The 144,179-nt window shown below is 32.3% G+C and overlaps 2 protein-coding genes across 7 annotated transcripts in view; both read right to left on the bottom strand.

The window, feature by feature from the left end:
- Window positions 1–46,153, bottom strand: part of LOC148626193 (eIF-2-alpha kinase GCN2-like) — a 48,054-nt gene extending 1,901 nt beyond the window's left edge. Inside the window, exons 1-41 of one of the 2 annotated variants that reach the window (XM_088569974.1) lie at window positions 45,911–46,153; window positions 43,603–43,727; window positions 42,828–42,930; window positions 41,343–41,516; window positions 39,570–39,650; window positions 38,824–39,011; window positions 37,799–37,923; window positions 36,686–36,846; window positions 35,823–35,933; window positions 32,968–33,120; window positions 31,690–31,754; window positions 31,142–31,253; window positions 28,494–28,594; window positions 26,843–26,976; window positions 25,792–25,940; window positions 23,988–24,121; window positions 22,202–22,474; window positions 21,422–21,491; window positions 20,697–20,723; window positions 18,787–18,861; window positions 18,007–18,129; window positions 17,101–17,205; window positions 15,961–16,140; window positions 15,370–15,522; window positions 13,438–13,674; window positions 13,070–13,267; window positions 12,306–12,457; window positions 11,327–11,393; window positions 10,622–10,738; window positions 9,095–9,241; window positions 8,508–8,588; window positions 8,136–8,270; window positions 7,476–7,598; window positions 6,910–7,044; window positions 6,392–6,472; window positions 5,331–5,431; window positions 4,812–4,983; window positions 3,732–3,842; window positions 2,831–2,883; window positions 1,240–1,326; window positions 1–238 (exon numbers count right to left, since the gene is read on the bottom strand). The exon at window positions 1–238 is cut by the window's left edge and continues 1,901 nt beyond it. In XM_088569974.1, coding sequence (XP_088426100.1) covers window positions 181–238; window positions 1,240–1,326; window positions 2,831–2,883; window positions 3,732–3,842; window positions 4,812–4,983; window positions 5,331–5,431; window positions 6,392–6,472; window positions 6,910–7,044; window positions 7,476–7,598; window positions 8,136–8,270; window positions 8,508–8,588; window positions 9,095–9,241; window positions 10,622–10,738; window positions 11,327–11,393; window positions 12,306–12,457; window positions 13,070–13,267; window positions 13,438–13,674; window positions 15,370–15,522; window positions 15,961–16,140; window positions 17,101–17,205; window positions 18,007–18,129; window positions 18,787–18,861; window positions 20,697–20,723; window positions 21,422–21,491; window positions 22,202–22,474; window positions 23,988–24,121; window positions 25,792–25,940; window positions 26,843–26,976; window positions 28,494–28,594; window positions 31,142–31,253; window positions 31,690–31,754; window positions 32,968–33,120; window positions 35,823–35,933; window positions 36,686–36,846; window positions 37,799–37,923; window positions 38,824–39,011; window positions 39,570–39,650; window positions 41,343–41,516; window positions 42,828–42,930; window positions 43,603–43,727; window positions 45,911–46,018 — 5,085 coding nt within the window. In that variant the 5' untranslated portion in view covers window positions 46,019–46,153 and the 3' untranslated portion in view covers window positions 1–180. The remainder of the gene's footprint in view (window positions 239–1,239; window positions 1,327–2,830; window positions 2,884–3,731; window positions 3,843–4,811; window positions 4,984–5,330; window positions 5,432–6,391; window positions 6,473–6,909; window positions 7,045–7,475; window positions 7,599–8,135; window positions 8,271–8,507; window positions 8,589–9,094; window positions 9,242–10,621; window positions 10,739–11,326; window positions 11,394–12,305; window positions 12,458–13,069; window positions 13,268–13,437; window positions 13,675–15,369; window positions 15,523–15,960; window positions 16,141–17,100; window positions 17,206–18,006; window positions 18,130–18,786; window positions 18,862–20,696; window positions 20,724–21,421; window positions 21,492–22,201; window positions 22,475–23,987; window positions 24,122–25,791; window positions 25,941–26,842; window positions 26,977–28,493; window positions 28,595–31,141; window positions 31,254–31,689; window positions 31,755–32,967; window positions 33,121–35,822; window positions 35,934–36,685; window positions 36,847–37,798; window positions 37,924–38,823; window positions 39,012–39,569; window positions 39,651–41,342; window positions 41,517–42,827; window positions 42,931–43,602; window positions 43,728–45,910) is intronic. The other variant, XM_088569976.1, reaches the window with a different exon arrangement.
- Window positions 46,154–57,169: 11,016 nt separating this feature from the next.
- On the bottom strand, window positions 57,170–116,971 carry LOC148626192 (homeobox protein Meis1-like). 5 transcript variants are annotated; one of them, XM_088569972.1, is made up of 14 exons: window positions 116,824–116,941; window positions 111,539–111,598; window positions 107,839–107,965; window positions 107,521–107,714; window positions 107,099–107,246; window positions 106,714–106,764; window positions 106,172–106,222; window positions 105,707–105,862; window positions 90,242–90,365; window positions 79,950–80,101; window positions 75,290–75,366; window positions 61,974–62,032; window positions 59,928–60,002; window positions 57,170–59,098 (listed from the first exon to the last, which is right to left on the bottom strand). In XM_088569972.1, the coding sequence occupies exons 3-14, from the start codon at window positions 107,851–107,853 to the stop codon at window positions 58,758–58,760; spliced, it is 1,443 nt and encodes a 480-aa protein (XP_088426098.1). In that variant the 5' UTR covers window positions 107,854–107,965; window positions 111,539–111,598; window positions 116,824–116,941; the 3' UTR covers window positions 57,170–58,757. The 5 variants fall into 5 exon arrangements, with proteins under 5 accessions (XP_088426098.1, XP_088426097.1, XP_088426096.1 ...); XM_088569971.1 differs by lacking the exon at window positions 111,539–111,598 and having other exon boundaries at window positions 116,824–116,971; XM_088569970.1 differs by lacking the exon at window positions 116,824–116,941 and having other exon boundaries at window positions 111,539–111,736.
- Between the last annotated feature and the right edge of the window lie 27,208 nt (window positions 116,972–144,179).

Genomic DNA, 144,179 nt, shown 5'->3' with positions numbered 1-144,179 from the left:
CCATAGTTTGTCATGCAATGCAAAAAAATCACACTGAGACATGGATTCACAGAATAGGCAATAAATAACCCATCCACAATATATTGCAATCACATGCAGCTGTGCCGGGAATCTGATACCACCCTCTGTGCTATGAGGAATCAAATTAGACCTTTTGTGCTTTTATAAATTATAATTGTGCTAAGATAACAGCTTCATACAATCATCCTTCAGTCCATACAACACAATGAAGTCAACTCTGAAAATAAAAATAAAAGCTATGTGGAAAAATTGCATAATATGGACATTGTATCATATACTAGTCCTATACAGCTGAAAATGGTAGTCAACCCTATTCTGTAACAGTTAACTAAGAAATAATTCATGCAGACCTCATTTTATCATTATTTTACCAGTGGCTGACCATTTATATCTTCTTATTTTACCCCTTGAAAGAGATAGCATGTGACAGGGTAAAATAATGACATAAATTGCCTGCCTGTGGTTAAACAATGATAAAATGAAGTCTCTGTGAATTATTTCAATTCTAAACAAACTACTTTCTCCATATCAATGAAAAATCGCAGCCTATGTCTTGTACGAAATGGAGACCATTGTTTAGCAAAATTCTGCTATGATATGAAAAAATGAGGCAAAAATTATCTATGATGTTGTAAATGTCCATAAAATATCTATGATATTGTTCTTTGTTTATCACCCTTTACCTAAAAATCCTTATAGCACATGATATAAGAAATATAGACAGAATAAGATTTAGGAAAAATCAGCATTCAGAAGAATAGATTAATGTCTCACTGCCAGACTTCCTACCAAACTCTCAGTTATATATTTTACAAAACTACATAACAATAGTCAAATAAAGATACAACCTACTGGTAAAGTCATATATAGATTGTGGATTATAGTGTAGGTTGATATAAGAGAGACAAGTCAATACATTTCAGTGAACATAGGGTACAGAATTCTGTTTACTAAAGAAGGCACTGGCATTCTGCCATATTCAATGTATCTTATATGAAGCATCATGCAATCTGCAATAACTTTTAACTAAAGAAATCTAAATGCTTATATGATTTGCCTTAAAAATTGCCTCTAACATGCAAGAGTGTCCTTTTTATCTTTTTGCCCCTTTCAAAAACTTGCAGGGAACACCAACCGAAAGTTTAAATGAAAGAGAAAAAAAAAAAAAAAAAAAAACAAAGGACATTTTGAATATGAAATATTTTAAGATTTCCTTACCTCTTATCACTGCTACTCCTGCTTTCAAACTTCAATGTAAATATCTGATCAAATATATTGCTGAGGTATTTTCGGAACTTCGGATGCCTACAATTAATACAGTAAACCCTGTCTAAACTGAACCCCCTCCTTTGGACTTTTAACATTGGTTCAGTTTAGACAGATGTTTGGATAACCAAGGTTCAAAACACATTCAAACTGATATAAAGGGATTTTAAAAAGTATCTGGTTTAGACAGGTTTTCGGATTACTCAGGGTTTGCTTAAGACAGGCTTCACTAAATTAAGACATTTTACTACAGTGAAACCTGTCTAAACCGAACCCTGAATTAACATAAAACCTATCTAAACCAAACTGAACCCTGAATAATCTGAATACCTGCCTAAACCAGATACTTCTTGAAGTCCCTTTGTATCAATTTTAATGTATTTTAACCTGGGTAACTCCTTTCTAAACCAAACAACTTTAAAGTCTGAAAGGGATTCAGTTTAAAGAGGTTTCATTGTACTACAAGGAAATGGGTCTGTGAAGCTCAGCAAAGTATGACCATAAAATGTTGATCCCTAAACAGTAGGGTGAAATATAGGCTCTATTTCTATGCCTGACAGATTTCTTATTTTGAACCACAATAAAGTGGTTGGCATAGGATTTGTTCCTTATCTATGGTGTAAGTACCATTATGTGTAAGTACCATTGGAATAAAGGCTTGAATAATCATGAAATATTTTAGGAGTGATGATCTAGTTTAAGAAAACAACATATAACTTATGAACTTATAAATTTCTGCACTTCTTATACCATAAAGCAGGAAATTTTCGCAAGGATCTAATTTTCTCAACATTTCAAGATTAGGGAAATAGCGAAAACACACAGAAGCTTGCCAAATTTCAGTCAAGACATTTTACATACATCAGCTTCCATTCAGAGTTGGAAATAGTAGCCTGCCCGCCAGCCCAAGACTGGCTATTTTTTTGGCAGGGCTGGCTAATTTTAAAAAAATCTATATAGCCATATAGTAAATATATTGAAAAATTGTATTCAGGACTGGCTAGAATTTGAGTGAGTTTCCGACCCTGTTCCATTCCATTAAATCTGAAGACACATAGAATAAAGACAGCGAATTATGACACCCTATTCATAGACCAAATTACAAAATTTTGGCACCCACGAAAATTACATGCTATATGGTATATTGTAATTTATTGAAAAAAAGCTTTTACAACAAGTAATATAGTTAACTTCAGGAAATAGAGTTGGTCTTCCTTGATTGAATGACCATTACCTGATGAAATGTTTAATTTAGCTGGACAACTGACCAGGTAATTTAAAGTTTTTTTTCAGACACAGATTTAAATACCTATGAAATGATGGAAAGTTTAAATCTCAATATCAATTGACCATTTAAATAACTAAAGTAGTTCATCAGGTAATGCTTATTTAATCAAGGGAAGACAAACTCTATACCCTGAATATCATCACTGTATGCAATATAAATAAGAAAATATGTAGCCAGTGGTAGTTTGAATAAGGTCTTATTCCGATGTTTTTAACAAATAATAAAATGCTGTTTTTCTTGAGGATTTATACCAACCTCTCCACAATGTGGCTTGTGCTGGTGTTAAAATCCTTTTCACTTCCATTTAACTGTGAAAAGGAAAAAAAAATATTCATGCAGGCAATTACCAAAACAATCAAAGTTTTGTTTTGTTGGTTGGCAGGGAAAAGAGTAATCAAGGGAACCAAGGTTACAGCGGTAATCAAAAGGTAATCAAGGGAACCAAGGTTATAGTGGTAATCAAAGAGTAATCAAGGGAACCAAGGTTATAGTGGTAATCAAAAGAATGTAATCCAGGGACAAAGACCAGACATGGAAAACAGACATACACAACTAAGAACATAAAGTAACTACAATTATACATACAAAGTAACAAAAGTAAATGAGCAACTCGGACTCCACTAAAAACTAGGAGCATGGACCAGGTGCACCGGTAGGGTAAATAATACATACAAAGTAACGAAAGTAAATGAACAACTCAGACTCCACTAAAAACTGGGAGCATAGACCAGGTGCACCAGTAGGGTAAGCGTCCTCTGCTTTTCTAGAAACACATCCCGAAAAAAAAGCTATCAATTTTTATCTTTTTTGAACAAAGTATGGAGAAGAATAAAATGTTAGTTTTTCAAATTTTACTTCTACATTTATCAAAGTACATGTATTTGACTCTAAACAGAGAACAAAGTAGGTACTGTTCACAACATAAACTGATGAAAAATGACATGCTAAAAATCAGGAAATCTTTTCTCAAACTTCTCCATAATAGGAGGTGCACATCTTCAATATGTATATAAACACTGTGCAAAGATTCCATTTTATTTGAGTTACAGATGGAAAGTAGGTACCCCAGAAAGATGACTGACTGACTGACTGAGTCGAGCAGCTTCTAGACATGCTTACATCGTTGTTGACAATTTTGAATGAAAATGGCTATTACCTCAATATAAGAAGCTATAGTTCGGATCACTGGTGCATTAAGATCAACAGCAACTACGTCACATGACTTCCCTGGTAACCATGACAAACTTGTTGTTACTTTTCCATGTATCTGTCATAAAATTAACAATATATCAGTTCATATAAATGCCATTAATTTTCATTTTAAAACTGCACAAAATTTATTTAAATATCATATTTTTTTAATATTGAATTAAATTATCTTCAGCTTTGAGAATAAATGCAGTATGTATTTTGTTGGAAACTACATCAGTAAATAGCTGTAAATAATAGAAGCAGATCCAGAGGGTTTTAGTGGGTTGCTACTCCACTTTTGTCAGAAATTTTATTTTGTGCAAAAATGAGCAAATAATACTGTGAAAGTACTTTTATTCATGAGAACCAATTTTTGTGATTTAAGGAAAAACGATCAGTTTCTTGCTTCTTGAATACCTGGATTTGACAAGTCTATCATACAAACAAATGGAAAATTTCTTTTGCGTTGGGAACCAAATTTCATGGTTTACCAAAACTACAAAAAAATGCAAATATTGGTACCCCATGAACAATAACACTTTCACAGTAGCCTGGTACCATCCTTTTCAAAACACAGAATCCGCCCCTGAATAAAGTGATGTATCGCTGTAAAACTTTATATAAAGTCTAATGGTACTGGTAAGTCACCAAAAAAACCAACAACTCTTTAAGATCTGAATGTTTCATTTTTTATGTTTCATCAGTATGTAAAAGTGTCAACCATAGCACATAGTCAATGAAGCGCACTATCACTTCATGTCCAAAATGTTAGATTGGTCAATACTTAAAAACAAAGATGAAACATCAAAAATGAAAATTTATTACACTTTAGATATACATAACAATACACAGTGATCAATAAAAGAAGTCCACTCGATTGTGGGCATGGCCTTAATAAATATTTCAATGATGTGTTATGTCTACTCATGAAACATCACATGTAAAGCCATTTATTCAATGAGATTAACATATTTTATTCATCTACACAGTACATGTAAGTATTTAAAAATACACATATTTATATTTTAGAAAGATGGAAAAGTACCTGTAGCTCATATTTCTTCCTGGTGTTGTTAGCCAGCTTGCCTTCAGATAGAACAAAGATAAAGTTGAGAGTGATGTTAGAATGGTTTGATTGTGACTGAACTGGTTCATTATGAAATGATGTAGAGGTAATATTGCACTGTCCTGACTGGCCTTTCATTTCGTTTAGTTCACTGTAAAGAAATTAATTAAAGAATTGTCATTTCAAATACATTTCAAATTGCCATATCAAGCTTTACCAAATATTTAGTCTGCATATGTATTACATGCTCATCCATAACATCCAGTGGGCTGATATCCTTATCAGCCTTGAAAAAAAATCCATAACACGAAGTGGGCTAATATTCCTAACAACCAAAATGATTGATTTCAAATGATTGCAACAGAAACAATATCTAGGTGTTGAAACATATGATTAACAGAAAATGATACAATTTTGCTGTATCACAGCACATATAAATACTCCAGCAAGCTCTTTAAATACTGTTTGATGAAAATCCTTATTTTAAAGTTTTCTCACATTTTACTTGATTGTATTCTTTGTAGTAAGAATTCAGTCAATGGAGGATCATTGGGAGTCATCTTCTTCTCTGTTATCTTGTCTTTTTCTATAGATCTTATCTGAAATGAATGTATGAATTACCTATGAAGATGATACAAGTTGCAAATGTTATAAAATAGAAAAAAAGAAAAAAAAACAATTTTAACTTAAATCTACACTAGTAACACTAAATAAGAAAAATAGGGTATTAATAAAACATTAAGTGAAACACCACCACGTAATGGTGAAAAGGAGGGGGGGTGAAAAAATATTCAAAATAATCTAGCTCGAAAACTACATTTTGGATTTTGTTGAAAATTTAACTTGGGGATGGACAGACAAGGAGATGTGCAACTTTTTGGAAGGTATCATATAATACCTAGCCTCCTGTCGTGGGGTAGAAAGAGAAGGTCTAGATTAGTTAGTTTTAAGGACAAGAGGCATGGAGCTAGAATATTATTAAGATTGTTTGGAGGAAGTTATTTGAAATGTGCTTTGCCAATTATAAGCAAGTTTTTAAGAGATTTTAACACATTTTTACTTTTCAAAGGAAGGTTGGTTGTAACCCTGTGTACTCCTTCCTACCAGTATGGATAAATACAGTGGATTCCTGTTTATTCCATAGCTTATTTGTCAGAAAAATTATGCAATTAACAGGAATATGCAACTAACAGAAATTAATGTTTTAAGGTAAAATACCTAATATTTTCAATGTTTAAGTGGGACATATTCTTTTATTATACCTAATTAGATTCATAGAATCTAGTCAAAAGAAAGAGAAGAAGGCCAAGGTATTTCATTAAAAATGTATTGCTGTTTCAACCATTTTGACACATTTTTTAGTAAATTTTGAGAAAAAATGTATGCAATTAAGAGGAATTTTCTAATTTTTGGTCTTTAGTGATGCAAATAAGAGGAATTTTTTTTACATGGGTAAGATGGGAAATGTTTTTGTTCTTTGACTTTCTATGCAAGTAACAGATATGCGATTAACTGTCTATATACAATCAGAACCAGTTATTGGTTAATTTGTTTATTACCTTCACAGAATCTCCATCCTTTAACACAACCATGTGTGATATACCAGCAGATCTACACATATCTTGGATTTCCTCCTGAGTCTGAAAATAAATTGATGTAATATTTTTTTTTCAAAACAAGCCCCCTGAGAATTTGGCAATACAAAATCACCTACCTTCAAAAATCTTACAGGAAAGTAGAATACAAACTTCTATCATAATTTGTTAACCAAAAAAGGTGCAGAAAACTGTGATTTTCAAAGTCCAAGTGCCATTACTCATACAAAAAATTAATTGAGGGGACTTATAAGCTAACATGGTCAACCTGCCTTATATTTACATACAATATATAAACACACTAATGACAATGACCAATATATATAAATTCTACATTTTGAACGGTAAAGAAAAAGTGGACTTTTCACAAAGTTCCTAGTGCCTTAAAAAAAATTCAGATTTTTCCCCTCTTAGTTGTATTTGCCTCAAAATGTTCCCCATGCTGTGACATGGGAGGTAGCAAAGTAAAAAAATGTCAATACCTGAATTGTTTCTTGTAGTAATTCAGCTTTAAGTCCAGCTGTCCACAAGTTTTTTATGATTGTCAATCTATCTTTTAACATAGGTTTGTGTCCTATAGCACATACCAAAATGTCACAACGGCTACGTGGTGAATACTGAAAAAAAAAAAAAACATTTGTTAGTCTGCAGATTTGATTTAAATAGTATAATTTTACAAATCTGGAAACGTACTGGAATCATAAACACTAGTGATAATGATAATCATGGTATCTAACTGGATTGTAACAGATTCTATAGAACAGACGACATCTAATGAAAACAAAAGACTTATAATTATCCAAGGTAATTCCTATACATCAACACTTTCAATGAAGGCAACATAAATTCTGTGTTTAGGAATGATTATATAGAAAACAATTCATAATATTGTTTGGTTTTTTAAGGAAATGTGATTACCACAAATATTCATAACATATTTTCTCAATATTTTTATAGAATCGACAAAACCCTCAAAATACTTTTCTATTCATATATATCTATAAACCATATATTATAGGTGTGACAGCCCAGAGAGAAAAATAATTACCTCTGTAAATTCCAATAATGCTGAAACTATTTTCTCAAAATGAATGCTGACACCAACTGCATTCTGGGAAATGTTACATTGCAGTGTCAATGACTGAGTGATTGGGGAATGAAACTTTGATATCTGAAAAAAAAATGTCCTGGTATTTGAAACATGTATAACCAAATTACTAAAATGAAACTAAAGTAATCATGTAAAAGTCTTACCACAGATTAATATAATCAAAGGCCTAAAATTTTAGTAAAATTTCTCTAAATTTTGATTTGAATCTTAACACTGTAAAAAATCATTTCTGCAAAGTAAAAGGCTGTTATTGAGACATTGATAATACCTGTATATATTGCTAAAAACTTGAGAAATTTCACATAACCTTGAATTATTACATGTTTAGAAAAAATAGGTAAGTTTAACCCCGACACCACATTTACATATAACAAAAACATATACACAGTGGTTGATCTGAGAGGGAAGGGGATGCAAGGTTTGGAACCCCTCTTGTGTTGGAAAATTTTGTAAATTTTTGGCAAATTTGGGCAAAAATGAGCAAATAATAGCCTGCAACCCCCCTTTTTCTGGATCCCTGTGGAACCCATTTTTTCTCCAAATTATTGAATATTCCCGTTTACACATTCACAACAGTAGCTGAAGTTGTAAACCTACCATTTCATCATATCTACCACCAACTGCTAATACATCAGGAATGTTATGATTCTTCTTCCTATGATCACACATTACCTGGAAGATAACTCCAGAATACTGGTGAAAACTGTACAGGAAACCAAGGGAGACAATTATCTGAAAATGCAACAACAGTAATCAGTCTCACTTAACATTTCAGGGTTGAATGGTCATCCCTCTATGTAGTACCAAAACACACTGAACCTCGATATATGCATTGTTAATGTGTAATCAGTGTGTATATTCAAAGGTTTAAAACTGAGCTGAATATTAAAGTGTATATTTAAAACATAATGTTGCACATGTTGTTGCGCTAAATTTACAGTAATAAGGTCAAACACTACCTAGCCTTACCTGTAACTTACACCCCAATGAGGTAGCATGGTTGATAACAGTTTCTATCTCATGAAGACCTTGTTTAGCTAGTGATGCTGCCTGCAATTATAAATTACACAGATGTAAAATATTAATTTTTTGCGTTTAATAATTTTTGTGGATTCTGTCAAGTGAACATATTCATGGGGTATTAAATTAGTATGTTTACAGTGTGATGTACTGTTTAGCAGTAGGAAACAGAGGAATTTAAGGCAGAGTATTTTGTGATAGGGGAAATCAAGACAAAATTTCATGGTAATAGGATCAACCGAGTCAAATTCTAAGTAATTGCAAATAAATATAAGCTTTTAAAAGAAATAGTAAAAATTTAAACCAGAATGATAAAAAAAAGCCTTTATTTCTTCATTCATAGTAAGTACTCCAGAAACAGTAAATTTAATTAAAATATGAAATCTCCTTACAAATCATTTAGCCTTACATTAATTGGCAATTTTGTAATTTACAGCAATGCTGCACAAATGACACTATATGACCACATTTTTTTTGCTGTCATATGAAAAGATAGCAATAAGTATCATGCACTTCCATCTATCTTCTGGCCCTACCTCTCCTTTGGTTTTAGTAATGCATCGCAGGAAACTAGAGATCTTTCCAAACGGTCCCTCCATTTCTAGAATGTTAAGTAAGGATGATATGACTTGTTCAGTAAGTCCTAATGTCTGTAAAGTCTGGATATGTGTTTTGCTGTCCACCTGTTTATAGACAAAATTATAAATGGCATTCAACCATAATTTAATACACAGAAAAATGAATGCTTATCTGTAAATTTTTCCGTTAAATGCAGTAGTCTCTCACACTTTAAAACTACTCTTTTGAATCATAAAGCTGATAAAACATTTTATCATATATTTCGATTAAAATATATGTTTCTGGTATATGCATTACCCCAGTATTTTAAACACTATCGTTTCCTGTTTATCACATACCCTATAATATACCCCTAGACTTATATCACATATGTAAACTTATATCTGTAGACCTATATCACATACCCTATGTCACAACCCTAGATCCATATCACATACCCTATATCACACCTCTAGACCAATATCACATCCCTAGACCTGTATCACATACCCTATGTCACAACCCTAGACCTATATCACACCTCTAGACCTATATCACATGCCCAATATCACATCCCTAGACCTATATCACATACCTTATATCACAACCCTGGACCTATATCACACCTCTAGACCTATATCACGTCCCAAAACCTATATCACATGCCCAATATCACATCCCTAGACCTATATCACATACCCAACATCACATCCCAAGACCTATATCACATGCCCCATATTACATCCCTAGACCTATATCGCATACCCTATATTAAACACCTACATTGAACACGCTTGAAGTAGAGTTAAAAAATATGATAAATTTTGTAACTCATCTTGAAATCTGTACAAGATGCCATATTAACCCTCATGCCAGTGGCCCTTGGGTAATACAGGAGTCTTGGGTTGATATGGCATATGATACAAATTTTGGCATGTAGTATTCAGTATGTAACAGTAAATTTAGAGTCCCTGGGTGATAAATTTACTATCCCACTCAATACTAGGTATTTGTCTTATCTTTATCTTAGTATAACAAACAATTATTTCTGTCTTTTATAAATATACTGTAAATGAAGTTAATTTCTTCAGTGAATTCATTGTCACTATTTCTGTAATGAACAAGAAATAAAAAACAACCAAAAAACAGAACCCAAGAAAATGATTTTTCACATTCTGAATACCTTGCTATTTAAAAAAAAAATTATAATATGTGAATACCGGAATGTTTATTCGACTGAATCTGCAAAATCAAGTAGCAATGAAAAATAATATGCTAACAGTACATACACAGACATGTTTACACTATTTAGCTACAATACCTATTTCTCACTGTCCTATGTAAATAATCCATAAAAGACCTGAACTTTGTGAAATAATAACATAGGTACTATGGAGATATTCATAGTCTATAAAGCGCAATTTGCAGTCAAATTTCGTAAAAAAAATTACTGAAAATCTGTACAAGTAAACACCTCTGCATACAGTATATAAGTATTTGTATACCTTTGGTCCATTCAATGCAAGAAGAACATCATCAAATAATTTCTCTGATACTCCTGTATGCATTAGTACAGCTCTTACCATGGTCAAATGATTCATCTTTATGTAATAATTCTTTTGCTGAAATATAAATTAGATTCTCCTTCTATGATGAATGGTGAAAGTATTTATCTACTTGCTATTGATTTTCAACCTGCAAGCTTTATCGAGCATGTTAAGATTTTAATTTTACCATAGAGAGTGGAGACCTATAGTTCAAGTTAAGAATAGGCTGAAGGAGAAATAGATTCTTGAATTTTTTCTGCAGAAAATTTGGAAAATGTAAAATGGCAGGAAACCTCTCATAGACTTCAATCACTGTCCAGTGGTTAAAAAGTCACAATATTGAAATAGACAACCATGTCACATTTTTGGTTGAATGCCACCATTTGCATTGTCAATTTCACTAAACAAGTGTCTTCAGGAAAAAAAAAAGAATGTAAATGCACTTCAGATATTTTGGGATTAGAAATCTAAGGATCAACCATGATTATATTTTTTTTTCAGAATTCATATGATGTGAAGAATTGGAAAAATTCATGTATAAACCTCACACAAAAAATCTTTTGACTTTTGAGTGAATGGTCTAATTTTACAAATTGATAAATTCTGGAAATACAATGTTTAGTCAAATATGAAATAAGTTCTTTTACAAAATTATGTATGTACCTGTAATGCAGGAAAATCATTAATAATATCCTGAACCACAATCAGAATTTCTGCATCTGGCAACAAACTGAAAAAACACATTATTTGATATTAACAGAGAAAAAGACAATTTTTAAATGTCTTTTTTTTACAAAAGAATCAAAATTTTACCTTACATGACTAAAAGGATTAGTTATATGCAGCTGTTTTACAATTCAATGAAAAAAAAACACAATTGATATGTAAAAAGACCAAATTCATACTCAAGGAAAAAAAACTATCATTTCTAAGCATCCTTACAAAAATTCTTATCAATAATTGTATCCTACACATACCAGTCTCATATTGTGAATTTTTAAACAATAATAAGACCAATACATGTCTGGACCTGTGGCACCACCATATACTGATTTGTCAGCACGTCTCTTCAATAAATAAGCAAGTGTAGGTAAAAAAATTTCTGAAAGAGCATTATATTGCTGAAAAAATGGGTAATTTCAACAAGCTAAAAATGTAGGGAAAAACATTCAAATATCACCATAAAACGAGGCACACATCTTAAATAAGTAAATAAACACTGTGCAAAGGTTGAATGATATTGGTTTAATACTTTCTGAGTTAAGATTACACAAAGTAGGTACCCCTAAACATGAAGGATAAATGACAGATGGAAAGAGTCAAGCAGCTGGAGACTTAAGAAGGTAGAAGATCTAAGGTAAGGGACAACTCTTGCAAATCATTGGAATGTTTGTATTCAGTGTTCTACATCAATATCGTGTAAGCATCAAAGTAACTTGAAATGATTTCATTCTATTTCAAATGATAGCTTGATAGGCTTTGATGAAATTGAATATGATACAAACATATCACTGATTTCAAGAGTTATGTCCCTTACCCTAGGTCTACCTCCTTAATTTCACTGTTAGTAATGCATGTAAAAACTACAATAAACTTCCTATACACCTTTCTTTCTTCCATAACCACAAAACAGTTTTTTTACCTTCCTTGTGAAGAGGACACAATGTCAAATGCACATTCTGTCAGTTCCCTAGGATGTTGTTTATGTAGTTTTTTGGTTCTAAATACTTTCCCTATACAATATCTCTTCAGATTGGTTATACTGTTCCTAGCCACATATCTGGCAAAAGGTGCCTGAAATAAGCACAAATTAGAGAATTACAATTATTGTCATTACCTTTGACCTTAACCTTAATAATATATAATTGTGGTAAAAGGAAACAATCCTTGTGTACATTACATGTTTATGTTTATAGTGTTAGATAACATGCATTTCTTCACTAAATGCCAATATGGTAATTCTTTATTAGCAAGTTAGTGATACTTTTCCTAGAAATACATTTGATAAACTATGCCTGATTTTAAAATGAATAGAAAAATAACAATTTTCCTAACAAACGAGTTTTATTCATATCATGTCATACACTAAAATGTTTGATAGGGCTTAACACTTTGCTCTGTGGGAATTTTGTGCTGCCTGTTAATATATAATGTACTAGAAAGGACTACCAGTTATCATAATTGAAACAGGATATTCAGTGCCTTACTAAACCTGGTTTAATCCACAATTTCAATCAGAAATGCCTTTACCAAGTCAGGACTATTGTGGTTGTTTCCAACTTTCCAGATTTTTCCTTGATATTGCCATTTATTATATGGTCTTTCCAACTTTTGAATGCTCCTTTTGACTTTTGCCTAGAGTTTGTCCATCAATTCAGTAACTATTTTATCAAATTACATACTTACCCTCAGATCAAAAGGTAATCCAACAAGTAAGCCACTGTGGTCCATTAGATAAGGCAAACTCTCTGCATTACTATACACAGAGGATTTAGGCATTAGGAAGGGAGATAATATTGGCACTGCTCCATGTTTTTGAAAAATTCTGATTAAATTTTCATAAACAAGTTCGTTGGTTAATGCTGTTTTTATTGAAGTTCCACCCTGAAATAAACAAGAATTTCAATATCATTAAATTAATGTGAAGTCCACATGAATTTCTTGTGATGCTAGATTCACTTGAATTTAACACGAACAAAATTTTCCTCTGTATATATGGTAATTTAATTTTTCTTTGGACAAGCAAATGATAAAAAATCTATAAAACAACTGACCTTGTGGAAATCGCTGTCATAGAGGTGGTCATCTGCAGATGTGACAGATTGTGAAAACAATTCATTACAAAGTCGTTTATATGCCCTACTCTGAGGATCAGATATGGTAGAACGGAGAATTTCATTCTGTTCTGCTTCTTCTAGTTGTGGAGGAGGCATGTATTCTGATTTTAGTAACTCTGCTGAAGTAGGGCGCTGGGATGGATCATGACTCATTAACATTTTGATAATGCTGGTCTGAAAGAAATAAATTCTATTACTCTGGATGTAATATCAAAAATTGTATTCACTCACAAGTTGTACTTCACTGAAGTTATAAAAGCAATTCCTCCCTAAGTACTATTAACAGCTATGGCAGCCATTTTGTTCTGACTATGATGTCAGATACAATTTTGAACCGAACCAGATACTTTAATGAAGATGGTGACTAAAAATCATCTTCAGAATTGTGGTTTCAGAGAATTTTTTTTTTAAAAAAGACAACAGATGACGACCACAGATGCAAAGTGATGGCATAAGTTCACATCGACCAGGTGAGCTAATAGCAAATGTTTATAAAACAGTAAATCAATTTAAATACAAAACAAGAGAGATGCTTTTTTACTATTTCATTGTAAGCTAAATATACATGACAATATTGTACCTTGAATAATATTTTGCAAGTATTTATACTGCAACTGTTCTATTTGAGCATTCAAAATGCAATGACTGTATATTTAATAAATATCTCTTTTTGTTGTGACATCACAAATGTCACATTGTTACATTGAAGTTGTCAATTTCAAATCAAATATGTTTTCAGGCTTAAAACATTACTTTTTTTTAAATTTTTGTTACAGTTTAAAGAGTATAACAGAGCACTGACTTGACAACAACTTAAGAATTTGATTCAAATTATTGAACAAGCTGGGCACAGCCTTGTTGTCTCACCCTTCCAAGCCTCATTTATTTATCTGTGATACATCAAGTCAGTGCATTGTTATTGTCTATATCCATCTGATCCTGAAGTTTGAACCAGCAATATCCGTATCAATACTGATTGTTTTAAGGAGGTAGACCTAGGGTAAGCGATATAACTCTTGAAATCAGTGATACCGTTTTACATCAATCTCATGTAAGCCTTAAAGTAACTTGGACTGATTTCATTCTGTTTGAATGGAAAGCTTGAAAGGCTTTGATGTAATCGAATATGATACAAACATATCACAGATTTAAAGAGTTACGTCCCCTACCTCCTTAAGTACTGTAAGTCAATTTATATTTGCGTATATTAATTTTCATGATTTAGGAAGTCAATCCAATTCAGTGGTTTCATCATTCTCTAAAAATGTTTTTATTAAAAAATGACTGCAATTTATTTTTGTGGTGAAATTCTTGCTCATGACATAAACAAAATAAATCGTGAGTTTACAATACACTGATGATTAATAAGATATTGCTGGTCCATACTAACATATACCAAGGGTTGCATTTACTTCTATCATAAAAAGAAAAATAAATTTATTCATTTTTTCAGATTAAACGAAGATTTCTGGGGCCTGAAAGACAACATGAGAGGAATATTTTAGAGGTCGTAGCTGATAACAATCAGTGGTGGATCAAAGGGGGTTCCAGGGTCTAAACCCCTTTTGTTGGAAAATTTAAATTCAGGCAAAATGTCAGCAATATGGGATAATAATAGCCTGGAACCCACTCCAAAAGTGGCAAAGTGGAAGATAATTATGCTTTTGAAGGCCATCTTGTTCAATCATCCAAACTAAAAGTGGATCGTTTGATAATTTTTTAAAAAGTTTACATTCATGCCATAGAAACCATGAATGACCAATGAAAAGTACAGGTGTAAGCTCTCTTAGACATTTGGTCTGGGTATAGGTTCTGGCGAGCTACAAATAGAAGTAGCCTATAAAGCATTTAGCAATAACATGTAACCACCTGATTCTCCATCTCTAGTTGGTTGAAGTCTACAGGTAATATTATATCTCTTGTTCTCAATTGACCTAGAATTTTAACTCTTTCCATTCCTGTTGATAGTGGCTTGTAACACATCTCAAAAAATATTACTCCCAAACTGTACATATCAACTTTCTGAAGATAAAACAAATACAGCATTATATTAGGAGGACCTCCTTAAAGGCTTTTGTATGAAAACGACTTGAACATCACAATATTCTACTTCATTTCATGACTCAGAGAGCCTCTGCAATATAATTAATTTTCAAACATTTTCCTGACCAGGTAAAACCCATCCCCTTAAACAATGTCAAGGTCATTTTTCATAAACAAGAAAACCCCATGCTCTAAACTATTACCTGATTTAAGGAAATTTTTTTGACCACAAATACTCAATTCCTTAAATAGTATTTGATGAATGAACATTTTATTAACACTTAGGACACCATCCCCTAAAACATTACCTGATGTCAGGACATTTTTTCCCAACCAAATAAATCCCATCCAATTAAGTGTTACCTGACTAAAGAACATTTTTCTTAACCCAGTGTACTCCATCCACAGAAACATTACCTGACTATACGACAATTTTCCTGATCCTGTAAGCATCATCTCAGGACTAACATACAGGGCAGTGCCAACCTTTCCAGTCAGGTCATCAGGACCATCTGACCTTGACATTGACCTAGATATCCCATCACCATGAAATTCTAATGCACTAGAACTGAACAATGTACTGTCTATGGCTGGTTGCTATAAGTAGAATATCAACAGGTTTCAATCAAATAACATGTGTTTACATGTATTACATTCTGATAAGGCCAGAAAAAAACATGTGTGTTTCCTGCTACCCTACCCACCCTATACTTTTGTGCCTACCTTAAACTTTTTATGATCATTTTGGCTTAAGCACTGTTCAAGTCTAGATTGTTTTCCCATAAACTCAATGTAAATATCTTTGAAAAATTAATAATTTCCCTACCTATCTACACCATTTTTTACTCTCTGGTTGCAGGAAACAACAATATTATTTTTTTGGCCTAAATGACTTAAGGTCTTAAAAAAAATCACTCCTATTAGTGTGAAAGTACTATAGTTCATGGGGTACCAATTTTCGTGCTTTTCGTGGGTGAGCAACACCATGAAATTTGGTTCCCAATGAAAAGGACATTCCCACTATTGCATACACTTCAAACCTCAAAACCATGAATTCAAGAACCCATGAACTTGTGTATCTTTCCTAATCCATGAAAATTGGTATCCACAAACACAGTACCCAAATTACAGTGAAACCTGTCTAAACTGAACCCAAATAATCAGAAATCCTGTCTACACCAGACACTTTTAAAGTCCCTTTATATCATTTTAAACATATTTTGAACTTGTCTAAAATGAACACCTGCTAACTGAGCATTTCTTAAAAGTTCAATAGGGTTTGGTTAAGACAGGGTTTACTATTTTAAATAAGTATGACAATTACTAGCACTATCCAGTATAAAGAATTTATATAATATTTTGGCATTTTCTTGTACATGGGTCTATATATAGACATGATTTTACTAAGCCAAACAAATAATGGAAATTGACGAAATCAGAAGTAAACAAACAGTAAAAAGAGAAATGTAATGTTAAAACACAGATTAGGAAAGCAGAATTCCTTTTTAAAGCAGAAGAAAATCATGTCTGGATATATCCAATTCTCTTTTCACTCACAGAAGCTAGCCCACTGGTTGTGGCTAAACCAAAATCTCCAATCTTTACATGGTCATTAGAGTCCAAGAAAATATTAACTGGTTTAAGATCTCTGTGTATCATTCCCTAAAACAAACATTCAAATATTTTAGTATCAGTCTTTAAACTAGAAATAAGGAAGCCTACAAAGAGGATACCACCATACCCCACCCCTTTCAAATGTAAAACCTCTAATTTGGATTTATCTGCCTTTGGATTCATCCAATATTAAGTATATTCCTTCATGCATATCTACATATGATAAAATAACATCAAAACTCCTTGAGCGTTTTTTTAAATGAGTTGTGTTTACAAGGTTAAAAAATGTAAAGCCATTAATATGGATTATCTCCCTTTGGAATCCGCTGACAATTATTGTGTTCCCTCATGCACATCTACATATAGTTTCAAACCTTCCTATACAATTACATAAAAAATCCCTTCCGTGGTGAAGGAACAATTGTGCTTAAAACATGTAACGTCCTTGGTTTGGATTACCTCCCTTTGGAATCATCTAACAGTAATAATATTCTTTCACACACATCTACCTATAGTACCCAACCTTCCTATAAAATTTCATCGAAATCCCTTGAGTGGTAATATAGTAAACTTTGGAGAATACATTGTTTGAAAAACCATTAATGTCAACTTGTTAAGGGCAATTGACAAGGAGATATAAACTTTCTCCTATTTCATAAGTAGATAGAAAGTTGAAATCTCTTAGCCAATTGTCCTAAGCAAGTTCGTCAGGTAATTGTCATTTAATCAAAATAAGATGAACTCCTTTTCCTGAGGTTAAATATATTACTTGCTGTAAATGTATTTAGTTAAAAATATGCATCACTATGATTCAAAAATGAATATCCACAATTTTCATGAAAGCCATACCTGTTCATGTATATGAACAAGACCTTCAACTATTTCTCTAAACAGCCTCCAAAGACGGTTCATATCCAGGTACAGACCAGCATCAATACAATTCCTCAATGTACTTCTCTCACAGAACTCCATCTGCAAACAACACAGAATAGTAAGCTCAGTTGGACATATAGCTCAAAATTAAATACTAAATTATCATTGAAATTCACCCAATGGTCAAAAAAAGGTTGTGGGACCACCAATCAAAAGAGTTTCAGACACAAAATTTGGTAATAAATTAGGTGTTAGGTCAACTCACCAACAAATGAATATGTCTTGGTAACGGAATGATGGCTGCTTTGACAGTGTAGACATTGTGATCCTGGATTTCAATTTCATCAAATTTGAACACTTCAATTTTAAGGAGAAGTCAGTTTATGATAAGACTGAACCAGTCTTTCTATATAATTTAGAAATAAGGAGGTGACAATGAATTTGAGGCTCTATTTTTACATCAAATTTTAATGAACCATTATTTGATTACAAGTATAGTCTTCTAAATGGATCACATACCTGTTAACCCTCCCACATTAGGAGGTAACCCCACAAAGTCAATGAAATATTTAGAATCTATCACATGAAAATGTAAGATTTATGGGAGGTTTTTGGTTCAACTACTATATTTTCTGTGAAAAAAACTAAATAATTGAATTTTTACATAAAAAATTTGCTTATATGTATAAATCTCCCTCATGAGGTAGGTGTGTGTTCATTTTCACATTAAAACTTCTTAAATAACTTAAGTAATACCTGAATATACAGATACTGAAGTTTGGCTACAGGTACATCTTCTAGTACTTTTCCTGTCTTGTTCCCACCATTTTCCTACAAAATGGTTTTATTGTAAAGATAAGTAATTAGTATTTGTAAATTGGAGAAACCAATCATGAATTTGATTGTAGCTAAATGAGTTTACTTGTCATGTGATTTATCTATTGACCGCACAAGTTGTTGATAGTACAAAAAAAATGTATTAGAAACCATCAAATAAAAATTGATGTTGACAAAATTTCAAGTACAATAGATAACAGTTGTCTCTATTCTACGGATGTTGACAAATGTGTCTGAGAAAATATCAATAAGCAACTTCAATAGCCAGTTGTACGGTAAAAAATCAGTAAATAAGCAAAGAACCTGAAAAGGGAAGACACAGTACTTGCACTTTGTATGCAAAGGCAATATACTAATTACATCAGCATTTCCTCCACATGAAGCTGAAAAATCTGTTTCTAAAATTTTGTATATGCATCACCTAAAAAAACATGATGGTATATGGTATATCATACAAAAGCAATACACTAAATATATCATCATTCTGTCTATCAGGAGCTACAAAATATGTTAAAGAAATATGTATCCTTGCGAAATACCAGTATTTCAAGGACCAAACAAAAATGCATGGTCCATATCTAAAAACACACCAATAAACTATGTATGTACAATCCATTACCAACAAATACCAAATTTCATGCACATATTGAGTGGGGACATAGAAGACTAATTAAGACTTCCCCAAAAAAAAGGTCATGCACATTAAACATAAGAGTAACGTGTAATTACTAATTAAAACTACCTGGCCATACCATTACCTTATCCAAAAGAAATTTTCTTATATTTTTTTCTCAAAAACTGCTTTCAGTGGGACAAAATAGCTTTTTTTTGACTGCACTTAAATTTTTAGTTATATATCACTACAAATCAAGAACAATAACTCTGTCAAAAATTTTTGGCACAAACATTTTTCTTCAATTCCAAATAATTCAAAATTCAAATAATACCATGATTTTTCAACATACAGCATCCCATGATTTTCTGTGTGCAACCAGATAATAGTTTTAATTTGAGTAACTTAAAATATGATACACCAAAATAAATAAATCTGATGATCTTAATAGTAGAGAAGTTGACTGCCAGTTAGTAATTGTAGTAAGGGGGAAACAGTTTTAGAAATAATTCTGTAGTAACATATTTGGCATGCAGCAGGAACCCAGGCCTAAAAAAAATTTTGTGTTTCCAATAACATCTCCTTTAAAATTAGGGTCGGTAGGTAGGGTTTTTTTTTTTTTTTTGTTGAAAAAATTTATAGATTTGCAGGACATTGAGACCTACCAGTTTTGCTGCCTGTATTATGACACCCCTGAATACTGATCTTGTCGTAGCCACGGCCATGTTGTACCATTTCTTTTTATGAATTTAGAACCTCCACATCAGACAGCAAGGTGATTCTAGTAAAAAATCGATGACAGAAACAACGAAAATCCATATTTTTTTGTTCTTGCTTTTTTGACAACAAAAAAAAATTAGGGTCGGCAAGAAAAAAGTAGGGTTGGTCAGGTTACTGGAAACACAGAATTTTTTTTGGCCCTATCCACCACACAAATGTGAATCAGTCTACTCAAGCTCAACACAGTGGTAAACGTTCATTCTCTCTTAACTAACCACTGCAGACAGGCCTTTTGAAATTTAACATTATTCATATTATATATTGTTTGACCATTGGACAAGGGTCGCATAAAATCATTCACTAGCATCTTGTGAGAAGGTTGTCTGCAGTGTCCTGAGTGTGTTTTGAACTTCAGTTGCTGTTCAGAGTTTGCAGTCTACCGATCTAAAGTTGTAATAGTCTAATGAGGGTGTTAATTTATAACTACAATACATACTGAATATACCAAAGTAGAATCTTTAATCTTGATGTAAGCAAGTCCAGATAAATTCAAAAGCATTATAAAGATATCAACTAATATTAATTTTTCATAAGAGTTAAACACAAAGTAAGAAAAGGTTACAAACATGAACAATGTACACATTGATGAGCTACACATGTAAGTATACATCCACATGAAACAGGAAGTTGATATCAGATACTGACAAAATGGCTTAAAAAGTATGCCTTATCTATATAAAGCCATATACCAAATTTTAAATCCATCTGTCCATTTGAAGCTGAGATTTTTGTGACACGAAGTTTGCTTTTCATTTCATGCATTTGTTGCTTTTCACCATGTCTTTTCTACAGAGCAAAATGGAGAAGTCCCACACAAAAAGAAGTTGGAATCAGACATTCACCAAAATGACGTACAACACAAGCCCTATCTATGTAAAGCCACACACCGAACTTGAACTCGATCAATCCATTGAGAGTTGAGAAGGAGACAGGGTGATTCCAATATACCATACACTCGTTGAGTGGGGTATAATTTTTAGCTTATCACAAAATGCCAAAAAAAAAAAAACAGCATTGGTACCATAAAGTAGGAGCAGCAAAAGTATGAAGCAAAGTGTGTACATTCTCCAGTATGAAGTGATTGTACAATCAAAAATAACAATTAAATCAATGAGAAGCACACTATAATTCAATGTAAAACTTAACTGTATGGGAACATACCTCATCTATAGATCTGTCTGAGTCACTGTTATGTTCAAAAAGTATATCATCTGATGTGTCCATGTTACCACTAAAGAGAAAAGGTGTTTTAGAAAACAAACAGGAAAAATGTATATCAAGACTGTTAACACAAAATTTTGAAGCCAAGATAATCATGAAAAGTTAAATGTTGCACTTCATAGATATTAAAAAGTTTTTCCAAGTGTGTTTACTCCAAATTTATTGAAGACAAATTTCTATCATATACATTTTAACATTGAGTAAAATGCATTTAGTTGACTTCATGGAATAGAGTTGGCCCTCCCTTGACTGAATGACCATTACTGATGAGTTTTCCTACGTACTGTGAAAGTACAATTGTTTGTGGGTTACCAATTTTCGTGTTTTTCGTAAGTACGTCAAACCACGAAATTTGGTTCCCAATGAACAGTAGATTCCATTGATGTGTATACCAAAAAACTTAAAAACGAAAAATTCAAGAATTCACAAACTTGTGTCTTCTCCCTGATCCACAAAAATTGGTATCCACAAATTAAAGTACTTTCACAGTAATTTGCTAGAAAATTGAAAAGGACATTTCAAATTTCCTATTATTTCATAGGTATTTAAATCTGTGTCTGATAGAAAGTTTAAATCTCTTTATTAATTGTCCAGTTATCTTTCTTAAACATTTCATCAGGTAATGGGAATTTAATCAAGGAAATAAGGACTTTATTCCCTGAAGTTAACTATGTAACTTGCTGTAAATAGTTTGTTTCTTATCTGATGTGTTCTACGTACAAGAAGGAAGTGCCAAAAACATCTGCCTCATTCTCAGAGTCGGATGAGTCTTCCACTTTCTGTAATCCAGTAGTGTTATATGACATGCTCCATTCCACTGAGATGTCCCTTGCTTTAGGAGCAAACTTCTCTATATCATCACTGATGTTAAGGCTATTCTTCACTAAGAAACTGTTGTCACTAGAAGGTTGAGTCTGACCAGTCCCTGTAGTGGAGGTTGAGGAATCACTGTGGGCTGGATCTTCACTTGTCTCTATCCAAGAATTGTAGTACCTTTAAGGGAAATTATCATCATCATATATTTGACAATAATAAAAACATGAAGTTGCATGTGTTATCCTGCTAGGTATACCTCAACTCTTACAGGAAGTTGATATCAAACAGCAAAAAAAATTACTTCTACAGATGCCACATCTTTACAAAGCCATATACCACATATCCAATCAATCCGTCCAGTGGGAAGCAAGATTTTTTAGACGAAATTAGGATAAACATATAAAATACATATGCACCGATGTGGCAATTCCAACTTACCACCAATTCTTAAAGTAGGGATACAAAAGGAAAAGCATACAACACCTTTTCCTCCATTGTATAAATGGTACAGAATTCATAAAAAACTTAATATGCTAAACCCAAAATATGTTTTAACTCTATTTTTTTTCAGAAGGTCAAGACCTTTGGGTCTTAAATTTGAATTCTCTATACTTGAGAGACTTTCCTGGAAAGTAAAAATTGTATTCAACATTAACGATTTAGTCATAATTTTTTTTTAAATCTTCAACACTTCATAATTCCATTACAAGTTTTCAAAATAATGATGCAAACTAAAGACACATACTTTGAAAGTTTCTTTAATTTGTGAATTCCAATTTTCGTGGATTAGTGAAGAAACGCAAGTTCGTTGATTCTTGAATTTGTGGGTCTGCGGTTTTCAGTATACACTTCAATGGAAATCTCCTATTCATTGGGAGCCAAATTTCGTGGTTTGGCCTACCCATGAAAACTACTAAATTGGTACCCCACGAACAATAGTACTTTCATAGTATACTACTAGAATGTAGGAACTATATATTACACATAGTATGTATCCCTAAGTGTGGTGAACAGACAAACAGACAGTTGAGTCACAACAAGTCCTACTTTAACCATTGGTGATGCAGAAAAAACCGATGGTACGAAAACTCTATCAAGAAAACCTATTCAATAAACAATGGAAAATGTCTTAACCACACCATATTTGGACTTAAGAAGTACTCCAGCTAAGAATCATGCAAAATGTGATTCATGGGTAAAAAGCCTACATATTTTTATTTTTGATATTTTGCTTGAATAGCCATAGTAAACAGAAATTTACATTCAGTTCTTCATATAACCCATGTTCTTAGAAGATAAAAATTATATAGAATGCACTGTAGATTTGAAAATTAAGGGAGATAAATCTGTAAATGACACTCAAATACAATAGAATCTATTGGATTTTCGAAATTGATTATCTCCTAAGAGCAGGCAGATTTGAATGAATAATTACATATTTCATGGTATAGACCCAAAAAACAACTTAATTACAAAAATAAAAATATGTAGCCTTTTTGGGGGTGTATCACATTTTTCAGATTTTGCATGTTTCTTACAAAGAGAGCTACTTAAAAATTTGGTTTGGTTTAGACAGGTGTTCAGTTTGCCAAGGTTCAGAATGCATGGGACATAAACACGTGTCTGGTTTAGACAGCTTTTCAGATTTTTCAGGTTTCACTGAGGTTCTAAGTCATAATATATACTATACCTTACGACATTCTCATGATTGAGTCTGGACAGTAGTTTCACTTCTCTTGTAATTTTCTTATTAAAATATTTACTTTTAGGATTTAAAGGAATTCTCTTGATAGCATATTTTCTCCTGTCAAGCTTATTCCTAACCTGAAATAAAAACAAAATGTTTTATCAGTACTATTTTAAGACATGGTATTGCTCATCTGAGAAAACAAAATCCACAATGGAAAGTACTGAATACACTTTAAAAACATGAGTCTTAATGATAAAATCCTGAATGAAATGGAATTCTGTTTTAATAAAAAAAAAATATCTGAATTTTTCAATACCAATTACACCAATATGATTAATACCTTACTGAATACACAGTCAAATACTAATGTGCAAAATAATATCAATCCAAGGGGTGTAGCACCTGGTACATAGGTACAATTCTTGTCAAAATCTTTCTAAAATAGGGTATTTTACAACTGCCCCAAAAACCATCATTCTTGCTGTACAAATCAATTTTTTAGATCCTATGCCTCTGAATCCTTTTAAGTGGAAGTGTCTACAAGAGTGGAGTAGAATTTAATCTTTAGAAAATGATTGGATGTTCATAAAATAGTGCTGGATCCAATCAGGATTCATTTTCTAATTGTTAAACCCTGATCAGCTAATTGCTCCTCGGAGATTATTTACCTGTCATAAAATGTATCCTTACTTGTTTAGACAGCAATTAACAACTTTTGTCAGATTATTGATTCTTTTAATTAAAGAAATGATACTGAAATGCGAATTAGGGGTTTGATTTCGGAGTTTTTAGATAATTTTGACAAAATCGTGTTTTGTGTCAAATTTGACATAAAAATCGTGTTAGGTAAACAACAAAAATGGCAGTGAAGTTTCATGGTTTCAAGAGGGCTTAAATTCTAACTGGGGCACATTATCGCGACCGAAAAGGGCACTTGGCGTGTTGGAAAAGGGGCATGGCGTCCTGTAAAAAGGGCATGTTTACTTTGCTTTAGATTTAACTCTGGTTTTATGGAATGTTCCCAGTGTAATAAATTTCAATAATTCACACTGTGAAAGAAATTTGGTAATTTCACTCTCAGACTTTCTCCTGCCAAAAGGTCAAAACTTTGATATCAATCAGCCAACCACAGAATTTAAAATTCATGTTGAAAATAAGATAAGAGTAATCAAGGGAACCAAGTTATAGTGGTAATCAAAAGAATGTAATCCAGAGACATACACAACAAAGAACATAAAGTAACTAAAATCATACATACAAAGTAACAAAAGCAAAGAAGCAACTCGGACTCCACTAAAAACTGGGTGCATGAACCAGGTGCACCGGTAGGGCAAGCTTCCTCTGCTTTTCTAGAAACACCTGCCGAGTTGCCCATAAAAAGTTAAGTCTGGGGTAGACGAAGAGGAAAGGAAAACTATGACATGTTGAACAAATCAGTTTTCATGGTGCAGATGGATACACCATAGCGATCCATGAGCTCATAATGACGACCATAAAACTTCTGTAGTGATGACTTCAATCTTGTAGCAACATAACCCTGTTCCAGAAGCCTATTTGTTACAATTCTAGCACAATACAAAAAGTCTGTGTAGTTTCGGCAAGTTCTGACATAACGTACGATAATATTTTGGTTATTTACTCTTTCCAATTTAAAAAATAATCTATTGTTATAGTGCATTCTATGTTAAATAAACCTGTATATTAAGACCAACTGCATTATGTGACCATGATTTTGCTTTCCCATGGATGGTCACTTAATACAAGTTTGACTAAATGCTTTGGTTATCTTTTCTCTAATACTCACCTCAATAACATCACCAAAGCCTCCTTTGCCAATAGATCTGAGTATTTCAAACTCATTAGTGAGTCTAGATTGTCCACTGGCTTCAAATGCTGTGATAAAGGGTAAATCGGGCGAATCATCATCTTCTGAATCACTGTCTTTTTCTGGTTCTGTAAGATATCATACTATAACTACAGTCAAATTTATCCAACAGACCACCTGTATTCAGTAAAACCCAGTCTTAACAGACTATTCTTAAAACATTAGTGTCTTCCATTGTATGAAAAATTTACCTGTATTCAAAGACAAACTGCATTATGTGTCCACAATTTTGTTCTTTCTTGGAAGATCACTTAAGACAACTATAACCAACTTCTCACTGCAACCACTCTATTTCAGCAGTCAAAAGGCATTTGCTGTACATTTACATTTGTTAAAATGTCACTAACTGAATATGTGACGTCACAAATGTTACATATGTCTTAATATCACTAATTGTATACGTGATGTCATAAAAATTTCATGTGTATTATTTTCACTACTTGTACATATACAATGTATGCCTGGTCCATATAAAGCCAAATACCAAATTTTAAATTGACCCATTCATTCAGAGTCAAGAGTTGCCATGAAATGACAAACGGACAAGGTGATTCCCATATCCACTTATTGAGTGGGGTATAACAACTCAAATACAATCAACATCATAATTTGCAAATGTCAGTTCACTCATAATAACACTTGTTCAACATCATGCAATGCCATTCTATCATAAAACGGGTCAAAGACAGATTGATTGATTGATTGTTGGGGTTTAACGTCCAATTTCGTTATACACAAGTAGATGTCTGACAGACCTGAAATCAGATCCCAATATATGGGACCCATATCTGATACTGGATACCAAATATCAAGAGGCTGTGATTAATAGCCAAGAAAAGTGTTATGAAAAATAATTTCCCTGCCTGCACGCTGTCTACCCAACATTCACCATACTATGACCCGAATTCAGACAAAAATCCATGCCTTTAAATCCCTAACTAAATCCATAACTTCCATGTTTTGTACATACTTTGATTTTGTTCTTCTACAACAGCTGGTTTCTGAGGACCATAGTGGATAGTGTGTGGTAACTCATCTTTAATAAAACTATGATCCAACAACTGGTGTACCGACCAACGGTGTCTTTCATCCTTCATTAGACATCTGAAATCAACGGTAGGTGTGTTAACAAATACTAATACTCTTTCTAGAAAAGCAGAGAACGCTAACCCTACCAGTGCACCTGGTCTATGCTCCCAGTTTTTAGTTGCTCATTTGCTTTGGTTACTTTGAATGTATGATTTCAATTACTTTATGTTCTTTGTTGTGTATGTCTGTTTTCCATGTCTGGTCCTTGTCCCTGGATTATATTCTTTTGATTACTGCTATAACCTTGGTTCCCTTGATTACTCTTAGGCAAGAACTATGGTATTGCCATGATACATAGCAATTCTTTATAATTATCAATAATTTGTACTTTTTTCTTATGAAATTGTTGACATACATTTTTCTATCTCTTGTACATGGCAATATATTTGAAAACATCCATCAAAACATTGGGAATGATTGTATGTCACCTACAGAGTTTTGAATGAAAATTATGTCACAATGTCTGTTAATATGACACTTGTGTCAGTCCCAGTAAAATGAACATTTCAAGGGCAGATAACTCTGTCAAAAACCTCATTTTTCTCACACTCTATTGAAAAATTTCTTAGCAAAGCCAGTAATGCAGAGATTAAATAATGGTCTTTTCAAATAGAGAAAGTATCCTTGAGTGGTTTTACATTGTCAGATCGGTGGGGTTTTGACATGCATGTTTCTGATTTTTCCCATTTTTCCTGATTCTTACACACACTTACACTTAAATTATCAAAAAAGCAATTATTAGATTGCCAATAAACAGAATAAAAGTTAATTTCGATTTTGATACTGACAATATCATGTGAAACATCCCAACTCGTGCTCATGTGCTAGTCAAGATATTCAACGCTACTGTCAGTATCAAAATCGATAGTAACTACTATTCTATATTTATTTCAAAATGCAACATTTTGGCCCTAAAAAAATTGGTTAAGAAAGACAAGAATTATTTTTTTGTGGTAATTGCCAAATCTGCGGCAGTTTACATAATTATCTTCCTTGTATAAAACAAAATTTCCACTTTTGTCATTTTATCTATCTTCATTCACTTTTTAGCTTCTTCGTTAAGAATCCTTGTATGTTGTACATTGTCTGATACAAAAGCATAATAATTCCATTTGTTACAATAAGTTTTTGGTTAAGATTAGAATTCTATAAAAATGACTAGTCCATTTTGGATTTAATGCTCTGATGAATATTTACTCCTTGAGACATGTTAAGCATACCAAAATGTGTGATATTTATATTCATATTTATATTTATATAGTGGGTATTTTTGTATTTATAAACCACAAGGTCAGTGTGACTGAGGATGGATCCCAGGTCCCCAAGAGTATTTGAAAAGTAGTCACTTTTCTGACCTATGGTGTATCAGATTTTTATCACAAAATTTAAAACACTTATAATGCTGAGGCTTCATTCCTTGTATTGCATATGTCGAAGCTGGATTTTGGCTTCATATTTCAGTCAGATATATTTCTGAATTACATTTGATATTGTACTTTTCATCTTGTGAGTGTATTAATCATTAAACTTACTTTGTTAAGAAATCCTGAAAGACTGGAGGGAAGCTTTGTGGTATTTCTGGTTTAACAGGATCAGCTGATATTCCTTGGGCTATAGACAACAATATCAAGCCCTAAATTCATAAAATACATGTATTACTAACTCATTTACATTAGAAAACACACTGTAATAAATACTGAAAAGATCAAAATTAAAATAGCAAAAAATATTTGTTTATTTAAGGATTGTTAGCAATTTATGACCAGGTTTTGTGAAATAACCAACTTTGCTTTGTGGTTCATGAAGTGTAAACTGCCCCAAAGTGGGTTATGTGAGGAAAGCTTGTTCAAAAGTTTAAAACAATCCTTATGATTTAATGTCTTGTCTATAAAAGTAAAAATAAAATTTTGCACTTCATTTAAGCATTTAGTTTGGATTCTTCGGAATTATTTGAATTACGGACCATGGACCTATTGACGTTCATGGCTTCACAGTACCAAGTTAATTTTTTCGAAAATAACCTTCAGATATAACTTTATGAGCAAGAAATTTTGCCAAAATGAGAGATGTTTTAAAATGATAGCATTAACTCTTGTTGGACAAGATACATAAAAAGCTAAATTCCTTCCTTAACAATCTTGCCCAGATGAGAACTAAACAGTTAAATTATTTCTGTATCATTTTACCGGTAATGGGAACGTATGAACTGAAATTGAAATTGACATCCCTACACTTGCACATGTTTGTGTTTACCGATGATGATGAAGTGGTTAACCCTATAATAATGGACTGGTAAGAAAAAAATGTACAGTATGTTGTTATGAACCATAAATCTGGCAAGTGTATTTATAATTTTATCAAATAGTTAACGAAGCTTTTACAAAACCAGATATATTATTTAGACCCGACTTAATCAAGATGTTTATGCACAGGTGTGCAATGATACCAGTATACACTAATAGCTTGCTATACAAGAAATATATGTGAACCAAACACCTTCTATTGCCTAAAAAATTCTTCTTAGAACTTATTTTTAATGAAAACTTAAATGTCATTAAGCCACTTATTAAAGCTACCATGGTTTTCCTTTTTCCATAAAAAAAATGGCATTGATGGAACATGAAGTGATACCCTGCCACCTAATGGTGAAAAAAAATGGGATGGCAAAATGTTCAAAACTCAAAAAAAGCATTTTGGATTTTGCTGAAAATTAAACTTGACCTGTATTTTAAACAAGAGGCTCCCAGGAGCCTGAATCGCTCACCTGGTTAAATTTTTGCCTTTCAAGGGCAATAACTCTTACAAGGAATTGTCAGACAATTTTGATTCATTGGAGACTTTAGTAAGCCTAATAATAAGGATCATTTCAGCAATTGAAAGCTAATGGCTAAACCTAACAGATTTAAAGATGTATGCAAAAATCTGCTGTCTGACTCTTTTGTTCTATTTTTAGAAATGGCAGCCATATTTTTTCAGCAATCAAAAATTGGTCATTTCGTTAAGGATACCCTATAAAACAAAAATGCCAACTTTCATTGAATTCTGAATAGTAGTTTCTGAGGAGATTTTTTTAAAGTAATAACATCAAAAACGGCAAAAAACGGCCAAAAAGGACAATAACTCCAACATGGGTAAACAGATTTTTACCAAATTTTGACCACAGATAGATCTCATTATGCTGAATACTTTTACCCTGTCAGATTTGGGTTAAACCTAGCTGTTTTGAATATATGCAAAAATCTGTTGTCTGACCCCAATGTTCTATTTCTAGTAACAGTAGCCATGTTTTTCAACAGATCAAAAATCCAAAGAGTCATTTTGTTAAGGATATTCTATAAAACAAAAATACCAACTTTCATTGAATTCTGTAAAATAGTTTCTGAGGAGAAGATTTTTTAAAATAATAACATCAAAACAGCAAAAAACTTCCAAAAAGGGCAATAACTCCAACATGAGTCAACAGATTTTCACCAAATTTTGACCACAGATAGATCTTATGCTGAATACTTTTACCCTGTCAGATTTTGGTTATACCTAACTGTTTTGGAGATGTATGCAAAAATCTGCTGTCTGACTCCCATGTTATATTTTTAGTAACGATGGCCATGTTTTTTTTTTAACAGATCAAAAATCTGAACGGTTATTTTGTGCAGGATACTCTAAGAAACAACCATCTTAGGTTTCATCCAAATTCATTTAGCAGTTTCAGAGGAGAAGATGTTTGAAGAAATTGTTAACGACGACAAGGACGGACACCAAATGATGGCAATAGCTCACTTGGCCTATGGCGAGAAGAGCTAAAAATTCATTGATCAGTTCCCAAGTTATCATCTGGAAACCCTCAAGGCCTGACATGCAACTTTTCGGATGGTATCAAATAATACCTCACCACTTCTTGTAGCAGGGATATAAAAAATACTAGAATAGACTGTTTCAGAAACTGTATAGCATTGAGGGATTGTTATTGTTCATGATGTACCTGATTGGTCAAGACACATTTTATAAGTATGCTGGAAAGATGCAAGGTTGTTGATGAGTATGGAAGTTGAATTTTTTAATTGGTCTATTGCCATAATAAACCTCAGTCCGTAACTTAACTTGTGCTTAAATTTGTGGCCATGACTTCAAGAGTTTTTGACCAATCAAAACTAAAGATATCAATTTCAACAAATATACAAACCAGTTGATAAACATCTCCCTTTTTACCCCCTCGACCTGGAGGGGTATCAGTTTCCCTCGAAAAATGAACTCCTGGTCTGGAAGACTCCACTGTACAATACAGGTCAGATAATCTAAAACAGATATTTAACAAAAACAGCAGTTGTGGAGGATGAAAACATGTTTATTCACCATAACACACAAAAATATTTCTTATATTGAAAATAATTGATTTAAAGATGAGTCTGACAAAAAATAGCACTATTCAGACACACTGTTCCACCATATGCTAAAAATGGTGCAATTTAAACACACTGTTCCATCATAACATGCCATAAATAGTGCCGTTCAGACAAACAGTTCCATCACATGCTCATAAATTGTCTTTTAGAGGTACTTTTCCATCATATGCCAGAAAAAGTGTGTTTCAGATTTGTTCCATCATATGCCAGAAATAGTGTTTCAGATATGTTCCATCATATGCCAGAAATGTGTGTTTCAGATGTGTTCCACCACATGCCAAAATAGTGCCTTCAACAGTAAATCTAATCAAAGATGTAATACACATACCTTTTATCAATACTGTAATCACTGATTCTTATCCTTCCATTCTTATCTACAAATATACTGGAGGTCTGGAATAAAGGAAAAATTATGGACACCGGTTGTACAGACGGACAATCAAACAGACAGACAAAAAGACAAACTTAAAACCTTTTACCCACTACTTTAAAGGTAGGCTTAGAAAGATGTCTTACAAATCAGGCCCTATCACCACAAACTTGAAAATTTACTAAAAATTCAGTTTGATACAACATCATATTCAGACTTTGATTGTCTGAATATAGCTGAAATATTGCTGCTCCGACGTTAAACCCCAACAATCAATCAATCAATCAGACTTTGATTGTAGTTAGTATGAAAGTTACGAATATTATTAGACTTAAGTAAACGTAAAGTTTTGTGGCGCTGGGGCCAAAAGTAAAAAAAAGTAATAAAAAATACAACATCTTAAGTAACCACTTAATGGAATTGACTGATAAAACTATGAGCTGATGTTCTGATATTTTAGTGGAGTCTGGGTTGCTCTTTTACTTTATTTTTGTGTGATTTTATTTTTTTGTTATTTGATGTTGAGCATGTCTATTTCTTTTGTCTCTATCCCAAGATTAACTGTCCGAATCCTGGAGCCTTCATTTCATTTTTTAGTTTTTCATAAACAATTTATGTTGTTAGGAAAAAGACATTTCATGGTTTTCATAAAAATTCAGTAATTATATATGAAAGTAAATTAATGTCAAAAACTTATATTGCATGACACACAATAAAAGGTGCCAGGTGAACCTGCCTATCTGGCAAGGGAGTCATTGATTTACAAAAGTAAAACACTTTACAACTAGAAATACTGTGAGCAAGCATGGGTTCTTGGCACGAGTGGTTACTGTGAAAGTACTATTGTTCGTGGGGTACCAATTTTCGTGGTTTTCGAGGGTAGGCAAAACCATGAAATTTGGTTCAAAACGAAAAGGACATTCTCATTGACGTGTCTACTGAAAATCTCAAAACCACGAATTCAAGAAGCCACGAACTTGTGTTTCTTCCCTAATCCACGAAAATTGGTATCAACGAATTAAAGTACTTTCACAGTATGTTTTAGTTATTCACTCTTTCCAATTAATTATTCTATTTATTTTATATAGGTTTTCTCCATTATTGGTTGCTGTTTTCAACATAAACTTTAAATTTTGTGGATTGATATTCATGTTGTGAAGTTTTGGTGTTACACAGGGAAAATTCTTTCAATCACTGCTATCTATATAATAATAAAATATTTAACATAAGACTTACCCTAAGATTTTTATGAACTACATCTTTATTATGTAAGTACTCCAAGCCCTGCAAAATTTCATCACAGTAAACTTTGATTATATCTATTGACAACGGACGGGATTCTGTGATATGCACACTGAGACTCACACCTCCGGAATATTCCATTAAAATCTGAAATGACAATCACACAGACTCAGAAATATTATCGATTCTAACATGCTTCAAATCTCTTTAGACCACAGCCGAGGTAAAAAAGTGATAAACATGTGATATAAGACTGTGTCTATTCAACAATAAGAAGAAATTAGTACTATAAGAATCGAAATAAATCACAGAAACTCCATTTTATCATTGTTTTACCATGGGCTGGCAATTTATGTTGTTATTTAACCCCTCGCTATTGCTAAGGGTAAAACAATGTGACATAAATGGCCAGCAGATGGTAAAACAATGATAAAATGGAGTTTCCATGATTTATTTCTTTAATCAAACCTATCTTTGCAACCACCTGTATTCAACAATAAAATGTCATAAAAGACTATGGCTCCCTATGTATAGCACAAACCCTACTGTATTAGAAGGTCATCTAAGACATCTAGAGTACTGTGAAAGTACTTTAAATCGTAGATACCAATCTTTGTGGATAAGGGAAGAAACACAAGTTAATGGATTCTTAAATTTGTGGTTTTGAGATTTTCAGTATACACATTGATGAGATTCTCCTTTTCGTTAGAGTCAAATTACGTTGTTTGGCCTACCTACAAAACCCACGAAAATTGGTGCTCCATGAACAATAGTACTTTCACAGTATTTCAGTAAAATTCAAAATATCTAACACATCATGTGATCAACTACTGTAGAATCTGGTCATACTAAGAAATTTTTTACACCATTTCTGGTAACTCAAAATTTAAAATTGTTTCCAGTTTTTCTTTTGCTAAAAATTGATATAGTCATCAGCAGGCTTTTATTTGAGTTATCAGGTATTGCTGCAGTGGGAATCTAGAGGGGCAAAAATGTTTGACCATACAATATGCAATCTAATTAGAATTAGACCAATCAATTGTTCCATCAATACAGAGACTGAATGGAACAATTGATAGGTCTACTGTAATCATATTAAGTACCAGTCCACATAAAATTCAGACACTACCAATGGTAAAGTGATTCTTGGTCAAGAAAAACCCACCAAACAAATGATGCTTTTTAGTCAACATATGCTATACTTTCACATAACAACCTTTTCTGCATTCAGATTTGCACTTTTAAGAAAATCATACATTTATCTCCCACTAAAAGCAACCAAATGAAGCCAAATCAAGAAGGATAACTCTTGCAAAGTGCAAATTTCATGCACAATATATAAGTTTTATCTCAAATGCACAACAACCAAATGAAAAACGTAATCAGTTACTGTTTATGAACAAGAAATTAAACTGAATTTGGTGGGTTTTTGACATGCATGAATCACCTGCTGTCTGATTTTTAGAAAGACTGCTACTTAATTGTTGTTTTTGCTATTTTTAGTGGATTCTGTCAAATGAATGGGAAATTTTCAGGTATCAATTTTCACTGTTTCAAAAATATTATTAGTGCTCTCAATTCCATTTCACATGTACTATTTTTCACGGCTTTCTGACCACAGTGAAAATAGAGAAAATCAGTACACCGTGAAAATCAATACGTTTACAGCAATTTTAATTAGATTGATACAATGTGTAAATAAAAGGTTAACAAGATCACTCTATTACTAGAGTTTGTTTGTTTGTTTGTTGGGGTTTAACGTCCGAGCAGCAATATTTCAGCTATATTCAGACGATGAACATGAAATTGATGATAACATGAACATGATATGATGATGAAATGCAAAAGGGATGGGACAAAAGGACAATGGGGTAGACAAATTTTGATTGCCACTGGAAATAGGGAGAGGTGGGTAGGGTCGGACAATTTAGCCTCCTGTGGCGGAGCCTTATGGTTCCTACTCCGGGAGAATACCACAGTAGGGTTCTTTAACGTGCGAGGAATGTGGCATCTTTCCCAACACGGTGCACCATTATGGTTTGCGGTCAGGTTTTCTGTATTATAGCCTGACAACCCCAGCATGCAACATGCCAGGGGTACCCCATTCCACCACCTGGGGCACACATCCCAGTTGCTCTGTGGGCAGAGCGCCCTAGCCCCCGGCTAAGGTTCTGAGCACTATTTAGTTGCCTTTTACGACAAGCTTAGCACTGCTGCAGGCCTATTCTTTTAACACCTGGACCTGCACGGGCCCAATTACTAGAGAACAACTCACCTGTGAAATTTTACCTTAGTATTCAAGACACTGTGCAATAGACATGCATCGATTCAACACTTGGATTTTTAAGAATGTCACTTGGGCAATATATATTTTTAGTTAAAAATGACTGAAGTGTCAGTCTCTGTAAGAATCAGGCAATGGTTGAAACATTGTATGAAAAAAAACCAACCATCTTGAAAGTGTAATTTTACTATTTGCACCATTAGAATCAAGGAAAACTGACCAGATTCTCAAATTCATTTCGGTAAATTGAGATATAATGAAATAAACTTAAATGAGCATTTCAAGTGCAGATAACTCTGTCAAAAACTCAAAATTTCCTTACATTCCATTGAAAAATTTCTAAACAAATCCAGTGATGCAGAGATCAAATATCTTTTCAGATAGGGAAATTATCCTTGAGTGAAACTATATTGTTAGATTGAAGGGTTTTTGACATGCATGTCTCTGATTTTTCCCATTTTGCCTGATTCGTATACTTAACTGTACAGCTGAACTGGAATACCCATGGTCAAATCACAGTAAAAGGAAAATAAGCTATCACTTCAAATAGCATTAAATAACTTACATATACAGTACATTTTCCCGGCTCCTGTATATACTTGATAGCTAAGTAGTGAATGAGGTTTTTGTGTCGCAGTCTTATCAAGCTGTGAATTTCTTGTTCAATACTGATAACCTGAAATTAACATAACCTATAACAAAGGAATTCATTTTTTAATGACTGAAGAAAGTAAATCATCTAAACTGGAACATTAAGTCTTTGTAAGAATCATGCAAAATCTGAAAAATGTGATACACCCTAAAAAAGGCTACATATTTTTATTTTTGTAATTAAGTTGTTTTATGGGTCTATACTATGAAATGTGTAATTATTCATTCCAATCTGCCTGCTCTTAGAAGATAATCAACATTGAAAATCCAGTAGATTCTATTGTATTTGAGCGTCAATTACAGAGTTATCTCCCTTAATTTTGAAATCTACAGTGCATTCGATACAATTTTTATCTCCTAAGAGCACGGGTTATATGAAAAACCACATGTTAATTTCCGTTTACAATGACATTTCAAACAAAATATCAAAAATAAAAATATGTAGGCTTTTTACCCATGAATCACATTTTGCATGATCCTTAGCTGAAGTGCTACTTAACATCATATGCAAAGAAAAACATTTATCAGAAAATTTGTACCTATGTAAAAGTTTTATTTCTTTGATATAAATTTTAGTTTTTCATCTTTGGTTATTGCCTATTTATCTCAATGTGTTTTAATTTTTTGATCCTATTCCCTTATTCATGTGTTTGTGATTTTGTTTCTGTTTCTGTCAAGATTCTATTAAGCAAAGGATCAATCTACATTCTACATTGTGACTGTTGCCTGATGGGCCCTAGCTTAAGTTTAATTTCATCACTTCCTGATATTTCTCACTTGTTTTAAGAAAATAGCACCATCTTTGTCTTCAAAGTCAGTTCTTAGCACTCGTTTCTTGTTCATATGCCTCCATTTGAGAACCCATTCTGATATAGCTACCAATTCTCCATTAGCAGTGTCTATCCCAGCATATACTGTACTGCCATGGACACTGTGTCCTGGAATTAAATCAATGAATAGATTATAATATTAGTAATAGGATAGAGTGAATACAGTACCCGACCAGATCCATGCTACTATAACAGCAATCGGTGATCTATCATGGATTAGTTTCAAATCAGTTGTCGATTTGACAAAGTGATTTGCAAAACCAGTGATCATTTACACTTTACAGCATGCAACCGCTGATCAGTTAATTCATTTTACAAAATGCATTGCTTAGTTTTTTCATTTTACACAAACTTTCTAAACGATATAGATTTAGACTTATATTTGATTCGTTTTTATTTTAATTTCCCTTTATAAAAGAAATATAAAAAAGGAGTTTAATATTTTAAATTCAATGAAAATTTACAATAGCATCATATTAGATTTGTTCCAATGAAAATTCTAAAAATCACATTTATTACATAACAAAACTAAGATAAGATCTCAGCATTTAAAGCCTGTCCTTGTGTCTGTGTATAGTCCTCTCAGTCTTGGTTTAGAAGGCCTGTACTTACCTAAATGTATAGTCGTCTCCAACTTGGTTTAGAAGGCCTGTACACACCTAAATATGTACCTTTCTGTATAGTCATCTATCTCCGAACTGAAGACATGTACTTACCTAAACATGCACATCTGTGTGTAGTCCTCTATCTCAGTATTGAAGGCCTGTACTCACTAAACATGTACCTCTGTGTATAGTCCTCGATATCAGCATTGAAGTCCTGTACTTACCTAAACATGCACCTCTGTGTACAGTCCTCTATCTCAGCATTGAAGGCCTGTACTTACCTAAACATGTACCTCTGTAGTAAATAGTCCTCTATCTCAGCATTGAAGACCTGTACTTACCCCAACATGTACCTCTGTGTGCAGTCCTCTATCTCAGTACTGAAAGCCTGTACTTACCTTAACATGTTTCTCTGTAAATAATCATCATTCTTGCTATTGAAGACCTGTACTCACCTAAACAAGTACCTCTGTGTATAGTCCTCTCAGTCTTTGTATTGAAGGCTAAAACCACTATTCCACCAGTATGATCTTTACACTGATGATCTGACTCAGAATCACGCCTTGGAGTACTTGTTCTTCTGTTAATCAAATGAATGTAAAGAACAATAGAATATGGCTATGAAAGTATACATACTTTTGTGCAGCTTGATGATTATTAGTGCATATATTTGGGTGACTTCTAACTAGAATTGTAACTAGAAAATAAAATACATTAATTCATTCCCATGACAGCCAAAAGGTTACATAGGATACACTGTGAACTGACTAAACCAAACCCTGAATTATTAAAAAACCTGCCTAAACCAGATACTTTTTTATAGACAGACCTCTTGCATCAAATAAAAGGTATATTGAACTTGGAAAACCATATACCTGTCTAAACCAAACACATTTTACAGTCTAAAAGGGTTCAATTCAGACAGGTTTTATTTTACGAGTTCACTCACTCTAAAAGGAAAACATCATCCCTGACCATTATTGGCATTTCATAAAACTGACATACCATAAAAGCTATGCTCTAAATAAACAAAAACAATAACAAATTGAGACCTGTGTCACCATCAAATATTGTCAGCACATGAATGTCTTCAATATGTTTATAAACACTAAGCAAATTAAAAAACTACAGTATGAGTTACATATTAATAAAAGTATGTACTTATGATAGCAAATGGATGAGTTTAATAGCTAAAAATTCATACTAAATATTTGTCAAATGTGTCTATAATGGGAGGTGCACATCTTCAATATGTATATAAGCACTGTGCAATGTTTGATCAATACCACATGTATTTGAATATTAATTGAGTTACAGATTACAAAAGTGCTAAGTTTAAGAGGTACCCATCTTCAATATGTATATGAACGCTATACTATACTAGATGGATGGAGTTGTTGAGTGACTAATAAACCAGTTTTCACTGATGGTGACACAGGTAAAAATAGATATTTCAGTTTTATAAGAGAATGATATCAACCTTCTCCTTTTGTCAGGGTTATATCTAGCATCTGAATTGGTTGGTAATAAAACAGGTGAGGGTGAGTGAGATTTTCCTCGAGGCCTGTTGGGAGTACTTGGGGTACCAATGGGAGAACACTTCGGACCTTCCATTACAGGAGTAGAGGGTATGACTTTTTCTGCCTCCTTTACATTTTCTTCTGGTATCTATTAGAAACAAATGAAAAACAAATATTTGAAAAATGTGTCTGCAAGTATGATAAATAAGTTTTGCCTGGACATCATGAAAATCCTTGTTTCTAGCCCGTTTTTCCTAAATGTATCAAGTCACAGCCCCAAAAAATCAATTCAAACCTTCCTTATGTTGTATGACTTTTTGTGATATAATTTCATTCAAAACCATACATTTATTTTACACAAATATTTCTCAGATTTCTACCTACATCAATTTTTTTTATTGTGTTAGTACATTTGTTAAATAAATTTAGCAATATAGAAGTGTTATTTTCCAAGATTGTACAATACTCCTGCAAAAGTTAAGTGAAACACAGTAGGATTTATCCCACATGACTGATAGCAGCCATTTTGTTGATGATGCCAACTAGGATTGGAACCAGATATGGCCTATTTCTAGAATTTTGGAACAAACTCAAGTATGGGAAACTTTTTTTCAGCAATTTAGATTTGATTATTTCCAGGTCAGCAGTTTTAATCCATACCAGTGGGCTAACAGGAAACAAACATATATTCTTTTGGCCTAACTACCTGTTTTGCTTCCTTTCTTTTCTTTGTTTCTTCTTTAAGAGCATCATGTCTTTTCTGTATTTCATTCTGTAATAATTGTCTCTGCAATGGTAAAAAGTCTTTACAAAATCATTTACATAGTACATAAACTACTTCAAATAAATAGGATATAACGAGAATGGATACGGTGAATATATTAAAGATAAAACAACCCCACTAGGAAGAAAAATGACAACTCAAGGCCACCTATGAGTCTTCAATGAATAAAGAGAAACCATCATGGTATACACTGCCTAAATATTTGTAGTGAAAAGGTAAAATAACCCCAAAAAGTGCTTTCATATAGATCCTATTATTATACTGAAAATTAATAACATAAATATACAATATTATAGGGTAATGTCGAAAAAAAACTGCAAATATGTGTATGAGGTTTAGGGACAGGGCAAAATGTGAGGCTTCATTACACATTTTCCACTTTCACTGCCAAGTATATGTACAAGACGTATTTCAGCAACACCCTTATATTGTAATAATCTTGCGAAGTACAAGCAATGAAATTATTTTTAAATATTGATCAACTTTGTTGAATCACAATTTATCCAAATTGCAGGGTAAAAGGACACAAACACACAATGACAAGAGTTTCGCAGTAAAAATACAAATCAATGCAGATTAATTTTAACATTGACTAATTTTCTATTCATGCACTGTAATGTATTCACTTCTCTTTCATATTTTTATAATAGAAAAATGGATTAACTTCATGGTAATAGATTAAAATCATAAACTGTGCAAAGCTAACAAAAAGAATATTCATGTCTCCCATTCCAAAAATGCATATACCTTAATGGTCAATATATAAACATACTTGTCAAGTAGAAAAGGAGAAAGTTTGGTAAAGACCCCTTTTGGCCTCATAATTTGGGCATTTTTGAAAATTTTATTAAAGCTGATTTCTAGGTAGTAATAATATAGTAAAATGGCACAAACACTGAATATAAGATGTTTTTGACGAGATTTTTGACGTTATTCCAGATATAATAGTATGCATTTATGTAACTTTTACAAAAACCTTTAACTTTTAACGTTTCTGCAATTTTTAAGACGGTTTTTGTGTGGAAAGGAAGTGGCCATATCTGCTAACTGAAGATTTTTTACAAAAGTTGTAACTGACACAAAATATATGAAGCATGAGAGTCAACATGCATGTGACCATTGTTAAAACAAAGAAAAACTATGCAAAATCTGGTGTTTTCCAGCCTTTTCAATAGATTTCACAATCTCAGCCAAGTTTGGAGGGCATATATGACCGTACATGCTCAAATTATTACTATAAAACAATCACATCAACTATAAAACACATCAAAGAGCTAAAGAAACAACATAAAATTTTCTTCATGTAGACTTTGTTTCAGAGGCCAAATTTTGTCCTTACTGAACCAACTTCTTTGATGCACCGATTCCCACAATGTGGCATACTCATATAAAGCTTCTGTCAAAATACTTAAGACCTGTAGTAAGTTGTGGCATAAAAATCTGCACCCCCTCCCCCTAACTACTGACAAAGTCCATGTTTTGTATTATGAAACCCGAAAGTCATTTTGAAAGCAATGTAAAAAAGGAGATACACAATGGCATTATGATATAAAGATTGTGTGAAAGTTTCAGTGAATTCCATTCAGCAATTTCTGAGACAGACATATGAACAAACAGACAGACAGATAGCAAGACCACTATTAACCTCCCTCTTTTCAATGGGGATATAAAAATAAAATTTCATCAGGAGTCAACCTCTCTTTCTTCCTTCAATCTCAGAAAATCTATTCTCATTTTTCTCTCCATGTCTTGTTTTTCTTGAATCATCTTTTGGTTGTGCAACATCTCTTCATAAAAAGATTTCTGAGGTCCTTTGTAGTTTTCTCTCAGGAAGCTCTGAGCATACTGTGCTAACTCTAAAATCATCACCTGGAAAATAAAATAGTATTATTAGCAACTTTATCAATTCTCCATTGGAAGCTCTGAGCATACTGTGCTAACTATAAAATCAACACATGGAAAATAAAATATTATTATTGGCAACTTTACCAATTCTCCATTGTACCTCCTACCTGATAATTTCTATTCTCAGGCTAAAAAATACTAGCGATTTCTTATGACAATGTTATGTAACATTGACTGTGATGTCTTCGATAAAAAGAATAAAATAAATTTTTTAACTTTTAAAAGTTTCAACAAAACATCACATTTCCCTTTGTCAGACTCGCTGTGATATTTCCTGTCTTGACTTCAAAACTGATGTTATTCTGTAATAATTATGCATCCATGAATAACATGTATCAATTATTGTTTAGGTAAAACATACATGTAACAGAATGATTAACTTAAGCCACATTTTCTATGTACTTACCTGTAGAATCAGTTCAAAAGAGAGATATCTTGTTTAGTCCCTATGCCCCATGAGGAACAGCAGGTATAAATTCAAATTCTAATATGATCTTTAGACCACAGCGGTAAAAAAGTGATATACACATGGCCAACATTTCATGCAACATAAATATGCTGCGTCTATTCAAAAATATGAAGGTACTAATCCCATTAGAATTGAAATAAATCACAGAAAATTTTATCATTGTTTTACCACAGACTAGCCATTTATGTCATTTACCCCTTACTATTGCTCATAAATGGACAGTCCATGATAAAACAATGATAAAATAGAGTTTCTGTGATTTTCTTAAATATAGGCAAAATTACTACAAAAACATTCTTTGATAAGGAAACATAAACAACAAAAAGTATCAAAAAGTTGGAATCTTATGAATACCTTTATGTTAAACTGGCAAAAAATAATCTATCTCTTCCTGCTACCCCTACCTACCCTAGTTTTTTTACGCCTACAACAAACATTTTATGCCATTTTGGCTCAAGCACATTCAAAAGTCTAGACTGTTTTCCCATCAATAACTCAATACAAAATGTTTTTGTAAAATAAAATAATTTCCCTATTTACATACCTAGTTTTAATCTTGCTGGTAGCAGGAAACAAGACTTTTTTTTTGCCTAATCACAGGTGTTCCATTAGTTCAATTGTTTTCTACATAAGTCTAATGGTAAAATTAAACCCCGAACTAGCATTTATATAATTTAGGAAAACAATTTCTTTTTTATTTTAATTACATGTAACATTAGTTACATGTACATTTGTACATGAACATTATTCAATTTTTAAAGTTTTACCTGACAGGGTAAATAAAAATTCAGGACACCATAACATACCTCTCCAACTAAACGCTCAGCATGACTTTCTAATTCACTTCTCAATTTAGACACTTGTTCATTGGACAAACCTTTAGCATTCTCAAGTGAAATGTTAGGTTTTCTGAAGAAAAATATCAATAAATAGGTATACAATAGCCATAACAATGTCTTTCCTACAGGATGTAAAATCAATCCTCCTGTTAATTTATTCAAGCATATGTTTTTATAAGAATCTTACAAAATGTGGAAAATCAGAATTATGCATGTCAAAACCCCACTGATCTGACAGTATAATTAAACTCAAAGATGTTTTCTCTTTTTCAAAAGACCTTTTTTTTTATCTCTGCATCACCATATTTGCTCAGAAATTTAGAAAAATGAGGTTTTCAACAGAGTTATCTGCCCTTGAAATGTTCCTTGTCAGTGCATTTCAATGAAATTATTAGAACTGAATGTTGATTATCTCCTAAGAGCAGGCAGATATGAATGAATAATTACACATTTCATAGTATAGACCCATAAAACAACTTAATTACAAAAATAAAAATATATAGCCTTTTTTGAGGTGTATCACATTTTTCAGATTTTGCATGATTCTTACAAAGACAGTTACTTAAATACTGACAAAAATGTTTGAAAACCATCATTCATGAAAAAACACCTGAAAAATTAGTATTTCTTGTGCTTTATACATTTTTAAACAGTGTTTTATGAATATAATTACAAATTCTTGATACTGTGAAATTGTAATTCCTATCCACATTACATGTACAAGAATTATTGGATAACTTACACTTCAGGATAGTGACTTGTACATTGGATAATCATATTGATCATACTTCCACATTCAGTTTTACCAGCTATACTTTCAGACTGCTGCTGCTTCAGTGATAAGCAAATGTGCAAAGGTCGTTGAACCTAGAAATAAAAATAAAAATCTAAACAGCTCTGAGACTAATTGGGGTATGAACTTATGTTGCTTTTTTTCTGTTGATGTTTCAGGTTTCATCCGTCTCATATAAGTTTTGTTACACTGTGTTTTCTTGGTGCATGTAGATTAACGCATAGTACCCTTTGTCTTAGTCCTGTAATTAATTTAAATACAGGACTATGATAAAGGGTACCCGGTAGCTCTCGGATTTGGGCTTGGGTCTGAAACTCACATTTTTCATAATTGTTACAGTATAGAAAGAGACATACCATGACTGATCAATAGCATATTGGTACACCACTCTGAGATTGGTAGCCAATAACACTATTATTTCTTAAGATTTCTTACAAATTCTTGTTGGAAGTTGTAGGGCATAACCTACTATTCAAAATTTTTAAAAATTGGGAATATCTCTTTCAATGAAAAAAATTGGGAGTTACCACTAACAGAGTGGTGTACCACTTTGTTAGTGATCAGTCATGGTATGTCTCTTTCTGTATTGTACTTTTTCCAAGATTAAAAGTCTGTGCACCTTGCAAGCCTGCATGTTTTAAAATTTATTAAATTGGTCAAATGTACCTGTGCAGTTTCTGCAAAAAGTTTCTACTTCATTTCAACTAGCTTCTGTCAAATGATGATATTAAAAATTTATTTACTGAGTTAATGAAGGAATAAAAGACACTTTATACAACTGATTTCTATGATCATTTTAGTGTTATACACAATATTTCAATTCCATCTTAAAGTTGTTAAATTAAATTGAGGATTTTTTTTGTTTATAGTTAGCTGTTATGAAATATTGATACACTGTGTTTATGTTTAGGCTTCAATACAAACATTCTCTTGCACACCTACGTGAATGCAGAAGAATATTTACACATAATCAATATTATACTACTGTCAACACAAATTTTAATTTCTCCACTCTACACAGTGGAGATATTTTGAGTGGAGTCACCATTTCAAAAATTGTCTGTAATTAACTCCTGTCTTTATGCCAAAATATATTTTATGGTTCTAGTACTTTAATAACATTTCTGTAAACGGTAGAAACAAATTTTGAAAACTATTGAAATTTGGCAATTTTATCCTGGTTTTTACTTTGGTGGAGTCACAGTGGGGGACATAAGTGACTCCACTGTGAAGAGTGGAGAAATTAAAATTTCGGTTGATAGCAATGTAAATCTGCAGGACAACCACAGTGAAGGTGGCATGGACAAAGTGATAGTTTGTTCCAGTATTAAGTGTAAGAATACTTAATATATTTTTTTTGTCTTTTTAATTCTTTTAAAAGGCATTGTTCCAATACTTCACAGCAGTCGTATTTGTTTCAATCTGACCGGTGTTCATGAATGTATGAACAATCTGAAGAAGTTCATGCAAGTATGAATTTTCTCGCGAAGAGGTTCTCGACCCATGAAAAACGGCTATAAACATGAAGAATCTTATGATTAGAATTATTGTAACAAACATGTTTGCTGAACTCAAAATATGCATTTGTGCCACAGGCACTTGTTTTGTACAAAAACAATATATACCCTCCTCTTATCTTTTAGTCTGAGATTGCTCTGATGTCCAACAGATGATTTGCCAGACAAGCTGAGGCCATGGGACTTCATAGCTCGTCCCATGTGAAAAACACAGGATTGAGTGCATCGAGACAAAATTTTACTACTTTCTTGGCTCTTGAAAACTTAACACTTGGTATGCAATGAATGTTATGTAGAAATTTATGTTTTGAAAAAAGAATTAAAATAATCAACAAAATACTGTGATCACAAGTTTGAGATCTCAGAGTCAAACATTGTGCAATTTAATTAAAATAAGCAGTGTATAAAGATCATACAGAGTGAAAAACATGTCAATAGTGTACATGCAACAAGTAAGGTTTTCCCTTGAGTTTACAGAACTTCGACTTTCTAGCAAAATCCCATGTTTTTTAAATGGGACATGCTCTGACATCCCATGGCCCCAGCTTGTCTGGCAAATTAGCCATTGGACGTCAGAGCAATCTAGGTCTAGGACTACATCTCTTCAAGCAGGCACTTGTTTCATATGAAAAAAAATATATACCCCTCCACTTCTCATTACATAGGCACTTTTTTTATACGAAAAAATGGGAGGAATATTTTTTTCGAAGGAAACAAGTGCCCATGATTTGTGCATGTACCTTCCAAGTCTTGTTTCTGAGATCGATAGCATCATCCATGTAAACAGCCTGCAAAACTTGCCATTCTTCCTCTTGTCTTTGAAGAAGGGAGTCCTCTTCCATTTTCATAAATAGCAGAGACTCCTCCTATATTCACACATTATTGCTGTTGTCGTCATTTTGTCGAGAAAGGACAATAACACATTAGCGGTTTTGTTTACTACCGAATGAGTTGCATCATCAAACAGGAAACGGAAATGACTATTGTAGTTGCGAAAATGCTAAAACCTTATTTCAACTCCAGATCTGGTACTTAACTTTCGAAACAACCTCATTAAAACCAAAAATACAAAAAAGTGGCTATCATTAATCATGGACTTTATATTACACAACCTGCATTAATGTACAACAAATGTCAACTATTTGCATTTATTGGTACAGGCACTGGTAAGAGGAAAAGGCAGTACAGATACAGATGCTCAGTTTAATTTGTATATCATTCCCGGTGACTTGATTCAAATTACAACATGAATTATTCAAAACACATGCAATAAAAATGTAATTTCATTTGAATATTAATTATACTAATAGTTTTTACATAAATTGACATTGGTGTTTAAGTGAAAGGTATCATAATTCCCAAAACTTATACAAGAATTGTATTTGATGGGATAGTTTTGAATGGCAACCTTTACAATTTGTGTCGGGTAGCTGCTACTATTATCGCATTACACTCTGACTCGAACATTTGTATTATGATGGATGCCGCTGGTGGAGGAGGACAAACTTACCCCTCCAGAACACCGGATTTTTCCGTGGGAGTTCATATTGCTAGTGCTTTAGGTTTTTTTTTTGTTTTTGTTTTTGTTTTTGTTTTTTGTTTTTTGTTTTTTTTGTTTTTGTTTTTGTTTTTTTTTTTTTTTTGGGGGGGGGGGGTTATTATATTCAGTTTTTATACGTAATTATTTTGACGTAATTATTTTGTTCGGTCCTTTACATTTGGTGGGTAATCTTCGTCATTTTCCTGTTTAGCCGATATTGTACTATACAGATGCGATTGAGGTGTACTTTTTTGTACACAAAGTTGACCTACATAGTAAAATCTACAAATAAAAAGTAAAACTGTGGAAATATTAGTTGTGAGTAGTAGAGCATTCGTTCAGTACATACTAGTTAATAAAGAGGTGTAAAATGCATGCTTTAAGTTATCCGGGAAGCGGATTCCAGTTGGCTATTTCTTAAGAATGTTTATTTCGCACGACCATTTGAATTCATGAAAAAAAATAGCAGAAAAGAGTACACTTTATTTTGTTATTTTACAACAATACAATGTATCCTTACTTTTCCTGGCAGTTTTTAAGGGCTCAATATTTTGGAAAACCTGTCTTTTAACGGATAATTATGGGAAGGCCCCAAGAAATGTGTAATTTTTGACAAAAAAATAAGTTAATGTGCATCATTTTCATGGATCTACAAAATGTAAAGACTTGTATATTTTTATAGGAAAAATTGTTTGATTTGCTTGTTTGAGTGTCTCATAATATAGCATTATTTCCACAAATAGACCTACAATTATATGCAATGACCTACCATTATCTATAGAGTGCAAACCAATATATGTATAGTTACTTAGTTCAGTTATCATTCTGATACTAATATAATAGTTTTAATGTGCATTGCTTTATTTCCACAAATTTGAAAGCAAAAACGTTAAATATATGAGTTGTACTAATTAAAAACTTATTTTTTTAATTAACTTTAATTAACATATAACAGGTGAAATCTGAAAATCTGAAAATTCCCCATTTATGATTGTAATCATAATTATAACCACGTATCATGAGACTGTCCATGTACAAACCAGGCAAACCCTGTGCTATGGGCGGCACAGGGTAAATTTTATCACACCTTTTTTTTGTTCCAATGTATTGTTAATGTCATTGTGATGTCAGAGGGATTTTTCTGTTAAAAGTGGTTAACTAAGAATACATGTTCAAACTTCAAAGTTTCCTTATTAGGCAACTGAATTATTAACAAATCTAAATATTACCTCCCTTTATTTTAAATTTTGTAGTGCTTTCTGAGTAATTTAATTCATTCTTACAATTTCAGTGATTTACATAACAATATTCTTTTTCGAGAAAACATGAGTTTGTGATTTCAAATTGATGAACCCTTTGTCTGACAACAAAATTAGCCATGTACATTAGAGATAAGTTCTAACCTCTTACAAAACTGTCCTAGAACTGTCAGAAGAACAGTTCTATGACAGATTTAGAGCAGTTTTCGGACAGTTCTAGAACCAGCTCTTCTAACAGTTCTAGCAGAGCTGGATCTGCTACTAGAACTGTCGGAAGAGCCGGCTGTAGAACTGTTCTATGATACTTTTAGAACTGTCCTAGAGCCGGCTCTTCTTACAGTTCCCCTCAGAGGTTAGACCTGGTCTCATCTGTAGCAAATATGTTGAATACAACTATTAGTTTGAATTTTAATTAAATGCACAAAACGTATTATTTGCAGAGTGAGTGATCATTGATATGTTTGTATCATATTCAATTTCACCAAAGTCTATCAGCTTTCATTTGAAACAGAATGAAATCAATCCATGTTACTTTGATGCTTACACGGGATTGATGTCAAATCCTGAATACAAACATTCCAATGATTTGTTAGAGTTATGTCCCTTACCCTAGGTCTACCTCCTTAGTGTGTAGTTAATGTGATTGCAACTTGAAAACTGAAAATGTAAATGAAAATGTAAATGTAAATGTAAATGTAATTGTAAATGAAATGAAAATGTAACCCAGATATGTTGACTTAAACAAATATTTTTGAGTTTTGCATTAACGACATACACAACAGATGATTAGGTACGAGGTCACAATTAATTCCCCTTGACTTTTCGTTGTATATAGTTCCTTTGTTTTGGTGTGTTTCTTCCTGATTTTTTTCTTTGCTGTCCTCAACTTCGTTGCTTAGTACTTGCTGCTGAAATATAGGGCAAGGATCCAATTTACAAGGGATTTTTTTCATTCTGTAATTTCATGTGGAAGGTCAAAATTTGGTAGTGGTCACTATTCATGTCCACGGGGTCTCAAAAGCATAGGTGCTAAAAACAAAAAAATGATGGTAATTTTTCTGGCACTCATGTAGAAATTTGCTTTTATACATGTTTCTGTATTGGTGAAGTTTTAGTATGTTTAAAGTGGTGGAATATTTTTATATGTCAAAATGGGTATGTTGAAATGCACTACGAAATTAATTGTGTTCTCGTACCATCATGTGATTAGATGTAAAGCAAATGGGGGTTGATTAGATGGGTGCATCGGTGTTATCTTAGCCAAGACACTGATAAGATTCCTATATGAACATATGGACCCCAACCCACGGACTTCTGATGCGTACCTAATTTGAGTTGTCTATTTTTTTCTTTTTCTTTTTTGCATTTGAAACAGAATTGATATAATTATAAACGGGCATCAGACAACTCAGACACTACCAAACAACGTGATATTAAATCGTGTTACCTCCCTTGGTACATCGTTTGGGATAAACGGAATCTATACGGATACGAAAAGTTACAATTAACCATTTCATGCAACATAAATATTATACGGAGGCAATTTTCTGAGTCGAAGTGACATTTTGTGACCTTTTAATTTCTTGTTCTGAATTCTTATCAGCGGTTGTCATATCCTTATCAGTAGAATATCTGTTATTCCCAAGAAAAAATTCGCTAACGAGGACATAATCGGTGTCTCCCATGCCAAAACTAACCAGGTCTAAATATTTTATCTAGTTTTATAATTAAATTATCTTTAATGTCGAACATAAGAAAATTTTTAACTCTAAGTTTTGAACTTTAGCATCTTTCCTCCATAATTTACCGACTTTAATGGCGAGGTAATGACAACGCTTGATTTTTTTTAATTTAATTTGAAGATAAAATTATTCATATTTCATTCTGATGTACACAGAATAACCTTTGAAAAGTTGACCGATCCATTCGCATGCACTCTATTTCGAGATACATCTGTCAGCCCACCAACGGCTGTCATCAGCAGTGTCTGACAACTTTTAATTTCTCCTAAAAATTAACATATTTTTCCATAGGTCTTCGTACTTCTGGGCAATTTGGAAAACTGTAATCTGGGAGAGGTAAAATAGAAAACTAGTATTTTCGGATTTGGTACGTGTTCCTTGGGACACTAACTTGTCAAGTTAATATTCTGATCTTCAACATGCCAAACCATGCGTAAAAATACTGGCATGCACTTTGTCGGATTTTGACGTCGTTCCTATTCACAGGATATAATTTAATTGTATCAGTAACATTCGAAGTCGGAAAATTATATCTTCTGATATAGTTTAGTAATTAAACTTTATCATATCAAAAGAGCTATTCTTTTAAAAGGCGTCTTTCCTCTTTCATGAAATGATTTTTCTGACAAGATACTCTACATAAGTATAGTGGTAAGAACAAATGATATTTAGTTTTTGCCAGCCAAATGTTGCTCTTTATCCAAAAGAGCTGCTCTTGCTTCCTCGGGTGTTTTTTTTTCTTCAAACGGTTTGTTTATGACATAAAAAAAGCACGGAGATAAATTCAAACATGAAAGTCCTTCTCTCTAAAACCCAACATATTTATAAAAAATATATGGCTATATTAGATTTTCTTAATATCTTTTTTTTCTTATAATAACTGAAAAACGAACGCATGTTTTACATCCGAAAAGCCAATGTCTTATAATCACTTTTTCTTCCAATAAGGATGATACCAAAAATACGGAATTAAATTTTGTACAGCACACGCACTTGGGAATGACAAGAAAATAGGATGAGACGTAATCATGACTGACAATTCACAAAGTCAATTTGCCGTAAACAGAGAAAAATTAAAAAAGAAGAAATGATCAGGATATTGTCTAGAGAATGTCCATGCATACCAACGCATTTTTCGGAAAATTTATTTAAAATATTTATTATTTTAATGTAAATTATATAAATTATATCTGTTTTCTTTTTTTTTCTTTCTTTTTTTGATTGGAAAATATGAAATTACTTTAAACGATATTAAAGGATTAATTTAATAATCCTTATCCAATATCGCAGAAAAAAGGATGAAAAGGTGAAAAAAAATCAAACTCACAATTCGATAGCTAAAAGCAACTCCATTAAAAGGTACAACAGAACACTGCGAATATAGCTATGCGGAACCCGCGATATTTCAACATTATCTTGGAACTACACACTAAAATTGTCTGTTTACCCTTTTGCACTTGCAAATGAATACATACCATGTGTAAACTTTAGCAAAATGCACAGATTAAAAAATGAAATAAAATATGATAAAAAGGGAAAAAATAAAGGGAAGTTAAAAAATATACCGCTATATTTGTGTTTTATTTTTAAAATGCGAATCCGCTGTTTTGTACTTTTTCCTGGTGTTTAAAAACTATTTGTTGTGTAATTTTGTCTAAACAATCTATATGTTTTTGAAAAAAAAAAAAAAAACAACAAAACCCATTTTGATATAGAAGTATTGAATCAGACAGTAAAACGAATTGCAAAATATCATAATCAAATTTTGTCATTTATTCGAACCTCAGCAAGATCGCAATAGTTCACCCAATTTTTTATATCACTAGGTTGTTTCCAATTATCGGGTTTTTTTTTTTTTGCCTTGATATTGCCATTTGTTATACATGTGTATGGACTTTCCTGTTGAGTATTGCCTGGAATTTTTCAGTTCGATAATTTTATTATTACATTCACCAATTTCGAAGTAAAATGCGCAATATTAAACGTAAAGAAAAATCAGAGTTTTTACGCAAGTTCTGTTTGCTGTGATTAACAGTACCACACACATTTTGGAAAGAAAACAAAAACAAAACAAAAAACAAAACAAAAACAAAACAAAACTGAGGCATAGGATGATACACACACATTTCCCTTGTTGTTTTGGAGATACTTAAATGCATGAATACTATATTTGGTGTACTTCTGATCTGAAATATTTATCACAGGCGGAGCCAGAAATTTGTAATGGGGTTGCCGATCCACAAATATGTGATAAAGAGGGGGTTCTAGACATTCATTGACTCAGTTTTGCCCACCTTTTGCACAAATACAATTTTTTGATGAAAGCGGGCCAAAGCCCAAGAACCACTTCTCTGGATCCGCAACTGGTTTTATCAAAAGCCAATACTTTCAACTGTTTAATGATGCCAGCAAAATATTATTAATATCATAATTATCATAATTAATGAAAACGTTAATTTGAGTGACTTTTATTCAATTTCAAAAAGATACAACAGTAAATTTCAGTTTCAAAACAAGTTACGCGTCATTTTCAAAATAAACAACAAAAATACTAAGATACATCGACATCCTTTATATTTTTTTCCCGTTCTACTAAATAGTTATCAATTAATACAATATGTAGAATGATTTCTCATGTTGTAGGGGTTGGTCCTTTGACTTTTACTTTGGACTATTGCCTGAAGTTTTATCTGAATGTTGAAAATGTTTCAATCAGATATACAACCACCAGAAGCCACATTTCTTTCTTATTCGGTAATTTCGGTCTTTTATTTCCATTCATATTTTCGATAGCCATATCTTCTTAAAGATCCAGTCTTCTTGTGGTTTAATTAGGCCCCATACTATTGGGCGTTCAATAGGGGAAATATGTGTCTTTCTTCGTGAGGTACATTGCTGCTCTTTTGTAGTTGCTTCTTGAAGACCACAATCGATTTCCTTATCGAAAGATATCTAAACAATTTTCTAAAACTTAATTATAGATTCGATCAAATAATTAAAAATTGCTGTAAGAAATGAAAATTGAAACCTTTCTTCGGCGATGCTTTCAATCCGAAAATAAAAAAAATCTTTGAAAGTGATATAGGTTATCAGGTATCGTTTGTAGATAATAATCTCTTTATAAACCCGGTCATTTGCATCTTAAACTTAAAATGGTGCTAAGCTCGTTCAGTCATCGCCATGCAGCAGAACTAATTATCAACGCCTTGGTATTTTTATGGCCTGTCTGCACCCGCTTTACACTATTCAAACAAATATTCTAATTCAAAGCCGTATTTACCAACCTCCGATTTCTATCGGCCCAATACTAGTTTATCACATCTGGGTATCTGGCAATATTAAATACCGAAGACATCACTCACTAAATAAAAGAAACCGAAAATTATAGTGATAACCCTAAAACAGTTCAGAGTTCAAGCGTCTGTAGATATTCACCTGAACTAGGTTCCCCTTCAAAATACTACAATGACACCCTTTTAATTTACTTAGCTATGATAAGAATAAACAAACAGAAGCAGAGAACCCACAAAATAAACAAACAAAACTAATCAAGGAAAAACATTGATTTCAGTGGCACTCAAAATAATTTTTAAGACATAGGTTGCGTACAAATGAGACTCGCGTGCTTCTTTACGGGACCATCAGTAAGAAATACAAGAATTTCTTGGTACTGATATAACTAAGCCAACTAATGTTTTATATTAAAGGATCATTTGTTTGTTAGATTTTTTTCCTCAAATCATTTAAAGAAAAAAAAAATAAATAAATACGTTTAGTCCTCACCAGTTACAAGACTTAAATTATAAAATGTCACATCCACATTAGTATCACAAATTAGTAAAGAAGTCTACAGTGTATCTTTGCTCTCAGTCTTTTTCAACAGCAATATTTCAAATTGAAATAGTGGCGTGTCCGACGTACATCTTGTACGTTATATCACTACAAATATGTAAATCTCCTAGTACACATATATACATATAAACATCACAAAATATTACTTGCTTATCAAAGCAAATTATTTGTATCTTGCATAGAAAAAAAAAACAATTTTACGGCTGCACACTATTAAAAAAATCGCGACAATGAAGTTTGACTTGAAAAAGGACAGACTCAAAACTGACTTAAGTTTAACTAAAGTTTTATTTAAAAAAAATGAATATTTTATATTGTACTTGCCAAGAAAATAAGAGGCTGGGCAACATATTTACTTACAGAGGTTTACACGGATGGTTCTTAGAAATTGTTTATTTGTCATAGTGACAGTATGAATTTCCGCATCTATGTGGTAAAAGAGACAAAAATCAAACAAACTAAAATACACACTTACATGGCAATTCATGTTTACTATTTATGCAAATCCACGAAATCAGCAGTAAATCCAATGACAAAAAATGTCTGACTAATCAACTTTCTAGAGCATAAGGTGAAGTGCATATTATGCCACAAGGCACTATCCCAATATATCTTAGATCGTTTAAGTAAATTTGATTTTGGAGGGAAATACTGAAATTTTCAAACGAAATCACATTATCACGTTCGGCGATAGAAAACAATGAAGCTTGTGTTCTATATAATTTAACCCTGTATTAAATAACAGTAGTGGACCCGTCGTTCATAGGAAGATTCTCATATGCATTGGTAAATAAAGGCTAACTTATCCTAATCTTGAGGTCTTTTATGTCACAAAAATAAATTATTGAAGTGGACATCGAATTAATGAGTTTTTTTTTAATCTTTCGCCATGTGCCCTGTGCTCCTCGAAAGATAACCGAGACATTGACCGGGGCGTACGTTCACCGACTTTTACTGCATTGTTACCATTTAGGTAAAATTCTACGAATAAGGGTACATCTAAAACGTAAGATGTTTGAATTCCGTTCCTCCGTACTACAACCCAAGTCAGACAACAGTTGGCAGGCACAATCTCTAGCAATGCTGGTGTACATATACGGGCAATTTGATTTCATATATTGTTTCAATATATTTATAAAAAAACACCATTGCTTTCGATATACAAAGAATTCAGATACTATTCAAATCTTTTTACAACACTGTAATATACATTATGTTGTCCTGAACAGGAGGGTCTACTATTTTAGGTGGATTTTCAGCATATGACCTTAAATATTGAATAATAGTAATTTTGTGTATGCATAACTAAAGTACTAAATTACTAAGTATACACCCTGCACCCGCCAGACACGAATAAGCCAATTTTAAGGTACAATGTCTTACATGTATTACATAAAACAGACACTTGAACCTATATCGTGGTTTTACTTCGAAGGAAAAAAATATCGTCGATTAACAAAATGTAGGAATATCGCGAATTTTTCAAACGACTATATTCTAGTTGACATCGTTACGGAAAGGACAATTCAAGCCAACTAAAACAAATAAAATTAACTAGTATATTTTTATCCCCTTCCGCCCCCGAAAAATTGACAAAAATTTAAAAAAAAATGAGGCGGGAATTTCAAAATCAGGACTTTTTTTGGTCGGTCAGTGTCTAGTGTTGAGGTACTATAACACACAAATCTTTCCTTTCTTTGTGACTAATACAATGTTTCTTATCTGAAACTTGACGTGGCTTTTGATTTAGAACATATATATACTTCAAATAGCTAAAATTAGGCTAACAAATATCTGGTAAGAAGTAAAACATGAAAAAATAAAATCCTTGTTTGTTCAAGTTGGATGAAAATCTATCATCTAAGTAACCTTTGCCTTAGAATCCAAACCACTGTGGATCTGTATCATAATGTTAATCCGTAAATATTTACTTTTCATTAAATGCAATGATACTGTAGCCCGCTGATGGTTTATTTCGAAAACACAAAAAAACTTATGCGAGGTTTGCCGAAACCAGAAAAATTGCCGATTAAACATTTAACACAAAAGAACCACACCGAGTATATTTCTGAGAAGCCTCATATATGAGAAAAGAATTTTGACGGAAGTTGATGTAAATGGATTTCAGGTGCACCAGAACTGGTCTAATTTTAACTACATATGTACTGCTCGAGTTTGACGTTAAAGCAGTACATTGCAATCATAGTCACTGTAATCATTATGCAACGCATGCATATCACATCTACATTAGTAATCAATAAATAATAATAAACAGTGGCTTATCTACGCAACAAAAAATTATGACAATTCAGGTATTTTACTTCAGTTTCAGACTTACTGTAGAGATACCAACTTTGCTTGTTAATTTACAGGGAGTAATATAAATAACTCCAGGAAATAGGGTTGAATTAAGCTTTCTATCAAACTAATATTTAAAACACATAAAATAATAAAAAGTTTAAATGTCGTTGTTAACTGTCCAGTTAACTACCCAAGACCTTTCATCAGGTAATGGCCTTCAATCCATGGAAAACCGACTATATTCCCTGAAGTTTACTATATAACTCACTGTAATCCAGGATTAACCACTCATCCATTATTCAATATGCAAGAATGGAGCAACTATCTGATGGAAGGGCTTGAATGGAATTTTCTATCCTGCCTTTTTTTGGCATTGATTTTTGTTTAAATATAAATTATAAAAAAAACAAACAGGACAATAAGAGATATGGCATTTTTATTTCAGGAAAATTTGGATACTTCCAATTCTTCTGAAGTTTCATCTCAGCACCCTAAAATCAAATTAATGATTCCAAATTTGAATTGCTTCATCCATTACACATAAGTAATACCATCTTAGGTCTTCACTCTTACAGAGGATGTATTTATTCAAGGAGGCAACCAGAAATATTTGAGATGTTCATTTCTAACTTCATTTTCCTCCTTCACACTGCTGATAAAACAGAAATCTTGTTTACTTTTACCCTGACAATATTTGGATGGCAGGTTTAATAGTGTTAACATGTTTTAATCTGATGCTCTTTTTTTATGAAAATACTTTTGGGGTGGAGTTTTTCCTACAAAGGAAGCATTGTGTATCAATTTTTTGGTGTTTGTTTAAGTATTTTTATCAGATCTCTGTTTTGTGTTTCACACTTGTTCTGGTTATGACTTTTGTGTTCTAATTAAGATGTGACTAATCAATATAGAATCTGTTTATAGTGGTAGATACAGGAGGTTCCAGGATTCTGAACCCCTCCCCCTTTTGTTGGAAAATTTTGCTATTTTTTTTTTTTTTTTTTTTTGGCAAAATGGGTACAAAACAGCAAAAAAAAAATAGCTATGAACCCCTCTTTTTTTTTACCCCCATTTTAAATATCTGGATCTGCCCCCCCCCCCCTACTAAAGTTTTTAATGCAAGTTGTTTAAGTTAGTCAGTAAGACACTGAGTGAGTAATTCACATGGGGAACTGGAATAATTGGGGACAAAAATGAAAATAACATATTTTAAAATTCACATAAAGCAAGTTTTTCATTTGGTAACCACTATATGTACAAATGTATACATATACACTCACAAATAAATTAACAAAAACTACAATGAAGTTTATTACAACAATTTTTATTCTCTGGAATTTTGCTCAAAATATTTGACAATCTCGTATGAAAATTCCCTAACTTTGTTCATAAGTCCTAAGCATTAAGCTCAGCAAACTCTTCACACCGCACACACAACTTATTAATCAGATACATCCATACAAATAATCAGCTCAATCTATACAGAATATTTTTGGTAAACTTGTGCATGATTGTCTAAGGTAAACTGAGAATTTGATACATATTTTCAAATATTTTTTGTTCATTCTGGCATTGAAATGATAAAAAATGTAAATATATATTTATTGAGGAATCATAAAAGAAGTGAAGTTGAGAAACACGATAGTTGGCATCTTGAAACAATTTTATATAATAGCTACAGATATACATATAAAAATGTCTTTCTCTAGTTAAAATCGGTACAAAAAGATAAAGGAACGATTTCAGCAGTCTCTGACATTGATATTACTTTACAATTAAATACACATGTAGTTGTTTGATGCCAGTTTAAAAATCTGCACTTTATTCTTTTTTTTTCATGAACTAAAATAATGGTCAGCACTTAAGAATGATGAACTTAGTACTTATAGTTTATTATTTTCCATTTAGAACAAAAAATCATTCAGTAACAAAAAAAATCACAAAAACAAATGGTTAATTAGTTAAAAACTCTGGCAGGTCAAAATAAATATCAAAAAAGCGTTTTTTGTTCAATCTAAAAATAAAACAAACTTCAACAAAAACAACAAAGAAAACTTAAAAAAACTGCAGTAGATCTAACAATCTGGCCTGATGTATAAAAATGTCACACAAAGTAAAACTCAGAATGATCTCACTTTCATACAACAAGATAACATTCATTCAACAAACAGTTCTATACAGGTAATATGCACCAAATACTTTTGTTTAACATGCACCATTAAATAAAATCTCCACTTCCATCACCATGGAAACGGCTATAATGTACAAAGGAATAATAATGAGGTAAATCTTAAAGCTATAATTCCATTGGTCACCCCAGAAAGAGGCAACTCTTCTGATTGGTTAACAATGTCATGTGACAAAATAATTCAAATATTTCATGGCACAAGTCAACTGAAAAGTTGATGTCTGACATAACTGACGTGGAATGCTTATAAAGTCATGGCCATGTACATTTTAATCAGTATGAGGTATGCCGCACAATATGTGACCAAGACATAATTTGTCAAGAGACAACAAATACATATATAATACTTGGCAACTCATTGTTCATTTTGAACTGCTATTTCATAATACTTTTGCGTAAATTTTCTAATTCCCAGTAGTGAAGACTAGTTAGATCTGCAGTCGGCTGTTAACCCCATTACTCTGTTTTAATGACTAGCAAACCAGTTACCTCCTTTGACTCGCCTGATGTAAGGAATTAAATTCCAAACAATGAGTGACTGCTAAATGATAGAGAGATCACTGTGATTGTTACAAGATTGGTAGGTAGTTTAAAACTACTATCCCCAATATAATACTATAGCCATAATTCTCCGTTGGCTTATTCAAATGTTCACTATTAGGCAAGCCAAAGTTCAGCTCGATAAAGCACAAAAACAGTTCTCCTGATTTATCCAGCATGAATATCCTGAATGTGTGCACCCATACTGTCTAAGCTGCCATGTAATGGAGGACTTTGAGCAGAACCCATAGACATTGGACTCATGCCATGGGTTCCGTGGCCCATCATCATGTGATGTGGATGTCCTGGTATCAACATTGCTTGTGAATGTACTGGTGGTCGTAACTGCGACATCTGAGAATATGAACTACTGCCTGTTACAGCAGTACTTCCAAACATGTCACTACTGTGCATACCCTGAACTCCAAGCATATCGTATCTCTGTCCATCCATATGAGAATACCCTTTCATTTGATCGTACATTTCACTTCCATGTCTGCCTTGAAACACTGAAATATGAGAAAAAAACGTTAGACAAATAAAATAAATATTAAATACCACAGGTGATGTGCAACACTATTAAACTAGAGCAAGGAAAAATGAGACTCGTCCCAAATTTAACATAAAAATCTAAAAAAATACTAGTAATATAGTTAGCAAATGATCTTTAAAATAGAAAACCAAACAAGATCACCATCTATACTGCCTATAAAATCGTGAAACTTTATCCATGAAATATACTTCCTTAGATTTTATCTCCATTAGAGTAAAATAAAAAAATCCTGATGATTTATAAAACAAGGTTAATCCACTATTATTATTTAAATGTCAAGATAAATAATTTTTGATCACATTAAAACAAACAAAATAATCGTGATGCAATGTGCCAAGAGAGATTAAAGAAGCTGCTCTCTAGGACCAAGAGGATTCCAAACTCTATACATTTTCGTATTAAACACATATATTATCATTTAAATAATGGTTGACTACATATTTTAAAGTATCTTACATTGTTTCATTTTATGTAAATTTTCAAAAATTAAATTCAAAACTGTATACTTTAATATTTTTTTTTTTTGTTTGAATTTGAACTGATGCTTAAATTTACAGTATTTAGCACCCGCATGAATTAAGTCACTAACGTTTCATGAAAAATGGTGACTGCATACCAACGGATACTGGTGTACCATAACATATCCCGTCTAGAAAATGCCATATAATAATAATAAAACAATAACTAAAAGATAATGGTTTTAATTTTTTTTTTTAAAGTTACTACTTGTTTTTTATTTGCATTTTTAAATCTTATAAAAGTGATTTGTATAATAAGATACTTACTGTGAGGACTCATATGTGCCATAGTTTGATTATCCCAACCCATACTCTCAGGACTATACCCATGGCCACCTGGAGCTGTAAAAATAAAATATTCTTAAAAGTAACATTGAGATGATAAGTAATAGTGATATGAAAATATATCTGAAACGTTGGGTGTAAGTTGGAATATTTGAAGGTTTTCCATAAAAATTTTATGTTAATGTATTTGTTGTGTGCTGCAACAAATAACTTTACAAATGAAACATGTAAAGTCATCTTAAACAAAGGATGTTACAGCTAACAATGATAGAAAAAAAGAATATGTTTCAAGTACAATTTAAACTTTGCATTGTTCAGAGCCTCAATAACTATAGAAAAAAATGTTTAAATAGAATTTAAAGTTTACATGGTTAAGAGCCTCAAAATGAAGAAAGAGGAATTTCAATTGAAAAAATTGTTTCACTTCAGGAGATGCTAGATTCTGTCAGGAGTAACAAGCTTAAAAGAAATGCAATTTGCATAAGAGCCGTGCCACCAAAGATAACTTGATGCTACCCTTAAATTGCTTATTGAGAGTTAATTAACAGCAACCCGCTGAAGAAAACTAAATTGATGTTGATATATGCCAATTTAGTGTTAAATAGCTTTTTAAAATATCAGAATCCAGGGGAAGAAAATAGCCTTGTAGATAAAGTATATCTCAAAAGCATAGTGGGAAAATGATGGAAATGAAAATAAAAGCAAGTGTGCTGATATTTAGAAAACACTTAGCCACTAATTATTTAGCAATCAACATCTGAAATTCTGCAGATATTAATAGAAAAAAATATTAATTTTTTCATTGGCACATAAAAATTTTCCATCCTTTCATAAAAATGCATCAAAATGTACTAAAGTGGAAGGCACTAAATGCTTCATGAATTATGCATAAAATCGTTAAGGTTTTAAATAAACAAGAAAGGAACATGAATAAGGAACCAAATTAGTTAAAACTTTCTTTCTGATTTGCATATTTTTGACAGTTGATGGTTTTACTACTTTAATATTATGTAAGAAAACAATACTTAATTGTTTCTCATGCAACATGGAAAAATGAAAGAGTCATGAATTTTATAAACCGCTCGATAATAATGGGGTAATAATGATGAATGTTGTCATTTAATTTCCGTCATTTTTATACCTAGGAAAATACTTACATTAGAATTTAATTAATGAAAGGAAATAAAACGTTCATGTATATATTTTGTTCATGGCCTTTGTCATGTAAAAATTTCACATTGTTTTTTTTTTTTTTTTTTGTTTGTTTTTTTTTATCTTAATGCACAGTTAAGTGCCTATCTTTGTTTTTAAGTGGGTTTAGAATTTTGTATTTAGGACCCAGTTATTTGCACTTCATTACAGGAAAGCTTGTTGAAGCTATTTCTGCCTATATTGAAAACACATTTTAAGTTTTTAGGTTTTTTTTGTTGTAGTTGTCATTTTTTTTTCCATAGTACTTATATTACAAGCCAGCTGCATTGCCCCTCTTGAACAAAAAAGTGTGTATTAAGTGCTCAAGAACTTTGCATGGAAGCTTTTTAAAGAATGCTCTATAATTCAGACCATTTTCCTATCAAGTTGATAATTCTGAGTTATTTTCCCTTGGTCTCAGACTATAGATTGAAAGCTGTCTTAACTAAACCTTTCTGGGACTGAAAGAATTATTTGGGATAGAAAGATATTCAGTTAAAACAGGTTCAAAATGTACTGAAACTGATATGAAAATGACTTCGGAATAAATTTAGTTTGGTTAGACAGGTTTAAGGAGGTAGACCTAGGGCAAGGGCCATAACTCTTGAAATCAGTAACATGTTTGTATCACATTCAATTTCACCAACGTCTATCAAGCTTTCATTTGAAACAGAATGAACATTTGAACATTTGAAACAGAATGAAATCAGTCCAAGTTACTTTGATGCTTACATGAGATGGATGTAAAATACTGAATACAAACGTTCCAAAGATTTGTAAGAGTTGTGTCCCTTACCCTAGGTTTACCTCCTTAATTGTGTAGGAAATTTACTTTACCTGCTCTATTTGACTGGTCAATCATAGGCTGCACTATTCTTCTTCTAGCATTTATAAACCTGAAATAAAGGATAAAATTCAAGTACTTCCTTTCTAAGAAACTTTCATAATAAGTTAACTTTCACAATTACCCAGAAAGTTTTTTTTATAAATGGCCTTGAAAGAAAAAAAACCTTTCATTTGGCCTGATTGTGGACAAACTGTCAATACCAAATGATTAATGACTGATATACAAGAGAGGCGCCATGCAAAAACTTAGTCTAGATCATCATTTGCCAAGATTTAGACTAATTCTCATTACTGCATTGACCCTTAACCCCATATCAAACTCAGTACTGATAGTAACCTCTAATTTACTGGCAAACCTCAGCCAAATTTCACAGTTTATCTTCAAATTGTTGACAAAAGTCCTTTAAACTATTCAGAAATACATTTAATTCATGATAAATGTTAGTGGAGAAATGAAATGGGATCAAGGAAGGCTGTTGAAAACATCTTCTGCCCCAAATTACATCTTACTAAGTAGTAGAAGTTTTTGGAGGGATCTTGTTACAAGTTGATGAGCATTTTGAATTCCTCAGCCATTAAATTCCCCATCACCCTCTAGACAACCCTAATGATATTATTTCTTCTCATTTTTTTATTTATTTTGCTAATTACACATATTGCCAACTGATGGGTTTTGGTAAAAGTCGTCAGTTGTTCATGTTCAATACATAAACCTAAATAAATAAACAGAAAGTCTCTAACAATTCCAATTACACAGACAAGACACATGTTTCAAAATTTGTTTTTGAAATTTCAATTTCCAATCCATTTCACACCCAAGTTGATTTTCTATCATTTGTAGTCAATTTCATATCAAAGAAATTAACATCAAACATTCATCAATTACTTAAATAGCTATAGTGATTCAAATCTCCCCAACTTTTAAGACTCTTCTTCAATTTAGAACTCATACATATAACATCAAACAAATCAAGTGATTACTCAAATAGCAGCAAAGTTTACCTCTTGAACTTTTGCATGTTGCATCTCTGATTAATTGTATCTTAGGGGGCAATTTAAATGTTCCTTAATGTACAAACAGACTGCTTGCTCTGGGCTTGTTACAAAGTCAATAGAATTTATTTACACTGTCAGATTTTCAGTCAATACTTCACCACTGCTCCTTAATGAATTTGAAGATGCTGATGAAATCTAAATATTATCCCTCAAAATATTCCAATGCAATCACCCATGTTTTGTTTTCTCAAGAAATTCTTCTTTCTTCGGAGTTATTAAGGACATGCTGTTGTATGCCTAATAATTGCTAAGGAGTATGCAAACAATGAAAGTTTTCACAAAAGGAATCATGAAATAAATTTTACATCTATGTAAACCAGCACAATTAATCATCATTAGAAACTGATGTCTCCTATCATTTCAATTTCTGGCCTAAGCCTTTTTTTCAACATTTATTTTTCACAGGCAAAATTTGATTCATATTCAAATGTACCACCCACACTTGAATATAAAGAAAATCTTTAAGAATCTATCTACCACAGAATAAACCTAATCTAAAATGGAGCTGTAACTATGCACAGAACTTAATACAGACATTATGATATTAAGTCGTGTTATATGACACTTTGAAACTTATGTCAGTTTCAAGTGTAAAGGCTCATCTCCAATTTGAAACCAATTTCCTCTAATGTGTTCTGTCAGAATTCAAATCAGATTTGGACATTTAAGGTTACAGTAGTCATGTAGGCCACTTCACGACTTCTCTGAGAGAAAATGGACACTAGTTAACCATCAAGACTCTTGTAACTTCTTGTATTCCAATAATCATTTCTACTAATGGAACCTTAATTAATAAAATGGCTGCCAGCACCATAAGCAGGTCTTGCCATTAGGAGTTTTCCTGAAAATTAGTGGCATCAGCATGTCCCTGGTGAATATTTATTCCAATACCTATTATCTCCTCCTAGCCTTAGATGAAGAAGTCTGAAAAAATGTTATTTTTGTGTTTGTTGAATTATTAAAGTCTCTTGTCAGATTAAGACTCCCTATTTTGGTGTGATCCTCACGTCAACCAATGACAAATCATATTATTGTCATAGTACCCCATTCTCTAGACCAATCATATTAACAAGTAACTATGGGAACACTCTAAATTCTTCATTATCATGAACTGATAAGAGAAAAAATATTTAACATGTTTTTGTAATGGGTTTCAGTTGTTTTTTTAATGGTTTAATCAGATCCAAATTTCATTTTGTAATAAAAGAAACTTTTTGCTTTTTTTTTTTGCTCTTCTCAAATTAGTATCTATTATTCCCAGCTGTTACTGATGTAAAGTATTCCCTTCATCATTAAGAAAACTAAAAAAAAATCTTTGTTTAAGTTTAATCTGATCCTTGATAAGTTCAGGGTATCAAAGGGAGATGACCCATGTCTGTGTGAACCCGACTCCCAATCAACGCCCGTGCTATGGCTACCATCAAACATCTGCACACCTCAGTGCAACTTTTTGCACCATTAAAGAAACAGATAAGTAATTTACTAATTTAAAAGTCATTTGGTTCAAATAATGCCAGATTAATTTACTGAGGGATGTTGCAATAATAAAATACAGAGTTTTTTGTGAAGGTAATTTGGCAATTATTCCTTTTCTATTGCATCACAAGGGTATCAAAAATCCCCCTGAAACTCAAAACCTTGTGGTAAACTTGTCAGACAGGGTTAATTCAAGTAAAAAGTTCAGGATAACTTTTACTGAAAATTAAAAGGAAAGATAAAAACAAAAAAAGAACCCCAATCTGTTGACTCTAATAATTGTTCTTTTGGACAGTTTGAAATTGTCTGTCCCATTAAGCAGACGTTTTCAGTAATATTATACAACAAGATTTGACAGATTGATGAAGGGAAAGATTCTGTATATGACAATATGATCAGTTTCTGTGACATAATACCAAAGACTGATTGTTTTCGTGACACCTTGGGCAGGTAAAGTAGTCATTATAATCAACTTGGTCTTTGTTCCTATTGTAAAATTTTCTCTGACCTCTTTAACAGTACGTTAGATTTGCAAAAGTTTAAATTACATATCAAAAGAATGTTAACCTTTTATTGTGTGATATGTACCAGCAATATTTTAACAAGGGGACAATTGAGTTACACTAGTTGGTTACTCAACCTACTGTTATTCAACTTGGTACTGTGACCCTTGAAAAAAGACACTACATAAAATATTTAGCAGTACAGTTCTTGATCAAGATAGAAAAAGATTAATACCAGTCAGAATTTATTATTTAAACATTTTCAATTACCAGGTGAAAAGTTAAGAAATCGGATCATTTTGTCCTATGAATGTAAGGGAGGTAATAACAATATTTTACTTCAGTTCTGATGCCATTAATCATTATTTGGGACAACTCCATTAAATTTACCTGAAATAATTTGAGTAAATTATATATGACAAATTGCTCATTGATCAATCTTTAAAAAAAGAAAAAAAACTCTCAATGCAGAATTTCTCTAGAAAAAAGAAAATTCAATTTATTAATTTCAGACCACATAAATTACGAAAATAGTGAGAAGACAATTTAGAGCCAGTAATGAGCAGATGAAATCAATTACCACTTAATGGATAAAAAAGGTGGGAATACCCCTGTCAATTTCACATGTTCATATCACCAAATAAGACAATTTACCACAACAAAAAGGTCACTTCTCCATAAATGCTCGATGAAGGATTTTCTCCTCTTCATTCTATACTCAGCTAATGTCTAAATAGATGGAGTCAGAATGACCAGTCAAGTGTTAATATCAGATTTTCTCCACGTACAGTAATGCAGCTCAGGAAGACAACAGACTGGGCCTAATGCTATAACCCCTGTCATTATCAATTTACCTCCATCTATTGTGTTTTTAATCAAACTTAATGCATATCTAATCTTCTTGATAATTCAAAAATTGGGGTTAAGATTCTCCGCTGGTAATGTATCGATCGACAGATTTTTGTCCTTAGAGGGAATACCATTAATGGCATCAAGCCTTTGTACATTACATGTAATTCTCTTGTTTATCTCTAGCAGATCCTGATTTCCTTTAATTTGCAGATTTTTTTTTTTTTGGTTTGATTTTATCGGAAATAGAATGGGACATGTTCCTACAGGTATATGGCAGAACCACACAAGGGTGCCGTTTCCTGCATCCTGAAACTTAATACTTAAATGAAGACATCAATATATTAACAAGGCAGTGATTTTATCATTAAATCAACATTTTTACTTTTCAATAGACTCTCAGTCTCTTTTGGATATTTACATTTCATTATATATAATTGGCCAACAAATTGCTGTAATAATTGTAGAAGGTTCACCTTTGAACTTTAGTATTATTTTGCAATTAAAGAGAAGAATTTTATCTTTTGTTTAAACCAACCCACCCTTGATACAATAGCATGACAAGCGATAAATGAATTATCAAATATATGTTTTTAAACTGCCAATTTGGAGTGTTAGAGTTCTTCTGGCAGGATTATGCATTTTTTGCTAGATAATTCTGACATACCATTAATATTTGTCTTATAAAGATGATTATCAAGCCCCACATCTGTATCAAATGTTGGCAGACTCTTCATATCAGAGATGGGAGCAATATGATTCATACTATTGTAACATTGCTTAAAAAAGCCTAGCGGTATAGCTAACAGCTGGAGTCGGCCCCTGCTGTCCTTACCATATCTCTGAAGTGATAAGACTTCACTGCACTTTCTAGCATCACTTGGATCTACCATTATAGCTGACATACAAGTGATGGCAGATTTGATTTATTCTCTCACAAATTCACATATATATTCAGACTTAAGGGTGGCCCTACAATGACTGACTCATTCATCATATGCCTATTTATAAACTGCACAAAAAATATAATTTTTTAACACTTTTTTTCACACTGCCCCTATTCACCTGTTGGTAATTAAATTATTTAAAATCTACATGTGCTAAAAATAATTTTCTATCATGCAGAGAAGAATGATACTATCTTACTAACCTGATAAACTGACAGAGTTATTTCCCCTCATATACCAAATGCAATTTTTGTTTGAAAGTTTTAAAAAAGCCTATTTCCCCTTGCTATGTGATTAACGTTGATTCAGAAAATAAAACTGACATTAGTTTAATGCTTAAATTTTGCTGAACTGACAGCATTGTCTCAGGTTTGGTATTAAAAAACAAGTTTCATTACCACTAAAGTTTGATGGCAATCATTAAACTACTGCATTCTTGATGCAAATTACAAGATGCTTTTATACACTCCTAGAAAATTTCAGGCTTAAAAACATTTAAAAAATATGATTCAATTAGTAGTAGGCCATTACAGTCATTAAAAGCTGAGAGATTAACACCTAAGTGAACTATGATGACTCGTAACAGCACATTCATGTTTTCACGTGTTTTATCTACTTCCTGTTGAAATATCCTGGAGCCAGCGTCATCATCAACTGCCGAAATGATTGAAGAAAACAAAATTGTGTGTTGGAATGTGCTAAGTATCAAGATTTGTTGAGTCTGTTAAAGTGATCATATCATGTCGACTGGATCAACATAACACAATATTTTCTGAACCATTAACTACATAGATAACACATATCTGCAAAACTTGTCTAAGACATGTCATAATCTATATGCATTCTCCATTCAAACATTAATCTTCAGAAAAAAAAATCACTCTTTTTTAATTATCATAGATGCTTAGGAATATTTGGATAGTTTACAGTTTATGCCACACTACTTCCTAATTGGAGAAGCTTGCACACATTAATAAATTTAATATAATTTTTCAATTAAGAATTCTGATTTTTTTATTAAGTTCAAAAACTGGGTGTAATTTGCCTGTAAGATGTCATTAAATTCCCATTACTTCATCAGAGGAATAACACCAATTTCTATCTTATAATGGCAAGATCTAATCCAAGATCAAGCCTTCTCCCAGCTGTCCAAATCGTATGCTATTGAGAAAATACAATTTCCGTGGGCTTGTTATCCAAATGAGTTGGTCTATGGAGGACTTTAGGCTAAACATTAAAGAAAAATACCCCAGTGTTAGTATTGATATCAAAATTGTCTTCTTTAAATGAGCATTTGTAGTACAAAAGATGCTATTATCACGCCTGGAAAATGGACAATGATGAAAAAGACCTAATTATCTCATGCAGAGGGGGAGGGTCAGTCAAAATATATTAGAATGACAATTGACAAATAGCCCCTTTTTGTCCTAAAAACTACAGCCCTCAGACCAACAATTACCCCGGTCATCTTAAAAACATTTCAAAATAAAAGAAAGTCAATAGCTGGCCATTTAAAGTTACAGAGTCTAGAAACCTGCAGGATCCGTCTCCTTATCCACACCTTCTTAGTAATTTTCTCTCTGATACAATCGGGTTACGTTACAAAAGGAAATTACCTTCATTTGTTCATGTCAGTCTTCCGACGCAAATATCAAAATTCCTCGATTGGATCTTTTATAGTATTACCAAATTGATAGGAATTGTGATTAAATTTCCCAAATATTACCAATAATGTTGGCCCCAATTTGAACAAGAAAAAAAGACTTGTATTGTAATTCAGTTGGTGCAATTTTTATGCTTTTATAATGGAGCAATGATATAAAAGGTATTTTTATTTTCAATGGCCGTTTCCCTAATTTCCATTTATTGTTAAGTTCCACTTGAAGGTTATATGAAATATATTTTAATAATTCATCATCTTAAACTTCAATATAAATGACAACATGAATAAATTCATAAACGAGAGGGTTGGAGCAAGCTCAATCAAATCTCTAACTTTCAAATTTGTGCATAATGGATGACTGAACATTTCCCAGTTTTAAAGCATTTGATAGTTAATAAATGTTCCTTCCTTCTTTTCTTTAAATCATTTTCTTTTCAAGACACTGATCAACTCCTAGGAATTAAATAAACTTGTGATATACATTAAAGAACTTCAACTGTATTAATTTGACAAGTGTTGAAGAGAAAAATTGAAAATAATGATTTTATGGCTGAATTGGTATGAGGCCATGCATCTCCATCATACAATGAAGACCCTGTCAGCCCGTAACCCCATCACTAAGTCAAAATATCATATGTAACATAGCCACTCAACCGCCTAGCATATTTGAAATATGGGAAAATAATGAGAGAGAAAAAACAACTGTTTATTACTACTGCATAGAGGCAATGAGTAAACATTTGTACAAGTCCATATGGAGCAGAGAGTTTGATCCATAAGATTATTAAACTGATTTGAAAATACTTAATCTGCCTAGATGAGAATTTCTAAGACATGCGTGTGTTATTTAATGAGACGATTGCGTGCTGTGGCACAATCACTGACTATCCAACTAATACTTGTGAATACATACGACAATTCCGTCTTTTCAACATTTAAGAAGATCATATGGTGTAGAGAATTTCAATCGTCAATTTTGTGAATGACATGGCATCAAATAGAGACACCTTGAGAAGAATATACACAATAGAATTATATTTGATATGATAATCACGGTTTTGTTCCCCTGTGTATCCCCTATCATCATGATCATCTAGGGATACAATGACGGATACATTGATCGTCATAACTCCACACGCCTTTTTAAACCATCAAGGAAATAACAATAGACTGAAAAAATGACAACAACAATATACAACTGCATATCTATGTTGACACTACCGCCTGCCATGTTAGACAAGATTTCTATGGACTGTCACGCTGCCCTTAAGTTTCAACTCCCAAAGATGGACATAAATCATTTGGCCCATGTAACTTATAAAACTTTTTTCTTACAAAATGTCCTATTAAATGTTGTTAAAATGAGAAATATGTGGAAAATAGCTACTGAATCCTATTAGAGTCCACTGGGATCGCGATTACCTCGCGCTTCAAACAAAGGCAATTATTGGACTGCTTCTTAAACTCAGTTATACTGGAAAAATCTTATTGCCGAGGATTAAATCTCACTAATTTCATTCTAGGAAGATTTTATAATATTCCGTCTCCATATGAAGATTACAATACAACGATAATGTCTTTTCTGGTGTTTTTGTGAGGATAAATGACAGATTTTCTGCTTAGTTTAACGTATTCAGACATCTATGGTAAGGGTTAGGTAGCCATTGTTTTCTCTCTATCTGGGCAGATTATAGATTTTCAATTTTGTAGTCCCCTAGAAATTTCCTCTACAACATGATTATGGTCAAATCTACGACCACTAGAATGTAATATCAAGGCAGAAGCAACACTTTATTAAAATATTTCTATAAAATATCACTCACATAACGAAGCATTTATATATTGAAAATCCAAATGGCTAAGTAACTATAGATGCCAAAATTATTCTAAAAATGTTCCCCACACAATCAAGTTATTTAAAATTATGAAAGTCTAAATTAATTTCTTCTCCGTAGATTTTTCATGTGCATGATGTTGCCATAAAAATTACGTAGAAACTGATGAAACATAATAACAATATGAAGTGTAATTTGACAAATGTGTTGCATACATATGATAAATTTCAGGACAAAACTGTTGGATTAATATTTATGTTTATCTTGTAACTTTTTACATTTGACCAAAAAGTCTTTAAAGGTTAAAAAATCTTGTAAATGATAAAATTTTACATTCAAACATTTAGGTATGCATCGATGGCCTAGGGGAAAACATCTCAACTTAAAGATATTTATAAAATTTGTTTTACAAATTAGCCTAGCGTAAAACGTGAACAGAATAATCACCGTAAAGCCGTATGTTTTTCTACAGTTCGAAAGAAAGGGCATTTGTTGTTCATTCGTATATATACAACATCATCAAAAACATAGCTGCACAAATCTTATGTAAGGCATAATAAAAACTATCAGTGTTTTAGATAGGGCAATTCAGAAGAAAATCTCTTTGTCTTCCTTGACAGCATGTCATCCAATGATGGATTTTCTTTCTCAAATTTACATTTAAAATGTTACACAGGAGAACTGGTACAATCTGATAAGAAAACTTCAGCTATTATTTCACTTTTTTTATCAATGAATCAAATTTCACAAAAAAGTCCAGGCTGAAAATTACCTAATTGACGTGGATGATTATAAGGTTATTAATACCCCTGTAGACGGAGCTGGGGTTAAAAGATTTAGTGTCAGACTTATTGAAACTTGAATATCATCTATGCACACCAAAATGCTATCAAAAAGTCATTACAAAAACCAAAATTAAAGTTGTACCAATATCTAAATAACCACAAACCTATGGCCTTCCTGAGTTCCCAGTGCAGACTCGCTAATGACTTCATAAGTATCAGCTGGGCACATACCCAAACCTATCGCTAATATTGTTAAAAGTATACTATGGTTTTTTGATAATTTTTGTACATCTAGCCATTGCTTGTTTACTGCAAAGGGTAATAACTACTCATGATTTCATGGCAGTATGCACCTAAAGACAGTAGCACAAAATAATTACACAAGGGCTGATTAGGAAAAATAAATTACTTCGATTTGGGAAGGCTCTTCAAACAAATTATATAGTGCATATTCAAGATGTTGGAATTATGTTTAGAAATAAGTAATTTATCTGAAATATAATACAAAATGATAAATGTAGAAGGAAATCAAATGTTTCAGGTTTAAAAGACATGAAATACCCCAAATTAATGGATACTTAAGTTATTATATACAAGTTATACAGTTATCAGAGTTGGGAAATTGGTTTTGATGTTTTCGTGTAGGTAAAATTAACTGTAGGCATTGCAAACTTATCTTAATTAACTCTACTATTTGTCAAAACATTTAGTTGTGCTGCAGATGTTCCACTTAGAGAGCCCCCCTGTATGATGGATGTCTCTACAAGCTCTGTGTTGTTGTGTAATGTAATATTTTGTTTATACCACAGCTAGTGACAACATTCATCTGTAAAATGCACCCACATATCTGGACAAAGAAACTTTTAACATCTGTATACAACTGTGAAGATCTAAGTAACCAACTACGAACCTGAACACAACTTCACTTCAACTATTACCAATACCAAAACAAAACAATGCTGAGGAGAAGGAGACACCATTCTGTCTCCTCAGAAATACAAGAGGTTAACTGACCTCCATCAAAACAATATCTTTTCTCTACAATGATGAGTGGCCACAATTTTCTTTTTAATTACAAAAGAGACTTAACTCTTTTAATTATTTCCCCTGTGTTTACTTCAAAACATATCTATGAAGTTGGTAAATATTTAAATCTGAACATCTAATATCTGTATTTAATCTCATTAAAACTAACACAGTTTAAATTTGAAAACCATCGTTAAAGGAACACAAAGGCGGCAACATTTGAATCAATCGTCTGATTCAAAAGAAAACTGAAATGAATGGGAGGAGTCGGAGAATTAATGGGTGTGGTTGTATAAATGAAATGTTCAAACAGATCTCCTTACTTATTACAGAGTTGTGTATACACGTTTTGTAAAATGGGTAAATATTGGCCTTTGTGTTTTGTTTAAGCAAATGCTAAATATATGGCATTTAAAAATGCTGAAAAAGTTAGATACAGTGTGTCAATGGGAAATGATTTGAAATAGTTTCCAGTTGATTACACTTTAATTCGGAGCACATTTCTAAAGGGAAATGAACAGGAAAGGCAGTAAGGCTAATCATGATAACCCTGAACGCTAAGTTCTGTTATGGTCTCCATATGAAAAGGAAGTCAACTAGTTAACTTACTCCAAAAAAGCTTGTTTTTTTTACCCAAGGCAGTTTTTCTATAATTAGTTTACTAGACCATAACATTTATTCAAAATACACATAATAGGATAGGTTGGCGTATTCTTTCCTGAGATAGGGTTGTGCTGTAAATGTTTAAAATCTGTATAGCGTTATTACAGGACTGCTGAGTAAGGAAGTCGGCCATTGTTAGCTGCTTCTGCCATGAACGTTTCAGAATAATCATAGCTATGGCTCATTGATTTCTGCAACAAAAGGACTTGCATAAATGGCCATACATGGAAGAGATGGTAAATTGATAAGTGCCAAGATACCCGGGTTTGGTGATTTTTATCTCGTCTGCTGAATTATAAATCAGATCACCCTAGAGAACGTGCTTACATCATGTCGAACTTCTCAAAACATCCTATTCACTTTTCAATTCACAGTCCAGGAAAAATTTCTAATAAAATTCTAAATATTCTATATATTATTCAATTATATTTCATACGCTCTGGGTTTTAAAAAAATTACCTGATATCATCAACAGTCCCATAATAATCAATATTTAAAAATAACAGTAATTATTGAATTTATGCAATCGCACATTATTTGTTCGGGTGATAGAGTCCCGCCAAACGATTAAATATCGTGATAGTGGCGTCAGTTTTAGGGTCAGTCAATAATCAAAATTGGAGTTTAATACAGAGATTTTATCATGAAATATTATACCTGGTTTAGTACAATCCTACACGCTTATATCTGATCTAACTTTCATTTACATTTTACTTGTGTTTAGAAAACAATGAATACTCCAGTAGGGCTTTCACACGATATTCAACCCACATCAAGGGCCAAAGGTTAGAATTTTTTGTTGATATTACACAAAAGCTCATGAGTTCTGTCTTAAGAATTGTCAAATGAATGTCTCTTGATTCCCACCTTATTCAGAAGTCAAAAAATGAAACTTATTGAACAAAACAAAGACTATGACATATGATAGCTATACTTCTTAACAAAATATATGCTCATTTTACATATATTTAATAAATCATTCCAAATAATCCAAACAATGACTTTTAATTTTGATATCTGAATAGAAAATCAATTCTTATTCTATGTCTGTCTCCAAAGAGAATATTTTTTTAATTTTCATACATTTATCGGTACACCCTACAATTCCTTACTGAACTAATACATGAAAACAGTCTTCTTAAAGACTACCTGAATATCTGGAGTGTTTGGGTTAAATTCAGGTCTTTAAATAGACAGCCGAAAAAAGGAGATGAAAAATAAATAGTTTCAAGATAGTATCATGTCGGCAAGGTTAATGGGGTACAGAAATTCAGCCCCAGCCAAGATTGAAAAACTTGTGAGATGTTGTAGTTGATAGCATTCAGAGGTGATAGCTATCTCCCACACAATGTGTGACCGCTTACCACCATCATCAAAAACCAACGAACATGATCCCAGGTAAAATCTTCACAATTTTTTCAGTGATCGTTTTGTTGACAAAATAATCCTATTTAGGAGAAAATGGCTACAAATACTGAAAATCAACAAACCAAACAACTTTAGAAATTTCATTTAAATTCTGATAAAACATATACAGAAATTGTATGCATGAATAAAGGGGGGATCAGCCACCCATCAAGATGGAAGATTAATCTTATTAGTGTTGATAGGATTAGATATACCCCCTATCACAAGTTACAACAAAACCATTGTCTAATTCACCTCAAATTTGACAAGAAAACATTTAAGCAACAAACGTTTTGACAACTCATGGTGTAAATACCATTGATAGGGGCTTTACTGACAGAAGGATAACTTGAAGATGTTTACCATAGGCAGACAGTTGTGTCTTACACAGCATGGTGAGGAGACATGATAGCTTCAAGTTGGCAATTCTTAACACCTCAAAACTTCTTTTTTACAAGGTAATTTGCTGCCATTTGCCAACATGTTAAAAGTCCATCACACAGGCAATGTTTAACAGAAGGTTGTTTTGGGTGAGAGCAACTGAAATCGGGATGTCACCTGGCAGAAAACACCAATTTCATGCTTCAGTACGTCTTGTAATGCATCTGCTGCCAAGATGGAATCAAATGGTTTACCATAATTTCTGACAGACATATCAAAATACCTAGTAATAAACCTATAAACTATTAACTAATGATTCGTCCTGGCAATGGAGTAAATATGGCAGCAATTTTTTTTTATTCACATAAAAAAAATATGAAACAGCTCTCAATTAATACATTTTTTTAAGAGTCACCACTATCATTCGTACTTTTGAACAAGATCACCTTAAAAGGCTATTGTAAGCTTTAGAACATTCCTGTCCAGTAAATATGGCACAATTTTCCCTACAGAGGGTTTTAGGAGGGTGCCCTGCCCTTTTTGATGGGACTTATATGCACCCTGCCATTTTCTGTCAAATTTCCCTAAATAGATGCTAAAGCAAGCATGATGTGCCTTCCAATTGGCCTCTAATGCGCTAAAGTGCCCTTTTAGAGCTGGATCACCCTGTCCTTTTCAAAAGCTACAGGGAAAACTACATCAGTTATAGAACTTACCAATTATTAACTTGTAAAATAGTCAGGCCAGTCTCTTGAGCTAGTTGTTTCTTTTGTTCTTCTGATGGATAAGGATGCTTTAAATAGAAAGACAAAACATGAGAAATACAGTGAAACCTGTCTTATAAACCAAACCATGAAAAAATCTGAAAACCTGTCAAAATCAGACACTTATCGAGTCCCTCCTTGGTTAATCAAACACCTGTCTAAACCAAACCAATTTTGAAGAGGTCTGGTTTAGATAGGTTTTATTTTAATTAGGATGGCGCTTTCAAATAACCTTTCTCTTTTTTCAGATCACAGATTTGATGAATTGTTTCAGGAACCACTTGTGATACAAAATATGTCACGTTTTAAACTTTGATATATTAAATGGGTGGAAACTTTTCAATTTGAATAAATACACCCCTTTTAGAATGGTTATTTGGCATTTAAAATTAATAAAACAATTAACCTGTTCTAAAACAATGATTTTTTTTTTTCATGTTTATCAAAATAAAAAAAAATAACCATATAGCCTTGTTATAGGATAGCCATAAAAGTTAGATATTGCCTTCATAACACAATTTTGGCATTTTTATACCATACATGTCTGATAGCAAATCTTAAACTGCACCTAATAAAACAATTACAACCCAATTAGAATGAATAGGATTGCAACACAGAATATTGTAATCAATCAACCCAGCTATGTAGAACAATCTAACAGGAATGTGAGGAAAATGTCAATTTTATTCCCAAATCTGGCAGTCAGAATGGCCCTGATATTGCTACATATGATTAATGAGTGGAACATGTATTGAGGTTAATGACTGTGTAGACACAGGCTTGATGAAGTACCCATCACATGACCTCTGACCTTAATGTTTGTCCCACTGGAATATCTCTGTTCCAAAACATGTCAATTCAACAGCAATTGAAACAAAATAAATTTAGTACTGGTCTGAACTTCTCCCTAGGGAGTTCTTCACCAAGTTAGCAAAACACCATTTACTCACTGAGACTCTCCAACTTCATTTTAAAATGAATGATAATTGTATAAAACCTTTGCCAATCTTCAAATCTAACCACACTTATTTAAATGGTAATTGATCTATATGTGTTGATCTGAAGGTCGAGAGGTCTCAAGTTCTTCAAAATATTCTTATCGCAGTCTTAGATCTTCCCAAAATAACTGACAGTGTGTCTCCTATCAAGGAAAAAGTTAAAATACTTGTTTCAAGTTTATATTTTTATCAGCCAAACGATAAAAATCATCAATTTTACAGTTTTGTTCAATTCCTCATTATTGTCAGTTGTTTGATAATTCTGTTTGTTAGTTCTATAAAAATTCTATCCTATTTTCCATTAGAATTCAGGAAATTTTTCAATTAGACGAGTAATAAGTGTAACTAACTTGAACCATACTTATTTAATGAAAATTGCAGTTCTGGAAGTTGGAAGTTTCAGCAAATAGAATGTTAAAAATGTCATGTTGATAAATGAATGTTTAAAAGTTTAGATGGATCTATCACTAATTATGACCAATTGGTAAAAGTCTGGCACAAAAGGCAAACAATTTTATTGAAAAACATGTAATTTTGATGTGATTTTCATGCCAATTTGGACACCAATGACTTGAGAATGGTGTTAATAATAGGAGAATGTCTGATATTGGGGCAGTAATGACACCCCTGTCAGGCGAACATGATTTACCTTCCCTTGTCAAACGTTAATTTACAACATCTAAGACAGCCCCTGACCCTCCATTAGACATAGACACCAGGAACTTTCCTAATTAGGTAATTCATCAATAGCGCAAGAATTTTACAAAATATACAATTATTTTCCCATTCGGTAATTTAGTTAGAAGGTAAAATCAATTGTACTTTCTGAGGTTACCTATTACACTTATGTCCCAACTCCTGAGAAATTCTCATCTGAACATGGGTTACAGCTGCTACTCTATAAAACACTAGACATATCAAGTGGCTAAATTTCAACTTAATTTACATATGCAGGTATTTCTGTTTAAAAGTAAAAGGCATGTGTGCAGTATTAGTAATGAATTGCTACACTGTGGACCATAAACAAAAGATGGGTCTAATCTACTATCAATACCTTGCTTGTCATGGTCAAGTGTTCCATCATTTATCATTACAAAGACATTGGACTGGTGTCAAATGACCCATGATGCCTACAGACAATGAACAAAAATCAATGGTCAACACTTGTGAAAATGGACAGATTTGGACATTTCTAAAGATCAGTGGGTTGTATTCAAGTGTCAAATGTGAGGTTTTGTAACCAATTTTACAGGACATTACTAAAGAGACTCATCAGAAATGGCTAGAGATTTCATGCCTATTTATAAATGCTCAGAGTAACAAAATGCCCCAATGAAGTTAATTAGAGCAGGAAATTGAATTAAACTTGATATTTCACAGTAAGGAATGGTCATTTTGCATTGATCAAATTAAAACTGATCCATCAAACTCAGAACCAAATAGAACTTTTATTAAAACTAATTTATCAGACAGTGCTGTCTATTTCCATGAAATCATCTCTAATTTCAGAAATTCAGAAAGAGGGCTCCAATGGATATTTTCTATAATACTATTGCAAAAGAATCTTGGTATTTGAAGCAATGAATTAAAACTTTTGTACTGTCTTTGCTTTTATCAATGTTTATGAAAAAAAATTGTTTTCTTTATTACCAAAATAGCAGCATTTACAGGAAAAGAAGAGTCATTCTTTCTGGCCCGTGATGCAATAACTGATAGAAAAGAGAGAATTTTCTACAGTAAGTAGACAAAAATGACAGCTGATATCAAGTCAAATACCAAACATCATATTGAATCAATTTTGGTTGGAGCTAACCTAATCAATTGGTTTGTAAAATAACCATACTTAATTGGAAAATTTGGAAATTTGCTTTATTAAGTTCTATAGATCACCCATGTAGAATTGATCATATGATGAATCTGAGCCTTGCCGAGTCACCTATCATTCTATATCAGCCACAAATTCTCTGATTGAATTATTCCTTGATAAATAAATATCCATTTCATATGAAAACTAGTTAAGTGGGTAAATTAAATCTCCAGTGGATTTCATCCTAGACGCAAACTATATTAATGAATTTGAAAATTAGGAATATAGTTTGATTAAATTCGTATTTCAATTGTCATCAAGTTTCACTTTCAGAAACCAATATTTGACTTTCTATTACAATCGTCTCCCCTGGAAAAACAGATTTTCTATGGGCCAGAACAAACAGTCATATTCCGGTGTAATCTAAATAACTTTAAGCAATTTAAGAACAGTAAAACTAAAATGATCTGTAGAAATCTAAATATTTTGTTACAATCTTACCGATTAATTTATGTTGTACGATTAACCTGCTTAACATTACACCCCGAATTCTCATTAACCCTTGTCTTTGTGATTTTTGGGGGACGGGACATCATCATTAAAGTTACAATAGTTAAATGGCTTGACTTTATATGGTCTATCGCGTCGTGGTACACAGTCATAAAGGACAGAATTTCATGGATGAATTTTGATACCTGTATCACCCTGCATATTGAATAGTTTCTCGTCTCAAAATAAACTGCTTCATACCAACAGAAACAAGATCCCTTGTCCTTTGTTCAAAATGGTAATTATTAGAAAATGAAGCTTTTTCTTTAAACAACGACACAAGAATATCAGACTGGTTCTTGAATAAATAGTGAAAATTATACATCAATTTCAAGTCCGCTTTTGCATCAATTTTCCATAGGATTAAGAGGTTAATACTTTTGTTTGTCAATTGTAGAGGGGTTGATGAAAATGTCCAAATTTTGCTATGGTATTGACAGCCCTAGATATGATTAGCTAGCTCATTTTTGTGTAGGTCTTAGTCGAAAAAAATCTCCATCATCAAAATAGATAAGTTGCAAATGTTTAATTTTTTTCCCATTTGACAAGGAAGGGAATGCTAAGATGGGGGGATCACTGGTTTCAAATTAACATATGTCAGAATGTTATAGTTTTACATGGGATCCAATATGAGAAATTTGTTATTGCAGGATTACTATGATATGATATGATATCATTCAATTATAACCATATATCCATCTATCAATAGGCACACATTTCTATTCATCACAGTTATGACAAGATTCATTAGTGTAAATATCTGAGGGATGAAGACTTCTAATCATTGTTAAATACCTCTGCTTTCATCAAAATATCTGCAAGCCCTCCACAGAAAGATGTTAGAGACGATAACAGCTATGGATTACCCCCTTATTTCACAAACTCATTTGTCAAAACTGATACAACAAAAAACCATCAACTCTGATGGATAAGCAGGATGTTATTTTTATGACGATGTTATGAAATACATGTCGAAAACGTGCTGCGATTCTTGAGTATGTTAATAACTTATCAGAAGTTGATACATTTTTTAGTACACCTCGTTCCTGCCTGGTCCAATTGATGGTAAATTGTGATCAAATCGCACAAGTATGCACAACAATGGATTAGTTTATCCCAACACATTTTTATCCTCCACGTAATTACTTTTGTAGTAATTATGTCTGACAGTTACTGCTTGTACTTTTCCTACAGACATTAAAGCAATGTATCACTAAAGGATCTACCCCACAATGTGCACTATAGGAGCTTTACTTACAGTTAAATGATGAAATAACCATGCTCTCATGACATTTGTTGCCGCTTTTGGGAATATTCCACGTTTTTTCTGTCGTTTTGACCCTGATCTGTCCTCTAATTCCTCATCAGCTGTGCCTTCACCAGACCCTACACTATTATCTAGACCATCACCTGCAAAAGTAACGAAACAGTTTGAAAAATAAATTAAAAATTAGGAAAACAAAATTTCATAGATGTTAATTTAAATGAATAAAAGGTGCTAATTTTGTATTTCTAATACATCATAGCAATCAAACCACTAAATCAAAAGTTTATATGGGTGGCCAGTGTATTTCAAGGGGAAATTACTCTTGCATGTCCACATTAATTTTAACAACCTATTAACTCACTTATAGAAGTGAAGTAATATTAGTACAAAATGTAATAATTTTTTAAAAAGTACAAAAATATATTTATTGAAGAAAAACGATGGGATAATTTCCACTATGAATTAGCATATAAAGTACTTTACCACACATCGTTCACACCCGATCCCTTCATTTTTAATGAAAATCATTGAAAAGAAAAATATTTTCAACACCTCACCTGCGATATATTTTTTATCAAACCATCAGATATAAAAGCCAAGGATAAAGACACCCGATATTACAGCCAGAAAACCATGGATAAATTACTTCATTAAACACTCTTAACTACACCGATTATAAGCAATGAAAATTACAAGTATTTTTATAACACAGATAACAAGAATTAAAATTAATGGCGACTAACATAAAAAGCACTCAAACTGTTTAAAAGACCATTTTATCTTCTTTAAAATAAAACAGTGACCTAAAACAGCATTGTGAATGAAACATAATAGGCTGTTATTAAATAAATCGGCCAAGATGTGCTGATTTCTTGATCAACTTTAATTGCAGGTACTTCGAAAAATTAAAATTTTTATTACCTCCTATTCAGCCATATAAAACCATCTTTTAAAAAGAAGATTAAACTGTGTATATCTACTGATACAAATATATAAATATATTTTTTAGAAAAGAATTTTCAAAAATATATATTTATATCTGGTCATATAAAAAGTGTCCACACATGTACTAAAAAATAAGTGTATTTGACCTACAATATTAGAATAAAAAAAAAAATTAAATTGAAAAGACTTGGAATTCCAATAAGTCTGACAAAACAATCTCTGTATAATAAAATAGAATTTAAAATAGCTCAGGCTCCAAAATAGGTTTCATATTATACTTAGAAAACTCAGAGATGATTCTGAAAATTTAGATAAGAGACCATTTTACAGTTTAGTTGACAGTAATGCCAGAAAGTTTTAGATTCAATAATCATATTTTCCACATCAGGCCGCCAATTTAATTATAAGCACAAGCAGTGTATGAATGATCACAAATTAATTGGAATCCATTTCTAATCAAAATAAATTGGATAGAGTCTTCTCCAAAGTCTAGCTACAATTTTTCAGAATAATGCAATCAAAATCAAAGTATTCAACAACAAAATGATAGAACCAAGATAAAAAAGAATTGCTTGAACAGCTTGGCAAATACTGCTAGTGTTGATACCATCTAAAGACCAGCCATAAGAAGACAATTTTTTGTGCTCTATAACAATGAGTATAAAGAAAAGCCAACATTTCTTCATTCTAAAGAGCTAATGGGAACTGTATCGCGGGAGGAAATGGCTGTGAAGTGGGAAAGGAAAAAAAATTCTCCAGAAAGGAAATGCATTATAGCAGAAAATATTCTCTTGATTAGATTAAAGGCTGAGAGACTATAACACCCTCCTTACTGTTGGGGAAGGCCGATTTCACAAAGATAAAGTTTCTTATCGGGAAGTGTGTAATTCTTAGAAGCAGCAGAATATATAGCGATTGTCAGTGTTGATTTCTTCTACCATCAATCAAAAGTTGTCAGAGTTCTAACATACTTTAACTAATCCCTATAGCTATTTGACAAATTTGTTTTTAGTTTGGAGGTCTCTGCTTGATCAAAATTACCTCTATGATAAATGTCACTTATTTCTACTAAGTATCTTATAATTTACTACAGTTTCATCATAAAATTATCAGTTTTTGTTTCTGTAACAATCAATAGTCATTAATGCATGATACATGTACCAAGTACTTTCATAAAATTTTCTGAACTTTGAGTCAACCATCATTCAGCGCTGACTGAGCAGGTTTTTGACCATGGGTCTCGCGTGTACAGTCTAATTTTTCATTCAATACTACATGGAAATATGTATTAAATAAATATCAACTTGGGTAAAATTAATTAATTTAGAGAAAAATATGAATAATATACAACTTCATTCATAAAAATCAAGGAATTTTTTCTACAAAACTGACCTGTAGATAAAATTGGCTTTCCATTAATATCCATTGTGTTAAGGTGTGCTGTCATGAAACATGTACTGAACAGTTATAAATTGGTTCCATTTATGTAAAGTTACTTATGTAGCCAGGCTATTTATTATGCTAATATTTCATCATAAGTTGATATGTGTCACATACAGTACAATATATATCATGGGACCTGTCACAACCAGATGTCCATTTCATTATGTTCTACACAGGGAGCTTGTTCTGCCAGACCTTGTCATAATCCTACATTGTGTAACAACGACCAGTCAATTTTGTTACAAATTTTACACCAATTTTCTAAACTATCACAGAATTCTGTCTTATGATTAATTGTTTTGTTAACATTATTTACTTTACAGGGGATAAGACAACTTCTATTTGTTTTTATTATGGAAATTTTTCCTTAACACAAAAGGATTTTAAAGATTAAGAGAAAATATTTTAACATTAATATTGTAATAAATTTTTGTCAAAAAAAACAAAAAAATATTTAGCCTGAAGATACTACAAGATAGTAGTTAATTGTTACACAAACACCCTTTAAAAATATAAAATTATAAGAAAGTATAATGTTTTGCTGAGAAACTTTCATTTGTAAATAAAAATGACATGACAAATTTGCCCATCATTTGCATGGCAGAAAGTTAATCCTTCTGAGAGAGGCTTTCAACAAATTTCTATATTTTTATTAAACAAATCACTCCTGCACACACTTGGCATGCTCCAGAAGCTTTTAAGTCTAATGCTGTTTATTCATGCATCTAACCTGCTTTTAAACTTTGGGATGAGACAGTGTGAAATTCCAACGACTCCAAGACAGTGTTGGAACTCAAATATTCAAATTACCGAACCCTCCATCAGAGTACGGGATGTATGTTTGGTTTGAGAGGTGTGTTTTGTTGGTTAAATAAAACATAATACCTGACCCAAATTACTAAGTTTACAACTTTCAAACTTCTTATTTCAGAAAAAATTTAATATCTTTATTACTTGCAAAATCTAACAAGCTTTAGTCCTTTAGATAAGGTTGTCAAAATATTGCACCCTAAAACAATTTTCTGAGTCCCTGTAGAAAAAAAAATGAAAATGGAATAGCAGAAATGATGTTTTTTGTTAAAATGATATTTGATTATTTTTTTCATGTATAAACCAATTTTCTTATCTCTGGCAATCTACCATTTTGTTTTATGAATAAACAATTCTTGAACAAAAATAATTTTCCCCAGTTCCTGAAATGATCAACTACATTGATTTGTGCCAATCACGCCACCGTAAGGGCTATTCTAAATGCCATATCTAACTACCATGGGTTGCTAAGATGTAATCAATATATGGTCCTTGCTTTATGCTATGAGGAAATTATGATACTTGAAAATATGGAAGAAAACTTGAGTGCAATTCAATTCAGTTCAAGTCCAACGTGCTGAGTTTATAAGTAGGAAAACGCATCTTTTATCTTAAATGAAAAGTCAATGATAAATTGGATAAAATTCAATTACCACCATCTGCAGTAAAATAAATTCAATAAAACATATTTAATTTTATATTTTACAAATATTGTTTTGAGAATAGATTAGTTGATTAGTTGTCTCCCCTTGCTTGAAATGGAGAACAGATAAAACTTATTACAAGTCAAAACTATCGAGATTACCAAGTACTTGATTATGATTTTTTTATACTATTTATATTCTACTGTTTGTCAGTTTCTCAGGTAGTTATTAATTCTTTTGCTCTTGAGTGAGTAAGTTTACACTGGGCATGAGAATTCCCTCTGCCAGTCTAGACCAAAACAGTCCCAATTATAATTGGATGTGCCCTAATTGTGTAGGAAACAGAAGTTTTCACCCCCATTTTGATAAAGTAATTTAGTTTCTCAGATGTCGAAGTCATTTGGCTGTATACATGGGCAATCATCATGGTCAGCTGATGGCCACAGCAATGCAAGGATTGCAAATAATGCCATTAACTTGTAATCTATCCTGGTTAATGACATTTCTGAACTTTCTCTATCTTACTCCTATCTTATACTTGCATTATATTCAAAGAGGTTTATTTCTGCAAAATAAATTAGGCTTGACTTCTTCTCCCAAGTTCATTATCACATTCCATTGAACTTTACTTGAAGTGCAGGCATTTTGATAAAACCGTTCAATAATTTTTAGTTGAAACATACTGAACTGATTTGCAGAATATTTTTCTAATTATTCGATTCTGGGAAGTTTGAACACTTTAGATAAATTCCTATCTTTACCAAGTAGGAAATCTGAACAGCTTGTTTCCTATTAAATTTGCTAAAATGTCTTTAATTTGCAGAAATCAATGGGCAATTTGGGTAGTTATTAAAGAGGAAACAAGTAAAATTCCAGGGTTCAATTATTACTGTGGCCTATCCAGTTATAAACTCCATAGGGGGCTAATAGGATACAGAATGGACAATAAATACACAAAGTGAATGTAGCTGTGCAGGTTTTTAATTACAGTGTACATTTCACTCATCTTATTTCACAGTAATAGAAGAGGTCACATGCCTGTTTGACTCATCTGAAATACTAACAAATAAAATGTGGCTAACATATACTTCAGTTTTTTTTATCTAAATACACATGAAGTAACAAGTAAAATACTGGTCAAGTTTTTTTCTAGACGATATAAAAACAACATTTTTTATATTACTTTCGAAAGGAAATATAAAGAGTTAACTCCCTTATGAAAAGTTCAACCTGTTTTTTTTTTTTTAAGTTAAATAAAAATAGCAACACCAACATAAACTAGAACAAAATAGACCCGATGTTTTTAAGGCTTTTGAGCACTATCATTTTTTCCATTTTTTCAGTTACATGTTTTTAATAATTTTTTATCACTTAGGATAGGCAATTTTAAAATAGAAAGGTGCTTAAATATTGGAAATACTGAAACACTGACCATCAAATAACACCTCTATCAATACTTTAAATAATTAATAAACTTTGAAATTTAAAACATTTCACAACTGATTTAATTATTTGGTTATAAAAAAAATTCTCAAAACCACTAAGATTTAAAAAAGATACCATGTATCCTTTATCATAATAAAAAAGCTCTTTCTGGTAGAACATGAAATAAAATTTATGAGTTGTCATCTTCATTGATGATAAATCATTCAAAAAAACTGTGTTTGCAAGAATAATTCGGCCATAAATGGTGGTGAAATTAAGCATGTATGGAGGACAGGAGAAAATCCCTTAAGGTTGTGGCGTAATTAATTCCTCTTGGGCAATTTCAGAAACATTTACCAATGAGTAACAAGCAATGTTAGTTTTCACTTGGGCATTAATTTTATTTTATACACAAACATTTTATTGAATAGCCAACTAAATCCTGTTTTTATGGCATTGAAAGTGTGCATACTAGAAAAGGCGAACTTAACAAAAATCCCTTAACTGGCTTTCAAATGTGTGACTGCTATGAATATCAATGAGAGATTTAACTTCCATAGCCAAAAGAATTACATTTTCAAATATTTGCTATTTGTCAAAGTTGGATTAAGAAGCAAGGGGTTGAGGGTTAAAATGTTTTTACATTATTTTCTGATTTGACGACAAAAAGAGATAATGCTGCATAAAAATGTCAACCATTAGCAGAGAACAAACAAAAGAAGCCAACAACTGAAGACACTTTAATAGGCTAAAAATTCAATTTTCCATTTCCTCACATAAATGTAAAAATTTAATGTCTTCAAGCATTATGAATCGAAGTTTTATTCAATCTGAAAAGTAAAATATAATAATGTCTATTCTCAGATAAATGGTTTGGGTGGGAGACAAGATGGATGAATTCTATAATCTATATTTTATGATCAAGGTTCAGTGTATCAGATAGGTTTTTGGCTGGTTAAAGTTGTGTTGACAGATGTTAAGATGGAGATATGTTTTTCTAAACAGCTGATTGTTACATAGTGATAGTGGATCCCAAATAAATTAGAAGGGCAGAAAAAAACCCTACCACAATGAAAGAGACTATTGAGTATGCAACTAGCATAAACACGTCCTACTGATATATCAGCCTGTGTTTTTAAAGTACTGAAGTATTACATTTCTGACTGATGACTTGGATTTATTTACCAGGGATGAGGACACACATTCAGAATCTGATTTCAGTACAGCGAAATACCTCTGATGGTAGGGGCACAAAATGGTGTACATATCCTGAACAACAATTTATCATAAAGTCGGTGCAGCTGGACAGTTCACACATCACAACGTTTACAACACAGTACCATCACACTCAGACGGAACAAAATAAAGCCTGATTAGAATAAATTCCATCACCAGGGCTACAACTTCAAAGAAGGCATACATACAATGACGCTAATCTGAGGAAAGGACTATGGAAATCAAAACCCAGTGTAAACATCACAAAAACTTAAAGAAATAACAATCATGTAGTCCTTAATCCATCGGCCGAGAAAAACTAAATCTCAAAATAAACTCGACTAAGCCTTAGTAAAAGATAAAAAGCGCTTTATCATATAAAATGGGCAGCTTGACAAACTAAATTTTTGGACTTTCTTAGATGTCTATTACAACCGATTTTATAAAATCTCTAATCGATTTTAAAGGGAATGTGGGGATCCTTATGACACTTATCATATCTTAATATTGTGCCTTCTTCACAGACAAGCCTTAAAACTGAGTAGTCTCAAAAACCATCGTTGAACAAAATGCCGTGTAAGGAGCATACTCTCACAACTTGGGAGGTACAACATCAAAAAATTTGGAGAGAGCTTATGAGAAAGAGGTATAATAATATGGATGGTAATGTCCCTAATTGATATGGTTAGACAATTTTAAAGAAACACAATAAGGTTCAGATAAACGACCAATAGACTCCATATTAATGAACTCTTTTAAAAATCCATAATAGCAGAAAGCCCTGTATTTTTCGCTAGTTCAAGGATAATTTTAAAACATAATGGGTTAGCATTAATTGAACGCAAGTTATTTTCACTTGGGTTTATAAAAGGAATATTAAAATTTGCTATTCAGAAGACCTCGAAATGTTTATTGAGAATATTCTAATTAATTGAGAACGGTGTTAGGTTCTGGGTCACATACCCTTTATATTTTTTGTTAAGATAGATATCTGATAAGACTGTGTACGTCAGATGATTAACTCCAAACAAAACGACTATACATACCAAGCCAAAGGAAGGATGGGCAATGTCAACCATGTTAGGGTCTTCAATTTATGAACCTTTACGATTATATAAAGAAAAACAACCCTATCCTATAGAATGTGATATCAGTACATCTACCCAAGACTAACACTGGAATATAATCACAGGTTATTATGAGGTCTCCGGGAAGGAAGCCTGGGCCTCTCGTTTTAATACCAAACAAATTAACAAATCTAGATCTCTTCCAAATGATTTGATTAAAGATATGCCGCCTTCATTATTGCAGAAGAAAAGACAATGTTATTACAATCGTTGAGACGATATTGAACATTTTCTAATCACACGCCAAGAAATCATTATGTTTATTTCCAATCTGCCGATTGTATTAAATAGCACATTTACTTTTTCTCTGCTGTGTTTGCTACTTATTGGCATTCTCCAGCTCACTTCCCCCCGTTAATGTGGACCTGCAGCTTACATTTCCGCTTGCCGATCGCAATCTTTATAGATTAAGCATTTACACACAATACCAAATTAGCTTTAATTCGTACAGGACATACTCCACGCATAAGGAGGCACTGTCAATAATGCTATGTGGTCACTCTAGCAGAAAACATCACAACGAAAAATACAATCTACAAACTTACTGGACCGCTAAAAACATTAACCAAGTCAATGTTAAATATATCCCTTACAAAATTCTCTGTTTGGGAAAAGGAAAATGGGGTTGTGAAACACCGATTTGCATGTAATCGTTGTAAATGACTGCTGAAACCAGAATATGTTTCAATAGAAACAATTGTTACCAGTTGGGTATAAAAATTGCAATTCTGTATTCAACGAGTGGAAAGGATCTATTGAATTTCTTATATTCAACTAAACAGTAGTGTAATATAGGAAAGTCCAATTTCAAAGAACTAGAGAGTTAAATGAGAAAATTAAATCACTGACTGGCAAAATAAAATTACTAGTAACAATGGCTATTGTTATAAGTCTAATATGTAAAAAGCTAATATTGAAGATCAATGTCAACAACTTACAGACAAAATTTAATTAGCTCGTGAATTAATTCATCTCTAATTATCTCTTAAGAAATTATGTTCTAACCCTGCAAACTCATTTGAAGAAATCTCACCACAATCAATGATTTCTATACCCTTTTCTGGGGGTTAATGACACAATTTCCTTCTGTCGATACCATACTATGGTGTATATGACTAGCGGGTCACTCTTCTCTAGATTGGATAGATATTAGCAAAAGATACAATGAAAGGAAGCCAGAAAACAGAAAACAAGTTACCCACCGATTAGATTAGTCAAAAGTACATACTGAATAAACAATCTTGCAAAGTTTCAATGGAATCTTATATAATCATTTATCACAGGTGTGATAGTGTTTCATAAGCAAAAACTGAAGGGAAAGTAAAAATTTTTAATTATACACTCAATAATTTCGTAATCCTCTTTTAAATAATTTAATACCAGGGTGGTGTTGTTTGAATCTATATCAGGCTTTTATATCAAGTTCCTCAAGAAATATTTTAGACCACCATAAGCTCATTCCTTATTTATGAACAAAAATGATCCATTACCAAGAACTGAAGATGAAAGTTGTGCATTTCATTTAAAATCCATCTAGAAAATGAATATGTAGAGCCTTTTAACCCTATAGCTTGGGTGGCAAGATGAAATAAAATGCTATCTTTTTCATGTGGGTACATTTAGATCCATGATTATATAACATTACTTAGTAGAATGTATCACAATATATTGCTTATAAACATGTGAGGCCCAATTCAAAATGATCTTAGTTAAGAGAAAAGTGCCTAAAATTTCGAAGCACCTGGCAGCATTAAAGAGGAAGAATTGCCAATGAGATAAAACTAAAGACGGCTGTCACTGAGCACGTCTACAATTCTTTCCACGGCCAATTACTATTTGCCAATTAAGTTAATGATTTTTTTCTTATTAGCTGAGATTATTAAGATTCAGAATTCTTCTCCATTTCATGGCGATGCAAATGTTTTTAGGAAGTTAAGAAAATTAATTTCAATATGACCTACACAGAGAGAGTGCAAAGCTATTTGGATATGATGTTCGATTGGGAATGCTAGTCTATTAGTATGATCTGTCAGATTTCTAAACCTAAACAAAACAAGAGGCTCACTTGCACTTAATTAATAGCATTCAAGGAAAATGACTTTAGTCATAAAACTTTGGTAATAACATTAATGCTTAAGATAGCAAAGGAATGCGGATCAGTTATTTAAAACTTCACAAAATTGTGGACATGCAAAAACTGGTCAAGCAGTCCTAGGCATTCAGTGTATAGTTAATTATAAAGTTTACAGTTGAACATTATTCATATTGCAGACATAATCTTCAACAAGCCCCCTTCTTTTAGTTTAGTAGGCAATATGACTTATATGGGTGAAAAACCAAAAAATACCATCCTTACAAAGATATTATAGGGCAAAAATTTTAGCCATCCTTTTCATTTCAAAAAGATTACCATATATGCCCCATATGTAAAAGGCACATACCAAATTTGAGAATTGGGCTTTGAGACAACTGCCATAAAAATGAGACAGCCAAAACGATTCCAATATATCACGCACATGCTGATCGGGGTATAAAATGGGTTACAATCTAGCAAGTCTACCTAAAAAAAACAAAATTTGGACAGACGGAATGACAGAGAGACGGACAAGGTGGTTCCAATATACTACAGACTACTTGATAGGGGTGCAATAATAAAATGGGTAACAATGCCTACCTATCTCACTGGTATTATCTGCTATCTGTGATGCATTTGACTGACTAGTTGTTATGGGTGTGTCTCCCGACCGTGAGGATTGGGTATCCTCTGTCTGGTTAAACATGTTCGTTGAGGGTGGTCGCTGTAATAATAAAAACATGAAAATATCAATTAGAACATGCATATCCTATGTGTGACATTAATCAATTAAGTTTTTCAAGCATAGCCTTTATGTTCATTATAATGTGTGAAAAATCCATATTCGACTATTTTTTCTTTCTTTTCTTCTGGTCATAATGTAGATGATTCATGTACTGCATGCTTCGGCAAGAAAGATATGAATAAAAATGTAATCAAAGCTATCATATTCTCATTAAATTGGATGTGATGTACTTAATTATAATTTTGAAAGTTTCTGCTATTGAATATGTCTAAGTTTGCACACTGGAGCATTTTAGATGTCGTAAATTGCTGGACTTGTTATACCACTGACAGACTTTATGCTCAATTGTCGGTTATAATGAAATAAAATTGACTGACAATGTTTGTTTAATGTAAATATTTTAAAAAGTCCTATCACCTGATTAAAATTATGTGGGGTTAGCTGGGACTCTAATATTTTATAGGGTGATTGATTTAAACATTTCGTAGCCCTTAAGTTTCAGAATTTAATTCATGGCCTATTAATAACATCTTATATCTGACTAAAATAAAAATAAAACCAACCCAGCAATGATAATGAGAGGGGTTTGACAAAAGTTGTGACTTTTTCTCTCAGGATCAATGAACATGTGTTTAGAATGCATATAAATATGAGGTATTCATGTGTAGCCTGCCGTTGGATGAATAGCCAGATTTGACGTTTTCTTCTGTCAACAAGATTTTGTAAAGGAATACTCCTAAATGTTTGTGATTTGCAATTCAAAATTTTGTAATGTGTGCGGATTAATTGTACTTTAGACAAGGGGGTTAAAGAATGGGCCTTTACAGTGTTGCTACATTACCAATCACCGAAGGTCTATTTTTGTCATTGGTGCATACTTCATACATATGGGCTCTATAGGTTAGGAATTTTCTATCTTGAATTAATTGAAAAAATATCTCGCACACAAAGAGGAGAAGAATAAAAATGAATAACAATTTGACAGCTGTGTGTTCCTCAAGTATATACCATAGATACTACAACCACAGAATCTCTCATGATAATGACCTCCAACTTGGATACTTGATGAAATATTCATATTTCGTAACATGTGCTCAGGCATCATCTAACCAGGTGTAATTATTCCCAATTCAATGATGTCTACCTATTTTTACCCAAAATATTTGAATGACTAGTTTTTAATTCATTTCTTCGGTTCAATCTCAAAGATGAAAAGAGATAAAGTTATGATTTTAAGTTTTGACCAAATTATTTGAAATAACCAACTTTGGGACAGCTCTTGTTTCATGAATGTCAAAGCGGTTATACAGTATGGAAGCATAAAGCATAAATTGTCCCTAAGTTGGGTATATGTAAAATATTTAGGCAAGACATGGTAAAAACTTGTCCCCTGACAAACTTGTAGGAGAAACCACTACTACTGAACTGGCTCAAGTGGTTTATGATTTCATGTTAAAATCCATCTTCTGTAAATTTTTATAGAAGTAATAATCTGTCACAAGTGTAGCCAGTTTATAATAATTAACTTAGTGTTGAAAAATGGACAGAAATCATCAGACTTTCTACCACTAAATGTTGGGACAAAAAACCTACCAAGCAAACCTAAATTTAGTCCAAATTACCTTTCCATAATACCAAATAACTCACACATGAAAGCTAATATTTCTGCCTCGATAATCCATAAGAATTGTTCATTGTAAAAGTACTTCTCCGAGTGGAAGAGACAGTTTTTGGATATAGGTCATTAACTAATAAAATTAGGGTTGCACAAAGATTATCCAAAATATCCTCCCTGCAAGTCATTCAAGGAGAAGATTTTAATTGAAAAATTATGTAAACTAAATCAAGTAAACTTTTAAATGTTTGGCTAATGCTCCGGTATTTTGAATGCAATGATTTTTAATTGATTAAAAGATCATCCTCGGTAATGTTTGCAGTCTACTTCTGCGGGAGGGGGGAAATTCAAAGATCAACTTTAATTTATAAAGGTAAACCCAACTGATTTGTTCACATTACTAGAAATAAACAGCAGGGGGTTTGATCTGCTTAAATCATATTTTTTGTCAAATATCAGATAATTTTAAATGGATCAATATTTTTATGGATCTAAAAGAGCGTAACAGCATAAAGTTTGACGATTTGAGTTGATGTGAACTTTTACTGCAAGTAAGTAAAGAAAAGGCACACAGAAAGGTATAACAAGATGACATTTTGATGTCAGCAAATTCAAAAAAGAAAGTGTTCATGTTTTCAGTGAAGTAGCAATATGGACTGATGTGTCAAGAAGTTCAACAGTAACACCTGTCTAAACTGAACCCCTTTTAGACTTTTAAAATTATTTCAGTTTAGACAGGTGTCTGGTTTACCAAGGTTGAAAATACATTCAAATTTATATAAAGGAACATATAAAACTGGCTGGTTGAAACAGGTTTTGGGATTATCCAGAATTTGGTTTAGATAAGTTTTACTGTATATACATTGTAACACCTTGTGGAGGTCCATGTCTATTGAAACACTTCCTATATCAATGAAAACACCTTTTTGTAAATGGAGTTCTGTGTATGCCCATGGAAACATCTCTCAACCCAGGGAGTTGTGAAACTGTTTTGTTATAGCGGTATAGTTGTATAGATTATCAGTGATAAGTTATATTTTTGGTTAAGTGTAAATAATTTAACATTCTTCTTTCCACCAAGATAATCATCCTTCAAAATAATAGTGGAATTATCATCCCTTTTATTCTCAGTTACAGATGTTGATTCATCTTTTACCTATAATTTTCATTTGAACATCAACTCTACCACATACAACAGAAAACCGCAAATATAGATATTGCACTCTTACTTATCAACAAATCAAATTTTTGTATAGCAACTTTTTTATTGTTATGAATATATGTTTGAAATTTTAGGCCTGTATTTTCCGTAATTTTATTAAAAGAAGTAGGAAATAAAACAAAGCACAAATGCATTTTAAATCTAGCTTTCAAATATTTGATTTGAACCTACACAATTTAATTTAAAGAGCTCCAGTTGTACCACTGCAATCAACTCTCAAAGGGTCAAAAAGTAAGCATTGTATGGAATAAAATTCTCTTGCAATCATCTTAAAACTGAGGTCTGCAGTTACAAAATGGCAATTTTATCATGGGACTTGCTACATAGTCATTTCATAATTGATTTGTGGAGTCATTGATTCAACTCTTGTCTGAGATTCTGTATAAAATGCACAAGTTTATGGGATAAAATCAAATGTGTGTGTAAACGCAGAGTGATATGCACTAAACATATAGAGATACTAGGCCAATTCATCCTGTTATGGGCTAAAAGTAGGTGAAATCCCTCTGTATTAAAAATAAGATTTTTTTTATCTGGTAAACAAGCTTGTAGTCGCTTTTATTGACTTACGAGGGATACAAATGTGTAAAACATCTCAGAGATATTAACCCTCTAGGACTCTTCGCAAGACTCTTGATAAGCAAAGTGGATCTAATGTCTCCTGATTCATGGCTCAAAACTCCAAGACTACAAATTTTCATAAAAGTAAACAAAAAAAAGTCACCATTTACTTTTGTTTGGTTTCCTTGGTTTGGTTGTTCCTTTGACTTTTATGTTCACATTTTAACTTTGGTTAAGGGTTGTTCACCCCCTCACCACTGAAAATCTTTGACTCAGTTTAGATAAACATTTATGGCTAAAAAAGCGGAAGACTTTATACCATTATGCTCATTAGCATTACCCACTTTGCATGAAGGACACTATAAAGATATTATTCAGTTCTATTTGTGGCAGAACAAAGAAAAGGCTTTATAATTACTGTCTTGTCCTTAACGAATACATTACTTAGCAGAATATGTGACTTGCATTAAATCTTAATAGCACACAATGAATGTATACTGAATTCATGAATACTTAAACAAGGAATTTACAAAATATTTCTATGTAAGTTTTTAAAGGCCTTCTCATAGGTGTTTGTCGGGAAGATCTAGTTAAGATATGTGACTACATATTAGATTTTTAACTAATCGATTAATAAGAATGTAATATCTTTGCCCATCAAAATCACTATCTAGGAATAATCTTGATCTTTCAAACAGCTATTATTTTATTCGCCAGATATAAATCCGATTTTTAAAAAGATGATCATTTAAAACTTCAAGAATATTCATGATATTGTGATCTATCGTCACGATAATTTGACAATATTTGATCTGATTATCATGTGATTTTTTTGATAATCAGAGGACCAGGACAGGTTGATTGTCGAGGTGTACAATTATCTTATATCCTTCTTTAATGATCTGCCGATTATGAAGATTATGAGGCCCTTGTCATCGTATCTTATTTGGCATTAAGACAAGTATAAAGAAGATCTTTAACTATCTACTATTAAATAGCTAATTGATTATAATCTATCTATATTTGCTGATTACAAAGAACAAAACAATTCTAGTAAACCAGTGGAACATTAATTAATACATGAATCCCACACTGTGCCAATTGATCTAATTTGGTTTGTACTATTTGAAAAATTAGGGCAATATATTTCTGTATTAACAGCAGAAATGATGCAGTTCTTTACAGCAAGTCATCCTTACCAAAAGACAAAGGGTCATTGTATAGGATTTGTTGGCATGATCTCACTATTGACTAAAGGTCATTCCCCTCTGAAGTAACCAAAAAGTACAGTCAAACCTGTATTAGTAACTACCTGTGTTCAGCAATAGCAACTTAAACTACAATTCTATATATGTCTTATGTGACATGACCAATATTTTTAAATCCTTTGGAAGATCAGTTAAAACATGTTTGACTGTAAATACAAAATGCAGTTTTCATGCCTACACTATATATCCACAATCAAGTTGTATATTTAATTACAAAATGATACATGCATGTGTTGTCATCCTTGTAATTCAGAACTATTTTACAGTAAATCAAATGAAAAACAAATGACCAACCTATGCTGAACCTATACAAGTGAAATGCCATTATAGGAGACCAGTTTACCGGTACAGCCGATAAGTTTTTAATGGTCATAATGTGATTAGGATTATGATAGTTGTCAGAATATGTGGCCCTATGACAATTTATGACCATGTGATATTAAAGCTCTACTATAGCTGTTGAAGATGGCAGCCAGAGAGCTAGTGAATCACTGATATTGACAAGGCTCTATACCCAAGATAATACATCACACCAACATCAATCTGGATACATTCCAATATTTAATATAGCTGATGTAGAAATGGCTTCAACTTGAGGCAAGCTGGTGCATTACTGAAATGACCATAGCTCTGCTTAATTTTCAATATGAGTTTTCAGTTTTCACTCGTATTTATTAAATATTTGCATCATACAAATATTATCATGTACGTCAATGTGAAGTATAGAAAAAAACAGTGAAACCTGTCGAAATTGAACCCTGAAAAAATCTAAAAATTTGTCTAAACCAGAAACTTTTTAACATCTGGTTGTATCAGTTTAAATGTATTTAGAACCTTGCTAAACTAAACACCTGTCTAAAACAAACAGATCCATCTGTCCCAAAGGGGGTTTAATTTTTTCAGGATTTACTGCAGTATATTTTACATGCGATATGTACTTCTTTATCATTCATGTTGTTGAGTAAGACAAAAGTCTTAAAAGAAATTTCTCCAAAAAAAACAAACAAAAACCTAAAAAATTCTGATTAGGACATGAACATCAGAAACAATTTAATCTTACCCCCTAGAAGACCCTCCTTACTTAATATTGGAAGAAAACAAAGAAAAGACTATCTAATGTGCAGACAGTAAAAGGCCAAGAGACCTCCACAAACTCAGATAACATTTGATCTGGCTGTGGTTGATATAATTATGCTACATAAGTGGTTTTATATCATATAATTTCATCAAAAAAGAATTCAATTTGACTTAATGTCCTGGTTGTGTTTCCATTTCACTACTGTTTATCCATTTGTGATAACAGTTCTTTGTAAAGGAACGAAATTCAAGAGCAAAACAATTCTATACAATTAATGCAAATATACCAAAATGGAAAATTGAATTTATCTAAGATTCAATCTAAATATTGAAATTGTCAATCTCTGGAAAGCCTTTGCTTTTCATATTCTAATACAATATCTACGAAAAGCGATATCATTGAAAGTTGGAGAAACAACTAATTCAGAACAACCAGAAAACTCAATATGTCACATCACAACTCAACTTTCCTATTATGTTTTAAAAAAATCAACATTATCCAAGCACTGAAAATCAATATGATGTCCAGATTATCAAACGTCGACTGCAAATGCTCCGAATTCATAATAGACGATGGCAAAGAGTCTAACTCTAAATTAACTTGACCTCCGTTAGAACAAATGATCCAAGGCAATAATAACATTTTCATTAAACCATACAAACAATAAGACGATAGAAATCGGAGGGCAAAATAATAATTGTGTTTGTAATGCGGAACTTTCCTCTCAGTCTTATCAGAAATATATGATGGATGACAATGGCAAAAATTGCAAATACCAAATCATGACTAAAATTGTCTATCGAATATGAAGCACAGACATTAAAATGGTCATTAAATTTATGGTGGTTGTATCACAACAACTTTTTTGTGTCGACAATGAGGGATTTGTGTCAGCTTAAAACAGGAATCATACAATTTCTACCAGTTATATCAATTTGTTAAATTTTTTTGACATTTTTAGAGCATTAAATAGCCTTGTTAGCATGACAAAAGACGACCACCCAATCTATTTGTACAATAAGAATGAAAAGTGACCATAAGTTTAACCTTTATCTGAGCACCATCTGGAGTGTATGTCTTAAAGAGAGAGAGAAGAAAAGAGAACATCATCATCCATTGTGTGAAAAACTAACAAAACAAGGAAAAATTTTGTATCCATCTCTGAACGCACCAGCTGTAACTTACACATCTGTAACACTCTCTCTGTATACATAATTATCATCCTTTTCAATTTTAATTCTAGTTTCATACCTGCTTTCGACACTTAAGAATTATTTGTAAAAATCCACAAATAATAAAATGTGTGCATTAAACAGTTATAAGTTTTGAAGAGAATCTGTTTATTGACAATGTGTAATGATATTTACCACAAGGCCTATGAAATTATGCCAGTGTAAGTTTTACTGCTCAGCTTTATTGCCCCTGCTATTTTATGTTTCACTTCTTTTTTTAGTTAACAATCCACTGTCAGCTACTTATTTCCCCATCTGTATAATATGTCTAGCATAAAAGTGCCAAGTTGGCAGAGCATGTATTTACTTCTATAGTAAATACACATTACTTTTTAATTTTACTGCTAGGGTCCCTATAATATGTAAACCTGGGTGCTTAAAATAACAATTAACTTTTCTGTGAAAGTGTCATTGCTATTTATCAATTATTAAAGCAGCTTTTCAAGGCTTATGTAAATTTCAGACCAACCCTAAAACCCTGTTTAATCAAATTCTGCAATAAAATGTAAGGAAGAATGAAGAGGGAGGGTTTTACATTTGGTACTGTTCCTGTTATATAATTTAACACACAGTAAATAAAATTTCTTAACTGATAGGCATTCGGGGTTGAAAAGGCAAGGGGTCATGGGCCATTTGCCCTTACTGGCTGAAGACCCTTCATTTAATAGAAAATTTTACAGTTTCTTAACAAAATGCTCCCTTTGAATTGTGTAAGTCCTTGAAAGTTTCTAAAAATGAAACCATTTCAAAATTTCCTTCCTTACCACTGAGGCAATAGTCAGAAAAAGAAAAGCCTATATATATCAAACAGCAAGAGCAAGGCAAAAACTGCAATGATCCTGACAGTACACATATTTTCAATGGAAATGGTGGAATAAACCAAGTTTCATGGCATGCTAAACCCCCTGGTTGCATTACTGTACATCCTTCTCCAATGCACAATATTTGAGATGAAAATTATCAAACTCTGTGTACATTGCAATTATTCTGCAAAAAGGAGATAATCTGCAATATGTCAACTTCTTAACAAACAATGTATAATGTCAAGTGAATATCTCACTGAACTATGAACTTTTTAGAAACCACAAATATTTATGTAAGATTAGCTAATGGAAGATGAATGTTTCCAAGACAAAAGACAATACTTGTATATGTTTGCGGAAAAATTGTGTCCACTGACAAAAACAAATAAAAATATTTTAACAATGATTAGATTTATTAATGATACAGTTATAACAGGGCCATAATAATAATGATATACAAAATTTACAACAAAACAAAAAATGGACCAACCCAAGTTTTAATTCCGTATAGAGAAAAATAAACAGACTATCAAATTAGGTACCATTCTGTGTAAGAATCAGGCAATGGGTGGCACATCATTTTCCCCAGTTTAGTAATTTTTGCCCAAAATATATTCAGTACATCTAGAAAACAGCCAAAAAGCTATTTAAGTTCATCCTGAAACATGTGTGACGTAGATATTTTTTTACTGCTTATATAGGGAAAGAGTGCAGGAAAATTTTACCCGCCATTTTTCCATAGTGCATTTCAACTAAATTTGACCTATCAATATCTTAAAAACACAAATTTTACAAACACTTTGATGGTTATTTCTGTTGGTTTTCAGATATAATTAATTGGTAAATGCAATAAAATCTCTGCGTTATTTCCCTTCATGTGCCACACCTTATATATATTTTGCCTGATTCTTAGCTGGAGAAGTACTTAAAAGTTGTTTTTTCATTAACACTTGGCTTGGTCCATTGATATGGCACTCAACCTGAATGGTCTGGGTAAGGCTGTAACAAAAAATCCTAGATTATCATCCTCCTCAACAAAATCCTTTTTGACTATGGCCTTGATTTTTTAAAAATTTTCCTTAAACTAATGTACATTTCTGGCTTTCAAATAGGTTCATAAATAATTAGAAAAACAAAATATATTTTTTTAATGGTTTTTTTTTATTAAAAACATTACTTTATTTCTGTTGTCAGTCTCATATTGATAAAAAAATCACCAAAATAAAACAAAAATTAAACTTTTCATTCAAAAGGTGGATAATAAATAGAAAATTTTTTGTCATGGCCTATTCAATATTATACATTAAGATTTCTGTTTGGATCAAACCATCACTAAAATATGGCACTTAATTCAAATTTATTCTTTTTTTTTTTCTTGGATTTCTATTTTTAGCACTGTAAAATATGGAATTCAAACCATTTGACCCGGAAATCATAAAATATTGAAAACAAATAAGTTTCCAATCATCATGGCTTTCAATAAATATTATAATTAAAAATAATCGATCTGACCACAGAATCAGCCAAATAGTTGATTGACTAAAATTTTTCTAGATTTTCTCTTTTTTTTTTTTTTTTTACTAACAAAGGTTAACCAGTCATGTGGTGGGGATGTATAAAATAATGAAATAATAATGTGATAGTTTTTTAACGTCTCTATTTTGAACAGGATAAATCAAGTTTGAAGTAAATATTGACAACTGGTCCACAAGAAACGAACTTTTAAGTTCTACATACAATACAATATAGTCTTGGGCAAGACAAAATAAAATATATATTTACATGTAATACACAACTGTATTACATGGAGGGAATGTACGCCAACAGTTCTCGTCATCATGGTCCTAAGCCACAAGATCAAATGTTTAGATTTCATAATCACTTCAGTTCACTTAGAAAAATATTTTAAGCACTAATGATATTAAAGTAAAACTGTTGTCAAGTCAAGGTTTAAATGAAAAAAAAAAAGAGCGGAAACAAAACATTTATTCTTGTGGCATACTAACACTTAATATAAATAGCACCTATAACCACAAGCGATTTTTCATGCAAAACTACATTAATATTGTATGAACAAAAACACAACAAAACAACACACCAATAAAATTTTTTTTTTTAATTTTGTCTATGAAAATGTGACTAGAGCCCTGAATTAAAAAAATACTTTTAAAAATTCTCTACTGCCAAGACCATAGCCAAAAAAAAAAAACAAACATACAAAACACAAATTTTGCCATTTAATTCTTTTTTAATTTTAACAGTTGGGAGGCAACCCATACCAAACAAACTGAAAAATTCCAGGACTTAGAGATTTGTTATTGACAGCAAAAAACAATCAATCGTCATGGACTGTAATATTTTTCCTTCATTCTGTTCATGAAGACTATTTTCTTGGCAAGATAATAGGGAATTCTATGTGATAAATTGTAACAATCTCAACTGACTAGTTTTTCTATTGTATCTCATCTCATCTTAGGTGTGTGCTTTGTGTTAATTTAATAAATGACAAACAGGCTCTATCTCAAAACAAAATTGTTCCCGTAATTAAAATAAATTAGTATTAATTGTCGTTGTTGTCTTCATTGACACAATTAAGAGGGAAAATGTCAAAGACATCAAAATAGAAATATTATGACATTAAAAATTGTAGTTTGTACAAAAAGTCATGAAAATAATGATCTTCTGAGTTAAAATAGTACATAAGATTAATTAAAAATATGAGATTCTGTCACAATTAAAGTCCACCAAGAGTTGTCTTCTCCTGAATTGGTGACTGGTATCACAGGGGTCCAGTATTTCTCCTACTGCGAATCTTACAGACTAGGCACCAATATTAGCTTGCATAAAGTTGATGGTAGTCCCCTCTCTGGACTGTGTGATCTGCTACGCACGGCATCCCCACGAGTTAGACATCGGTGAAAACATTTGGCCCTGTCAACAGAGAAAACCAGAGCAGGGTGAAATCATTTTGTTAAAAAAAAGTTTTTTGATAACATAAAATTTATCCATTTTTATAATAAGCCAAAAATTGAAATATTTTAACCAACTGTCAGTAACATAATGAATATATAGACGTGATGTGGACAAAAAAGCCATATGGTAAAAAGCTAAGGGAACTTGAAGCGGAAAACATATAGATATATATGAATATAAAATTCCTGCTTTGGTTTTCTCTGAATTGTTTCTAGGGATAACAATAATGCATTTCTATTGTACACAAGCAAGGAGGTAAAAAACACTGCCACCAAAAACAACACACAACAAAGGATTAATCAAGGCTTTTTGTTAATGTTCCTGAAAATCATAATCAGTCAGTTTTAGAAAGAATGGTATGATTAGCTAACCCCATCACAATTCTGAGTAAATAAACAAATAATAACTACTGAGATAATAAATAATACATTACAATTTTCCTGGGCACAATTTTTCCAGATACATCATACAAAATTTTACAATATACTTAAAAAAACAAATTTGCACTTACATTGCATTTGACATTTGTGTATATCATGAAGGGTTTACATGGACACACAAGAAAACCGAACATTTTTGTGGTTTCATCAACATGTTTTCAACATTCAAGTTCCATTAGCTATACAATATTATATAAACAAACTAACAAAAGGCTACCTTCAGAGAAAGGTATCACTACTACATGTATCTACATATACTTGAGAACTTGAGTTACTATTTCCCCTTTCAAAAGGATCATCATGTTGCCGATGATAACTGAACTTCTTGGCAATTTTGATATTTTTTCATTGACCAAATCCTTTAATCCATTTAACTCTTTACAAAAGAGAAGAAAGATTTTTGAATAAACATTATGCTGCCAAAAAATTGAGCAGTTCTGTAAACTTTGTTAAGATGGTAAAGTCCTATGCAAATGAAACATTTTCTAAACTATTGATTAGTATATTTCTGTGGTCTTTTGAAGTTCTGTGGGTGGTTAAATCACTACTCCACACTCAAGTCTTAACATTTTACGGTAAATCAGTATACCATGGAGTACATCGTCCCAGGACGCAATGTTTTACCAAATATAGCATAAAGAACGCTGACCGATGTGACCTTAACTCATAATGCAGGGGGTAGAATAAGGAATAGATTCTGCATTATAGCTTTAATCTAAATCTTCCATTAATCCCTTTCAAACAGTTGAAGTTTAGACCCCAGCACCAACACAAGATGACAAGGCAAGATCTTCCCACACAAACGATCGTTCTAGTAACGTAAACAATGCAATTAACACACAGAAAACCAAAAATGACTAGAAGGCAATCCTTATATCCAAAGCAAGAAAGAAGCAAGTATAGTTAAAACAAAACAAAACAAGCGGCCAAGCTACTGCTGATGACAGTTAAATTTTTTCAAGCATCAACAAGAACAACAATTATTTTAAAATGGATGTTTTCAATTGCACTAACTATTGTGCATGGCAATTCCCTAAAATATTTAATGAATTTGACTAATGAATACTCAATTACATTTACAACAATCGTTGGGGAACCAAGGGTACTTAACATAAAACAGAATTACACAGCCAACAAATAAACCATAAAAATCACAATGAAAACTATCCCCAGGGTTCTAATGTCATTTCTCTATTGTTGTCATTACAGGCTCACAAAAAGACATTCTGTACCTCTCTAATCACATCTTCTACAGTGAGGGAACACGCAGTAACATTACGCCTTGAATTAGCCTTTTTTTTAGACATTGTCCCTAATCAGCATATGTTTCTAATTTCCATGGTAATCACATGCTTTCTTGCTTTTCATTTTTAAAAGTAATGTCAGCAAAACAAAGTCACTCAAGCAGAAAAGCTAGTTATATGCAGCTTAGGCAATTAGTTATGGTGAAAGCAAAGGTGAAACTAAACTACAAGCGTATAAAAAATAGAAAAGAGAAAGAATGAAGAAAAATAGGGGCGAAAAAAAGTCAACCCATTATAATTCACTTGAAAAAAGAATGGAATGTAATTGCAAATCTAATTTTTTTAAAGAATGTCTGCTCATTACCAGGCTGATATTAAATAAATTTACATGAAAAAAAGGCAAACACTTAGAAAGACTTAGAAAGGTAGGCCTTTTATTGGATTTAGGGTTCTTTGGAGAGAGAAATTAAGACTTTTACTTCCACATATCACAACCGATTAAACTCAGGCCTAATATGATTATGACAGAATAGTGAGTGTTGATTTTATCCCACTAAATCCATAACTCTTCTATTATTGAATTTCAGTATGATCCTCAAAGTGGTCATTTGCAATCGTTCAACCCATACACTCTACAGTTCTCTAACAATAAGTTTTTATCATTGCTCTTTTAGTGGTAATGCCATCTACATTCAAATTCCCCATTAACTTCAAGTAAGGAAGAATCTAAATTAGATTTTCTTCACCGACCAGGACAATCTTTCCACGTTCAAGAAGAAAAGATCTTTTTTCTTTGAAACCAATACAATATTTAGTTGCCAGCAGTAATTACCACGCACAGAAAACGGTGCATGAGGGACTCAAGAAATGAAATTTGCAATATTAAAGATTCCATCTCCCTGGCAACCAAGCATTTGGTTCTGACATTTTCATCCTTTTGCGTTAAAGCGACAAGAGAAGAGGCTAATCAGGCTCATTTATACAATTCTACGCAAAAAAAACAATGGTATTTGTAAATTTCAGCGTCTGATGCTTTTTCACTTAAATTATGACACTTCATTTTAATCAATCTATCAATCAAATCTTCTCTCATTGTATTACATGCAAAAAAGTATAATAAAAAAATCTTTTCATGCAGAAACTGATTATGGAATATCTTGGGAATATCCTGATGAATTGGATATTAAAAGAAATAAAAATATTATACTTAATGTGTCTCCATCTGGATGAAAGCTTAGAGATTTTTTTCTTCATTTTGTCTCTTAAGAATATTGCGGTTAGTTTTGTTTCATAAATTTCCATCTGTCTTAGTACATCTTATAAGTTGAGATATAAATTGCTTTTAATTTTACCCAAAAATATAATGTGTATTTTTTGTTATAAAAATGAAAAATTGATGTATTTTCATCTAAGTGAATTAAATTCAGTTTTAAAATAAATGAATAAATTTTTTTTTTTTTTAAAAAAGTACCATTCTGACCCATAAACAATGAATAAATTGAATATGAAGTCTAACACATCATCAATGCTATGATTAGGAGACTTTCAAGTCCATAAAAATGTTACACCTGGCTATTTCACATCACATTTCTCCATCATTGTGTACCAGGGGGAAACATGAAACCAAAACCTGAATCTATTATCTAAATCTAATATCAAAATTACCTGACAATTTATTTTTTTGAAAATTAATTATAGCTATTTAATGATGTGAATTAAAATTGATACCTTTCTGTAAAATTGAAATAAATATTTTATAGATTGCTGCAGTTTTAGGAGTTTTATTGATTTTATTTTCAATTTGTTACATGAGAAGAAAAAGTCTGCAACAATAAAATAGCAATTAATTATCTGGCTATACAAAATTTATTTTCCCACTCATTTTTTACCTATTTTTATGACTTTTTAATAAAATGAGAACATTGTTGTCTACTTTATATACATATTTTATTTTTGCTCACATTGTTACTACAATCTATACACAGTCATTATTTATTTTTTTCCTTTAAACATAAAATACATTTTCTAACAAAAATTATCCTTACCATGAAAGTAATAAAATTGTAAATATTTATGAAATAAGATAAATTTAGTTTGTGCCTGTTGGATAAATATCATGAATTTGATATGGATATGTGGCAACTTTATTGAACAGGAAATATTGAAGGAGTGATTCGATCATTTCCCTGTGGTCATCTCTTACAAGTGACAAGGTCCATAAAAGAATTTCTACCTTAAGGGGCCACCATGACATCTGACACACTAATCCACAAATATAATTCAACTTAACAAGATTTTAAATTCTCCTTAGTAAAAATTAGTAAGTTAACTTTGTGAATGCCCACAAAGTGGCTTTTATCTACAATCACAATCAAGTTGGAAAGTCAGAATGACCACAGCTAAATGTGAACTTAATGAGCTAACTTCTGTTTTCTATTGAAGTTCCACATTTTTACGATTTCCTGTTGACCTTCCAACCAATTTCTCAAATACTGGTGTGAGGAATTAAGCCATAAATTTCTAAGCCAAACAGTACCAAACAAAAAACATGTGTCCATATAATTTTATTTTATAATTTTACAACTGTTTAAGTTTGGTTTTTTTCCCTACCTTCTGAACAAGCATTTATTACAACCCATATTATTGATTTAAATAATGACTAAGAAATTTGAAAATAAAATCAAATATTTAAAATAGAACATGGGTTTTTTATGGCACTTTGTTAAAAGTTTTAAGAACAAATACCTAGATAAAAACGATCATAAATCCTGGGAAATTGAAAATGTTGTAGATAGCTTTTTGGAATGTATAGTAAGTGGGGACTTCAAATAGAGTAGTCTCTCCAGTCCTTGTTGGACAAAAATAAAGTATAAAATGGTCCTACCTGATCAACTACTGGGTCCGAAGGGTCCGTTGGATCAGAACTAGATTTTGATGTAGTACTTCCACCTTCCCGTTCATCTATCACTAAATCTATTGGCATTTTTCCTTTTAAACAACTAATATATCTATGGCAAAAATTGTCACATAGTTCATGCACCTGAAAAAGTAAAAAAATAAAACAATTATATAATTTTGTTAATATTTGTCTTCAGTAATTTACGATTTTATCAGTGAAGGAAATGTCTAATAAACATTATTTACATTCATTTGTTAAATATTTACATTGAAGAAAAGGAGATTTAGCAGTTATCTCTGCTTTTTACTGAGGTTAAACATAGGGTCAGATTGTGTCCTACATTCCTTATTCTCCAAGCTTTATAACATGTTTCTTCTGATAAGTTTATTTTCAGTCCTTATTCATCAAATTTCTCCATTATCAAAATCACTGGATTTTACTAATACCAACCTTCTCCAATTCCAATAAATGAAATCTTAAGACTTGTATAGCCTGAATCATCTGAAAAATAAATCACTAGAGTTATTATTTCAATCATAAAATAAAATTTTTAAAAAAGTAAACAAAAAGATTTTTTTTAAGTATCATTTAATGAAAAGTTTCTAAAATTTCACACATTTGAATCCCATGGAAACCGCACAACTCTTTAAGAGTAATTAAGACAAAAGTTTTTCTACAAACTAGATATTTCTGAATAAACAATTTTTCCCTGATAAAAAGAGTTTCCTACCAAAAGAGAAAATTGCTGACTAAATTCTGTAAACATACTCAAAGCAACTTTTAATCAGCCTCAAGAAGAAAAATATACATAGCTCTGTTTTTTACCAGCTGGGCAATTTTTCAACAAAAATTTGTTCACGGCCATGTGCTGAAACGCAGTTGTTAATTTTTTATTCAGGATCATGGCTCATTAGTAATTTGCAGGTTTTTTTTCAGCAAGTACAGAGATGGTGTAAATGTTTGGAAAAATATGAGAATAATGAAACACTCACCACACTATCCAATTCATGATTTGCTGAGAATAAAGGTTTTTCTGATCGGGCCTGAAGTAGAATTGTAAGATATTTGATATTTATTTTCAATAAAATTTTCCAAAAAAAAAAAATTTCAAAATTCATTACATTTGTTTCGATAAAATCACCAAATTTATTAAAATACTTTAAAATATAATCAGATAAATGTTATTTAAAATGATACATTTTTTTTTAAATTACCATTATGATATAAAAACATAACTGAAGAAAACAATCATACTTTTTAAATTGAAGAATTTTTCAAAATCAATTAAAAAATACCTCTAATTATATCCATCAAATAAACCATGGAGTTAATATTCAATCATTTTAATTTTCTCTTTAAACTAGTAAATTGACTTACTAAAACTTGTTTACTAAAAACGGCTATATCTTCGTTGAAAGATTCTGATGAACACACATCCCCGCCAGCTACGCCCGGCTCTCGAGGTGTACAAGTTGCTAATTCACATTTTTCGAATATAAGTGCCAATAGTGGGAATAAGGGGTGCCTGAAATCAGAGGTTATCAATGTAAACAACCAGCCGCCATATTGTGTATTGACTCTTTAATTATGACAAAAGAGATAAAGTTAACCAACATGAACTTACAAATAGATCTTGGGTATATTGACGGTCATGAAGTCTTTTAAATATTACTTACTTGCTTCGAATAATTGCATGATTAAAGTACTCCGTATAAATACATGAATAAAATATCCGTTTTATATTAAGTTATATTCCGCAAACATTGCAATACACAGATGCACGTGGGCCATTTACATACCCGTATATCGAGTCTTTATCTCTCTTCAACTGACTGTCCTGTGACGAACTCACGGGCATTGAGCTATTTGTTGAGTATGGAGGGTACGATTGATGCCCCATCCCCGGGGGCGACTGATACCGATGCGAATCGTACATATTATCCATTCCCCCAATTCCAGTAGGTCCGTAATGTGACGGCATGTCATTTTCATACTGAAAACAAGAGAAAATGATGTAAAATAAATATGTAAAGTACTTCCTGTATACGCGTAAAAAATTGACACAGGTACCCGCGTAAAATTCCGTTTCAGCACACATAGATAAAACCGATACATACCACTCGTTGAGCCATGGACGAGGTGAAACCTTCCGTCCGAAGGCCGAGAAATGTCCAATTGTTTTATCAACTTAGTCTTGCTTTACTGTATGTAGTAAGTCCCACCGGCATAAACAAATCCAGTGACCTGTCAAAGAAACACAAAACTGTCAAACATAGTACACTTTTCTTCCCGTCAACACTACCCTAGTTTACCAAGTATAACTGTCTTTACTCGTGGCTACCATAACTCCAGCTGTCAATCAAAGCAGTGTTACTATACTGCGCTGTAATGGATGAGCTGTCAGATAGAGTCCTGCCTTGGGCGAGCTAACTATAGTCAATGGGGGATTTTAAATTACTTTTTAATATTTTTATGGAATACGTATATATTATGATTAACAATTTAAAGATTTCGTTTCTTTACGTATTAATAAATAAATGTAGACACCATTAATAACTGTATAAATCATTTGAACTACTTGTATAAGCATATTTATCATATGCCACACAAATATTATACAGAAACTTTGCAGTCAGCATACGTTTATGAGTCCAATAGGGCGAGTTAAGGAGCGAATTCGAAAGACAAAAAAAAGTATGATCGTAGATTAGGGAAAGAACAAAGAATAGGTTCAGTTAAAAAGGGTTAAAAGTTCAAAACTGTGGCGAAAGGGACTTGTGTTACCTTTTTTCTTTACAATTATCTGTTGAACAGTTAAGGAAAATTCTGTTGACAGCTTTAAGATAATCTTATTAGATATAGTCTTCGTCCAAACACTTAAACTTTCAAAGCTGTCCTTTGACAAACTCGTTACCGAATCACATATATCAGCGTTTAGTTAAAAATCCACTGAATGTAGGTTTTGAAATCTGCCTGGTATATTTTTATGCAGTAGATTGGTTTATGTATTCAATCATTCTTCGAATCCATGTTAATTTTGATTCGCATAATATATAACTCAAATAACCAACAATGGAACCGTCTGACACGCCCATTTCCCCGCCTCAAACCATAACCATCTTATTCACAAATCATATTTCTCGGAGGCTAAACCAATCAAATAATCGAGGAGATCGTAATGTCTGCAATTCAAGAACAAGTTTATTTTGTAAGTGATTCCTTTTTTCGCCTTCAGCCAAAAATTATTGTCAACATTTAACTTTGTCATCATCAAACCAGTTATATTTCGCTTCAAATTAACTAATTCAAGATGCCAAATATGGGCCCTGAGGAATTCTAAAGTAAAATTTGACAATAAGAACAAAATTACCCGAGTAAAACTGGATATTTACCAAATTTTAAAGAAATAATTATTTTATTAAAGGTCATTATTACTATTATGTAGGCACGGGTAAATTTCCTGAATGAAACGGTCACGAAAGTCGGTACAAAAACGTACATGAACAAATAGACTCTAAAGGAGTCAAGTGTAGAATTAAAATGAAGAAAATAAAAATTAATATGTAATTCGAAAATTGATGTACCGTTAAAAACAACTTACGCTTTCAACCCATAATTTAGGCATTCGTTACTACGAGTATACCTTTTATATTTCGGGTGATCATATTTAATAATACAGAAATTGAGAATTCCTTTAGTAGACTACTATTGTAGTTTATAAAGATCCTTGCAGAAATGTAAAAAAAATAATCAACCCTTATAAAACCTCTACACAGCCTATCAATAAAAAAAAAAATCCACAGATAATTCTATATAATATTTATTAATTTACAAAAAGGAAAATGAGGTTCATTTGTGTTTTGTTATGTGACAATTTGAACTGGTATTTCTATGAAAATATAAAATTTGTAACATTCTAAAATTTGTGTCTTCATTTATTTCACTGTCCTTCCAACGCAAATAAAAAAAGTTTCAATAATTGTTGGAAATATCCATAGAATTTTAAAAATGTATTTTAAGACTACATGTAAATTATTTTCATTCATCATTGTCATTTTTCATCAATACAACGAAAGAAATTCTCTAAAAAATTCTACTCTAGTTCAATCCCGGTTAATATAGCTAGTTTAATTAGATATGAATAAAGAAAACAATGAAAGGAAAATATCATCTAGATTTTCGTTGCGTTTGAAAAAAAGTACCAATTGTAGAAAGAAAAGAGCGCTTTAATGACATTGTAATTGGATATGCTACATATTCTATTTTCCTAATCAATGTCAAATTCATCAAAACTCCGTGGCTGAAATTATTGACAGTTATTTTTCTAAAACTTTCATTAATTCCGACAAATTTCTGGCAAATTCAATTAGTACTAAAAACCGATAAAGCAGAAAAGTTTGAAGGGTAAGATATTCTTGGCTGTCCGTAACATAACAATAATAAAAACGGGTGATTTTGATATTATCAAGAAAATAGGATTATAAATGACCGCAAAATTGTGTCAGTTTATAGACTGTGTTTATTTAGATTGAGGCTTTTAAGGTCAATTTGGGTCATTCAAAATCAGTCGATCCTAAAATGTCATAACTAAAAAATTTTTTTTTAAAAATACTTGTTGCAAGTTATGATGCAATCTTGTTAACAAAGGACGCTAAAATATGAATTTCGATAGTCCCAAAAATGGCGTATATAGATAGTAAAAAGTTCACGTTGTTTGTCAAACTCAAAATTTGGACAAAAAAGAAAAAAAGTCACATAAAAAATTCCGACAACAGTATTATCCAACTGTTACTGTTGCTGAGCCTTCTAGGCGTCAAGCTGGCGGCTTCAGTAATGCTTTTGCAGATGAAAATATGATCTATCTATATAATCTGTGAAATGCATTATTCAAAAATCTGACAAGAACACCTTGGAATTAGTGTTTTAGAATTTTCTTGTTAAAAATAGGTATTGACAAGGAAATAACAGGATATTTGTCCAAGAAAACAGATTTTCTTTCGATAAAGAAGTTTCATAATAACTTGAGTGTTAATGTAATAAGAAGAAAGCAATATTTAATTTTAGTATGGGTCCCTAATATAACCATAGTAAATTTAATACAACTGGAGACAGGCTTAATCTGACCATATTAATGGGCTGAAATAAAATGGCCGTATTATGCACATAGGCATAAAGAATGGAAAGATTATCAATGAAGAAGCCTGAGTCAAGAACCCAAATCCATCATCTAATACATTAAGAAGAGGAGATTACGACCGAACCCGCAGTAAAAATTTCATAAAACTCGTATATGATGGTCGTAAAAGTGAGTTTGAGTTGTTAGTTGTGCACATTGTATATTTTCCTACGCATAAAACTGAATCCCGTAAGACCACGGATGTAAAAGAATCACATTTTATTGCCCTACGAGTTAGTCCTATGCTTATTTAGTTTGATTACTATTTGTTCTATTTACATTTAGCAATGATATTCATTTTTACAAGACGTAAAAAAATATAAGAACAATCAATATAAGGAAGTTTTTTTTTGGCAGCATGTTAAATTTCACCGTGTTCTGACGGTCTAAGTACACCAACACAAGTCAAACGCAGCGAGACATATGATATTAAATTTCTTAGGCACTTACAAAAAATTGAGGTCGGAGAGAATAACAACAATTATATCAAACAGTTATTCATTTAAACTTATTTCACGTTTGATAATATTTTATTTTATCTATGTTCATATCAACAGTTGTATTCAAATAGCCAAATAGATTTTGTAGAGTTTGGTTTCATAGAAACAGGAGCCTTTTCACATGTGTCTTATCAAACATACCTTACTCTAAACCCAATCCATATCCTTTTTAATAAAATATTCACCGCCTGAAGTTTTCACCTGGAATTCAAATAGAACGTGTTACACTAACGGTACTACACATCCCCTAGTTAGATACACAAAAATATAGACCAGTTATCCATCATAGACTACCCATAGATCAGACATGACTAAAACCTTCTCAAAAATCTCTAAAGTGGATATGTCAATCTTACTGTGACGGCCCTCCCTATCTATTCAAAGTAGCGTCTTATAGCTCTTATTTAGCGTTTTCAGCAATTTGCTGGTATTTGAAGTGCATTTGCACATGACCAGTTTATTCGATAATTCAGAAGGTTATTTATATAGTATGGACAAACACGTCTTAAGAACTGCGAGAAATCCCTTTTCCCTGACGGACACTTTTCTGACAAAATCTATTTACAAAACATACACATTATATTTTTTATTTCCTCTTCTGTAGATTATCTTAGTATTTGTATTCTTAACACAATCGGAGTCAAAACATCAATTCCATCTTGTTAGCACAATATTATTACAGTGGATAACAACCTAGCTGGAAAAGAATTATTCCCAAGTGGAACGTTAGCGCCAATAGACGTGCGTCCATCAACCTATAATGTATGTCTACAGAAGTATTTCTTGAATTTGCAAGAAAAAATATTTCATTAATAGTTTAGGGTCTGTATCCCTTCTATATTGCTCCGCCTCCAATATTAATCACTTTGATAGATATAGAACTCGGCTATTATTATTATATTTGTCCAATGTGTCCAAACTGTCATCTGGGCAAGGAAAAACAACCCTTAATTTGTAGTAGAATTATAAAGATCATGTAAAGCTTTGTTAATAATGTTGGTATCATTCGTAACTGTTTATTTCCTGAATAGATATTTTTTTAAAAAATACATTCCATGGTCGTATAAATTAATGTGTGACCTTACAAAACGACTATTACTGTTTGTGTACAGTAGTCTCGGTGGTAATCGAGTTAGTTTCAAGAGGTCCATTTGACATAAATAAATAAAACAACCTAGGATACGGGAACCGGACAAGTCACCAGCTTTCAACCATCTATAAACAATTATAAAAGTCGCCATTGCTCGGAATTCTCATTCAATTTGAAGAGCATAAGGGACCACTGAAGTTAATAGAAGAAGAAAAAACTCAAACTAGTATATAAAATACAACTAAAGACATAACATTTAAGTAAGTACCGGTTATAACAAACAAATACCAAATAGTTCTGGTGATCTTCAACTCATTATTTTTCCTTTCAAGCCTAATATTTTGCCTTAATTATGATACAAATAGCAAAGGAGGCGATATGTACTGCAATTTTGTATCAACGTATGATGTTTTTGTCAACCCGATATCAATGACAAACCTACATGTACCCATAAAAGCTAAAACCTCTGCCCAGCCGGTTACGAAGTATGAATAGTACTGTGTTTGATTTCCGCCCCACTGTTTATACCGCAACTAAAAAAAGCAAAAAAATACTGGTTTGTTAATTGACATAGAATCTTTAGGAACTATAACTGGCCATCACGGAGGATAACGACGTGTCACGTGTAAATATTTACGTTATCCATTCATCTTCTGGGTTCTGTCTTTCACCAAGTCTAACTACGGCAATTATAATGAACCCCGAAATTGACCCGTAGTTTGTTTATAATTGGCCGTTCATCTTTTGGCATTTCGAAGGAGAAATGTTACACGGGGTTCAAGAAGACTTACACCTGGGATAAATTGGTGGCACAATAAAGTAGGTACATGCAGTAGGAAACTAACAGCTGATGTTGGTTAGGAAGACCAGTCTGATGTTAATAAAAATTCCGACGTACGGACAGACATACACCGGTATACTATAATATGAGCCGCATAGAAAGACGGGCGTATAAAAACTAAAACATTTATTTGCTTATTATTTGCAAAAAACGACGAGGTGTGAAAATGGAGACTCTCTACTTTTTTCCTACGTAAAGGAACAACCGAAATATAGTTCACTAGGAAAAAAAATACACAACTAAACATGTTTATACATATTCACATCTGCAAGCGTTTAATAAAGCAAGGACTTCCAGTGCTTGCAACACAAAAACTATTCAAACCATTTGTAACCTAAATTTATTATTTACACACGATCCACTGTTGAAAGATTAAAAAACAATGTATTGCCAGTTCCGAAATTTCATACTGCAACTTGTATCCGAAATTGTTTACTAAAATTTAAGGTAAAAAATATAAAAATAACGAATCAATCCAGCCCGATCATCCTAAAAACTGTTTCAGAAAATGTGGGCTTGTTTTAAAGTCTTCACCTCAATTCGAATATGTCAAAAATCCACTTGTCAATTCAAAGAGGCGACAAGAGTGCTGACCAATATGGTGTGCAAAACAAATACGTCTAATATGAAGAAAAAAAATGTATACAAATAGTAGCCCGACCCCCTCGATATTGTTCCAGAAAATGCAGACCCGTGTAAAAGCTTCCATCACAAATCGAATAAGTCAAAAATCGACAACTTGTCGAATTTTAAAAGGCGACAAGAGAGCTGACCAAAACTGCGTGCATGACGAAAACACACCACGAAACTAAACCACAACATGTCCACTGAGTCGGTGGTTGGTGCATTGCTTTGTTCTTTTTTCTTGTATCTTTGCACAAGTTTGTCACGCATAGAATGTTTAAGTATAGAATTGTTTACTTTAATTGGAAACTCTTGTAATAGGTACGATAGTTGCTGACATTTCAACTAACACAGTATCTCCTGTTTAGGTCAGTTGGTGTAATTCCTAACGCACCTGTGACAATGTAGAGAAATTACTGCCTTCAGCACTATACAGTTCGCTGAATTACTCGAGGCTACAACCGAATATGTGTACAACAAAATTTACTACTACGTTCAAAAAATGACATCCTTATAAATTTCACCAATAAAATGAATTAACTGTCAGTATTTAACGAGCTAATATTTGACAAGATGAAGTCAATTTTCCACCTGTTTACCATTTAACGTATCTTTGTTCTTTGTTCTGCAAATTAAAGTTTCCACATATTTCAAAAATGACAAAGAAGTTCAGATAACTTTATGGTTTCACTTTGTCATTCTGAATTCAATAACTTTTACATTTACCTCAGAACTTTGGTTAGCCCGGCGGTACAGTGATTATATATTTATTAACATTTGAAATTGACATTCGAAATTATGAATTAAAATATGGAAATATTTCTATGTAAATATATATATACAAATTACAAAACAAGTAGGGAAATGTTCTTCAAACCACCAATAAAATCAACAATTATAATTTAATTTTTTTAGCGTCCTTGAATACCCTTTCGGGTCTCGCACAAACGAACCAATTAGGCGGGCTCTAAATTTATTTTATATTTATTTTTATGTTATATTATAATTAAATTATATTCGTGTTTTGACTTTTTATTACATGGCCAGTCCTAACTATGTTTATGAGCTGTATAAAGATAACGGTGCTTACTAAGTCTTTATGCTTTGTAAATTAAAATCTGTATACTCTACGTTTGATTTCTGCATACCATGGGGCAGAGAAATTATTCAAGAATTGAGTTCACTCCCTGGTTCGTGGAAGAAATACCAACTTCAGTGTACGTTTCTTAACCATTTCTTAAAATCTCAAATTTACTATTATCTTTCTCACAACTTTTTATTATATTATTTAACCTCAGAAGCAAATTGTTGCTTTGAGTAACCGAATACAATATGGGCTCAGCAACATAAATAAAATATGTAGCCATACAATGTTTTATAGAGATTGAAACATTTCCAATTAAATATATATATTTCGTATAAATATAAACTAAAAAAAGTGAAACATTTAAAATTAAAACATTTTCTGAATAAAGAAAGTTCAGATACACCAAGTAAAATATTAATTTGTAGCATATGTATCATTTCACAGCCTAAAATGTGTTTTTCTTCAGAAACTTAAATTGTGATAGGTCGAATTTTTGCCACATAATCGTCATTGAGAGGTGGAGAACTTTACATTTATGTGTATTTGGAGATTTTATGAGATTAAAGAGAACATTTCTTTTCTGTTATTTTTATCACCAATGCTATATATTTAGCCAGTATATTTCAAAAGTTTTTTTAAGAGTCAAAATGTTTGAAACAAGACTCTCATTTGAATAAAAAAAATTATCATTAATGTTACAATGATTCATTCCCAATTCAATTTCATATCAAATTTTAAGGATACAATAGGAAAAACTCTATCACAGCGCTTGCCTGTAAACTTAAATATTAAGCTGTGCGGATAATTTGGTGTCTAATTTGATCTTTCTTGCATTGTTAAGAGTATAACGGTTTAGATTTTTTTCGCTCTAGAGACACAACAAAATAATTTAGACTGTTTGTAATATAACACATACAATATAATTTTCTGACAGCGTGTTGCACAGTCATCAATAATATCGCAGACTATGTGTAAAAAAACAGACAAAAGTTTTGACACATTGAAGCTATAAGTTTGAGTAACCCCAGATTGATATGAGCCATATACCTGAAACACAAAAATGATTTACATTGATAAGGACATTGCGTGTTTTCTATCTAACTAGATAAGTTTACACACTCATACTTTCTGTGGGTATAACCTTCTACTATAAAACGTAAATAAAATACATCTGTTACGAATATTGATAAGAAAGTAGACAATTATAACCCTAAACAACGAAATTTCGGCTTAATTAATTGAAAACCAGACAAACGAATTTTCTGTTAAATAATTACAGTGTAATAAATTGGAACAAAAATAGAACATCGTGAAATTAAATTTAAACAAAAAAACAACAACAGATGTCTAAGTTGTTTTATAATATTCCAAAGCAATTTTAGTATTTCACTCGACCCGTCAAGATTTCGTCCAAATGGTCCCATTCAAGTATTACTCTAATAATCATAAGGCGATCAGTTTTGACAATTTGTAAACAACTGATAAATAATCGTGTACTAATAGATATTTCTTTATCAATGATGTGTATAAAAATTGATGGACAGTGGATTTTGAATGAATTGCGGACAGGTTGGGGAGGGGCATGTTGTCAAAATGTGACGAGGTGATCGCCTGTATAATGTTTTCTGCCAGGTCTAATCGATGACCACTCAACCCAAATGTTATGTCATGTATGGCTATATGTTCTTAATAGTACGAGGTGATTTCTAATTACTTGCGTGCTACTTTGTAGCAAATTAATTAGATGTGAAGATTTTCATAAAGTGATGATTAAAATCTCTTACCTCGTGTGACAGACAGTGAAGTTTTATAATCCTTTGATTAAGATAGCCAGCACTGGATTACAACCCATATGTCAATTCTACTTGTGTGAAAACACGGCTTCCTTAGACAGATTCTAATATTTTATGGGCCCGTGTTTTAGCTTGTAGTGACATTGATGGGTGAAATACTCGCGTACAATTGTAACGTACACCTCCAAATACCATTATTCAAAGGTGGGTGGGAATTGTGTCAAACTTTCCTTATAATAATTGCAGATATCATATATATAAAATTATCATATTCTCCCATACGCTTGTCAATCGACCATTCAGAGGCGAATCACAATCGTCTCTGTATATTTATTTCAGTATTGTGTTAATGAGAAGGATCCATTCAACATTCTAATGCTATCATGATGGTTTTTAGCTACGTCTTCAATATTTGAAAAAAACTCTTTTGAACAAATCAAATTTGATCTCCCGATACAATCGTTAGTATAATCATGTTCTTGATATTTTCGCCGGAAAAAGAGAATTAACAGTAAATTGAATATTTAAACTGCTAATCTTTAAGTGAGGAAACGTACTGGGTTCATGACAAGGATTTTACAGTCCATTTTTAATTTGAGAAATGTTATTGTAAATAGTAGAATAATAGTATAATAGTGGTACCTATGTCATGCTGCTGCCAATTGTAGATGCTTGACTAAGTGGTAATATTTTTAAGCTGTAAAAGATGTCATAAAGTTAGAATGGAAATTGAAGAATGTTCACAAAAGCTTTGCAAATCTCAAATTTTTGCACCGAAGTCATACCAACACGTTTCATAATTTTATCACCACTATTTTGTAAAGCAAAATTATCGCTTTTAACCCCTCATATATTTAGACTCAAAAGTTGGTACCGAAGTAATCCTCAGAAATACTACACGTGAATTAACAAGCGAAAAGACACGAATAAATAAACAAGCTAACAAATAAAAACGAAACAAAAAAGAACAGAACAGAATATAACAAATATGATGTATAGATCTACCGAAATTCAGCTATGATTTGTATTTCCTGGATAGAAAATGCTTTAACAACAGAATGAAAACGAAACAGGAGGTTGACAGAGCACCCAGTATGCTGTCAAACTCCTAACAGTTCTGGCTGTCACTTAAAATTAAAGGACAATCAGATCTTGCATGTAAAAAATCATATATGTTTCAAATTTTAATATTATTATTATTTTTTCTTTTTTTTTTGTTTTTGTTTTTAATATTTGCTAAAATTACAGCCGACCGACATAGTTACCAAAATATTGACCTTTCAAAATAACTGAAAGTGGGAAAGTGGACGATGTTGAAATCTATTGTGCAACTTTTGAGAGTGTGATTTTGAGCGAAGCAGATGAAGTAGTAATGAAGCAGAGAAATTATCAGTTCGCGAAGCTGAAAGATTCCCATGTCTATGTTACATGTTCTCTTTTTGTAATGTTAACGAATCCAATTACAGACGAAGACATTTGGAATATAGCTATCAACGCAAAGCCACATAATCTTTATAATCAAGATCAGGAAAAAACACACACACACATACACTCACACACATACGCGCGCGCACACAAACAAAACAGGAAAAAATGCTGCAAAAACAATAACAAAATTAAAAAATTAAGATAATAGTTATTGTATTTGATGTTTTATTATAATTTTTAACGTAAAGTTTTTTTAATGAGTTTATATGTCTGCAACATGCTTTTATTCATTAATGCAAATTCGTAAGATTTGCTCAACGTCTTTACCACGAAAAAGGATAGGACACAAATAAAATGGAAAATGTAGAATAGTATACCAGGGAGTTAGCTCCCTCAATTTGTTTCCGGATTCATTTTTGTAAAACAAAGTCTGCTCTTAACTATGACAATCTGCTATACTCGTGGTCTTCTGGTTTTTAAATAGAAAGAACATTTAAGAACTTTAGTGAGCACGACTACAATATCACATACGCCCAAAACTGCACTCTATTAAAACTTTAATTTCCTAGCTTTACTAAAAAAATAGTCCTCCTGACCGGTTTCTGTGAGAATAAATCTCACCCAAGCTTTTAACTAAAGTCTGAAGGAAACCAGTAAAAAAACGGTGGCGCTATCAAAGCGACATGTTATGACGGACAGGTCAAAAACATTATCCCCCCCCCACACACACACACACATAGCTCGTTGCGTGGGGTATAAACAAGAGCGTATATAGTTGTAACTGGATAGTTCATTCATCGGTTGTTTTTTTCCATTAAATGTCAAAAGGATAAAATACTCGAAGTAAGTCAGATTATGATGTAAACGAGTCCAAGTACCTACTTCAGTCAGTGTGAAAAACTTGTAGACCCATCAATACTCGAATTCCGAATGTCTGACACTTTTTAAAGACATGAACATCAGCAATAAAAAGTGAAGCTAATATTGATGAAAAGAGTGGAACTTTATGAAAATCTTCAACTATACGGTGTGATCGTTATGGCATGAATAGAGCGAGGTCGATTCCCCAAGAGGGGTTACGAAGTTGAATATTAAATATGCAAATCAGATAATTTTTACGAGAGAGTGAGTGATTATCCTGATGTAATTAACAAAACAGTCAATTTTGCCAAGCGAGTGGTACCGTATGAATCATTCAGTAGAGAGATACTCACTGACGCAATATAGGCACGATTTAGATTTATTGTAGGACACGTGCGTGAAGCAAGTCTTGAAAAATCGTATATAAAATATTGAAGTAAAAATAAGCTGGAACGGATTAATAGGATGAACCCTACGTACACCCCTTATATTGGGAAATCCATTTTTTGGGGGCATGAAATCTTGATTTTTTACATATTCTACCCTAGAAAAATTTTCTTCCCTCGCCTTGCTCGGCTTTTGTTCTATTTACGCCCCCTGTCTGAAATCCCGAGTCCGCCCCTAAAAAAGTGTATCGGAAACCCAATCATAATTTTGTGTCCCTACCCTAAAGCATTAAAGATTGTTATGTGCAGCACGTCTAGGATCCCTGACGAAAGAAAACAAATGTACATGGAGTAGAAGTTAAAAAGTTTTCATTAAATAATATATGTTTTTTTAATTCAATGGTCTCAATGGATCACTTACTTATAAGATATAAATATGGATCTATAGACAGAAAGACAGATATTGCAGGTTTTTTTTGTAAACCGGACGACTGGTCCGTGGAGAAATACGCAAACCTCGGAAAGTTTAGTGTCAGTAGGCGACTTACCGATTCAGCCCGACATCGCGTGACGATCATAATTTTAGTGTCATACTGAAATATTATTTTACCAAATTTCAACAGTCGTTTAATAGATTTCTCAAAATGATAAAGAGCATTTAAATTATACACATAATTCAGACCCCATATAAAGTTTTATTTTCATAGATGTAAAGATATGAAGGTAAAGTTCCTTCAACACCAACAGAGAGCGGTTATCCGATGGTGGGTGAGGTGCAGATTACTATACAGAGACTCTGGGATGCATACCAGCAACAATAGAGGGCCGAGCTGTCATAAAGCTAGATAATATAAGGTGTTACATACAAGACAAGTTGTCTTAGACGAGATGATAAACTTACTTCAGGGTGCATGATCACGATGCAACATTTATTGTCTCCTCTCACCCTGAGCCAGAATGGAGACCTATATCTACTTTATTATCGAAATTATATCTCTGAATATGATTTTATCAAAATTATGACAGGTATACAATTAAATTGACATACTATATTATGTTCTACTCGCGTTTATTCTTTAGAAATTAAAGAAAGGCAATGTTTATTTTTATACTAGATTCAGAAAAAAAAACGGGACACACATGTTTCTTCAATGCTGTGCCAAACACTTGTCCCACGCCGCGATATGACATCTGAGAACAAATCATGCCTCCCAGAAAACACATGCACCTTGCTTTACTGATAGACCAAGAAATATGCTATCAATTAATCTTATTAATTATCATTTCACCTTCAATTAAGCAATTATAAAGCTGATTTGATGCACAAATGTACGGGTTACAGATTAAAGCAGATCTACAAATAAAAGAAATATCAAATATCAAATGTTGTCTGCCCTGTATCTACCGACTAGATGATCAGCAGATCTATGAATTATAAGCTCCACTGGTCACAATGGTTCTGATTTCTGGTGCATCCTCTTTAACCATGATATCTAACGCTACTAGTTCCTGATTGCAGCATGTACCCGTTTTAATTGCATCTGGACATCGTTCTGACTAGTGACAAGGCGGGCTGTAATCCCATAATCACATTAGATCTACCGAGTGGTCATGTGTCCGAGATGTCAAGATAACTGTAATAGCGGAGATGCTTTCGATCAAACTCCGACTGTCATATCTTATACCCTAGATGTGGACACAAATTCAATACGACCAACATCCATAACAAATTGATTTGAGAATTAATTGGCATTTAAAATTCAAATCCTATATCTACTCTCCAAATATTCCTCTGGTTGCTCTATATTATTAAATTACTATCAATTCTATTAATCTAAGAAGCCATGATTAGGCAGTGCCATGGTTTTTGCCCTCTCCTGTCATGCAGCCTCTTGAGAAAACGTGTTTTTTTGTGGAATTTATAGTCATTTATCTGCTATTTCGGAGTCAAAGAATGTTTATTTGTCAGATATCGTATCAATTTTAACTAAATACATATCTTTGGCAAGCCAGATTTTGTCAATTTTCTGACATTTGTGGCCTGCTATTAGAATTGGATTTCTATTTCGCAGATAAACTAAGATCAGACTGCGGGAATAATTCCTAAACTCATAATATTTGGTGCTAAATAATCGTTCCCAGTGATGCAAGCGCACGTACACAAAAATAGCATTTCATTGCGTGTGAGAATATTTTTTTTTTCGTTGTAAGTCGAAACAATTTGTAGATAAAGGTTTTATACTACTCTTACCCAAAAGAATAACAACCAGGCTATCATATAGCATATCGTCAAAATACTGCAAACCCATTCCTTCCGCTTGAGGCGTTTCTAAAAACTACATGGCTTCAAGCATCCTCATGTACAGTGGCGGACCCAAATATTCCGATACAAAAGTAAGGACTGGACTAAAGGAAGGGGTGGACTATGATTTCCAGTGTTTTTTGTTTTTTTTGTTTTTTTTTGTGTATAAGCAAGGTCTACTGTAAAAATCCTTGGTATAAGCAACCAAACTTTTCAAGCATAAAGATGGAGCAGCTCCCCTTTTGGTTCCTTCTATGAAGAATAATTGACTCACATTTTTACCATAAAAATATTAGGGATATATATATAGTTATAAAATACCGCATTCCTGAATTAGATATACTCATTTTTCTGCATCTGAATTCAACTAAATGCTTGAGTAATGCACAGAGGAAAGAGGAAATTGTTTAAAATGTTCTAGGGCCATTTTCGCGCATCTCAGTTTCGATAAGTCTATAGAAGGTACCTGGCTACCGTATCAGTGTGTTAGAACAGAATGTGACACAGGACATGCAGGAGAGACATTCTTTGTGTAGCTACATGGAAGATTATGTTACGAAAATATCCATCACTGGAATGAAATCGCGAAAGACTACGGTAACACACGCAGCTTGATTTGCAGCACTGAATAATTGCATTAGATGTCGTACAGCATTACTTTATTCGATTACTTACTGAAATTTTCAGTAATATAAAACTAAAAAAGCGCTATAAATCTGAGGCTTTAATCCTTGTATTGAATTTGGTAGAACTCTTTGGTGCTGGATTTTGCTTCCTTTCTATACAATTTATTTTTGAATTTTGATCTTCCTTTATGTATTTGGTTTAATGCTGCTGATGAGAGGTTAGCCCTTGAAATAAATATACAGCACAGCGGAATTTGCAAAATAATATTTATGGTATATTTTGTAGTTCTCACATTTTGCGTTTTGTTAGAACAACCTCACACCTCCCCGGTTATCATCCCGATTTTTTGGCGGGACTCGTGTTGATCGTATCTGTAGGTGTTTTTTTTCTCTTGGTGTTGGTCCTTAAAATCATGTCAATTTATGTGTTTTCCAGCGTGTAGTTGCGTATAGGTGGACCCCCTCCTTTAATGCCTGTTAAATTTTTGTCGCTTTTCTTTTTAACATACTCATCGGCTTCATAAATTTATAGGTTAGAAAAGGAAGTTGGAATATGATTTGTTCTCATTTCTGGATACATCTTTGCATAATATCGGAATATTGAATGTTCTTCGTTAATATTTTTAAAGAATAAACAAATTTTGTGTGACTACAGTTGATTGAAACTGACTTTCAATACCTGTCACACGTCGTCGAAGATGCGGTATGTAAGTTTTCGGCACTGTCGTCTCCGAGCTTTCAATTGATTTTACAGTAAAACTTGTCATAACCAAAACCTTTTAAGTACTTTCGATTTAGACAGTTGTTCGGTTAGCAAAGGTTAAAATGCATTTAAACAGTAAACAGTCCCGGTTATAGTTATTATATCGAACGAGCTTGCTAGATAATATATATTTGGGATTCAAGATGACATTTAAAAAAAAAAAAAAAAAAACTTTTAAAAATTCACAGCTCATTTCCGTGACAGTGAAAAAGCTGGGCGTATCTGTTACTATGAAATGTAACAACAAAGTTACTCAACTGATAGGCAAAAACACCAGGCAACAGTCCAGGCAAAACACCAGGCAAAAGTCCAATGGAATAGTCAAAAGAAGGAAAGTCCAAATAACAAATTGCAAGATCAAGACAAACTGGAAAGTTGGAAAATCCGCCAAGATCCTGTGAGTTATGGTTCCGCTCTATAGATAGGTCACTACAGATAATTTTATAACAATTCGTAGAAATAAAGCTATATTGAGGCATTTAAACATGCAAACCCAACATTTTTTTTTCCTGTAAAAGGTGTACATTTTCAGTTGACATTATTTATGGAGATCAATAAAGAAAATAGATATTCTTTTATAATTTGTCATAAAAATCTTCAGCTATGGTAACATAAGGAAAAAATATACAGTTTTTCCTGAAAAATTCTAGGTGCTTTCCTAAAATTAACTGTAAAAATACAGGTATTCAAAAATATCAGGTTATTGTAAAAACAAAAATAAGCGTGTCTTTTACTGCTCAATTTTTACTATTTCAATTCTTAAAACTTGTGCGAAATTTAGCATTTTGTTTAAGAACAGCCAGCTGGTGCACGCAGAGGAGAGAATCCATTCCAGCGAGGACCTGAATCTTTTAAGATAGCTTAAAGTATTTACTTGACACCTCTTTACCTTCACAAGTAATGCACCTATTTGTGCATGTTCGAATGCTTAACTATCCACAATCAAATTTTCCACCAAGTTTCACCTTTTATTCGTAAGTTTTACAAAATTAGACCGAGTCAACTTTTTATACGAAACAGTACACATCAATTTCATCTGTAGAGTGCAACCTATTATTATACCTAATTATTATTTTTATTCAATCCCAAAATAAAGTAGCATGTGCTAGTGTCGAAAATAAAAATTCTGTTTCATTTCAACATACTATTACACGAGGTAAGTAATGCAATTTGGATAAGTCAATTAGCTGAGTAGCGCCTGATAGTACTTAGGTTTAACTTGGCCAAACAAGAGAACGGAGACAATACAAGGACTAATACTTGCTGGCGAGATGGACTTTGGATGTCTAGTAGATCAAAGGCTTGTCGATGACATGTATATATTTCTTCTGACATGATAAGGCTTTTTATCAAGTACTAGGTATACTGAAGGCGTTGTTTATAGTCCTTATGGAGAATTAAATTAAACAGTTCTTAAGTGCTATAAATTCTTATAATAGGGATATATAGTATCATAATTCCATCGTGGTATTTCAATCATTTTGACGTTCTCACATTGCCCTCTGTCCTTCAGAACTTAAACAGCAACTGACCACTTGACTTTTGCAACTCCAATACCATATTCTATAACATTGACAAACCACTTGAATATATACCGCTAAATGAATCATCGTATTTTCTAAACGCCAAATAGTCATTGTCACATCATAATGTTGCAACGGAACGACAACGCCAATCTTGCAGTTTTGTAAGGTTCCAAGAAGTCCGAACTCAAAATGCAAAATGCAAAAAACTAGTCATCATGAATACTTTTTTCAATGGAAAATAGTATACAATTGTAAACATACTACGGCAAAGCATGAACAAAATCGTTCAACATATACATACTAGTTTCAAGCTGTATTTTTCATAGGTAGGGAAATACAACTAAAGTTGATTTACAATCCTCTTATGGTGTAAGGTTTATTTTTTTTTTAAATAAATGAGAGTGATATAAGAAAAAAATGTTCCCGTATCAGTCTTCTCTGATTCTTTTTCTTTATGATGTTTTTTTTTGTACTTTCCAAAACCTTGAGATACTTGTGGTGTAGGATTATGTTAATCATCAAATTTTATTTTTTCGTCACTAATCTTTTTCTATGCAACACTGCTACTTCTTACCAAAAGTCGCCTATCCCGATCGTATGTATCCTAACCATTTATTAAGCTTCAATCCCGATGGTCCCTCATGTACTCTGTCGACCCAGAACGTTCTAAAAATATTCTATATACCAAGCCCATAGCTTTTTAATAAGCCCAACGTTCCATATACGTCAAATATACTGACAAGCTTCCCATATACAGATCCGATCGTTGCTCCAATCTTCAAACCGGTCCTGGCCGTTCCACAATCTTCCTAAATACCAACCCCGACAGTTTTTACAAGCTGTCCATCCTTTCATTCACTAACTCAATCTAGATCCTTAATATTTTTAAAATATTCATTTACATTTCTGTAAAATTGTTCCTATGCAGCTAATCGTCGTTGATATTGAAACAATTGAAGCTGTGTTTTTTCTCAGTTTGTAGTATTGGAGTCAATTTCGTGAAAAATAGAGATTCTTAATTTTGACTTAACACGCACAAATATCTACATGTACTCTATATAAAGGATACCTTGATTGATATTTTACTGTGGTGTTTCTGACTTTTCATAATGTTGCTGCAAAAGCAGGTACTCATTACTGTCCTTGTTCTCGATAAAACCATAGGATTCTTATCATTTTGAATTGATAAAAAATGCTGAATGAGTATGCATCATAAAACTCAATTGATTCTTGTGTTCGTTAAGAATCACATGATTAGAAATTCCTCCTATGAATACTTTTAAAGAGCTGCTTTCCTATATCATCTCTTAGATAAATCAAACAGTGTCTTCCGCCGTCAAAGATTTATTCAAATAAAGCAACACAAAAATGTGTTGAATTCATTTAGTCTTTTCAGAAATCCTGTCTTAATAATAGCGATTATTTCAAGAAAGATGGTGTTGCTTTCCTTAGAAGGCATGAAATCATTTCTAATGGAAAGAACAGACAATTATTTTAAATAATCAATATGCATCGTAATTCCATGTTTATTTTTCTGCTCATCTCGACTAAATGGAGCTCTTACTTTAATGCATATTACCCAGTCAGTTTGTTTACAATTTGACTTGATCAGATGTGTAAACACACGCGACCCTCTGAAAACTGGCTCTAAGGTCAAACAGGGAGATTAGCTCTTATCATAAATTAGTTGTCTCGACGAATTCTTGTTTACACTGGCAAATACAAGCATGCTGTCATTTTGACCCGGGACTGAAGACAGTGTGACGTATAAATGTCTACATTCTGTATGTTCATATTTTCAGATAAAAAAATCAGAGATGTCTAACAAGGTCATGCACTATCAGACCTGAACTTGTAAAATTTAAGGTTGAAACTAAGCCTCAGTTTGAAAATGAACTATGATGTGGTAGAAAATACCGCCACTTGATCCATATTGTGAAAGTTGCAAAGTCCTAAGAAACAGGAAGTTGGTATCTGACAGCACGACGTATGCCCCATCTATACATAAAGCCATCAACCAACTTCACCGAGATAATTGCGACGACGGACGGACGGACGCACAAGGTGTTTCCATTATGCTACCCCTCGAGTGAGGATATGATAAAATACACAAAATTATCAAGCATAATTAGTGGCAAGAATGATTATTCTAAGTCTACATATTATTCAGTTTATACATATTGGTAAAAATAAATATTTTCAAGGAGGCTCGCGGGTTAAAATTTGATAAAACCATTGGTAACCTTTAATTTTTTCCATCTTATCATATCTGTCAATTATATTAGTTCCAATATTCGTCAAATCCATTTTCCGGGCAAACACCCGAAAAAAAAGTTTTTTTCCCCGAAAATCTGTTAATCTCTCAAATGAACCCATATTATTATTTCGTTATATGGGTCATCATATTCTTCAAACTATGAAGGAATCATTATGTATTCAGCTTTTCATATTTTTGTTTAGACCCGACATCCTCTTTCAAGGAATGCAAAATGCAAGTTACACTTTGATGGTCTGAAACGATGCTACTCGTATATTCACTCGGGATTGCCATAATAAAATATATATATTGGATATGGTCGCAGATATGTACTGTAATTAACATGGTTTATGTTTACAAGTATATTCCAGAATATTTTTTGACGAGACTTGTAGAATTTTTGACAGTGTTGTCACCTGCCCGTAAGCTAAACATGATTGATCTCTGCTGTCAGAGACCAAGTCATTAACTTCCCACGGTAATAAGAAAATGTCGCCCTACAACTATCCTATAAAACGTGAATTTTACGACAATATCCTATTCCGGGAAATTAAATTTGGTTTACTAATTTTTGTCGAATTTCAACCAAAAAAGGGATGAAATAGCTATTTCTCCAAAGTTATTTTCATCAACTATAAGATGACACCGAAGACAATCGTTTAACACCTGTTATCTAGTTAACGTGTTGTGGACATGCAGTATTGACCCATCAACTGTCACGCCTGTCACCGAGTCGACAAACTTTACACGGAAACTTATCACTATCAAACCGATTACAAACTTACATTTAATGTATCAATTACAATCGAGGGAAACTTTGTACCATTTGTCATCAGGACAAGATCTTTATTAAAAGGAACCCCCAAAACCTGTCAAATAAGGCACTTCAAAACAAGCCATCTGCTTTTATTGGTATTTGTACTGGTATTGATAAATCAGAGCGCGTTTGCACTCTAAGAACTGGGACGGACACTGAAATTGAAGAACGGGAGTGCCCCGGTTGACAGACCAAGGAGTGGGCGCACCTTCAGCGATTTTCTTCCATTTCAACAATTTTCTTTCGAAAACGGGATGGCGAGCGCTCGGCGCGCCAAGCCTGTGCCCGCCTTAAAAGCACCAGAGACACTTCTAATTTTGAGATGGAAAAAAATTATCAAAATATTCTTTAAATTACATGGGGTTATAAGGTTATTTTTGAAACTATACACATATTTAAATGAAACAGTTCGGAAAAGATTCAAATATTGGCAGATATACTGTTTTTGTTCAGAACTCACTTTTACAAATTAAGTTTTATATAGCATTAAAGTCAAAATAAAGTTGTTTTTATAATCATGGTTATTGGAAACAAGGAAAGACAGATAAACAAATTGATAAATAAAAAACTTCCGAAAAAAAACGCAAAATTTTGGTCGAATAAATCCAGGATAAATTCTAATGTAATTTTACAAAGTACGGGAATTGAGTTTATCAGTGAACATATCAGACCATAGAACTCCGCTACTCTTCCTTGTTGAATGTAACATGGGCCCAGGGACAGAATACAAAGTGTATATTGACCACAATACTGCCCATTCATCATTCCAGAGATGATAGAATAATTTATTTTATTGAAACTAATTCCAATTTTCAGCGAAAAATAAAACATAATATTTCGTCTAACGCAATCAGAAATATCCCCTAGATATTACCATGTTCCTGCAGGCAAGACTATACATCATCAGACAGCAGCCATTACACATGAATATTTTATAAGAAAGTTTTGATTATACGTCCACAAAACCTAAACAATATCCAGAATCCTGAAAATCCTATATTGTGATCAATTACACTCTTTTTTTAATACATTTTATGTTTGTTTAGCAGATGCTAATTTTAGTTTGCAAAGTACAATTTGCAGTTATTGTACAGACCAACGTACATTTACACAAACTTTAAATTCCATTTCAACAAAATGAGTTTACTCAATGGACAAGATTATAGGTCTGCTTCTAGTCTTTAATGTTTCCGGGGTGATGTGTGCTTTCTTCGTAAAATACAAATCCGTCTAAACCCTTTTTAACTTTATTTGAAAAAGCTGAAAGCGAATGAAAATCCATTTGTGGACAAGAGAACCCAGCATCCTGAGTAACGCGCCAAACTTGGTTGTCAGGTTCGATATAGCTTTCTATTGAATCGGTATTCTGCTTATCACATTTAGGAGCAGATAACGCAGCATATTGGCTTTCGACAAAACCGAGTTCTATTTGAATTTCTATAATCAAAGTTAAGTTTAAGGAATCTTGAACGATATTTTAGACAAGATGTTAGATTAGACATAGGGGTGATTATAAATTGATAGATTATTAGTATTTCGAGATCATGAAGCGCCACTTTCTACTGATCAAATCGAAGCAATTTTCTGATTCCTTATTTGACAAAATTTCCATTAAAAGACAGAAGATATTAAGGGCACTAGCCGTGGACACAATTACAAGGAAATGTAAACGACACACAAATAAAGATTAATGCCTATGATTACATTCCACCCATCCTTATATTATTAACTACACAAATTACCCGTATTTTCATTTGTCATATATAGACAAAATCTGATTAAAGATTGTACAGTATCGGAATTAAAGTGACTATTGCTTTGAGGGTAGCAAAGAAAATAGCTAAGAGAGAAATGCACTATTGACTCCAACACTGAGAATTGTAGATCTTACCTTTTCACGGTCGGGTTTGTAAAGACATTCTGAAAGGGGGGCTCGATCCAGTGATTTCCATTTTTTTCTTTTCGAGCATAAGGGGAGCGTTCCCCCTTTGAAACCCACAAATTGAAGCTTACAGTAATGTCATACAATTCTGGTGCTGTTGAGGCGTGAACTATATTGAGAGTGTTTTGCGTTGCCTATATACCTAAGAGTGGTATATATTTATATATATAATTTCCTCAAATCTCGCAATATCGTTTAAGAGTAATCAAGGGAACCAAGCTTAACTGATAAAACGGACACAATAGATTATCATTACAAATGTTACATGCAAATCCCAAACGTCAAGAAAAAGAAAACATACTGAAAGAATCAAAATACATTTTTAGGTCTAAATGCAAATGAGCAAACACATATGGAAGGGGTATATAAGGGGCAAATGTAGTAAGATCATAAGCCAACACATGTGTAAGGTGTATATAAGGGGCAACATTAGTAAGATAATAAAACACAACACTTATGTAAGGAGTATACAAGGGGCAAATGTAGTAAGACCATGAGACACAACACATATGTAAGGTGTATATAAGGGGCAACAGTAGTAAGATCATAAAACACAACACATATGTAATGGGTATATAAAGGGCAATTCTAGTAAGATCATAAAACACAACACAGTAATATGTAAGGGGTAACTGTAGTAAGACCATAAAACACAACACATATGTAAGGGGTATACAAGGGGCAAATGAAGTAAGATCATAAGACACAACACATATGGAAGGTGTATATAAGGGGCAACAGTAGTAAGATCATAAAACACAACGCAGTAATATGTAAGAGGCAACTGTAGTAAGACCATAAAACACAACACACATGTAAGGGATATGTAAGAGGCAACTGTAGTTAGACCATAAAACACAACACATATGTAAGGGGTATATAAGGGGCAACAGTAGTAAGATCATAAAACACAACGCAGTAATATGTAAGAGGCAACTGTAGTAAGATCATAAAACATAACACATATGTAAGGGGTATATAAGGGGCAACAGTAGTAAGATCATAAAACACAACGCAGTAATATGTAAGAGGCAACTGTAGTAAGACCATAAAACACAACACATATGTAAGGGGTATGTAAGAGGCAACTGTAGTTAGACCATAAAACACAACACATATGTAAGGGGTATATAAGGGGCAACTGTAGTAAGACCATAAAACACAACAGATATGTAAGGGGTATATAAGGGGCAACAGTAGTAAGATCATAAAACACAACGCAGTAATATGTAAGAGGCAACTGTAGTAAGACCATAAAACACAACACATATGTAAGGGGTATGTAAGAGGCAACTGTAGTTAGACCATAAAACACAACACATATGTAAGGGGTATATAAGGGGCAACTGTAGTAAGATCATATATACACAATTACAAATCGAAGCACAACAGAAAGAGTCTATAAATCAAAGGAAAAGAAAAAAAACAATGACGGAATAGCAGTTTTGGATACCATAATTTAAAGGGGAGATAACGGGGTACGGAATCTTCTTCATAAATACATCACATTTTCAGTCTATTTTGCTGTCAAAAATTATATTTTTGATAAAAGGTGAGGAAAGTAACATGTTAATAAAAAGGACGAATAGTTACAGAAAGGACGAAATGCCAGGGTGTATAAGATGTTGACTACAATATCGAGATATAAATCTAGAAGTAAAATTTTGATAACAAAAATAATAAAACAAAACGAAACATAACAACCGAAATTTGCTCGTTTTCGTCAATTTCGCAAAGGAATTTGAAAATGATGCAAATTAATACTCCATTCGGTAAAGTAAATGTGAAATTTATGCTCTAAAAATTGTAATAAAGATTATCATTGCAACTGTTAATGAATGAAGAGAGGGAGAGGAGGGACTTCTGAAAAGATGAAAGGGGAGAAAAACAAATTTTATAGATCATACAAAAAAAAGAGAGTAAAAATCTACCCAATCGACAACATTAAAAAATGATATAATCCAAAACGTTTAACTTTCCAAAGGAAATAACAAAAGAAACAAAGGTTCATATAATTATCAGTAACAATACATTGTTTAAAAATTGTTCAAATGCGACTTGAGTTTCAGAACAATAGATTGGAGTCATTCAAGTTTAAGACTTCTACTACGATTGTAAGAGTTATCTGCCCATGTTTGATTTAAGCTTGCGACAAATAGGATGACTTTGCCATCAAATTCGATGTTGAAATAAAAGTATCAAATTTTTTTTTTATGAATAAAACTATGGATGCTGGGAAAATAAATAAATTTTCAAAAAGAGGCACAATGAGGAAACTCTTAGTCATAAACACAATCCATTCAAACATCCTATCAGTAAAAGCCAATGTTTTTTTGAAAAGTCATAAAACAACATTGTCATTAAGCGTGTGAGAATGTTTCCAATGCCAAAGACAAACATTGTTTGGAAAAAGCCGATGCATTTCAAATATTAAAAGTTATTCCATTAATCATAATGGATGGTCTTGGCGCCAACTCAGAAAAGACCATCTTCTCCTTTCTAACAATCAAAATTTTACACAGTTGCACAATATTTCATACAGGATGATCCATTTACTACTAAGGCTGTCATGTTTTATAATTAAGTAAATGTGGTTCGTCTTTAAACAGTCTTTTCACTTTTTTTCTAAACAAGAACGAAACGAACGTTCGTTAAGACAGCGACTTATCACTATGAATGTCAATTCTTTTGCTACCCATCAAATCGAAGTATTCTTTTGGCAAACAATGATTTATATTTAAAGATTGGTATTCAATAATATTGATATTTATCGTTAACAAAGCTGTGTCACCCCCTTGACCATGGTAGATAAGCTACCGGTAGGCCAAACAGGCTGTACATGTCCATCCATCAAAGCCATGTAAGTTTTCTGCATGTTATCGATACTGCTATTTACTTGTCACTTTTCTCTGTCATCATTTTTTCTAATGCGAAATATAAAATCCAAGCTGTCAGGTCGACCACGCTATGTTTCAAATTATGGAAAACAGAAAGGAACTCGATACGTTCTCTGTCTTGATAGATATACTGCAAGTTTGACAACATCTATTGAGTGAGAAAATCTAAAACGGTTCGGACAAGAAACTGACACGATTCTTCTTTATTTCTTTTTGCAACATAAATAGCTGTATTAGAACGAGAATAAGATTCTATGTACAATGGGATTCTGTAGAATTAATGTTGAATGGCTATATTGTCGTTATGTTTTTTTCTTTTGATGAAGGATATTATTTTTGCTGTGTTTAGAGGTAAGGCTACACTTCTATAACATGTCGCAGGTGTGAATATTCGTATCTTCGTGCCGACAATAGCAGAGCTTTTGTTCTTAACACAATTTTGTTATTCATTATGAGAATTTCAAAAAGGGTAAAATAAAATAATACAATTTTGGTTTTAATTATTACTGTTGATAAAACTTGACGTTTTTTTTCTCTACCGACGTTACAGGAATCTATAAAATATTGATATAACGCGAACAGATTTGTGTATATATTTTTTTTAGGATATTATCAATGAAGCTTTAAATGTTTATCAGTACATGCGGGTAGCTGAAATAAATATAGTTTACTACACTGGCTCACTTTCAATATAAAAAAATAACATTTTATTATTCTTTGTCGTACGAAAAAAACATTAGAAAAATATAAAATTTCATTTAAATTTGTTTTAAATATTCTACATTAAGAATTTTCATTTGTATCTAGATATATTGCATTTTTTTTTCTAGCCGTCAAATTAAATGGTTAATTGATTATATTATTGTACATAGAAATATAATTTTTCTACTAATTTAAAAAAATGAAATGCTTATTTATTTAGAAAGGTGTAACGTTACTATATAGATAAGCACTTGAAATGTATGATTGTTTGTTTTAAAAACCAACACATTTCAATTCGTATTTTATGTAGCAATACTCCTATAATAAAAAAATGCTTTTATCATATTTTCACGCACTCAGGAATGTTATTGAGTTCTTTGTTTATACCTTAAGAATAAAAACAAAGCCAAATAAAATCCGAACATCGCTTTTATAGTTATAATTTCTGTATAATGTTATTTCATTGTACAAGAGGGACTATATCAATACTATGACCGTTTAAAATTCTAAAATTTTAATTTCGCAGGAACCTTTCCCTAATGCAATAATATTTTGAAATCTACACAAATGTTTGTTAGACTGTTTCAAGCATCTTATAATAGCAGAAGTAGATACAAAGTAGAAGAAAAAGAGTCTCAATCATCATAGAAAAGTCTATGTATTTCATTATACCATTGACCATAGTCAATCCGCACAATTGGTACAAGTACCCGGTATAATTTTTATTTGGCATATTACAGACATCAAAAAGTAGATTCAGCGAAAATAGAAAGCAAAATTTTTGACATTAAACCATCAAAATTTCGGTCCGGTTATACGGTATTTAATAACCGCGGTGCAATGACAAAACAAGCACAAAACCAAAAGAAAATAATCAATAGAAAAAAAAACAACAAACAAATAAATAAACAAACAAAATCCAATTAACTCTTCCAAAAACAATGGTGAATGACCTTTTAAGATATTTTTTTCACATTTCCTTGACTATATGTTATGTCAACAACTTTCATAAAACATCTTTCAAGAAAAATCAGTATATTATATTCTGTAATTTCCCGTATCCATACAAATAACTTGTTTTTATTAACTAGTTCGATAAACAAAACACATAAACATATATAACTTTCATCTACAAAACAAGTTATCTTTCAAAGGATACTTTGGCATATTGTTTGATTTTAAATTGACGAAAGGAATGATGGAAATGCACGTTGATCATTTTTGATTCTGCTATTTTTATTCACGACATTGCTGATGTGTGACAGGTACCAATTATATTCTTTAAAAGTTCTATTGTTGTAGGCAAATCAAAGAAAAAAAAATACGACACAAGACCAAGTAGATCGAAGCATTAGATGTTTTGCTTGCTATAATTATACAGCCTTTGCTTCATTTATTTGACTTATTCCGAAATTTTATGACATCTACGGAAGATAGTCTTTTTTTTCTACCATCCTTTTCCCTGTCATTACTTCCAACAAACTGACGGCATTGCTATTATTACAATTTGTACCGGTTCTGTAATGACCTCTCATCAAAGGTTTCTTTTAATGCAACTATAGATAATTTTTTTATAACTTCGTAGGTTTACATAGTAATAATCACAACGAGGGAGGGACGGAGGGATTCACTTAATAAAGATATAGTCGGTATAAACTGTAATGTCAAAAATAATATCATCATCAGGATTTTATGTGTTTTTTATTCGTTGTGTATACACTATAGAACTCTCTATCATAAACCATAAGAAAAAGTGTGAAAGAGTGATATCCGGAAAGAGCGCGTTTTAGTCTGGAACCGATATACCTTTAGTTGATAAAATAAATGTGAATCGTGAAAAACAAATGTTCGTTTTAGTTGATTTAAAATCATGTTCAAAATCAAACAAAGTTCGAAAATGTATGAAGAAACCCAGACTGCAAAGCACGATAGCATAATGCATATGAATCAGTGTTGAATGCCATATTATTTACTAGACAAACAGGACCAAAATAACAGAATTGTTTATACTAACTGGAGAGTTTCCTGAACATGTCAATCAGGTAAAACAATAGAACATTGGAATGCCATTAAAATACAGGGTTAAAGGTTAAACAAGGGTGTATATTGTGTCTGTTTTCATTTTTGTTTTTCCCATTTTTTAGACCCAACAAAATGAGGTCATGTCTGCATCAAATGCAGTTATTATACATTTTACAGATGTCGCTTTAGTACAATTGGGTTATCATGAAATAAAAATTATAACTTATATAAAAATTTAAAATATTCAGCATGGGACACTTTGGTTGGCTGAAGAAGTACTTTTCCTTAAATTATGCCCTCGAAAAGTGATGCATGATTTTCTTCATAAGAAACGATCTAATATACTTTTTTTCAGGACGATATTTATCTGTATACAATGATTCTGAACACTTATTTTCTGGACAAATTAGAGAAAAAATACAGAGAAAAGCAGCGGGGTAATCCAAACAAAGCATATATTTTAAACTATATATCAATCGCAACGAATTAACTTTGAAATAAGCTTATATATAATTATATTTATATATTCCAGTTTTATCTGTGGAAATACAGCGGATAAGAAATATTTCTACACTGATCTTAAGTTTGGTTTACATGCAGTCATGTACTATCATAAACTATTTTAGATATAAATATTCTGGTCCAGAAAAAAGTTGAAATTAATTTTTCTGCCCTACACCACCAAGAAAATAAATACATTTTCTGACCATTTTTCAGACCCACTATACATTGAAATGAAATAATCTTGCCCCGATGTGGTTGAAAATAAATTTTCTGACCCGTAAAATTTCACAAATGAATATTCTGACCCCACAAAATTGTCAGCCCCGCAAAATCAGATGGTTGACCCACAAAATTTGTCAATCCCCTTAAAATCAAATGGTTGTGTCCCCCATACACATATATTAGAAGACACTAAGAAATAACGCGCGGCCCGGAAGTAAAAAAAAACAACATACAAACAAACCACCTTATTACACATTTACCGCGTTTAATCAGCACAAGAATTAAATACTAAAAGAGGTGATATTTTATACCTTTTTATTTCCAATAACATTCGAAATATTATTTTATAGATCAAGTATCGATATGACTTATTTGTAACTGACGTAACTTAACAGTTCACACTTCATTTAAAATTGTAAAAAATATATCTACACGACTGAAGTGAACAAAACAGTACTTAACGGATACTATTTAACGGTATTGCTAAGTTGTTCAACGCTTTAGGACAGTGTAATAGCAAAGGACAGATTTGAACTATTAATATGTCAATAAATTAATTTTCATCAGATAACTTGACAAGATATATCTCTATCTAAAGACAACAATAGCCACAATTATAGTCATAGATATTTATCTCATATGATTTATTAAAACGCGATTGTCCATAATGTAAAGGGAGGTAACTCTTGATTTCTGCAATATTATTTCAAGTTTGCACAATAATAATATAAATTATACATATATGTGGTTATGAATTCGCAATCTCACTCTTTTTTTAATTAAAAAAATGAGCTAGAAGGTTCAATGAAATAAACAGTAAAAAAAAAGAAAGAAAGAAAAAACAAGAAAGGTCATGTTTCTCAATACGACAGACAACGACAGGAAAAACTTCGGTTATTAATTGACGGGAAGAAAATCCAAGTTAAATGATAAATTGTTAAAAGTCTCTGGCACCTTCATTAACGTTTCGGAAAATCTAATGTTAGTCTAACAAAAAAGCATAAATATTTTTTGTTGGCGAATCTTGAAGAAGAAACTACAAATTAAGAGGAAGATAAATGATTCACTCTGAGAGTGTCTATTTACTAATTGGAGTTTTCTTGATAAAGGAAATGAATATAGTAATAATTTCTATTTACTGACCAGTTCTTGAACAGAAAATCGATGGAAGACGGAAAAGAGAGGATATATTCGGATGTCGTTTGATGGACTAAGATGTATATCTGTTGGAAATACTAGAAAACAAATACAACATTATGTGTGACATGCAGAGAGATTTGTTTAAATGGTCGACTTCCTCGGTTCACTTGGGCACAGAATTTCTTTAACGTCGTGTATCATATTGTTATATAGAAGTTATTAGTTCTTTCTATAACTGTATTGAAAAACCCCAAATGAATTTCACGTAAAATAAAGAGATGTTTTTAAATTCAAGACAATATTAAATAAACATGCGATTTTTGAGAGAAAAGTACGCTAGGGAAATGGTCGAACTTTCTAGTTTGCTCATCGTCTTTTTCTAGATTCACACTTTCATCAATTTTTTCCACAAAATGCAGTAATTTAACGCCTTTGTCTAGAGGATTCCATTTCCCCGTGGACCCACTTCATCCATTAAACTTCACAAAATTACATTTCAACACATTGTTTACATATTTAACACCAAAACCAATAATATGGAAGACAACATTTCAAATTTTAACGCCAAGCTTCTCAAAAGAACTAAACCACATGATACAAAACAAAGCTTCAATATTGAAATGAAAATGCATTCAAAAGAGTATATTACAGTATATTTAGGCACCAGTTCCCAAACACCTCTTGAACTAGGGAAAACAAGAATCGATGGTATTTCTCTCCTTTGACACGACTGAATCATTTATTTTTTAATTGGTTTTGACAAGTAGATACAAATACACGAAATGATATATTTACTTAGCTGTATAAATTACCCTGTTTTTGCTCCTATTTCAGAATTTAATTAGTATATCCCAAGTATTTCCTTCTTTTATCAATCTGAAACTCCTGGTATACGAGGGTGTCTAGTTTGCGGAGATTTACGAGAGAACCACCGATAACAAGACACATTAAATTGATAAAACGTTGCAAAATGTTTAAAATTTTCAAATATTTATATTTGATGATATCGTGTCTGAAGCCATTTTATTTTATATAAATAGTATGCAATATGTGAGAATTGTATACATCAGAAAAAAAGTATTATAGTGGCATGTAAATAAAACAGAAAAGACGACTAACTGAACTCTAAAAAATGCAACTTTTTATAATTGATGAGAACCCATGCATAGAACACTCGAAAAAGAAAACAAGAACAACCAAGGTTACTACATGTACTGGTAACATCACCGAGTAAAGATAACATTATGTATCCTTAATATTTATATACATCATTGTGACACAAAAAAATTGAAATACATAAATTTTAGTGAAATAAACCCATTTGAAAACAATAACAACAAAACCACTGATAAAAAAAACCCATTTTTTTACTGAATTGGGCATGATGTTTAATAAATTTTCTGATAGTAGTACCTTCTTTCTCAATTTTTTTAATGGATTCCGGAGAATAAAGAAATTTTGAAAAGGGGGGGGTTTCAAAGCTGTAATTTGCTAATTTTGCCCTAATTCTGTGCAAACTTTACAAATGTTCCAACAAAAACATCCCTCCTCTGGATCCTCCACAAGGACTAAATACGTAGTTTCTCAAAACATTATTTTTCCCGCGTTTCAAAGCGGAAGTTATGACTTCTAAGTATATATTCCATCTTGAATCATGCACAATTCAACATCTGAAACACTGTTGATCTGTTTATCTTCCTAGTATTGTGATTCAAATCAAATCAAACCACCAAATAAGCTTTATTTTAAGTCGGCAAGTTCATTACAACAATGCAACAAGCTCTTAGGAGCGTTTATAACCGACATAAGGTACATAAATAGCTATACAGTGCATGCATACATGTAATATACATTGACAAAGCAATAAGACACATACAGCACACCGATATAAATAGCAAAAATTTTAAAAGAGCAAATCAAGCAATGGAACTAAAGTGATTGTATTATTTAATGAAAATATCACTTCAACACTAGAAAATTGTGGATAAAAATAGAGTGTTTTGATAGAGTTATCTATACCTTGACTGTTTACTCGCAGTACATGTATTTTTTATGTCATTCACGTCTGTTACCGTGTAATTGCCCCCTAATTTTAGCGATATAAATGAAGTGAAATCATATTATCATCTTGCGTATTTCCCACCGAAAGCTTGTCATGTATTGTGAGTCCTACTTCACGTCGAAGGTTAAAGTGGTTCTCCTCAGTCTTTCAAGTTTGTAAGTATAAGCAAAAGGAACACACATCACACACAAGGTATAACAGGTATTATAGGATAAAACAGCTATTTTCGGTCGTTCATACATGCATGAACGACCGAAAAAGCTCTTTAATCCTTATAATTCTATCCGACATTTGGAAATTATTTTTTTAAATGTGTTGAACCGGTAAATGTATTTATAGTTGTGGAATAATTTGATTTTGGGGCGAATTTACTTGTAGTTAGATTTTAAGCATTTTTAAGTTTCTTTCCCCGAGCTGAAAATTACTCTCTGTAAACAAACTGTACCGGTAAAATCAATGTGGATGTAATAAACTGTTCTTACGGCTATATTATGCCGTTTAGCTCGTTCCCACACTCTTTCAAACTACACGGCCGCCATATTGGTTTCAAGTTGATTGGCATTCATGAACGATCTGGCTAAGTTCATGCAAGTATGAACTTTCTGCCAAAGACGTTCTCGACCAATCAAAAAACGGCTATAAGCATGAAGAATCTTTTGATTAGAATTATACTCAAGTAAACGACATATATCAATTCAAAGTAAACAACAAAGAGAAAAACAGAATTAATACAATAAACATAAACTTTATCTATAACTCAGACTTGACCAAAGGCTTGAAACAAAGATCAGAAACACAAATTGAACGCCCATATATACATGTAATTGTCAACGTTAGGTAAACACGACATACAGTGAAAACATTTCTACAAGGTGCAGAAAAACACTTCTCTTTTGATAACGTTTATATTTAAGGGAATCTTGATACCAGCCATATACAATCCAACAGTTTCCCTTATGCCTACACATTAAAATTCGATAGGAACTAATCAAAATATTGCATTGTTTTCATAATGATTTTAAAATTCAATACTAATGTAAAGCACAGGGTAGATAGCAAAGAACCCTGCATCACATAATGGCAAATTCTTCTGCATCGACCGAGCTCCATAATGGAATAAAGCGAATCATACACTATAAATACAATCGTTACACTTTCAAAATTCTATCCTTTAATCTCAAAATATGAGGAACTTTCTAACTTCTCGACAGCCCCCCCCTACCAGAACCGTGCGCCCCGATGAACAGAATAAGGCCGTTATATCGGTAATCGAGAGGTTGCTGATTATTACCCCATCAGATTTGAGTGCTCTATAAAACCATTTTACATAGAAGACCATTCACACACCTAGAAATAAATAAACAACACAAGATCAACAAAACACTAACAATTTATACTAAGCAAGTGTTAGATTTGCTCACTAAAAGCTTAAAAATCACTCATGAAGAAAAACAAATTAAAATCAACTGAACTGTCAAAAAATGTATCCAATGTTATGATACACATATCCCAATTATTTTATCACAAAACAAATAGAAAATTAGACCAGCAACAATTCAAGACGAAATTTCGATGTTTCATTACAGATTAAATGAATTGAATAAGTTTTTTAGAGTGAGAATGATAACAAGTACTATCATTAAAACAGATAGCCAACGCATTAAAATTTTGTTCTTTTTCTAAGTGCCAGGTGTCAAAAGAATAGGCCTGCAGCAGCGCTAAGCTTGTCGTAAAAGGCGACTAAATAGTGCTCAGAACTCTAGCCGGGGGCGAGGGCGCTCTACCCACAGAGCAACTGGGTTGTGTGTCCCAGGTGGTGGAATGGGGTACCCCTGGCGTGTTACATGCTGGGGTTGTCAGGCTATAATAAGGAAAACCTGACCGCAAACCATAGTGGTGCACCGTGTTGGGAAAGATGCCACGTTCCTCGCACGTTAAAGAGCCCTACTGTGGTATTCTCCCGGAGTAGGAACCATAGGGCTCCGCCACAGGAGGCTAAATTACCCGACCCTACCCACCTCTCCCTATTTCCAGTGCTAATCAAAATTTGTCGACCCCATTGTCCTTGTGTCCCATCCATTTTTCATTTTATCATCATTTTCATGTTCATTGTCTGAATATAGCTGAAATATTGGTGCTCGGATGTTAAACCCCAACAAACAAACAAACTGTTTCTAAGTTTCTACATTTCTTCCAAGAAAATAACACATGGCACGCAATGTCAAATTTTCGATTATTTTTTTCGAACGCTATTTCAAATTTTCGATGGTTTTTTCGAACGCCACTGACCAATATTTGGCCAATCGGGAAACTTAATTGTGATCAGGTGATTTGCGTTTCCATAGAAGAGCGTCCTTCAGGTCAAAGGGTAAAAAGCGAAACTATACCGACTGCGTCGGAAAAAAAATCATCTCCCCTGTATCACTTACATAGTTCAAGAAATTAATCATTAATCAAATGTAGCTCGTATGAGAGCAATAAACCACCATGCAACCAAGAAAATTGACAAAACGAAGAGAAAAGATTTGCACCATTTCAGAGTAGGTGAAAGCAGAAAAATCAATGATTAAAAAATTATTTGGCGTTCCTAAAATCATTTTTTTACAGATTCTAACGTTGTAGTATAGCTTCCCACAGCTCATGAGAAATTTGTCCTTGCTGATAATGCACCAAATAACATTGTTTTTATCTTTTTTTAAAGTAATTACATCGATATTTAGAAAAAGAAGTAGGAAATTTAATTACAAAAGAAAAAATAAACATGAATAAAGCAATACAGCGGCATAGTGATCCTTCCTTTAACGTTTACAAGGTTTGTAGATAATATGCTAGTAAGTAACTGTTACATGCAGTAGTCCCCTGGATATTGTTCCTTATGTGTGATACTGATTTTTTCTTACATATTTAGCTTTCTTATAAAGTGTCATGTCAACTGCTCAAATCTACGAAGTTTTTATTCCACAACCCAAACGTTTTACCAGACTGCGACAATGATACATTTTTTGTAGATAACAACGATCAGCTTACACAATATCAATTGAAACTAACTAGAAATAATGTGAGCAACTCACATATTTTTAAGTGCGCGCAGCGAAATATTTTATTAATAAAAATTGCGTTGCTCGTTTGTGTGTGCTATGTAACAATTCAGCGTAAATTATTTTTAAGTGTTTGTCCACGAATTTCCCCTCTTACAAATTAACCTTCGGCTTTTTTACTTCTAGTTTCAAAACCAAGCTAATAACTAAACATCAAGCACTGTTAAATTGAAACACTTCATATAATGAATATTCAAAATACGTAAAAAAAAGTTGACTATTGTAACAGTTGTCTTAAATATGCAACATCTTTGAATCACCGAAGTGACAATATATAGACAAAATGTATTCCAATAGATAGATCATCTGCTATGTTTCCGTTTTCATTTATTTATTTCTGGCATTTTGCCACTTTCTAACAAACTATTTGCATATTTTTAAGAGGTTAAATGATGGAATGAAATCATGGATAACAATAGTTAAAACAAGGAGAAAAACAAATATAAATTGACAACGAAAACTTTCAGTAAGAAAAATCAATCTTGCCTAAGTAAAGCCAGCAAACAAATATACATGTTCTCACGGAAGAAATAGGTACTCATATTCGTTAAAGATAAAAGATCGGGTTATCTTTCAATCGTAGGAGAATTTCTCGGTCTTTCATGCTGCGCTCACTCGTGAAAAACAATACATTTCTTCAACCATTCTCTCGTGAAGGGGTAGACGGCGTGTTTCCATTCATTGTAGAAAGGCGCCCCATTTTAGTTGTGAATAAAATGAAAGAGCGACAAAATGATTCCTTTGTACAACCCGTTGTTTTATTTTGCCGTACATTTCTTGTTAATCCAATAGAATTGAACTGATCTTTTTAAATATATCTATGATCCTGATTTTGATGACACGATTATGAGCAGTTCAAGATAAAAACTTCAGAACGATAGTCATCCAAACTGAGCATTTTAATAAAAATACATATATAAATGTTTAATTATACAAATTTGCATACATCTGTTAGGAAAAAAACCCAAAAAGACAGTAAAACATTAATAGGCTCTCAAACTCCGATCCAAGTAACTACCGGAAGTACCTTATTAGGGAACTACCATTTGAATTTTATGGGAAGGTGAGGATCAAATTTGAAATATAAAGGCAGTAGTGATAAAAACCTGGACAGACCATAAGAAAAAATAAAAAGGTAGGATCTATTATTGCAATATTATTGCCGGAGAAAAAAAGGCAGGACCTAATTTTTCTCCAAAAAAAAAAAATAAAATAAAATAAAGAAAAAAAAGGCAGGATAGAAAATTTGATCCTTGCCCCCATATAAATCAAACGGTTTCTCCCTTACGGCTAAAAACCACTAATTCCACTTTCCATAGGCTTCTATGCTAATTTCACAATATTCAATGGCTTCTCTGGACTTTACCTTAACTTTAACCTGCAGAGGACTATATATCAGCATGATTCTACATATGTCAGCTCACAATCCTCAGAATGGCATGTGGGGTTAGCAGACTTGCAGTGCAGTACTGGTCACCGGAAGTGAAGGGTCTATAAATAGCATGGGAAATCCCAGTGTTTTCACAAGATAGGGGTATATTTAAAAATCATTATGGAGATTAGGTTTCACATCACAAGAAGCAAAATGCACCTATAAAATGTACAGAAATGTTTTTCCTTTCAGAAACTGTTTAAATTTTTTAAATAAGATGAAAACTTTTTTCACAGCACTATGAGGAACAGGGGTAATTTCTGCGTAGGACTATTTTTGCGTACGTTCCAAATGCTCATTGGTTGAATTGGTGGTCTGTAACCTAAATTACGCAAATGTTCGATCAAGATCACTAATTAC

Source organism: Perna viridis, chromosome 2, assembly GCF_037379345.1.
Source record: "Perna viridis isolate PV_CMFRI_1.1 ecotype Kerala chromosome 2, ASM3737934v1, whole genome shotgun sequence".
Taxonomy (NCBI): Eukaryota; Metazoa; Mollusca; class Bivalvia; order Mytilida; family Mytilidae; genus Perna; species Perna viridis.
The sequence above is the reverse complement of the archived record's forward strand: the minus strand, read 5'-3'. Positions and strand labels throughout refer to the sequence as shown.

What these genes read in the sequence shown, in the direction of transcription:
- LOC148626192 (XM_088569971.1), bottom strand. An exon ending in ATCATGAATTGGATAGTGTG is followed by an intron (nt 106,223 to 106,713) that starts GTGAGTGTTTCA and finishes TTTATTTTTCAG; the next exon opens with ATGATTCAGGCTATACAAGT. An exon ending in GGTTATTTCATCATTTAACT is followed by an intron (nt 75,367 to 79,949) that starts GTAAGTAAAGCT and finishes TTCTATTTAAAG; the next exon opens with CATCCTTATCCATCAGAAGA.